General features: G+C 41.0%; 10 protein-coding genes and 2 non-coding genes across 16 annotated transcripts; 5 read left to right on the top strand and 7 right to left on the bottom strand.

Annotated features, from left to right (window-relative positions):
• Window positions 1-6,623: 6,623 nt before the first annotated feature.
• On the bottom strand, window positions 6,624-8,642 carry hes7 (hes family bHLH transcription factor 7). Its single transcript, NM_001104797.1, is given in 5 exon segments — window positions 6,624-6,686; window positions 6,689-7,194; window positions 7,313-7,406; window positions 7,499-7,594; window positions 8,595-8,642. Coding segments are annotated over 5 exon segments (807 nt in total).
• Window positions 8,643-11,631: 2,989 nt separating this feature from the next.
• LOC100049417 (Her5) lies at window positions 11,632-12,377 on the top strand. The gene is made up of 3 exons (NM_001104798.1): window positions 11,632-11,682; window positions 11,760-11,855; window positions 11,946-12,377. Exons 1-3 carry the CDS (start codon window positions 11,632-11,634, stop codon window positions 12,375-12,377), a joined length of 579 nt encoding a protein of 192 aa, NP_001098268.1.
• Window positions 12,378-17,431: 5,054 nt separating this feature from the next.
• On the bottom strand, window positions 17,432-20,703 carry pfdn6 (prefoldin subunit 6). Its single transcript, XM_004073577.3, has 4 exons — window positions 20,505-20,703; window positions 20,278-20,348; window positions 20,065-20,189; window positions 17,432-17,665 (listed from the first exon to the last, which is right to left on the bottom strand). Exons 1-4 carry the CDS (start codon window positions 20,566-20,568, stop codon window positions 17,545-17,547), a joined length of 381 nt encoding a protein of 126 aa, XP_004073625.1. The 5' UTR covers window positions 20,569-20,703; the 3' UTR covers window positions 17,432-17,544.
• A 1,404-nt stretch (window positions 20,704-22,107) lies between these two features.
• mmgt1 (membrane magnesium transporter 1) lies at window positions 22,108-24,993 on the top strand. The gene is made up of 4 exons (XM_004073576.3): window positions 22,108-22,241; window positions 22,516-22,568; window positions 22,653-22,756; window positions 24,261-24,993. Exons 1-4 carry the CDS (start codon window positions 22,163-22,165, stop codon window positions 24,415-24,417), a joined length of 393 nt encoding a protein of 130 aa, XP_004073624.1. The 5' UTR covers window positions 22,108-22,162; the 3' UTR covers window positions 24,418-24,993.
• A 4,457-nt stretch (window positions 24,994-29,450) lies between these two features.
• On the bottom strand, window positions 29,451-42,105 carry LOC101161250 (integrator complex subunit 6). The gene is made up of 18 exons (XM_011480519.3): window positions 41,808-42,105; window positions 41,607-41,684; window positions 38,514-38,663; window positions 37,733-37,822; window positions 36,872-37,055; window positions 36,671-36,796; window positions 35,982-36,145; window positions 34,517-34,669; window positions 34,314-34,446; window positions 34,142-34,236; window positions 33,956-34,066; window positions 32,066-32,281; window positions 31,871-31,997; window positions 31,664-31,806; window positions 31,354-31,582; window positions 30,875-31,261; window positions 30,701-30,794; window positions 29,451-30,038 (listed from the first exon to the last, which is right to left on the bottom strand). Exons 1-18 carry the CDS (start codon window positions 41,916-41,918, stop codon window positions 29,936-29,938), a joined length of 2,694 nt encoding a protein of 897 aa, XP_011478821.1. The 5' UTR covers window positions 41,919-42,105; the 3' UTR covers window positions 29,451-29,935.
• Window positions 42,106-45,362: 3,257 nt separating this feature from the next.
• mospd1 (motile sperm domain containing 1) lies at window positions 45,363-54,327 on the top strand. Of its 3 annotated transcripts, none has more exons than XM_011480518.3 (6): window positions 45,363-45,490; window positions 49,300-49,603; window positions 49,678-49,753; window positions 49,833-50,065; window positions 52,182-52,346; window positions 53,413-54,327. In XM_011480518.3, exons 2-6 carry the CDS (start codon window positions 49,450-49,452, stop codon window positions 53,442-53,444), a joined length of 660 nt encoding a protein of 219 aa, XP_011478820.1. In that variant the 5' UTR covers window positions 45,363-45,490; window positions 49,300-49,449; the 3' UTR covers window positions 53,445-54,327. The 3 variants fall into 3 exon arrangements, with proteins under 3 accessions (XP_011478820.1, XP_004073623.1, XP_011478819.1); XM_004073575.4 differs by having other exon boundaries at window positions 45,365-45,495; window positions 52,185-52,346; XM_011480517.3 differs by having other exon boundaries at window positions 45,365-45,495.
• Window positions 54,328-58,368: 4,041 nt separating this feature from the next.
• Window positions 58,369-69,141, bottom strand: fam122b (family with sequence similarity 122B). Of its 2 annotated transcripts, none has more exons than XM_023959370.1 (10): window positions 68,202-69,141; window positions 68,034-68,112; window positions 67,907-67,960; window positions 67,636-67,679; window positions 67,507-67,561; window positions 67,149-67,250; window positions 66,278-66,363; window positions 62,461-62,522; window positions 61,634-61,730; window positions 58,369-60,164 (listed from the first exon to the last, which is right to left on the bottom strand). In XM_023959370.1, exons 1-10 carry the CDS (start codon window positions 68,324-68,326, stop codon window positions 60,026-60,028), a joined length of 843 nt encoding a protein of 280 aa, XP_023815138.1. In that variant the 5' UTR covers window positions 68,327-69,141; the 3' UTR covers window positions 58,369-60,025. The 2 variants fall into 2 exon arrangements, with proteins under 2 accessions (XP_023815138.1, XP_023815137.1); XM_023959369.1 differs by having other exon boundaries at window positions 62,461-62,525; window positions 68,202-69,139.
• On the bottom strand, window positions 67,310-67,459 carry LOC111948085. The gene has a single exon (XR_002874069.1). It is a non-coding gene; the product is annotated as a small nucleolar RNA U109 (small nucleolar RNA).
• Window positions 69,142-70,536: 1,395 nt separating the features above from the next.
• On the bottom strand, window positions 70,537-78,344 carry hprt1 (hypoxanthine phosphoribosyltransferase 1). The gene is made up of 9 exons (XM_004073573.4): window positions 78,131-78,344; window positions 75,560-75,666; window positions 74,943-75,126; window positions 74,049-74,114; window positions 71,956-71,973; window positions 71,792-71,874; window positions 71,665-71,711; window positions 71,489-71,565; window positions 70,537-71,394 (listed from the first exon to the last, which is right to left on the bottom strand). The coding sequence occupies exons 1-9, from the start codon at window positions 78,155-78,157 to the stop codon at window positions 71,347-71,349; spliced, it is 657 nt and encodes a 218-aa protein (XP_004073621.1). The 5' UTR covers window positions 78,158-78,344; the 3' UTR covers window positions 70,537-71,346.
• Window positions 78,345-80,724: 2,380 nt separating this feature from the next.
• Window positions 80,725-90,822, bottom strand: phf6 (PHD finger protein 6). 2 transcript variants are annotated; one of them, XM_023959367.1, is made up of 11 exons: window positions 90,676-90,819; window positions 89,056-89,218; window positions 87,234-87,335; window positions 86,016-86,149; window positions 85,879-85,925; window positions 84,554-84,717; window positions 84,338-84,481; window positions 84,159-84,263; window positions 83,953-84,086; window positions 81,632-81,761; window positions 80,725-81,556 (listed from the first exon to the last, which is right to left on the bottom strand). In XM_023959367.1, the coding sequence occupies exons 2-10, from the start codon at window positions 89,185-89,187 to the stop codon at window positions 81,632-81,634; spliced, it is 1,092 nt and encodes a 363-aa protein (XP_023815135.1). In that variant the 5' UTR covers window positions 89,188-89,218; window positions 90,676-90,819; the 3' UTR covers window positions 80,725-81,556. The 2 variants fall into 2 exon arrangements, with proteins under 2 accessions (XP_023815135.1, XP_023815136.1); XM_023959368.1 differs by lacking the exon at window positions 80,725-81,556 and having other exon boundaries at window positions 81,658-81,761; window positions 83,936-84,086; window positions 90,676-90,822.
• Window positions 90,823-91,942: 1,120 nt separating this feature from the next.
• Window positions 91,943-101,643, top strand: LOC101163094 (calcium-binding protein 39). The gene is made up of 9 exons (XM_004073572.4): window positions 91,943-92,317; window positions 93,953-94,089; window positions 94,177-94,341; window positions 94,421-94,539; window positions 96,829-96,997; window positions 97,080-97,139; window positions 97,216-97,281; window positions 97,372-97,515; window positions 99,627-101,643. Exons 2-9 carry the CDS (start codon window positions 93,973-93,975, stop codon window positions 99,816-99,818), a joined length of 1,032 nt encoding a protein of 343 aa, XP_004073620.1. The 5' UTR covers window positions 91,943-92,317; window positions 93,953-93,972; the 3' UTR covers window positions 99,819-101,643.
• Window positions 101,644-105,457: 3,814 nt separating this feature from the next.
• Window positions 105,458-105,560, top strand: mir19b-2 (microRNA 19b-2). Its single transcript, NR_107140.1, has one exon. It is a non-coding gene; the product is annotated as a microRNA 19b-2 (primary transcript).
• Window positions 105,561-106,514: the final 954 nt, after the last annotated feature.

The following is a 106,514-nucleotide window of genomic DNA, read 5'->3' as shown; positions in this document are numbered from 1 at the left end:
TCCCTGACAAACCCCTTCACAGCCCAGAACATCTTTAAATCAGGAATGCAGGCTGGCAAACAAAAAACAGTCATTATAGGGGGGTGGGTGGGGGGTAACAGGATCAGCTCTAATCAGCTCGTCCTGAGAAAATGCCAGAGAGTTTTCAACCACTGTCAGGTTATCTCTTTCCCCATTAATTATGTGCCCGGCCACAGAAATTGTCCTCTTTGGCGGCGGCAACCTGCTCTGCTTTCATGCGTGCGTGCAGAATGATCAAAACACGGTGTGTGGAGAATTGGGCTCCTGGTGATGTGCCAGCCCCCTTATTTCACTGACAAAGAACAATGGCCACCTCACAACTAATGAAGCTCGTAAAGAGAACGTTTCTCCTATTAAAAAAATAAAAAAAGAGGACAATGATTACATGTTTGTCGTGGCACATTGTGTTTTGTTGAGCCAAATCCTCTGGTCAAAGCCTCTCTGCAGACTTTCCAATGGAGATGATTTCAGAAGATAAAAAATGAGCTGAGAGACAAAAAGCTGGAGGAATTTTGAGGATCATGCATGTTGGAAAAGCTCTGTGACATTTTTGTTTGGGCCTAAAATGACAGAAAAGCTGCAGCTGTGTTGTGTGTCAGTGCTGCCCTCTACTGACCACACTCCAAACCTTCAACTTGTTCCACTAAAAGTACTGTTGTTGGTTTTTTTTGCTCCAACATTTTCCACTTTAATGTTTTTATGTTTTCTCCATGACTGGGTCTTCAGGTGTCTCATGCACACATGCGTTCACTTATTATCCATGAAAAGGGTTCGTTAGGATAGATCTTCTCATTTCCCTTCAAAGACAATTTTTTTCTAATCTTTTAAATGATTATTGTTTGTCAATATTAGACTGACATATTTAAAGTTTTATTAAAAAATTTGAGTTTTCGCAGGAAGATATTTCGATTTTTGAAGAAGAAAAAAGCATCATCGATACGTTTCAGTCACAGTAACTTCTTACATGTAAAAATTTGTGAGGATAATTTAGAAATTAACAACACAATTATCTGAAAAGCAATTGTTGGCAAGGTGATAGGTGAATATGTGTGTGGGAGCGGGACTAGGACTGGGATTACCTTGCTTTAGAGAAGGAAAGGTGAATGCCACTTACCATTTAGATATAGAGCCACCCTCAGAAATGCAGGACTGAATGTTTGTTTTTTTCGTAAATCAAATGTAATTATAAGTATAATTTCATTTTAATTTTCATTTTAAAATACTCCCAAGTACTCTTTGATGGCGTTTTGGAGCTGAATTCAATGAGCATGCCCCTCCTTGAATGAACATTGATCTTTATACAAAGGTACACAAAATGACTCACAGACCATTCTACTTTGGTAAAAACATTAAATACAAACTTTTATATATACATTTCCATCATTCATTTGGAATTAAGTGTGCTCATTTGTACTGATCCCTTTAGTACGGTGGCTGAGAGGTGCAAGACAAGCTTACATTTAAGATACAGCAACATCCGGACCAGGAGCAGATGCGTGGAGTGAGAAAGAAATAACATGCAATGTAGATGAAAACATTTGGATTGAAAATTATATTCTAAACGGAATATTCTAGAGTTTTTAGTTTAAAACTTTTGTTCCCATTTTAGATCATTTTTTATTGTGAAGCCCTTTGGTACCTTCAATGAGTTGTAAAGTGCTATGAACAAAGTTTCATTCTTTCATGATATTTTTAATAAAATAAATAACATTATTTATGAAATAAAGCAATGACCACATAAGACTATGATTTTCAAAGACCAAAATTTAGGAAAAATATACTGATACCCTAAAAAAAAATAAAAAATACAATAAATAATCAATCCTCTCCCGTTATAATCCTAATAAAGACTTTGAGGGATGCAGCTCCTCACGTCTCACAGTTTGTGCAGCTGCGCTTTGTCCTGCATGTCTGTTTCTCATCCAGTAACAAAGAAAAAGGCACATTTCTACGTCTTCTGCTGCAGCTCAGCATATATCTGCGTTACCTTTTCACCAGTACAGAGTTCCCTCGTTTATTGCAGGAGTTACGTTCTAAAAATAACTGTGATTGGTGAAATCCAAGGAGAATGATTACAGACGTTTATGGCAGTAAAACTCCTCACTGCCTAAATATACTTTTCTCACACAGACATGAACATTTCACACTTTTCTCTCTTGCTTAAATTTCTCAAACCTTCATAGAAATGGTCCAGAATCACAGATTTCTGTAGATGTAAAGTGTTGTGACTTTATATGATGTTGCTCCGAGTTACCTTAGCGTGGGTGTTATCAGCGGGTCTCTTACTTAGGACAGACGACAGGGACACAGCTTTCGGTGCATGAGCATTTACATGTACTTTACTCTGAAAACTCCTCATGGCATATACAGGCCGACAGCACCATCTATTGGTGGCGGTGGTTATTACTGCTGTCTATCACAATATACCACATCCCTCTTTTCCCAAGACATGTTAGTCATAACATCTTCAACAGTTGTTTAAACACAAAAGCACCCTCTAAATAATTTGAACATTAGACGGTCTTATGCTCTTAACATAATGGCTAGGCAAATTCAGATTGTAAACAACCTTACATTTAACAATGTGCATCTTAGTGCAGTAGTCTGAAACTTCGACATACAAACATTTAACTTATTTCTTAAAATGTTTTAAAACGAACATACTCTTTTCTTTTACGTAACCATTAAACAAATCAAAGCAACAGTATGAACACAAAACTGTCACATTAACTAGTCTCTGTATCTGGCAGGACGTATGACTGCTCGACCACTGCGTGTGAAGTACGGTGCTGTGTTTTCCATACTCTCTGAAGATGATTTCTGTGGGGAATCACATGCTGGTGGATCAACTGACTCTGGGTTTTGAGAGAATAGTCCATCCGAGTCCAAATTCAGAGTTGTGTCCTTAAACAAACTTGAGTGTGTTTTCCTCAGATGCCTTCTGTTCCTCCTGAGAGTATTACCTGATGGTGTTCGCACGGTGTAGGAGCGTGGTTCTTCTCTTTGATGAACGATGACTGCTGGCTCCCAACCGCGGCGGGTTTGCATATGCACAGTGTCACCAGGAAATAGAACTGGTAGTAGTCTTGCACGCTTGTCAAAGTGTAACTTTTGTTTTGATTGCATGTCTCGTAGTTTTTCTGGGATGTTTTGTGGGGTTGACTGTCTCAACACATTACTAGAACATGGCAGTGTGCTGCGCAGGACTCTTCCCATCAACATTTGTGCGGGTGACAAGTTTAATCCAGTAACTGGAGTGTTTCTCAGTGACAACATCACTAGATGTGGATCAGTGCCGGTCTGGATTGCTTTCTTTAGTGCATGTTTGACAGTCTTGATGGCTCGCTCCGCCATTCCGTTTGAAGAGGGAAAACCAGGGCTGGAATGTGTGAGCTTAATCTCCCAAGCATCTGCGAATGATTTCATCTCATAGCTGGCAAATGGAACATGGTCGCTCACTATTTCTTTGGGAATCCCGTGTCTTGCAAACACTGACTTCATCTTTTGAATGACAGAGTAAGCTGTTTTGTCTGGTAAGTTGACAACCTCTGGGTATTTGGTCAGGTAATCAATCAACAACAGATACGGCTGACCCTCCAGCTCGAAAATATCTGCTCCAATTTTCATCCACGGCAGCTCCAGAATCATGTGTGGAACAAGTGGCTCCGCTTGGTTCTGTGGTTGCATTTGCTGGCACTGTTCACATTTTTGAATCATAGTCTCTATATCACTGGACATACCAGGCCAGTATAGCACTTTTCTTGCTTTAGCTTTCGTGCGCTGTATACCTTGATGAGCCATGTGCAGTTTTTCCAGGATAATTTGTCGGAAGTTCTGTGGTATCACGATCTTGTCTCCTACCATGACTATGCCTTTGTGAATGCTGATGTTGTGTCGCATGGGCCAATAGCAATATAGTGCTCGGTCTAAACTTTTACGTCTAGCTGGCCACCCATGAATGTGTTTTTCACACACAGCTTGTAGTTCACTGTCTGTTGCAACTGCTGTTCTCAGTCTATTGAGTGTGTCTTCACTCAGTGCCTCTGTAGCCTCTAATGCATACACAACTCTCTCATCACAGCCATTTTCACTTGTGGAGTCATTGTCACTGGTTGTTGTAGCACGAGAGAGGGCATCGGCTATGAACATGTGTTTGCCGGGCGTGTATGTGACAGTGAGTTCATACCTTTGCAGCTGTAACAGCATTCCTTGCAATCTGGCTGGTGCTTTGGACAGCGGTTTGCGCATGATCGCTTCAAGAGGCTTGTGATCAGACTGCACAGTCACTGGTCTTCCATAGACATACTGGTGGAATCTTTTGGTAGCAAACACAATGGCAAGCAGCTCTTTTTCAATTTGGGCGTATCTCTTTTCTGTGTCCGTGAGTGCTCGTGACGCATAACATACAGGTTGTCCATCCTGTAGCAGGCAAGCACCCAGTCCATCTTTTGAAGAGTCTGCTTGTAGAGTCAAGGATTTAGTTTGGTCATAGAATCTCAGAACTGGAGCTTGAGTTAGCGCCGTCTTCAGTGTGCTTAACGCAGCTGTGTGGTGTGGTTGCCACTGCCACACAGTGTCCTTCTTTAGTAACTGCCTCAAAGGTGCAGTAACCGACGCTTCATTTGGGATGTACTGTGCCAAGAATTTTACCATTCCCAGAAGACGCTGGAGACTTTGTTTATCCTCTGGAGTTGGCATGTCAATAATGGCTTTAATCTTTGTGTCGTCTGCTTTCTGGCCTGCTGCAGTTATGATGTGACCCATGTATTTCACTGTGTCTACTTTGAATTGAATTTTGTCCTTGTTAAACTTCACATTTGCTGTTTTCGCTCTCTCCATTACCTTTTGCAGGATTTCATCATGCTCGCGCTCTGAAGTTGCTGCTATGATCATGTCATCTGCGATGATAAATACACCAGGGATGTCACCAAAAGTCTCACAGTTCTTTTGTTGAAAAACCTCACTGGCAGACTTAATGCCAAATGGGAGCCGGAGGAAACGAAACCGGCCCCAAGGTGTGTTAAATGTGCAGAGCTTAGAAGATGGCTCGTCCAGTTTGATCTGCCAGTAACCATCTTTTTCATCCAGAATGGTGAAGATTGCATATTTCTAATGCTTTACGAAGAGTGAGGTCATTCTCCCGAAGCAGTCTCTCTTTCAGTCTTGTGTCATTTATGCTGAACACCAATTTATCCCTGATCATGCCTTCCTCATCAGCTCCAAACTCACAATTTTTGCTTTTTTGACGGAGCTCTGTGACATATCTGTCCACTGATATTCCTGACATCATTGGGTGTGACCAGAACTGATGGCGCTCAAATACAACATTCTTTTGTGGGCTACAGTAGTCTTTGAATGCTTTCAGAATGTCCTCCATCGTAAGTGCGTCTCCGGCTGGGGTAATAGCAAGTGTGTTGTACACTTCTAAAGCTTCCTCGCCGATGGTGTGAAGAAGAATGGCTATTTTAACCTTTTCATCTTTTTCCAACGCACCTGTTGCAGTCATGTACAACTGGAATCTTTGTTCCCATCTGCACCAAGTTTCTGACAGATTGCCGGTGAGCAGCAGCGGCGATGGCGGTTTGAACTGCTCCATGTTTTCAGCAACGGTGAACTATGCTAATTTAAGCTAGCTCACTTGTGGTGCTCGGCTGCAGTCTCCCTCTCACACGACAGCTTGCACTTCTGACACCATGTTGTGACTTTATATGATGTTGCTCCGAGTTACCTTAGCGTGGGTGTTATCAGCGGGTCTCTTACTTAGGACAGACGACAGGGACACAGCTTTCGGTGCATGAGCATTTACATGTACTTTACTTTGAAAACTCCTCATGGCATATACAGGCCGACAGCACCATCTATTGGTGGCGGTGGTTATCACTGCTGTCTATCACAATATACCACATAAAGAGCTCCGCGTTTCTGTGCAGGAGACACGGCACGGACTGAGGAGATTGATTGACAGGGTCTCCAGCCAATCAGGACACAGAACAGGGTGCGCTGTTTAAACAAAGCAGCATAATCGCTCAGAAAGAATGAGCTAAACCGGGAAAGATGAACTGCAACGTAGTTTGTTTCAGTTTGACAGAGATTTTAGTGTTTCAGGTTGGAGCACAGACTGCAGAAGGGGGGAAGAAAATGTCACGTTCTATGCGGGTCTACTTTTTGGAGCATGCCTTTGGTGTAAACTCAAATGTGGATGTCGATTATGGAGAATCACGTCACAGTTTTATGAGATTCTATAAAGTAGAGCTGTCCCTCTTCTGTCTCTGAATGATAAGCCTAATCCCAGAATACCTTAAATATGATCCCCAACAATCCCAACCCCAATATTTTATCTTTAAATGAATTTTAATGGTTAATAAGAAACAAATCAGACACATTCTTATTTCAAACATTCAGTTTAAAATTATGAAATAACTGATAAAGCCGCTTAGGCATTCAAACAAATGCACAAAGTCCTCCTAAGTGTTTGGTAAAAGATTTAATAGATGGGAAGAGAATTTTAAAATAGTCATATCTATGTACACTGTACAGTACGGTCCCTCATCTCCACAGTCGCAGCTTATTTCCACTGGGTGCCTCCGCCGTCCGTCATGGTCTCAGAACCAGGGTCGCCACATGTTTGAACATTCTGGTGTGGACTCCTCCCTGTGTGGGAGGTTGGGGGGTGTCTTAGCGATGTGAGAAGTGGGACGTGGAGACCAAGAGGGCTGGTGTGAGGAAACGTGGGTGAGAAGCTGAAGTAGGAGGTGTTGGAGGACGGAGGTGACGGGTTAGGGGGAGAGGGGAAGCAGCAGGCAAAGGACGGGAAAGGTGGAGACGCTGCGTACGTGGGGAAGGAGTGAGGGAACCAGGGGGAGGACGGGGGGGACAGATAGTCGTGGCACGGCGTGGAGCAGGACGGGGGCTGGAAGGAGGAATGGGGCGGAAAAAGCAGCCAGGGCGACTCTTCTCTGTGGTCACATTTGCAGAGGGTTTCGGCGGGCGCGGCGTCGGGCCCCTCGTGGGGGTCTGGTCGTGGCTGCAGGCTCTCGGCGTGATGCCTCAGCGTCTCCATGAGGCGTGTCCTCTGCGCGGGCGTCACCTTGTGCATGAAGCTGGTCAGCTGGGACACCTGGTGCTGGAAACCTGCAGTTTCAGTGCTGAGGAGAGGAGGAGCACTGGACTCTGCTGGAGTTTTAACAGGAGTTTTAAAGACAAATATATGAGGTACAAAACAACATCAACAAAACACATTCTCCATGTTTAGATTTGACGACATTCTTACAAACTTGTTTGCTTGACTAACCATCTCTTGCGTTCTTTCTATCTGTCCACTTCTTAAGGTACTCCACAGCCAAGTCCAGAATCTCTGCCTTCTCTAGCTTAGGATTGTGCAGTCGCTGTCGATGGCAACAGTCAGGAAGTGTGGACATGTGTTATTCCATTTTTTTGTACATGTAGATTTTGTCGTGTGTGTCTTGACAGAACTCACAGGATCGGACGTGACATTCAACAGCAAACTTCTCAGTTCACCGAGACTTTGATTTATACGATCTCTTCGCTTCTTCTCCACAACGGGCTTCAGAATCTACAAGGAGGTATATTGATGTGACTGCACTTTCAGTTGTGATGGGACGTTGCTCATCTTTTGAGGACCCACTCCGATCATCATATCATTTATTTCAAAAACCTTCACAGTGGTCTTTTCATCATTCTTATGCAGTTTATAGCCAACATTTTAAAAACTTGTGTCGTTTTCTAGGACAGATTTTGCCTCTGAATTGTGGGAAGGACTGTTGGCATGGAGGAACCCCGCCCCCACTTCCCATTAACCATCTGTTTATGCGCTCTCCCACTAGCTTACAACCCCAAACACCACCCCACCCTAACATTACCAGTGAAACAAAAATGGTGAGCTGTATTGGAGTTATCCAGACGGACAGTTTAGATCCAGATTCCAGCTCAAACGAGAAAAAATAAAAAAAGGACGTATACGGATCTATTTGTCAACAGGTGGATGCATCAGAACGGAGCGGAGCAGGAAGCCGATTATAGCTTCTACATCACAACTCCAATCTTTTTGAAACTGCATTTTTTTGCCTGCTCCTGATTCACATTGATTTGAATAAAAAAAATGTCATTGTTAGCTTCCAAATCTGTACGTAAGTCCTTGATGCTAACAAAAATGCCACAAGAACATGTTAAAAACACCATTTTCATCGGAGTGGGTCTTTCACACATGGGTCCTTTCTCAACACCAAAGAAAGGTTTCAGATTAAAACGCTTTTATTTATTTATTTTTTACTTGTACCATTAATTACTTAAATAAAGGGATAGACACATATTAAAGGAAATGTTTTTGTTCCAAATCTGTTAACTCAAAAGAGATCAGACGGTCCTTTGAACAAGTCTGCAAGATGACTCCAACCTGGCAACCCAAGAGCACGCTTACCCTATGAGAGATCTTGGCTGGAAAAGCATCACAATTTTCTATTAAAGTGACAACAGAACTGAGAACAACAAAGTGCAGAATCACATTTAGGAAGTACCTTTGTTTCTTTAAAAGAAAACAAAAACGAATTTCCTACCCGTTTCCCGCTTTTGCTGTCCTCTGTGGTTTGCTGTCTCCTGGTCATTTCTCCTGGTGTGACCCAAAAGTCTCTGCAAAGAAGCGACTTCTGCTCCTGTGAGGCGCCTATAAGGACGCAGCTCCCCCTCTCTGATTGGCTGGCAGCTGGGTGACGTCACAGGGAAACTTTTATCGGAATCCAAAAGTGAGATTTCCTTTTTTCATCAACGATTTGAATATTCTTGAAGTAGTTTAAATAATATATACATATGTGTGTTTTTATTATTTTATAAAACATAAATAATAAATAATCATAAATAAAGAATACTTGAAAAAAATCATGTAAGTTCTTAAGGTTATAAGGTTATTTCAGTGTTTATGGTGTAAAAACTATTAGATTTTCTTATAAGTCTAATTTATGATATTTATAAGAAAAGCTTTTACCATTTCTAAAAACTCATAACTTTTTAACAAGTCAGCTATGAAGATGATACATTTTGTTTTTTCACGTGTACTCACAATTTTTAACAAATAAAATTATATAAAATAACAGATAATAACGCTTTTATACAAGTTAAGCAAACATGTAAGCACCAAAAAGCAAGTTACATTTGTTTTACCTTTAGTGCTTAAAGTAACTTTCGCGTCTTCCGCTATCAGGATTTTGGCCATTTTTTGCAGGAAATTTATCTTTTTGTCTGATGCCTTTCAAATTAAAAAAAATTTCGGGGGGGGAAACAGAAGTCAAATGACAAACAGCACACCATTTATTCATTGTTGAACTTTTGTGCAGATCCCTTTCAGCCCTTTTTGAAGATGCTGTGGTGAAGTGAGACCATGGGAAACGCTTGTTCAGCTCGTGGGAACAGACGTGAAGTGAGAAAGAGAGCGGCTGTGACTTCTTTTTATGGCGTGTGACATTTCAGCATTCCCCAATCTGGGATTAAAACAACATACACGATTAATCCAAGTGAGGACATTTTAAATTTAAGACTTCATCTGTTAAGATCCTAAAGCACAAAATACTGCGATTTTGTATTTATCTATTTATTTTCTTTCTTTGTTTTTTTGACATTGGTCTTGTCAGGAGCAGCAGAAGTGATCACACCCCACCGTCAAGTGTGCGCTGCCTTCAGGTCAGCCTGAAACCCGTGTTCAGGCGTCACAAAAGCTCCTTTTACGCACCAAACCAGATGTTGGGAGCGCGTTCCCACCCGTGCCAGCTTTTGTTGTTGTTGTTGTTTTTGCTTTGTTTTACCGAACTTAATTCGAAGCAGCAGCTACGGTATTAACGTTTTTGGTGGTGTTTTAAAATAATGATTAGGAAAATAAAGCAAACACAAAGAAATGCTAAAGAGGACAGATGTATTTATTTATTTATTTATTTATTGCGCACAATTTGTCCGTGTATAGGAAGTAAAGATAAATCCTTTTAATTAGAGCCTTGTACATGCGCACATTTAGTTAAACTAAATTCTTTTTTAAGTAGAATTTGTTTAAAATTAGTATATGTTAATTGTATTTTTAACATATTATATTAAAAATCCAAATACAAGGAGGTACCTGTGTATTCATTCTTTTTCTAACCCTTTATGTTGACAGTAACTTGTTTTCATTGTTCAATTGATAAAAATAAAAAGATAAAAATAGTAATCTTTTTTTAGCTTCTTTTTGTGCGTAAACCGGGTTATGCTGTAATTATCTGCACAAATAAATTCATGTTATATTGTTAAATGTATCTATGAGTTAAATATTTTAGTTTACTTTAGGTCTGATGACCGAAAAATTGGGGTTTTAATCCCAAAAATGATTAGGAGTCATTTCCGGACCGGGTCCACGTGCCTTTAAGACATATGCACGCACGAGCACACATGCGCACTTTTTTTTCCCCCAACTCAGATTATCTTCATGACATAATTGCGCTTCCACCAAGCGTTTCAAAGCGTCTCTCCTCGCTGCCATGGCAACCAGCGTTGATCTCTGGCCTGTTACTAATCGCCCTCTTCTCCTTAATTTCAAGCGGAAGTATCGTTTGCTCCAAAAGGGCGATTTAATCCTCTGGTGGGTGCCCGTGATCCGATCTTCCCAGTGTTATCCCCACTCCTCAGCCTATTACAGGGAACAAAGCGCTGTGCGCACAGATACCCAAAGGGTCAAATCCTTTTGTTCATCACCGCGTCCACTGAGTCGCACTTATTGAGATGGTTACGACAATCCCGTTAACGATAAGAACATTCATGGCAAAAGCTGGTTGTTTTGTTGGGAGGGAGACGATTTGGCTTTGATGCAAATCGGGAGAAAAGGTCTTTTTGGAGATGGGAGGGCGTGGAGTACCCGCTTCTACCTCCATCCAGTCTTTCTTTTATGTATTTTAAATGTCCGAGGGTGACTTTAAATATGGCAAATGAAAAATAAAATGTCAACTTTCACATCTTAAAATTGAGAGATTTGTTTAATGTGTTTTAATATGTTTTAAAAAGCTGCTAAGCTAAAGGTCCAAATTGAGTATTTTACATTTTTCTACTTGTGTTAAATACGTTCCCTACAAATTTAACAAAATTAACTTTGACCTTAGAGCCCCATCGCCCGGTGATTTTCACCCGAGAAAACTATTTTACATGAATTTCAGTGTGTCGCGTGTCAAGGAGTCTGTGCCTTCACCGGGGAAGTCTGGCGTGTCTCAGCAATGGACCAAAGGCCAAGTTGAATTATTGTATTCTTTTTTAGGAACTTTTTGTTCTAAAATTCCTCCCTTTTCAGTAATATTTGAGCATGTCTTTAGGAACTTCTTATGTTTTTCTTTTTCGTTTTGTTACACAAACCACAGCTGAAAATAAAAGAAAACCACTCTAATTTATCATGTTTTGATCCATTGTTTATGACAAGTACTTTTTGACGATGGGTCTAATAGTCGGGTAAAAATTACCCCGGCTCATCCACAGGTCGCGCGCAGTTAGGTAAAAGGTGCTCACGGGGGGCGTGGCAGCAGCCAGGACACAAGAGGTCACAAATACGCGACACTCGCTTAGTTTGGATCACCAACAATCGGCTGAAGCATGAAATCTTTGTCCTCCGACGAGATGAACAAACTCACTTTGGCGAGACGGGTAAGGTTTATCTTCTTTATTTGTTTTCTTTATTCGTGTCGGGAAATAACTGTTGAGTTTTTGCAATTATTTTCAAGATGTCCAAACCGCTGATGGAGAGGCGCAGACGGGAGCGCATCAACCACAGTTTGGAGACTTTGCGGCTTTTGATGGTGAAACACACCCAGAATGAGGTAAAAATCTGAGTCTGAGGATGTGTTCCCTAACCAGAAATACGTTTATTTTTAATTCTTTGTTTGTTTTTATTTCTTTTTGTGCAATAGAAGCTTAAAAATCCGAAGGTGGAGAAAGCAGAGATTCTCGAGAGTGTGGTAGAATTCCTGAGGGCGGACTTGGAGAAGGGAAAGCAGGCCGGCAGGACCCTGTCCGGAGATCCGGAGCACCACTACCGTGATGGAATGAGGTCCTGCCTGCTGAAGGTCAGCCACTTCATATCCAGTAAGAGTCAGGAATTGGGAGAGAGCGTGGCAGGTCCAGTCCAGGCTGGCTTTACGCGCCCGGAGCAGAATCCTGCCACTTTTGGACGCATCCACACAAGCGTGATGCCCATACTTCCTGGTGACACGGCCTCTGCAGCCCCCCAGCAGGAGCTGACGCAGGGCGCAGGACTCCCACGTGACACCGGGAAGCTTCTTTTCTCCGCTGAGGTTTCCGCACACATAACGGATCCGGTGTGGAGGCCTTGGCCGCAGTGACTCTAACATAAGGATGATTTTAAAGTAAATGTGTGTTTTCCCTTATAGAGTCTTAAATTTTGCACAGACAAAAAGCTTTTTATGAAGCCCAATGAGAAAAAAAGCATCTTGATTTTACGCATGGAGCTAAAGTTGAATTTTTTTGCTACTGCTTTAGATTTTGTTATGAATTCCACGCGAAAAATGTGTTTTTATTCCATATGCTCTGAGATGTCTGCATTATAAGACGTGAAATGTGTTGCGATGAATTTTAAAACACGATTTCCTGGGCGATCCTTGCGCCAGGAGTGGCCCATCAGCAGCGCCAGCAGAGAAAGGGGAGCCATCCACAGCCCAGTTCGCACATACTCCAAAGCAGGTTGGACAGGCTAGGCTCCCCATTGAAGTGTTAAAGAGAAGCCACGACATTCAGAGCAGTTTTTATACAAATGTAGACAAGCGACAGATGGTGGTTGTTCAGGGTCAGACTGTAAGGATCCGCAGAATCTACATGCGCCCTATGAGCGTCCCTCCATCGAGTAAAGAGAAAGGTAATGCGTAAAATGAAGATGTGATCAACCATTTGACATGACTAAAGTGTTTTGCTTTGAGACTGTTAAACTATTTCAAATAAAAATCGATTTACATCAGATTTCCTTCATGCTATGTGGATCTATGGTATTTAACCATTAACTAAAGGTAGATCTATCACAATCAGGTTTGTATAAATAGATTAAAGTAAAAATTTTGGTATCTGGTTACACCTTTTCACCCCTCTGACTCACAGATTCAATTGTTGGAGTTTAAGTAAACTTTTGAAAAATCTGCTCACAGCCCTCTTTTTACAGAAATTTCTTAAATAAAAGGCTTCAGTAAAATTTCTTTACAATCACTATCCTGCATTTGATACAAAGAGCAATAAAAAAATCAATTGCAAATGTTGGACACACACAAAATAAACAATACAATGCATAGCTTTGTATTGTAAGTCCATTAATTCCCATTTCTGACATAACATTAAAATCTTGTCTAAGCAGAGTGCAAATATTATGCTCTTATGTTCATAGCATGTCATAAAATAGATTTAGATTTAAATTAAATGGGCTGATCTCAGGTCAGGATGCGCTTTTGTGCAGTTTAGGGCTCAGAAGAAAAGCCGCCACTGTGTTAATCGAATAAAACTGGAAATAGATTCACTTTGGTCCTTCCAGAGTTTGCTCAAGTGTGAGAAGGAGCCACGACGACATGTTTAAACTTTCCTAACCGCTGTTGATCACATAGATTCGTTCTAAAGCAACTTATTTACCAAACGCGTATTTGATTCTTACATTAGTGACAAACTCCTGCCCCACAAAACCAACCAGTTAACTTGTCCATCCAGACAATTTATTGATCCTTTCATCTCCAAAGGACAACACTGATATAAAAACAAAAAGAATAGATGCATGTGAAGCCATTGGACCTCCTAAATATACCAATACAAAATAATATTAGTGTTGGACTTGTGTGTCTAACATATTTTGGGGTTTGTTCACCGTACAGTACATCAGCTGTCTGCAATGATGTTATGATACCAACCCTCAAATAATATCACCAAAATATATATTTATTTATTTTTTAGGAGTTTTTTTTAATTTATACATTTTATTTAGTCTCTACATGTTTGATCTTTGTTATAAAACATTTTTAAAAAACTGCTTAAAAATCTTTTGCCATAATTTTTTGTAAATTGTAATTTGGACAGTTTCAGGTTTATCTGTAAAAACAAAGAGACTGGAGTTGTACTAAAAAGTGTGACTACAAAAAAACTGTTTTAAAGATAAACTATTAGAGCAAACTGTAAAGCAGTAAAAAAATCACTACTAAAGGATAAACCGCACAAAAGGACCTAAAATCTCATCAGAAAATTAATTGATTAGATTGTAAAGGCAATATAAGGAATCTGGTTTTCTTTCTCTTATAATATTCCTATTATGTTAGTTATTATATTAACATTTACACCTCAGAATGTATAAAAATAAAAAATAAATCAAACAATAGGTGGGATGCAACAGTGGGAGTTGGAAGCAAAACGTTGAAAGTAAATCATGTGGAAAAACTGTCAGACGGCAGAAATGTGTCAATTTGCAAAATAATCCTGGAACTTTGTGTTTCATTTCAACCAAACATCAATGGGTTACAAATCCAACTAAAATAAATTTTATAATAGACTAAACAGAAAGTGTTTGTAAACCATCTGGTTTTTGAAGAAATGCAATTAAGATAAAACCTTTAACCTAAAACGCAGCTGAAAAAATCGTTGTGGTCACTCAGTAAAAAGCCAAAAAACACACAATTTTGGAACAAGATTTTGTTGAATGAAAAGCAAGTACACAAATGTTCTGCGCATGATGGAGGTTTTGCTGTCTCTTCTTTTGTTTCTGAGGTATAAGTGGGTTCTGTTGCATCCAGGTTCCTGTCTTCCAATTGTTGTTTTTCTCTCCACCTTTTGCTGTCATCAGTTGCTCGTTAACACGCTGGCGTTAAACCAGCAGCTGCTTCTGCAGGGTGCCGCTGTCGCACTAGCGCGAACAATAAACACGTTTTGGCCCGTCGGTTCCCACGGTCCACGCGCGCCTCAGCACCGCAGACTGCGCGCATTTTCAGGTTTCAACTGTTCGGATTTTGGGTTTAAGTAGCAATTCCGTCACAAATGCAAGATTGGATTAGAACGAAATAAGGTGGTTTTGACTGTATATAATGTATCTAACAGCCACGTGTCCGCCAGCTTTTACTGCCCCAGTCTGGACTTTAGGAAAACACCTCGGGTGTGAATGGTTCTGCCCTAAGCGTGCGCCGGAAATGATGGGCCGGCCGCGCGCAGCCGCAGAACAAGACAAAAGCTGCCTTTGGGTGCAGCCGCCTTGCTCCACCTGTCCCTGCAGGTTTTTTTTAATTAACAAATATTGCACATACAAAATAACAAACACAAAACTCCACACTGTGTGCAAAAGACAATTGTCACGTTTGCCAGGGAAATGAACAAAAAAAAAAACGTAATAATAATGTAAAACAGTTTAAGCAGAAATAAAACAAAACATATAAAAGCAAAGGAATCTTTGAAAATTTTAAAAGAGACCATGTTTCCACTGTTCTAACAGCTTTTTTGTTAGTGGAGGATCTTATATTGTTTAAATACAGAACCATTTATTTCTGGAAAACATAAAATACTGTTTTTTTGTTAGCATATTTACACTCCTGTATGAAGTAGCCATAATTATAAGTAAATTAACTACATATATTTTCTCTGCATTAAATCTCCCTTGTGTAAAATATCCCAAAACAATAAACTCATAAAATAATTTATAATCTTTACATCGATGAGTTCTTATTAAATTTATCAAATCTTTCCAAAATACTTGAGTGAAGGAGCAAAACCAAAAAAGACGAGGCACCGTTTCTGGTGGGAAATGACAAAATGAACATTTCATGTCCAGATCTTTTTTCCTTTTGATAAAGAAGTTTTTCACTGGATAAAATGTATGAAGAATTTTGAAAGAAATTTCTTTAATTTTGTTTGTGATAAAATACTTTTGGGGCCGGGGAGAAACCTTTTCCCACTGAATTCTACAGCCAAACCTATTCCAGTATGAGATAACATGCGGTTTTGTGGCACTCTCATTGTGAAACCGAGAACGGATACTTGCAGGCTCCCCTGCAGCTTGGAGAGCCTGCAGTGAAGCAGGTCCTCTCTGTGGTGCGTGGAACAATGCTGCACCTTCCTTATCATCAGCAGGGGTTACTGAACTGGAAACTCATATTCAAACATGACTTTAGTCCACACAACACTCCCATATGGAACTGTCGGTATATTTTATGTTGGAACAAATCAATATTTTACAAAAATTGGATTAATAATGGTATTTGGTCATTATGACATATTATGGATGATGATGGAAACTTTATCTCATTTGAAACTTTTTCCAGCAATTTTAAATGAAATGATAGAAAACAAAACAACAATGTCATCAAAGCCTCAGACTTTGATCCAAATGTCCTCCAGTCTGGTTCAAAATGTTCAAGTTCAGCTTCCATCTCTGATGTGCGATGATCAACCGCTTATTTCCAAACTTCCAAACTCATTTATGAGATCTTTGTTTGTTAGAGAACCGTTTCCAACATCTTACAAAAATCCTTCTATGTCACAGCATTACACAAAAGAGGAAATAAGCAAGTTCAGATCTCAGTTCAGTAAATACCCAATTTTTTCAAAATACAAAGAAACCCATTTTAAAAGAATGAATGCAGTCTATCCATGCAAAGACCTACTCCATGTACGTTTTTGGTTTCAAGAAAATAACTGTTCTTTCTGCGATATAAATATAGAATCACTTGATCATCTGTTTTTTGAATGTCTATATTCTAAAGGTTTTTGGGAGGATTTCTTTTGTTGTTGCTCCTCAACGTTTCCTTTTCCTATTTCTAATCAGTTACAAAAACACATTGTATTATTTGGAGTAGTTTCTGGTGATAAATTATTTGATTTGGCATTTATTACTTTATTAATTTCTGGGAAATTCTTCATCCATAAAAGCAGATTTTTAAAAATCAAACCACTATTCAACACATTTGAAGATCACATGTTATGTGACAATGTTGTGTACTACAATTCCAATGTTGATTTTTCTTCTTTGTGTCTTATTCTTTTTCCTTTTTTATGTCTCTCTATTGTAGTTATGTGAATGTGTCATCCTCTAAAGTTCAATAAAAAGTAATTAAAACTATGCTGCACCTTCTGTGAGTGGGAGGGCGGGCCACGCGTGGAGCGTCTGCCCCACAGCAAATGTTACCCCTGGAGTTTTCTGCAGGATCTGCATCTTGTTTTTTGAAGACATTTGTTTTGAATTTGATGTGGTTGTTTTTTGTTTCCTTTTGGGATTTTATTATTATTTTTAAATAAATGAGTTTTATTCCATTTATTGTAGATTTAAATTTTGGTATTTTTATCACATTTCCTGGTTTTAAAACTTTATTCTTGTACAGAACTTTGGTTAAAATCATCCGGATTGTTCTGATTGTGAAATAAAGAATGACAGTTCATGGAAAAAAAAAACATTTATTATTAGCAACAGTGGAAATGAGCAGACTGTGGAGTAAGCCGACAGGGTTTCGTGTTTCTGCGGCGGTTGACTTTAGACGCCGCCGTCAATCAGATCTTTCCACCAGTCCGGCCTTGAGCTTTGTGGAGCTCCTGCTGCAGACTTGTCAGAACCTCCCGATGGTCGTCAGCCCTCTTCTCCATGTCTTTGAGGAGCGTCTCGTATCTTTGACTGAACAGACAAGAACAGTAGTGAATGCATCACCTGAAACGTAAAGCACACATGCTAGTAATACAAATCTAGAATTGCCAAACAAATGTGCAAATCGCATTTATATTTAAGAAAATGGTGGTTAACCCGAAAAAGACTTGGAATATAATATTTGTGATTTTGTTGCAACAGGTACTGTTTCGGAGATTTTACTTTCAATTCTTACACTGCCTCCTACTGGCCCAGACAAGAATAACACCTGAAGTAACCAAAGCACGTGACCAGTATTATAAAGAGAAGTCTAAGAAAAAATACAATTTTAAAGACAGAAAAAACGCTCAATAATAATCTCCAACAGGATGAATGAGCTGCTGTAAAAACAAAAGACTTGTTTTTACAACACAGTACAGAATATCAAAGCTAATTCTTGTTTTAACTGAAGAAAGAATTACCTATAGAAAATAACAGGCAAAATACTTGTACAACATAGATATGTAAATAAATAAACAAGAACCTAAAATAGTGTGACACAATCCTCCTTTTGATTAATGCTAAAGTCATTTTTGACAGATTTAAGATACAAACTGCTTTACGATTTCAGTGTCCGACGTTAAAAGATGAAATACAAATGACACTAGGGCTGCACGATATGAGGAAAACTCGCGATATGCGATATTGGTGATTAATATTGCGATAACGATATAATTTGCGGTATATAAACAAATGTCAAACCAACCAAAAACATAATTTCCATTTCAATGCAACAGTATAAAAATCATACTCCAAATGACCCTTGTCGACGTAGGAGGCAAACATCAAACATAAAAGGGCTCATTTGATTGATCAACAGCGTAAACGGGTCCTTCCGATTGGTTAAATGCATAAAGGGATTTATTTCATTTGTTCAATATTTCAAGCTGCCATGAGTTTGTTTTAGCACACTTAACCCTTGTGCTATCTTAGATGACCCCCCCCTTACATTGACGTGTTCTCCCTACCATGACAAAGGTGGACAAAGGTGGAAAGATTTCATGTAATCCATGGACACCAGTGAAGATCACAAATTATTGAAGAAAAATTGTTCAGTGCACTGTCTAGTGGGTCTAGATGACCCAACTCCCAATGTTAAAGTGCCTAGGATAGCACAAGGGTTAAGGTAACCATTTATTGCGATTTTCGCCGTCTTTTGCGGTATGCATATTGCACAGCTTGATGTCGCGATAACGATAAATTTGCGGTATATTGTGCAGGCCTAAATGACATAATGAGACGATAAAAGCTAATAAATAGGTTAATGTCAGAATATTTATTCACAATTACTATTCATTTGTTTAAAATAAATGATAGTTTGTATTAATTGAACAAACAATTTAACAACTACAAACATAATGATATGAAATATAATATTATGGGGAAAAAACCTGTCCAAAAGTATCTCAGATGCATGGACAGCAAATATAAAACTATTTTAACTTTAAGAACATGTAAATATTATATGACATAATTAATTTAAGGCCCCAAACGGACAGCTGTGGGATCCCATTTATTTCTTTTTTGAAGGTACAACCAGCCAAGGTCAACTTTTATTTCTGCACAACCCTTTTTTCATCAGCCACTTTTCATCTTCCATTAATTTAAAAGAAACTATGAGTACAGTCTTTATTATATATTAATGTAAAAAAAAACACAAGCATATCTGTGACATGCATCTGTTTTCCCCAGCATAAAGTGTGTCACAGTAATGAAAAAAAGAAATATTTCTATTGAATGAAGCAACATAATACCTGATATAATCACTTAGCAACACTGTTAATTTAATTTTAAAGCAAAAGCTGTATTCATTTTTTTAATATATTATTTTATTTCCCCCAAAATTTGACTAATTACTCATCTGGGGCACATTGGACCCCATTTATAATGTAAAGATATAAGATAGTTTTCTGTCTGCTAAAATGTCTATATGTTTAAATACTACAATTATGGGTTTCAGGTCAAAAATTAAGCCTTCACCTTTCAACTGTCAGTCTTAGGATATAAGATTGTATCAGTAGAAATTGAATATTAAAAGGTTCAAGGTATGGCGTAAATTTAAGGCAAATTATGTGATTCTATATTCTATAAAGACAGCTTAAATCAGGTGTTCTCGTCGTGCATTTTGTTTCTCTATTTATTCAAGGTAGAACTCAGAATTTGTGGTCAAAATTTTACCATGGCGACGAAATATGTTCAAGTCTATCCTGAATTTTCAGAACTACCCATAAAAACTAGATTTCCAGCTTCTGTGGCTGATATTTCATTACAAATAAATGACTATAAACGTCTCTGCTTATAGTAAGTGCTATATATTATAAACTAAAGCTTGAAAATATCATTTTAACTAGGGCATCCCATACATTTTCTTTTGTATTTCTTTTCCTTACATTTCTCCATTGATGTACTCCAGTCTTTTTGTGACCGTGGCCTTGGCTTCATCCAAGTCTTGCTTCACTAAAACTGGACCGATAAGCTTGTAAATGGTGTTAGAACTGTCCAGCAGATCGAGCTCCTGGAAATATACAGGTCACATCTTCAGTCAAACTGAACATAAAGATATCTAATGGACAAAAACATGTTGTTAAGGGTTAGGCGTGTACCTCTTTGACTATGTTGTTTTCTGTCAGCTGCGTCTCCAGTTTCTGCCTGACGGACATACTTTTACTCACATCTGAAAAAAAAACAGACATTTGTAAGTTGTATTTCTTTTAATACGTCAAATCTCAAAGTTACTTTAAATATTTGAAACATGGGTGCAGGCATGGCTAACTAACTGCTGCCCGATGGTAACAACATCATGGCACACTAGCAGCTAACAGGTACCTACCTTTCTGCACCTGCGAATATTTTTCTAATTCCGCTTTTAATTTCTTTTGAATTGCATCTGCCATGTTTTATGACTTGTTTGTAATAACCGTGTAAACGTTAAATAAATGTATCTAGAGGTTTCAGAGCTAACAACACAGAATGGGAGAACTGCGCTAGCTAACCGGAAGGAGCGACGGATTTAGCGGAAGTTGTGAAAGATTCACTGCCATCCAGAAAATCGGAGTTTCCGCAGTCGTACAAGAGAAGAGTTTTATCAAATATTTTCTATTTCTGTCCAATGTATATCATATTAGATGAAGAAATTGCATGAAATTTGAAAAATATCTTATTTGATTAGGATTTTTTTGACTTAGTAGTTATACACACAAGTTATTACATTATTCTCATAGTCGAACAATAGAAGATAATAGATATTTTAAACTTTGAATTGCACACATAACATTTAAAAATAAAATTAATTGCTGCCACATCTCATTCAAAAAGGTATGGATAAATCTTGGTCCACCAGCTCTGATCAGTCTAAGGGGATCTCCAACATGGAAAGAGTTGATGTCCTCTCTGTATTAAATCATAATAAATCATGTAAGGGGCTAATACCTGGCATCAAGCCACTGACCTTCAAAAATCACAAGAGAAATGAAAATTGGTTTTAAAAAAAAAGTGAGACGGCAGTTGCCCAATAAAGTGGTGGACACTCAGGGACTGTGACCCTAAAACTGGGAGAAAGATTTAAGATCAACTTTATTAATCCACTTTCAAGATCAACTTTATTAATCCACGAAGGGAAATTTGAGAAAAGCGATTCTTCAACAATAGTTTTGCCTTGGTTTGCTTTACATCAATAAACAATAGAACCTTGGAAGGTTTAGTAAGTCAGATAAGTAAGTTGAGGAATAAATGTTTGTATGGACCCTTTGTGTGCGTGTGTGTGTGTTTGTTTGAACAACTTGTTCACCTCTCGGCAGATCCCGTCATTTGTCACCACAGTGGTATTTTGATTGGAAATAAATTGTAGTATTTGTAGTATCATTGTTTTAATGAAAAATCTAAAATGCAAAAGTGGTAAGTAGTAGTAGTAGTAGTTGCTGTAATGGTAGTACATTTGTATGGGTTTTTTTTTTTATTAAAAATCTAAAATACATAGCAGTTGCAGAACTAGCATCATTATTATTTGAACAAAAACCTAAAATAAACAGTAAGCCTGTGGTAGTAGTAGTAGTAGTAGTAGTAGTAGTAGTAGTAGTAGTAGTAGTAGTAGTGGTCATGGAAGTAGTATCGTTTTGATGATTCAAAATCTAAAATACTTAGTAGTCGTATCATCATGTTTTGAACGAATTTCTAAAATACACAACGAACGCTGTTACTGATGGGAAGATTTTGGTTTTAATTATGCAATGAAAAAAAATTAGACAACCACACATCACAGAAAATCAACAAAAACGTTTTAAAGACTTTCTTTTACTTATTTATTTATTTTACAGAAAATGCAACTAAGAAAACTGCCACGAATGTACAGAAAAACTGTGTAAATTTAGGAATTAATACAAATATTTTCCGTCGTGTTTTATTCCGTCAGCGGGCGTTTTTTTTTTTGACGCAGTCGTATTTACGACGTGTTTACGACACTTTTGCACGCAGTAGCTGCTCTGCTTCGACATGGCTTCGTCGTTTTGGAAAGGTGTTGTCGGCGTTGGACTATTCGCTTTAGCCCACGCAGCTTTCTCAGCGGCACAGCGTGAGTTTCGCGTGGAATGACGGGGACATTTGTGTCTAGTTTGTCTTTTATCCCGGGTTGCCCGTCTTTCAGTGGGGGCATGTAAAAAAAAAAATTCAGCTCGCGGGCCTCTTGTTTAGCATTTAAGCTAACGAGAAGCTAACCGAGCGTAGCTCCGCTTTGAACTCATACATTCGTCCTCGCAGCTGGTTTTATTCCGACTAAAACATTAATGTTGACGTTCATACAGCATCGTTTTACTTTAAAGTGTCTTAATGTCAACTCTTCCCCTCAGATCGATCTTATATGCGGCTCACAGAGAAGGAGAACGAAACGTTACCAATTGACGTGAGTTAATATCCGATTTTATTATTTGGTTTCGTGTCTCCGCGTAATCCGATTATGATTTTTTTCCTCCTTTTTGTGTGACAGATTGCACTGCAGGCCTTATTATCGTTCGTGATCACCTGCTATGGGATAGTACACATCGCTGGGGAGTTCAAAGACATGGACGCATCGTCAGAGCTGAAAAACAAGTAAGTGGATTTCTATAGAATATGTGGTTTAAGATCAACAATGTTTAATCGGTGAGTTTGTGGTTCGAATCCCTGGTTTGATAGTCTTTTCCACGGTCAAGAAGTTTAACACATATCGGCCTTAAGTGGCGTTTATTGGATTGAATAATCTGAGGAATGTCCGAATCTTGCATTTTATTTTGAAGGAGAGAAAAAAAAGGAGCAAAAATTGACAGAAATATTCCCCTTTCATACATTGATTTAATATATATTTTTTTGTATTTGACGGTTTTAATAATTGAAAATTTTAAAAACTAAATTGAGACATTGGAACCCTAACCAAACTGACTGTTTAGCAGAGAAAACGATTAAAAAATGTAAACCTTTTATTCTTTTCTGTATCAAGAGAAAAACATTTCTCCACACCATTTATTATCATTTAAAAAGAAAATCCCAAAACAAAATCAGATTTTTTTCCCCCTTTTTAAATGGAAAGAAGTAGATGTTCTGTTTAGCACATGGGAGGGGCTTAAACCCATTTCCAAAGGGTTTCCAGCATTTCTGGTTCGTCCTTTGCAAGCAGAAATGAATTTCAATAGGTTGTTGCAGCACCATCACACTCAGAATGGACGTTTTGTGCTTTCTTAAAGACTATTTCAATGTATTTTCTAAAACATTCTGGGAGGAATTTTCTCTGCGTTACAAACTCTTCTACCAAGTACTTGTAAATATTTGGTCACAGTTGATATTTGTTTACACACATGTAGGCTGGAATGGGCAGTTGGTCCATAAAAGCACAAACGGAATGTTTCCTTGCATTGTAGCTCAAAACTTTTTTTTTTATCCTTTCAAAGAGAATATTCTTTTCAAAAAGAACATTTCCTGACAGATTTACAGATTTTCAAAACAAGAGCTGAAATTCAACTCGTCTAGTTCTGGAGCTAAAATGTAATTAAAAAAACTAATTACAAGTTAGGTTTATGTTAAGTTTGATATAAAATGTACTGCAAAGCTACACATTTTTTTTTTAATTTTCTAAGAGACTGTATACAATTTTCACATTTTTAAGGTTTTTATTAGAAAGTAAACTGCCAAACTAAATGACAAGCAATATTAAAACAGTGACACAAATTTCTATATTTATTCCAGCACCAAACCAATGTCAAATAGTCCCAAATTTGGCCGCATGTGTTGATTAGGCAGGGAAATGTCTCCCTCTGGTGGACATCTGTGAAAATTACAACTTTAACCCAGAATTCATGTGAATCAAATCAGGCTCAGGGAAGAAAAAAAATTAAGGAAAGTTTTAGGGATTTTAACAGGAAATTTACACCAAATGTTTTAATTATATAAAAATCTAACAGATTACTGCTCCACTTTGTATAAAAAAAATGCATCAGAAAGTGTTGTTTTTTTTTGGCACATTAAGATTTGTAGCCTGTTGAAACTGACATTTTTCTATTATTTTTGCACTTTTATTCTTATAAGTTATTGAAACAAATCTTATTTTTGTCCCCTCCCTTAGAACTTTTGACACACTGAGGAACCACCCGTCATTTTACCTTTTCAACCATCGAGGTCGAGTGCTGTTCCGCACGCCGGAGGAGGAGCCGTCCTCCGTACACAACCAGCAGGCCCTCCCCAATCCCATCAGGCTACGCAAGCTGGAGCATTTGCACTGAGACTGGCCTTTTCCTGCCTGCAAGAAAGTCATCGCTCAGATAGAAACTGGTTTTGTTTTTTAGAACTTACGGGGAAAAACCTCTTGAGAACTCATCGTCTCGTTTTCATTTTTATTTGTACATAAACTAATATTCTGTCTAAACATGCATCTCTGTACAGAACCCACTGACTGTGCCAACCCATCCTCTCTCTGTTTGTTTTTTAAGGCGAGTTCTTTGTACAAACGGCATCGAATTACTCTGGAGTCTTAAGATAAAGAAAAGGCTTCCCTGTTTGTCCCTCCTGACATAAGCTGGATTATCCGTGTCCTTTGTATGTCTTTTGTACGAGGCAAATGAAACAAAACCTGTTTATTTCAACAGAAAAAGTAGTTGTGACTGAATTGAGTTAAACCTGATTAAAAAGGGAAGGCCCCCTGATTTCCTGCTGCAGTTATTCATTGATGCCACACGTCTGCTCAAACGGGAACTCCTCCAAAAACGTGAAGAATTCAACGGTACATTCATCTTTTTGTTTCACCTTCGTCTTATTCGAAGATGAGTTTTTTTCATTTAATAAAAGCCGTACTGATTTTACCAAATGTCTTGTATTTTCTAGTTGGACTTATTTTTTGTTTCTTCAGTTTTGGGTCATTTGTTGGGAGGAAATGGGCTGGATGACCTTGAGACTCCAGCATCCAGGCTTCACTTAGCACAGGTGAACACTAGGGGGCAGTAGAGGTTCAGAAAAACAAAACATTTTTAAAACCTGTCTAGTTAAAAGGTAAGAATTAGTGTTTGATATGAAACATTTAAGGCCAACTATAGTGGAAAAAAATACAACAAGTAAAAAATTGTTTTTAACATCAGATCATGTTTAATGGAAAGTCACACCTGGTGTTTTTTAAAATTATTTAATATAAAAAGATTCATGCAAAACCAAAAATGTCAGGATATAAAAGACTCAACAGATCCAGCTGCTGCAGCTTTGCTTCACGGTTTTAGTATAAAAGTGTAAGTTCATAAAACTTTGCTTTTTCATATTTAACAAGTCTACAAAAAAAAAACTTTTTCCCTTCAAAATATTTCTGATACTCTGACATAAATTCACAAAAATAGTCTAAATTTCCTATGAACATTAGAAAGTAGTGTAGGTGTGGAGTCAAAACGGGAACAAAAGGAGGAGCTGGCTTTGGGTCAAACACGACTGAGGACAGACGGGCAGCTGTGCAAAGAGTCCGGAGGGACGGGAACGCCATAAACCAGCAGCTCGCCATCCGCATACGGCGCTCTCTCCGCATATATTGCTGGAGGAGTCGACCCACCGGACGGCGGCAGAGAGCTTCAAAACACTTGGCTGCCATTTCCAAATCTGACTCTCACTATAGTCAAATTAATACTGACGTCATCAAGAGCTCTTTGCATCAAGAGACCACATGTGCAATGAGATATTTTTGTTTTGGCCATTTTCACCATGTAATCTAACACAGTTACCATGGCAACACAGTTTTGAATGCTCAAAACGTCCTTTGTCAGATAGCTTGATGGTTATGGTTATTTTGTACCTCAGTAGTAGTTTTTTTTTTTTTAAAGACCCACTCTGGTGGAATTTTAATCTTGTTTTTGCTTTTTTGTTTGTGGCCAAAATGAGAAAAGCGTGTCATTTTCTAGGACATAGTTTCTGCAGAGCGACAGCAGTTTGTTAGGAATTTGTAGCGGGTGGGACTGTTGATGAGAAGCAACCCCGCCCCCCTTTCCCCTCCTCGTTGCTGAGAGCTCAGAGCAGGGAGCTTGTGGCCCGTCCAGCGTATTTTCTACGCTACAAATAATCTCTCATCTGCTCCTGATTCACAACAATTTGAATTAAGAAATATTCAGAAATGCATCAAGAGAAAAACATTTCTCCACACCATTTATTATCATTTAAAAAGAAAATCCCAAAACAAAATCAGATTTTTTTCCCCCTTTTTAAATGGAAAGAAGTAGATGTTCTGTTTAGCACATGGGAGGGGCTTAAACCCATTTCCAAAGGGTTTCCAGCATTTCTGGTTCGTCCTTTGCAAGCAGAAATGAATTTCAATAGGTTGTTGCAGCACCATCACACTCAGAATGGACGTTTTGTGCTTTCTTAAAGACTATTTCAATGTATTTTCTAAAACATTCTGGGAGGAATTTTCTCTGCGTTACAAACTCTTCTACCAAGTACTTGTAAATATTTGGTCACAGTTGATATTTGTTTACACACATGTAGGCTGGAATGGGCAGTTGGTCCATAAAAGCACAAACGGAATGTTTCCTTGCATTGTAGCTCAAAACTTTTTTTTTTATCCTTTCAAAGAGAATATTCTTTTCAAAAAGAACATTTCCTGACAGATTTACAGATTTTCAAAACAAGAGCTGAAATTCAACTCGTCTAGTTCTGGAGCTAAAATGTAATTAAAAAAACTAATTACAAGTTAGGTTTATGTTAAGTTTGATATAAAATGTACTGCAAAGCTACACATTTTTTTTTTAATTTTCTAAGAGACTGTATACAATTTTCACATTTTTAAGGTTTTTATTAGAAAGTAAACTGCCAAACTAAATGACAAGCAATATTAAAACAGTGACACAAATTTCTATATTTATTCCAGCACCAAACCAATGTCAAATAGTCCCAAATTTGGCCGCATGTGTTGATTAGGCAGGGAAATGTCTCCCTCTGGTGGACATCTGTGAAAATTACAACTTTAACCCAGAATTCATGTGAATCAAATCAGGCTCAGGGAAGAAAAAAAATTAAGGAAAGTTTTAGGGATTTTAACAGGAAATTTACACCAAATGTTTTAATTATATAAAAATCTAACAGATTACTGCTCCACTTTGTATAAAAAAAATGCATCAGAAAGTGTTGCTTTGTTTTGGCACATTAAGATTTGTAGCCTGTTGAAACTGACATTTTTCTATTATTTTTGCACTTTTATTCTTATAAGTTATTGAAACAAATCTTATTTTTGTCCCCTCCCTTAGAACTTTTGACACACTGAGGAACCACCCGTCATTTTACCTTTTCAACCATCGAGGTCGAGTGCTGTTCCGCACGCCGGAGGAGGAGCCGTCCTCCGTACACAACCAGCAGGCCCTCCCCAATCCCATCAGGCTACGCAAGCTGGAGCATTTGCACTGAGACTGGCCTTTTCCTGCCTGCAAGAAAGTCATCGCTCAGATAGAAACTGGTTTTGTTTTTTAGAACTTACGGGGAAAAACCTCTTGAGAACTCATCGTCTCGTTTTCATTTTTATTTGTACATAAACTAATATTCTGTCTAAACATGCATCTCTGTACAGAACCCACTGACTGTGCCAACCCATCCTCTCTCTGTTTGTTTTTTAAGGCGAGTTCTTTGTACAAACGGCATCGAATTACTCTGGAGTCTTAAGATAAAGAAAAGGCTTCCCTGTTTGTCCCTCCTGACATAAGCTGGATTATCCGTGTCCTTTGTATGTCTTTTGTACGAGGCAAATGAAACAAAACCTGTTTATTTCAACAGAAAAAGTAGTTGTGACTGAATTGAGTTAAACCTGATTAAAAAGGGAAGGCCCCCTGATTTCCTGCTGCAGTTATTCATTGATGCCACACGTCTGCTCAAACGGGAACTCCTCCAAAAACGTGAAGAATTCAACGGTACATTCATCTTTTTGTTTCACCTTCGTCTTATTCGAAGATGAGTTTTTTTCATTTAATAAAAGCCGTACTGATTTTACCAAATGTCTTGTATTTTCTAGTTGGACTTATTTTTTGTTTCTTCAGTTTTGGGTCATTTGTTGGGAGGAAATGGGCTGGATGACCTTGAGACTCCAGCATCCAGGCTTCACTTAGCACAGGTGAACACTAGGGGGCAGTAGAGGTTCAGAAAAACAAAACATTTTTAAAACCTGTCTAGTTAAAAGGTAAGAATTAGTGTTTGATATGAAACATTTAAGGCCAACTATAGTGGAAAAAAATACAACAAGTAAAAAATTGTTTTTAACATCAGATCATGTTTAATGGAAAGTCACACCTGGTGTTTTTTAAAATTATTTAATATAAAAAGATTCATGCAAAACCAAAAATGTCAGGATATAAAAGACTCAACAGATCCAGCTGCTGCAGCTTTGCTTCACGGTTTTAGTATAAAAGTGTAAGTTCATAAAACTTTGCTTTTTCATATTTAACAAGTCTACAAAAAAAAAACTTTTTCCCTTCAAAATATTTCTGATACTCTGACATAAATTCACAAAAATAGTCTAAATTTCCTATGAACATTAGAAAGTAGTGTAGGTGTGGAGTCAAAACGGGAACAAAAGGAGGAGCTGGCTTTGGGTCAAACACGACTGAGGACAGACGGGCAGCTGTGCAAAGAGTCCGGAGAGACGGGAACGCCATAAACCAGCAGCTCGCCATCCGCATACGGCGCTCTCTCCGCATATATTGCTGGAGGAGTCGACCCACCGGACGGCGGCAGAGAGCTTCAAAACACTTGGCTGCCATTTCCAAATCTGACTCTCACTATAGTCAAATTAATACTGACGTCATCAAGAGCTCTTTGCATCAAGAGACCACATGTGCAATGAGATATTTTTGTTTTGGCCATTTTCACCATGTAATCTAACACAGTTACCATGGCAACACAGTTTTGAATGCTCAAAACGTCCTTTGTCAGATAGCTTGATGGTTATGGTTATTTTGTACCTCAGTAGTAGTTTTTTTTTTTTTAAAGACCCACTCTGGTGGAATTTTAATCTTGTTTTTGCTTTTTTGTTTGTGGCCAAAATGAGAAAAGCGTGTCATTTTCTAGGACATAGTTTCTGCAGAGCGACAGCAGTTTGTTAGGAATTTGTAGCGGGTGGGACTGTTGATGAGAAGCAACCCCGCCCCCCTTTCCCCTCCTCGTTGCTGAGAGCTCAGAGCAGGGAGCTTGTGGCCCGTCCAGCGTATTTTCTACGCTACAAATAATCTCTCATCTGCTCCTGATTCACAACAATTTGAATTAAGAAATATTCAGAAATGCTATTTTAAGCTTAATTTTCTTTATACATGTCATCCATCATCAGAAAATGCCACAAGGACATGTTAAAAACACAGAAAACAGGATTTTTTTTTAAATCAGAGTGGGTCTTTAAAATTAAATGTGTGTAACGTGTTGCAGCAGAAAACCTCAACAAATGCAGGCATTAATGCCTAACAGCAGCTTGAGATTTGACAATGTGGACAAATAAAAAGCAGAAAATGTCATCTGGACTTTTTAAATTAAACATTTCAGTATCAAAACTCCAGCGTTGCTTTGAAAAACAAACAAACCTGTCAGACCAGCTGAAGAAAGACGGGGTCTCAGAGAGCTGCTTCCTCCTTTGCACATGCTCACTTAAGGATGTGTTGGAGTGTTTGTGTGCGTCAACATGCTCGCCACAGAGACCAAACGCCGAACGCCTCAGTCAACACGAAGAGGCCTGGCCTCCTCCAGCCGGAGCAGAGAGCTGGGACAGACGTGTGCTGCTGAAAGCCGGCATCCGTGTGGGGATCAACTGCCGTGATCGTTGTGAAGCTGCAAACACGGCGGCTGCTGCTCCTCCAACTCCTGAAGGGTCGCCTCCAGCTGCTGGATCAGAACCCGCTTTTTAAACCTGTCAGAAGATGGAGCGGTAACCCGTCAGAACTCCTATTTTCACGATTGTACCCGATCATAACGATACTATTGGAAACCCTTAGATTAAACGTTAAGGAAACAAAACAGTTTTCTCATGGTGGGGGACGTATACAAAGAAATTATTTCTTAAAGTTGCATTTCAGTATTCAAATCAGTGTGAATCAGGAGCAGACAAAAAAAAAAAAGGCTGCTGGAAAAAGACATGGAAAAGCTCCCTGCTCTGCTCCATTCTGATGCATCCACTTGTAGACGACTAGATCCACAAACGTCTTCATTTTCCTCGTCTGAGCTGGAGTCTGGATCTAAACTGTACGGCTGGATCGCTCTGATATCGTTCGCCATTGTTGTTGCACCACTAGAGTTAGAGTGTAAACAGATGATGGGAAGTTCTGCACCAAAGAACTCCTGCTGCTCTAAGGAGACTTGTGCCCTTTTTTAAAATTTAGACTAAAAACGACATCATCGTGATTAAAAGAGGACTGGAAAGGCTTTTACAACAGCCGATTGGATCTTTAATTTGGGAAAAAAATTGGGGTGCAAAAACTATAACTATGACTATTTTTACAGTAAGGTCATCATCTCTCATTTACATGAACAGTTGGCTGCAGAAACTCTCCAAGTAGCCTCAGTGTTTCCTACCTGGCGGCTTCTTTGATGGCGTGATGGATGAAGAACCTCTTCACGGTCTCAGGTCCTTTCACCTGCTGCAGCAGGCCGAGGATGGCCTTGTGGTCTGCACGACAGACAAAGTCCAGCTCTCACGTCAGGATGAAGGTGAACAGAGTCGGACTCGGCGGTTTACCAGGTACTCACTCCGTCCCGGTTTGCGGACCTCCTTGATGACTTGGCTGCGCAGCTCTGCTTGGCTGCCGTCCAGCGGAGCTATGAATATGGTTTCCAAGGCGACGTCAGCATCCGCATCGACGTCGGCATCGGCGTCGTCCGGCTCACTCTGTGGACTCAGACGCTCGAGGCTGTGTTTGGTCTCTGGAGGCGGATCCTCCAGAGGATCCAGCGGAGGTCGGTCCTCCACCGCCCTGACGTCATCTTCCTGATCAGCTGCCACCGCTTTTTCCTCTAAACCCAGCAAAGATGGAGGCTCTGGGTCGGCGTCCGTCTCGTTCTGCCAGCTCTCTGCGGAGTCCGGCCCGGAAACGCCGTCTCCGTTGCTCTCAGTCGCCGGCGTGCAGATGCCACCACCTACAGATGGAATAACATGGACCGGTGCGACATCACAAGTCTACTGTCGGTACGAATCCTCTCCACTGACCAGAGCAGAACATTTATGCTACCTTTGTGCTGAGGAGCGGGTTTGAGGAGACTTTGAGGGGTCTGGACCCCTGACAAAGCCTTTCCCGCCGCCGCGTGGTTATTCCCCGGTGGAGTCTGCGGTCGTCGCAGCAATGGCGACATGCTCCGCCTCCGCTTCAGGGTTGCATTGGAGTTGGGGTCGCCAGACATCCCCCTTTTCTTGTTCTGAGGACCTGCGACAAACTCATCTGCCTCGTCGATCATCATCCCCTAGAGAGCGGCAAAGGCGGGAGGGGTGAGAGGCGCGACCTCCACACGTTGGCGAGCGCCCCGGCGTAGGAACCGGCTTACCTTCTTGTCCTGCTTGAAGGGATTCCCAAACGTGTGCAGGCGCTTTGGCTGGTCGGGGTCGATCTCTCTCAAAGGAGACGGCATCATTTTGAGGTATTCCTGATAGTTTCCCATCTGAGCCACCGGAATGCTGTGCAGGTAATCTAACGGGAAAAACATTCGCCGTTTAAAAACAGAAATCCTCGTTGTCATCATCGAGGAACGTACCTTCGTCCTGCCCTCGGATCAGCCTCAAAGACGTCCGCAGCAGATTGGAGCGCATCCGGGTCACCTGATCCAGAAGATTCCTTCTGGGAATGTCGTAGGCATTCCGGTACGCTTGAGGCTTCACATCCTACGAGAATCCAGAATCCCAGTAAGAGGAAGAACCTTCCAGACTGCGTCACAGCCGAGCGGACCCACCTTATTGAGGAGAGCGATCTGGAAACCGGCAAACTCCTTAAAGTTGATGTCTGCCAGGCGCAGAGGCCCCTCCCCCGTGATTCCCTGCAGGAGCTGCTTGAAGTCCCCCCGGTGGGCCAGCAACAGCGAGCTGGAGTGGTTCTTCACCTTGATGCCGCTTTCCTGGGGAGCCTTTTTACCCACCGACACAATCAGGCGGTCCGACTCCACCTTTGCCTTCAACCAAAACAAAACAGTGTTTGACTGGTCTTACCCTTGTGCTGTCATATGGGGTCAAGATGACCCCACCCTTACATTGACGTGTTCTCCTTACCATGACAAAGGTGGATAAAGGTGGAAAGATTTCATGTAATCCATGGACACCAGTGAAGATCACAAATCATTGAAGAAAAAAGGTTCAGAGCACTGTCTAGTGGGTCTATATGACCCAACTTCCAATGTTAATCATCTGGACCCCACAAGACAGCACAAGGGCTAAAAGTGCAGCTTATTTTCAGGCTTTACATCCAAGCTCATTTTTTTAAATTTTGGGGATAAATAAATATTTTTTTCAGATTTCTTTTACACAAAAAAAACATTTATACGCCCCCCCCCATACCCATCGCTCTGTAATCTAATTTAAGTCGGAATGTAGAAATCAGTGGATTATTGTTGAAGTTACAACAAAACACATCTATCAGCTGTCAGAGAATTTCAAAAAAAAAAAATATATATATATATATATATATATATAAAACACGATCCCGAACGTGGGTCGACCCGTGATCATGAAAATGGAACGCAGCATCGTCTTGTGAGATAAATGTGCAGTGAAGTATTTGTAAGGCTGGTGGACGTTCCACGCACTTATGACGTGTGGGTGGTGCTGTGGTGGTACGCCACACTCAAGTCGTTGGTATGGTGAAAGTACTGGTCCAATTTCCTAAATTCCCCATACTTATCAGGTGAACAGCACGAACAGTCCCGAGGGTTTGGAGAGGGATTGATAAAAAATGAGAAATCCGTACGACACGCCTGCGCCTCACCTACTTCACCCTACACTCCTACCTACTGCCCACAGCAAGCCTGCAGAAAAAAATGATAATCAATTTGGCTCTACGGGTTCCATGACCTTCAAACTTTTCAAAAGTTTGGTAATCAGGCTCGTTTTCTCACTGAGAATTTTTATGTTTGTTTTTTTATTTATTTTATTTTACGTTTTGAATGTTTACATTTTTATTGTAAATGTAATTTATGGTTTTTCTCCCTGACCAAGACTCCCTTGAAAAAGAGATTCTTCATCTCAACGGGACATTTCCTGGGTAAATAAAAGTTGAATTAAAAAAAAGGAAAATTAAAAAAAACGAAGGTTTTGTGTCATAAATGATGTTTTTTTTATTTCCAAAATTGAACTTTTGTCGTCCATAGCAACAATATCTGCAGTGTTACCGTGCGTTATCGCGTCACCTCAAATATAAAACAAAATGTTATAAATTTTCATTTTGAAAGTACAATGGAAGTTTTTGTTTAGAAACTAGCGCTCGTTTCCTGTTTCTCTGGTGTTTTGTAGCGAAGTTGAGGCGACAAAAAGACTGGAAATAGAACTCCTGCTGATAAAGACGGCGTTGTGGAGAGACAGATAACGCGACGTTAACATTCTGACTGATCCATTCATGTTCTAACAGAGACGCACCTCAGACCCATCAGCGAAAATTCTCATCCGTAAGGAGAATTGAGTGATTTCTTCTTCATTCTAGGAGGACAACAGTGTGAATGTTTAAACTGAAACTGCTCAAAATAGCAGAATTTGTTGGCCTGACATCTACCAGAAGCGTTTTTCCACCCTTTAGTGCGTAAACAGCACCAGAACGCGACCTGTCACATTGCTGGGTCAGGGGAGGATTCAGTCACCTGCTGGTTCAGCTTTTTCAGGTAGGAAATAACGCTGTAACTGAGCCCACAGTCCAGAGTGTCGGCGATAAGGTTCGGGGCTCCCATCATCCTTAGCGCCTTCTTCAAGGGCTGTTGTGAGACACCAGGGAAAATGTGAGCACTTTGATATTTCAGGGAGGAACAAACCGACGGCCGTTTGGTTACCAGGAGGTAGTACGGAGGCGTCGTCTTCAGATACAGCTCGAAGGCCTGTCGCCACTTGAGGTTCGGTTTCAGTTTGTGGACTTTGAAGAGGTCGTCTGAAACGAGGGAAAGGCGGAGTTAGCCGGCCGGCCGCTCTGAGCCTGACGGGGTCGGACGGGGCGGTGGAGCTCACCGAGGAGCGGAAGCAGGACCGGGTAGTTGTAAGGCATGACAAACAGGTTAACGCAGGTGAGGGTGGTGCTGGCTTTCAGGTATCCGAATGGCTGTCCCAAGTCGGTCTGCTTCCCGCTGTTACTGACAAACACCTGCAAAGAAACCAGTTCATGAAGCCCACGTCTGCTCGTCTCACCATGTGGACTCTGCCACAGGACTTACCTGCCAGCACATGTGAGGAGACTTCCTTTCCAGAATGTACTGAGTGAGGGGCGAGGGCTCCAGCTCGTACTTGTCAAAGGGGAGCTTCTCGATCACCATGGGCTCACAGTCCACGCAGGAGAAGCGCACCAGCGGGTGGGCGGAGCGAGGCGGCTGGGGATGAACGGAGAGACGGGTCAGGGGACATTCACCAGGAGTGACGGCGAAGAACAGCGCCTCATGAAGACTTTAACGCCTCATCACACAGAGTCAGTGTCGAGGTCACCGAGTGAACAGAACAAAAGGAGAGCCGGGCAGACGGAAAGGATACAGACAAAAAAGCGTTCGGGAAAAGGGTTTTGGAGCCAGAATCTTGCTAAACATTTAAAAGGTAGGAGGTCTAAATGCCAAAATACACGTTTTTGCAATTCTGAGCATGACTAAGCAAATATCAGAACTCCCCCTTTGCACGTCCGTTCTGAAGGACATTAAGAATCTGTGCCGTTCAGAAATAAAAGTCAAGCGGGCCGTCTGTCTCCGCATTCACCTGGTGAACTTCATAAGTATATCTGCTGTGCTGCTGCGAGTGAGGAACACCGTGACTTCAGAGACATGCCAAAATGCCCAACAGTGTGTTTTTGTATGCACGTGTGGCCTCTGTGTTCACATCCATCCATTATCTAAACCCACGCCATCCCTTTTATGGTCACGAGGTTGCTGGAGCCTATCCCAGCTTTACTCTTGACCAAGTGAGTGTGACGTCACCCATGAAAAAATGGTCACTTAAATAAAGTCAATCCAGTTGACCTTTTTTAATACATGGGTTGGAGCCAAAGTCGTCAGTGGTGATTGGTCCCAGTCACCGTTTCTATGGCAACCACTCAGTCCAGTTCTCATACAGTCCATGCTTCACAACTAGGAGCAATCTGGAGTCACCAGTTAACCTATAAAGCATGTTTTTGGGGACTGTGGGAGGAAATCTGAGCCCCCCGGAGAAAACCCATGGATGCACAAGAAGAACACGCAAACTCCACACGGAAGACCCCGGCATTTAAACCGGGGTCTTCCGTGTGGAGCCCTGTTTTTAGCATACGATCTGAAAATAGCTCTGTATAAAACAGGTATGGGGGGGGCTGATATACTTTCCCTTTAAGACCAAAACTTACACATGAAGCATAACATAAAGGTGCAAAAAATTTTTAAAAAAACAGCTCAGTGGCCTAGTGGAAGAGTGTCCAACCTGTGACTGGAAGGTCGTGAGTTCAAATCAAGGCCGAGTTATACCAAAGACTTTAAAATGGGACCCAATGCCTCCCTGCTTGACATTCAGCATTAAGGGGTTGGGGTGGGACCAAAAAGCAAAACAAAAAAGAACCACTTCCTCTGAAAGTGCAGAACAACGGAAAACTTCAGTTTTGTGTTTACAAACCGTCACAGAATTAGGGGACTTAACGACATGAGGACGACATGAGACACCTTTGCTTACCAGAGTTGGAGAGTTCTGGTCCGGCCAGAAGGACTCTGGGATGGGCCAGTGACCCACCGGAACCCCCGTCTTTGGGTTGGGTCTCACATAGATCAGCTTGTGGCAGCTGTGCCACGCGTTCGGGCTAAAGGACTGCGCCGGTTGGCTGGACTCTGCTGAGTTTTCTGCAAAAACCAGACATGAGGGAGACGCCGGCAGACGAGGAGAGGCTGATCTTACTCTGAGACTTGACCAAACCAAACCCATTTCGATCATCTTTTGATCAACTTCAAAAAGTGTTCCACGTGGGCTTTTCATTCTGATGATGCCGTTTTTAGCCAAAAATGCTGTCGTTTTCTAGGACATAGTTTCAGCAGAGCGGCAGGAGTTCATTTTAGAAATTCACCTCTGAGTTGTGGGCGGGACCGTTGGCGTGGAGCAACCCCGCTCCCCCTTCCCCTCCTTGTTGCAAAGCGGAGTGGAGCAGGGAGCTTGTGGCCCGCCCACCGTATTTTCTACGTCACAAATAAGCTCTTTTTCAAACTCAAACACTCAGAAATGCAATTTAAAGCTCACTTTTCTACATATATGCACATTGTCATCAGAAAAAGGCTACAAGAACACTTGAAAAACAGTGGAGTGGGTCTTTAAGAAGACTTTTTAAGGACACGGGGTCGGTTCCTCTGTGTGTATGAAGAACCAAACCTCACCTTCAACGACAATCGGATCCGGCCCGGTCTTTTCAAAATGCAGGACAACACCACTCTGAACCTTTTGGACCAGAGACTCCAGACACTGGTTTAACATCCGCTGCGTTCGAACACAGTACGACCGTCCTGGAAAATCAAAGGCAGCACTGACGCCTGTCCGTTTGGAGCAGGAAGTGAGCGGAGCGGAGCAGCGGGACGAACCTCCAGTGACTTCACACATCTGAGTGATGGCAGACTCGTCTGTGGGAACGCTGCCGAGCTGCTCGCTGTCCGGCGCGGACGCTCCAGGCAGCCTCAGAACTAGTGCAAACAGACGCTGGTCCCAGCGAAAGGGTTCTTTGGTCAGCTCACTGCCAGCCAGGGGGGAGTTCAGAGGCAGATGCAGCTGCAGAACGGAGGGAAAAAAAACGTCACCTGACCTCCACTGTTCCTACCAATAAAGTTTATTATTGAAATATAACCTTGTTGTGTAAACGCGCTTAAGGGCGCACTGCCAATTTGATTCAGATCGCTCTTTCTTTGTGAAGAGGACAATCGGTGGCGCAGTGGAAGAGTGTCTGCCTCGAGACTGGAGGCCGTGGGTTCAAATACACAGTCAAGTTGCACAAAAAATTGAAAATGCCCTTCTGCTCGACACTCAGCATCAAGAATTTGAGCCAGCAACCTCTCAGGCGGTTTTAAACCCCCAAAAGGCATGGGAATAATTAATATAGTGTAATCATTTTCTACCTATCTGCTATCAGTGACAAAGTTTACCAAAAAAAATTGTAATTTCTTTTTAATCCTACACTTAGATCCTAACTCCTTTATAGCTTTATTGCTGCACTTGTAGATCAACTAAAACTGATATTTTTTTAATTCAAACTCAGAATATTTTGCAAAATCATTGAAAACTTATAACAGCCTCTATGACTTTAAAATGTGCTCTTTTTTTGTAAAAAAATAGTCCCCCCAACATGACGTTTGCAGTGACAGAACATGGAATGAGTGCAAACTAAACACTAATGCTGCGCTGTGTGTTCTACAACACACTCATTTGGGGGATTTTGGTGGTGGTCTCACCTCATCCGGCACCCCGGAGCTGTGCGTCAGCTTGTTGCCGTCGGTGATAGTGATGATCACAGACGGCTCGAGGAAGAAGGGGTTACGGCCCTGAGGGGGAACATAATGCGCAGAAATTAAACTTCAGCTCAGGGAAACAGTAGAGGCCGGTTTGTCGAGTCTGTTTGCATGTTAAACACTGATCTGGGATCTGTCAAACGCAAACCTGCTCTCGTAATCTGCAGCAACAGATAAGCTTTTATTTTAAATGTTAAACAGAGAGGAGAACCCACATGCAGCTCTGCAGCTGCAGCTAAGAGTCTTTGTTTTGGGTCAGAAGTGGAGGTGTGCGCTGCAGAACGTCCTCGCGCTGCTGCTCTTACACCGTTGAGGTCGGGCCTTTCTAATTAGAAACATACAGGGAATGCCTAAGCAGATTTACACTCTCCTCATGCACACCGCTCGGCAGGCTGTGGTAATCCACCTCTGCACTGGAGCAGGGCTTTATGGGAAAGATGCGAGGAGAAAATAACTGTTGAGGCAAGGTTGAGTGGATTAAGCTGCAGTCGAAAGTCAATATTACTCTTGTTATCTTCAGGTGGAAGAGTGAGGAGAATCCCAGAGAGGGTGCTCTCATGATTATAGGAACCCTATATATGTGACTAAACCATAGCCCACTATTATTTATAGTTGAATAATCCAGTGTGATATGTTTCCTTTACCACATTAGACATGTTTTCTGAATGTTTCAATTGCTGTCAAACCGTATATTTATCATTTTCTCCCACAGACTACAGGTTACCTGTCCATAGTTGTCGATTCCCGAGACAAGACGGTTCAGGTTAAGCAGGTCGAAGGCCGTGCGGAGAGCGTGGCCTAATGTCGTCAGCCCAGATGCCTGCAGGTTCTTAAGCTCGCACATGAACGTGGCGTGATTCTCCTTCCAGCCTGCCTGAAACACACGCAGGCGGCGGATGGCGTGAGGACACTACCGCACAGCAAAAAACGAACCAATACCGGGAAAAACAGATGCATGCCCAGTCACAAATACATGCCATGCTTTTACAGAACACATGAGCACCGCTCATCCAACTGTTTGCAACTATAAGATTGTGGGAAATGTGGTCCAAACGAGATAAATCTGTTTAATCGGAATGTACAGCAGAGGATGTTTTTTTTAGACATTTAATTTTTCTCAGCAGTTTCCTTTTAATAATCAAAACATTTTTACAATTTTAAGCTTAAACTGCATTCCTAAAATGGCTGGTTTAAAAAAAATAGGGATTTCAAAATTGCATTATTCAAAAAACAGAATGACACAGAGGACAGGTCAATTTACACTCACACACATGTGCATGTCAACACATATACAGCACAGATGTGGATTCAGATTTATGGAAGTTGGTCAAAAAAAGAAGTTCCTACAATAGCAAATAGGAGTCAGATTTAGATTGGTGCTTAGGATCATAAAACTTTGACAAGACAAAGATAAAACTGTGTTTTTTCCCCCAAAAAAACGCTTAAAGATAGAGTCTTTTTTTTTTGGTTTTCATAATTTGAGCTGAATATTTAGAAGCTAAGGAGGTGGACCTTAACGCTCTTGGACTTGGAAGCCACAGCGAGACTTCCATTCACAACATGCATCCGTCCAGAAACCGCTTCCCATCGCTGAACATTACCAAGAGATGGACTCCCACTCAAGGGTTTAAGTGCTCACTCGCATCTCTCTGTGGTCAAACGCTAATGTCCTGCAAGCTGGCCTCTTTAGAGGAAGACGAAGGAAAAATAGACACAAAACACATCAACGGGCAAAAGGAACAGGATTCAAAATGTGGGTTCGTGTTTTGTCTAAACTCCTGCAATGAGAGAGGGAAATGACAGAAATCCCACTTGTTGTTATTTTTTTCCCCCGTCTCCCTCTCCATCAACAATCTGTGACGGCACAGAGTAGCCTCGATTAGTAGAATCTCCTCATAACCCTTCACCGCATCAAGCAGTCAGAGACAACAAAGGGGCCCAGTTATAAGACAAAAGGAGACGTTGAGGACAGAACCTCACAGAAAAGGAGATTCTAGCAAACACCACCACCAAGACGACTTTATCAGAGGCACGACTGCCCACTTCTGACCAGACGCCGCTCCGACAAACACGTCCACGCTCAGGTTTTCTGCTCGCTCTGTTGATAAACTTATTGCTGAACCAGCTTGTTTTGGTTTTTTTTTTTTTGCTTTTAGCTAAACTACAACGATAAATGCAGTCATTTTCTGACTCAAAAACCCAATTTTTTCCTGGTTGGGATGCCTGATCTCCTGACTACCAGAGGAAAATAAAAAAATCTGTCCCGTCAAATTTGTTTTTTTAATCCACCAAAAACTAAAAAGACCCACCCCTTCACATTTCACATTAAAAAGCCCCAAACGTCCTCTGTAGATCCCTGAATGCAGTAGTTGGGAAATATTCAGGTAAAAAAAACAATAAGACGACAAATTTACATAGCTGGAAGTCAGGAAGTTAAACAAAAAAAGGTTTAAGTGACCAAAATGAAACCAAAACTGTCAATATTGTCATTCTTTTTGAGACACAAACACAAAATAGATAAGAAAACTGATGAGTTCAGGAAGAGCACAAACTATAACGTTTAAAAAGGTTTAAAGACCCACTCAAATCATCTCTTGGTCTATTTTTAAAGTGGTCTTTTTATTAAGATTACGGCTTATTCAGCCAAAAAACGGTCTAGTTACCTAGGACAATATATTCTGCAGAGTGGCAGGAGTTCATTAGAAATTCGCCTGAGTTGTTGGCGAACATTAGCGCACAGCAAGCCTGCCCCCACTTCCCATCAACCCTTTGTTAACACTCTCTCCTGCTAGATTACAGCTCCCCACAGCCCCACAAGAAACAAAGACGTAGCTTTTTCCAACTGCGTTTTTTATCTGCTACTTGATTTAAATAAAGGACAACTCAAAAATGCAGTCTTAATCTTAGCTGTCTCCATTTTCAGAACAACGCCACAAGAACATGTTAAAAACAAATTATTTTTTTTGAGCGGGTCTTTAATTGCTGGCAGACTTTTTTTTAAATATTTATTTGACACTATAAAATATTTTATGTTATGCTTTGTTATTCCAAAATATACATTTGGGATGATCAAAGTAGTGTTTGCAGTTGTTTTTTGGTGCTGTTGCTACAGGTTAGTGTTGTTTTATCCTAAAATAGGTCGTTAAGAAAAGTATGGTTGCGGACCAGCTACTGGGGCAAATAAGGGACTGAGGGGAACATTTGGGGGCATATATGGGGTATCTATGCCCCCAAAAATTTGAGGCATGGAGAGATCTAAGCTAGACCTAAACCAATAAACAGAGCGGATGACAAGATCTTTACTAAAGTAAAGTTAATGTAGAAATCAAAGGTCATTTTTAAAAGGGTAATTTAATAAGAATATATTGCTTCGTCAATTTTTTTTTATTGATCTGTACCAGTAAACATGAACAAAAACAAAAATACATATTTATAAGTTAAAAATGTCGCGATAAAAAGAGGGCTCATCAAGTTTTCCCTACAGCTGGCCAATGGGAATGCGTGGTTGGCAGAAGGGGCGGGGCGGTGAATGATTGGCAGTCTGGTTAACCAATCAAAACATTGTAGTGACTAAACATCCGTGCTACGTCACAGCTGATCAAACATCACCCCGCCTCCTTCTCAACGCCCGAGACGGTTCTCGACACAAAAGCAAAATGTCCGCTGGATGTTCGGAGGCAGTGCGGCTCCGGGGCTGCGGATATTCGAGCAGTAATTGGCCGCTTTCGCCGCTCAGCCCAACCGAACGGATAATAAAGTATCACAGAGATTTACGTGCGACGTGTTCAATATAAAAACTGCATCACTTGCAAATTACCTTCACTCCGTATGGTGGCTCATCGAATGTAACTAGCATGTACCTGTCGCCTCTACTAGCCGGGTCTCGGGCACGCAGCTGTCAAAAAAAATAAATAATAACAAAACATCATAAATTAAACTCGACCGATCCTTCCAGGAACCGCAGACTCACCAAAGGTGCATCTTACTTAATACAAATCGGGGTAAAATCCTTCTTTACCTTCATAAAGACCTCAACCGCGCCTTTAGCAACATCCAGATATGTCGTACCCAAATAAGTGCGCTGATTCATAGAGGCGGACGTATCTAACAGGAAAAGTAAAATAGGCATTTTAAACGTAAAGCCGCGGTGGTATGTTTTTCTAAAATAATTGTTGCCCACATATGACCTATCATGCGGCCAAACAGTTCACACACATGTGTATTTATATATGTAATGATAAGCCCCCCCCCCCTCAAAAGAGGGCCGTTGCCTCTACCCTCTCTGAATCTGCCTTTCTAGAGCTATGTCTCAGCTCGCGCTGTTCAACTTCTGCTCCTAACCGAAGGGCACGCCCATCGCCCCCTGCTGCCACCCCATTGGTCAAGCCTTGAATGCTGACCACGCCCATCGCTATTAAAAATTTATAAAGACCTTGTAACAGTTAGTCGGGCTCTCTTCATCGACTGGTTTATATGGGGTTTTTATTTTTGGATTAAATCCACAACGCAAAAGGCTGCACGTTTACGTCATCTTTCCAGGACAACCTGGTTTTAAAAGTGAAAGTTGTTTCCGCGGGGAAACATTTGCTATCAAGTGTCCTCTCATCCCGCCTTCTCCTGCTCCCACAAACACAAGGAGACACTACTAACTCTCTCGCTCGCCCATCCAACTGCTGCGTTTAGGGGTCCGCATGATGTCCGTTTTTTTCCAAGTCATCAAGAACACGTGCAGTGCGCTGCAGTTACGTGACTTTAATAAGTTAAGACCCACGACAAAAAGACACGAATCTTTAATCACCGCAGTTTCACTACATGTTTATAACGTGTGCACAATTAGAAACGTGTTTAAAATATTTTAATATGTTTAAGCTTTACAAAGCATCGAAAGCGCAAAAGAACAGAGCAAAAAAATCCCCGGGGAACGTCTCATATGCTTAGAGGTAAACAAACGTGGTTTTGATTTCTGAGACAGGTTGGAATTGAGGTTTACATGACATATGTTCAATTTTAGTGGGATTGCAGAGTAAATATGTTTTTTTCCTCAGCAAAACAGAACAGATATCAAACACTTAACAGTTTGTAATTGTGGATTACATATATTAACTAAAATATCTGGTAAGAATCATTTCTCTATAATAAACCTGTTTAGTAATCAAATTACTCTGATAAAAATCGTGTTTTTTGGTGTTTATAACATGTTATTGTGGCATTTTTCTCCAAATGGAGGACATAAAACTAAGAAAATTAACCTTTTGTATGTCTTTATTTAAACGGTTGTGAATCCAGATCAGATGATGTTTGAAAAAGCTTAAAGTATTGACGTAGGTGCAGGTACAGTCAGTGGGGCACAAGCTCCCTGCTCCGTTCCATTCTGATGCATCTACTTGCAGACAAATAAATCCATGTACGTCTTTGTTTTCTCTGTCTGAGCTAGCATCAGGCTCAAAACAGATAGCTTCAGTTTTGCTCTCCAATTTTGTTGCACCTGTAATGTTAGGCTGGAGTTGTGAGGGTCTGTAAGCAAGCGGGAGAGCATGTAAACAGATGGATAATGGTTTGATTTGATTTGATTTGATTTGATTCAAGCATTGTAGTCAAAGCAAGAAAGAAATTACACATATTCATCAAACTCATTACAGAAATGTTGATATGCATAGTTTTAAAAGACAAAAGATAAAACAAAACAAAGAGTCACTTTAATCACATTTGCTTAATTAAATATAGGGATCATTAACTAAAGTCAAGTAGAGCTTGATTTATTGCTTGAAAAGGAGTTTATATAATCCCACCCCTACTGAGTTTTTTCATTTATAGTTTGACAGTTTTTGTAAACCGGTTCTGATCCGATAGATTATTTTCAATTAACACAATCCAGTGCCTAGAAATGATTGATTATCTTCAGAAAACATTCATTCATGATTTCAGTGAACAGTAACAGTAACCATTATGTATTAATCATTGATTATTAGAACACATGATCACAATAAACCAGTAATTATTGCTACACATTGCAGATCAAGTAAAGAAAATTAATAACTTATTGATTGTAATTTAAACATTTTCAGTAATCATTATTGCACATTACAATGGGAAGCAGGAGCGGGCTTACGACTGTCCCGATCGCAACTCAGAGGCACGTTTCTACTGAACTCCTGATGCTCTGCAGAAACTATGTCACAGAAAAAACAAAAGTGTTTTTTGATTTGGGCGAAAAATGGCTTAATCATAATTAATGATCAGAGTGGGCCTTGAAGAACTGATTATGTATTATTTTTAACAAATTCTAAGTGCATAAATCACTGATTTAGCCAATTATGATGATTTTAAATGAATATAAAGCCACTAAACAAGATAATTAATCAATAAATGAATAATTTGTCCATTATGTTTGATGACAATACTTCCAGTAGACCTGCAAAATATCATAGTAATAGAACATTTTTAGAAGAGCAGACACAAAGTCAGTCTGTGAGGTTTCAGAGTTTGCGTCCAGTTTCTTGTATAAAAAGCAGCTTAGGTTTGTGTTTCTGAGCTCAGTTCTAATCACCTGCATCTTTATTCGTCTTTACCCTCCTCTTAAACTAATCCAGAATGACTGCAAGCTTTAAAAGTGTTAAATAATCACTGAGGAGATGAAGAAGCAACACAGTGTTTGTAGTATTAAGCAAATACTACCCTCCCTCATTGAGATAAAGAATTTGCGTTGAAATGTGCATCTGTGCCACATCTAAATATTGTGAAAGTCACAATATGACCTGTATTAGTCCCAATTGTAAAAGCTACTCAAAAGAAGGTTGTTGGTTACATCCTCCCTGTGTGCTTGTAGTGATCTTCTTCACCTCCTCTCTGATTTTGCTTTGCAGGTAAAATGTTTTCATCAGAAACTGCCGAATTTACTCCCAAACCTCATTTTGGGGGTGTTGAGAAGTATTTTCATCTGCAGGGGGCAGACTTGTGCATCTGTATCCAGAGATGTTTGTTTTTTTACAGCAAAATATGCTGCATTCATGACAGTTTTTCTCACACTTGAAAAAAAAGTGTTTTGAACGCAAGTTGTTGGACTGTTTGCTTTGTGAGCGTGAAACAAAAACACGCGTATGACTTTTGTGTTACGTGCATGTGACAGATGTCCCACTGACACACTGTAGTTATGACTCAAAAATGTCATATGGATATTTGACTTTCACATGATGTGTGTGTTACATATTTTCCTTCCCGTCCATCAGTGGCATTGTCCAACAAGTGGGCACAGAGGGGCACCCAAGTGGGTCACTATGAACCCGCAAGAGACTGAGCAGACCCAGGATTTATGTATGCTTTTTTTTTCTGCACTGGCACTTTTAAGGTACTTTTGGGACCTAAGGCCAGACCATTAGACCTCTATGGCCCACATTTGGTTTTCATGTTGTGAAAACGCCACTGCTAAAAATTACAATACATTTTTTTTAAAAAGCAACTTTATTGTGCGTCTCTACAGATATCGTATGGTGTTATTTTGACCACGTTCTCCCTGTGTTTTTGTCACATTCAGACCAAGAACACGTGAAAGCCTGGGCATCTTCTGCCTGCACGTAGTCAGCTGTCCCAGCATGCACCGCGGCGCCTGCAGACTAATTATTCACAAAGAAAAGAGACAACAACCGGGTGGGATCAGGGATCCTCTGCGAGAGTTCAGATCTGTCTGGAGTTCGTATGCTGACAGTAAGGTAGATCTTTGTTTTTCGGCCTTTCTGGTAAAATCGTAAATTGTTGGATTGTTCGTGGTGACCGCGCGCGAGGGAAACGTTGGCTATCCGGGGTTTTCCTAGCCGGCTAGCGCTAGCTACAGAAGTGGATTTACATTGGAAACGGGTTATTTCTGCAACACACATTCAAAATATTTAATATGCAGTATTCATTTTTTTAATATAAAGTATTTATTTAACCTATTGGCATTACAATTTTCTTTTATTTCCAAGAGTTGCAATGATGGTAGTTTTTAACATAAAACGTATTTACGGTGAATTAAATCAATTTTTTTAAAAAATAGAGCTAATCTATGTCTTTATTTTTGATAAAATTCCATTTGTGATTATCTTTTTACCTGTATTTGAAGACATCAGTGTGTTGCGACACTTGTCACAGTCAAACGGCGTAACCATGTAAACAAAGTGACACGTGACCGGCCGCCCCGACCTGTTGTTGTGTACTAATGAGCGCATTTGCATTGACGCAAAATCCTCATTTTACTGCCGAAGAGGAGCGTGAAATCATAGGAAGCAAATCACAAACACATTATAAATGTTGGATAAAAGCTACAATCATCTTTTTTTTTGTTTTGCTTTCTGTTTTTGGTGTAAATTTATGTTTATCTTTATTCTAAACCAAATCCATCTTTCAGAATGTGATATTTTAAAAATCTAAATGTCATCATTAGGGTAAATAACATATTTACTAAAATTGTTGACAATTTAGCATCTAATGTAAAAAAAACGCCTTTGATGTCATTTTTTATGAGGTTCCATTTGTGCCAAAAATCTGTTTTTGTGTCCACTGTCTATGTCTTTGGTCGTCTCACTTTGTCGTCAGGACTTAGCAACCGTTGCTACTGTCGATAGCTACTGTCGATAGCTACTGTCGATAGCTACTGTCGTTAGCTACTGTCGTTAGCTAGGGTGTTTGCTACTGTCGTTAGCTACGACGTTTCCCCGTGTTTTGTCGTTAGATGTTCTCGTTTTTCAAATTTTGCCAAAGTCGTCAGAAAAGTCCTTTGTAAGGCCGGTAAATTTTTTCCTGTACTACCACGGAACGAAAAAGAAATGTTTATCAAAGCAGACGTCAGGGTTAACCATGACAACACGTTTTTAAGATGAACTTTATTTTGATATTCCCTCAAACGCGTATTGCCAGAAAGGGGGGGGGGGGGCATGCATACAACGCTTGAAACGAAAACAAAGTGGCGCATTACCGCCACCACCTGATCTGGAGGCGAACTACTTCTATTTAACGCGGAGAATGACACATAATAAATATGAACATTTTACGAAGACTATTTATGAATGTGCTGTGTTCTGATCATGAAAAACGTGGTTGATTTATTAATAATAAAATTACAAACACATTGGTGTTGATTTAATGTATTTGTTCAGAAATAAACCCTCAAGTCATTAGTCCATGGCAATATTTATTTTTTTTGCCGCTGAACGATTTACGGGGGCCTTGCAAGGAGGCCTTTAAAATATCTTTGATGAGTTACCTTCTCAAATTTTAGTGGGTCGAGTCACTAATTATGAATATAACAGTCGAAAACTGACTGGTTTTTGAGCTTTTCTTTTTAATCTATTTATGTGACCATGAGATGGCGCACTCGGGACCACATAAGGCTCTTATTAGTCCGTCTGATCCTCGTTTATCCATCAGATTTGTAACAACATATTTTATAAAGATCAGTCATTTTTCAAAATAATTTGAAATAATAGTTTCATCACAAGATTAAATTAAAGCCATACTCTAAATAACTTTAAACGGGAACGTGAAACCGTTGTACGCTGTACCCCCCCCCCCCCTTTCTGGCAGTGCGCGTTTGCAGGATTGTCAATAAAGGTTTTTTTTTTTTTAAAGTGTTTTGTTCCGTGATAATACGGGAAACAATTTATCGACCGTACAAAAGACTTCTCTGACGACCTTTGCAAAATTTGAAATACAGCAAGATCTAAGGACACGACATGGTGAAAGAACGTAGCAAACGACACTAGCAACGGTTGCTAAGGATCTTCCTGACGACACGTGAAACGACGTAGCAGACGACACTAGCAACGGTTGCTAAGGATCTTCCTGACGACATGGCGAGACGACGTAGCAAACGACACTAGCAACGGTTGCTAAGGATCTTCCTGACGCCGTAGTTAGACGACATGGGATAAGGACAATGACAAAGATAAAGTTTAAGGATAAAGCAAGCATATACATCACAAAGTTAATACAAAGTAATAATCAAAGAATCATGGGCATGCAGAAGATATTGCTTAGTAATACATAGACATGAACCAATGTAAAATGAACTCGTTCAATAGACATAGACAATGAGCCCAAAGCATAGACAGTGGACGCAAAAACACGATCAGTGGACATAGACAATGGACCAAAGACATAACAGTAGACGCAAAAACACATTTTGATATTTTTGGCACAAATGGAACCTCATAATTTTTTGAATGATAGGATCTTTTAGTTCACCATTATTGTGTTTATAAAATCTTGAAGATCTTATGATTATTTTTAAGTCTTTTGTTATCTGGGGGATGGAGGGTGGATTTTTTTTAAAGCAAAGTGTCTTCCGTTTCTTCTGGTCTTCCAGTTTCACATCAAAGTAAATACCTATTCGTTACTAGGGATGCATGGAATATATTTGGTGGAATATTGGAGAAAAAAAGGCACATTCTGTTGGTTAAAGTAAGACAGAATGATGGCAGGCGATCAAATGACACAATCAAAGTTCGGTTAATAAAGGTGCATCGATGATCTTCTTTAAAATGACGGCGTTTGCAGCAAAGGTGGAGCCAAGTTGTCAAGAGCGGATTCAAGTGTAAAACAATTACCGGTATAAGATGTCTCAAAAGTCCTTATTTTCCCTTTTATTTGGAAGCTAAAGTACTATTATTGACAAATCTGCCTTATTAGGACTCATTTTCTTCAGTCCCACTCCAAAATATCCATTGATCTATTGTAAAATTAGTTTTTTTCTTTTAATTTTGATGATGCCGTTTTGAACCAAAATCTAAAAACCTGTGTGGTTTTCTAGGACATAGTTTCTGCAGAGCGGAAGTAGTTCATTAGAAATTCCCCTCTGAGTTGTGGTCAGGACTGTTGCTGAAGGGTAAGCCTGCCCCTACTTCCCGTCATCAACTTGCTTACACACGCTAGTTTAAAGCCCCCTCACACCCCCAGCACGACCTAAATTGGCGAGCAATATTGGAGCGGTGCAGGAGCTCGTCGACTTCTACGTCACAACCACAAGATTTCTCTAAGGGCGTTTTTTTCGTCTACTTCTGATTCACAACGGCAAATAAACAAATGAAAATAAAGAAATACCCAGAAGTGCAATTCGAAGCTTAATTCTGGTAATATGTCATGAAATTAATGCCCCAAGAAAAGGTTAAAGACACCAAAAATGGTTATAGACGGATTCTGGAACGATGAAGTGTTTTTTATTTGAAAAGTATGTCACAAATATATTCCAGGCTATTTATGCAATAGTCCAAAAAGAATGAAAAATTCAACTTCCACATTTGATCTTCGGTTACTTTTCTGTATTTGGCCTGGCGTCTTCATTTCTACTCAGCGTCGGCCTCAAATTTTCATTTCGGTGAATCCCTGTGTGTCACACGAACAGACCTGTGCAACTTTAAAGGAAACAAAGACAAAAAAAAGTGTGTTTTATTTTAGCTTTACTGAAGTGTTTTGTGGTGTTTAAACATATATACAGACTAAATCCACAAGTTTACTCCTGCTTTATATCTGCTTCTCCTCAGCCTCCTGCCATGGCCCTGAGGACCTGAGAGCAGCGCCTCCCCCCCCCACCCATTTGAAGGGACGTTAAACGGCCGGACAGAAGCTGGTGAGCAGCGGGGGCCCCTGAGGCAGCCAGAAGACGGGGAGGGGCCAGAGCTCAGCTGGAGCCAATGCAGCAGCATCATCGTCAGCCTGAGCTTGTGGAAGGAAGCCTTCCCGTGTTCGTGTTTCCCAACGAGCTCGTCTTCTACGCAGACGAGCAGGCGTCCCACAAGCAGGTCCTCACCCTCTACAACCCCTATGAGTTTGCCCTCAAGTTTAAAGGTCAGTGAGCTGATGGGAAATCAAATGTAGAATGTTTGAACTCCTAATAATCCAGCTTCTTCCTTGTTTTTTAGTGCTGTGCACGGCGCCAAACAAATACAGTGTGGTAGATTCCACAGGAGCCGTCAAACCACAGTGCTGCGTTGACATGTGAGTGTTTTCTGCAAAGCGGTGGCGCTATCATAATCTGGTGGATTTAAACGTTGTCCCTGTGTCGCACTCTCCGCAGCGTGATCCGGCACAGGGATGTGCGAGCGTGCCACTACGGCGTCTACGACAAGTTCAGACTCCAGGTGTCGGAGCAGAGCCAGCGCAAAGCGCTGGGTCGCAAAGAGGTGACGGCCACGCTGCGTCCCTCGGCGTCGCAGGAGCCCGCCAGCCTCCGGGGCCACGACGAGGAGCGCAGAACAAAAGAGACGACAGCGGACGGCGAATTCTACGAGCAGGCTGCTCCTCCCACAGGTAGGAACTCACCGCTTCCGTTTATAAAACAACCACATCGTGAATGCTGCCCAACAGGTAGATGAATGCACCGCTCACGCACTGGAAGCTATCCAACATTTCACTCCAAACAGTCCTAAACGTTTCTTCTGCTCAGAAAACCGCCTCATCTTTTCTTATTCAGCTCCGGCTGTCTGTAGTCCTCCACCCTCTCCGATCCTCCTCTCTGGATCAAAATAGCGTTCGGTTTCTTCCTCATTCCTCGCCATCCGTTTGAAAAGGGGTTGCTTCAAAACTCTCGACATCTGACTTATCCAGAGAGAGAGGCGGGAAACGGAAAAGGTGCGGGTCCCTGTGATGCTCTGTGCTGCTCCTCAGACGACTCTCGCTCAGCCTGAACCCTGTTAAATCCCAGGAGAAACCCAATCAGGAAGTGATTCAGTCTTAACCGCCGGAGTCGATGACAACAGGACTTCAAAGATGATTCAAGAAACATCTAAAATAAAAAAATAAAATGTCTTTAAAAATGGGTAGAAATAATAAAAAAAAAAAAAAAAACAACAGCAAACTTGTCAAACTGATAAAACGATATAAAATATTTTTCAAAAAGAAAGCATTTGAAATGTCTAAGTTGATTTATTAAATAACAGTTATTTAGTTAGTTACTGTGCTGTCTTGTGGGGTCCAGATGACCCCACTCCCGTTAAGCATGAGTGTTTCATTTTAATTTATTTTTTCCTAGGTTTAGGATGCTCTAGATTTTTTTTACCATTCTGTTGTGGCCAGAACTCTGTTCTTTTCTGTGGTCTGATCAGAAGAGCTGGCTCCATAATCGGATGTATGGACACGTTTGAAGCTGTGATGGAGAGGAGGACTTTAAATAAGCTCAAATCCATCATGGATAATCCGGAGCATCCTCTCCATCCTGTTCTTGACGGTCAGCGGAGCTCCTTCTCCAATAGGCTAAGGCAGTTTCACTGTCACACCAATCGCTACAGGAGATCATTCCTACCTCACTCCATTGGACTCTATAACTTGTCATCCATTTGCAATAGATAAACTCATTTAATATCTGTCTGTTTTTCTCCAGAGCTGTCATGCAACACAACTGTTTTTCACTGATGTTTCTTTCTGAGTGATTGTTCTGTTTCTGTGTTGCCACCCATTGTTGTGTGTTTGTATCTTGAGCCTAACGCCGACGCTGTAACAACCAAATTTCCCAAGATGGGATCGATAAAGTATCTTTATCTCATCTGACTTAACCCGGCATGCTACATAAATGTGACCACTAGATGGAGCCAAACGCCCACAATTGATTTAAAGGTCAATGTTTTCATCTCATTTTCTCAGAAACTGATTTTTGACATCAAATATATGGATATATGTTGGCAGAACTAAAAATGCCTCAACCACAGAACGCTTTTTACCGTTGGTTCATTTTCATAAAACCGTTTGGTGCAGCGTTGCAGTTGTTTATTGCCCCCCCCCCCCCCCCCAGCAGATTTTTTATCAGATTTTGCAGGAAGGCTTTGTGTATGAACATTTACTGTTACAATGAGCTGTTTTATCATTTTTATCTGTGTAACACCTGAAAATATAGAACATTTGACGTCATATTTCTTTTCCTGTGAGCTCTCAGTGTTTGTGAATGGAAAGAAACGGAAGCCAAACACCTTCGTTGGGATCTGCAGCTACAGTTTTTGCATCTTTTTAGATTTGTTGTAACACATGAAGACCATTGAATTTTGATTTTAATCATTTAATTTTTCCTGCTGTGCATGCTAGTAATTCAAGTCATAAGCTGGCCAATCAGACGCCTCAATAAAAGTGGGCGGTGCCCGCTTCACAGGTTTTATGGAGGTGTGGGATTCCAACAAGCTCACTCCTGATTGGCGAGAGTGGTTGCCGTGGAAACGTAGACTCAGGCTGACTCGTACCAATCACTGCATGCCGGCGACGCCTGGCTCCACCGTTGTGGAGTTCATATTGTGAGGGGGAAAATATGGCGACTGAATACCGTAACATTGATTTGGTCGGAGCTGGAAGGAAACCCTTTCCATGGGTGACGTCACACACACTCGGTCCAGGTCCCATGTACAGTCGAATGCGGTGAAGTCACTCCCACCTCTGTGTTCAGCAGAGAGCCAGGCCGTCGCCGGAGGACCCAGTCTGCTGTCGGTGCTGCTGGGACTGGTGTGCGTCGCTGCTCTGATGCTCCCGACGCTGGGGGAGCAAGAATCCACAGTGCCTGTCTACCTCCACTTAAGTGTTAACAAGAAACTCGTTGCTGCTTATGTTCTGGGTGAGTTTTAACCCTTTAACCACAGCTGAAAGAAAAACACCACCCGCTCTTTAAACTGCTGTAACTCTTCCACCGTTTACACAATTAACGTGAAACGGCTTTACGTTAAGATACAACACTTTGCAGATGGAAAGTTAGTAACAAAATGCTGCAGAACGGCAAAAAAACAAGTTTCTCCATGTTGCAGTCAACTGTTACACAGTAAACTTGTTCAGTAGACGTTAAAAAGACGTTTTCCTCCGTGACCGATGGCGGCGCGGCCACTGCGTCGTGAGCGATTACGAATGTCTTGGAAGTATGAGCCAGCCGTCATGGCCATTCTAAGAACTGTCAACACAAGAGCTGAAGGGTAAAACCCGAGTCGCTCTTAGATGTACCACAACTATTCAACGCCATCAACATCAATCAGGTCATTTGGAAGTGGAGAAGAGCGTTGGTTGCGTGCCGCATAACGGCGCCAAGCCGCTTTTCACCACTTCTGAATCAGCGTTAATCACTTCACTTTTGGGCATATCGGCGCAAAACTTCCTTTGTGCATTTGCGGAAATCTGCTGAAAGAGTTGAAGAGTTACGGTAATTGAAAGAACACGCAAGCTGAAGCTAACGGCTGTGTCCGAATTCGAGGGCCGCGTCCTTCGTGGAGCGGGTTGGCCTGGAGGTTGATGGCTGTGAATTTGGACGAGTCTAGCCTCTAGATGGTTCCAGCCGTTACTTCGGCGAATGTCCTGTCGCCTAGCGACCGTGAGTCCGGAACACAGAGGAGCATGGAGCTCAAAATTTTCCTGGCTAATTTGATTTAACTTTTAAACTCGGAGGTGTAATTATCTCCAACTCCAGGTCGCACTTCACAGTCCGCCATTGTTGTCATGACAGCATAGAAGGATACAGCAGACCGATCCTTGAAATCTGGAAAAAGAAGGCCGTGTTCGTTGGCGTGACGTAAGCAGCCCTCCAGTTTGAACACAGCCAAAGAGCCTAAGACAGTTTTCTTAAACCAGAGAAATTGACGCGTCCTCAGTCAGGACATTTTTATGAGAAGTTTGATTTTTTTAAACTTTTTTTTCAGGTCTTCTTACGATGGTTATCTTACGAACATGAAGTGCAGCGAGGAGGAGGATGATCCATGTATTTTTTTTACTCTTTACTCCGGAGCCGCTACAGAGCGGAGCGTGGAGGATCGCCATCGTTTTCACAACGAGTCACTACAAATGTCCGTACGATTTTGTGTGTTTGTTTGTTTGTTCGTTTTTTTTTTTTTAGCAGATTTCCAGAGCAGAAGGATCCAAGTTGACCGGAAAAAAAAAAAAAAAAAATGTACATAAAGCCATGAAGATGTCATAGTATTGACCTGTAACCCTCATGATGTGGATGTTTGACTCTTCCACGCTGCAGACTGACAGCTGAGTGCAGTCATTTGCACGTGTGGAAACGTTTTAAGAGAGAAAAAAACAAAGCTTTACGAGTGGATCGCCATTCTTACTATATCAATGCTACATCATATGTTTAATAAACTTTCAGTACAGCAGTGTTGTATACTTTTTAAGTGTTTTTTTCCCCCCTGATGGTTAAAAAGTTAAAATTTGGGGGGAAAAAATGAAATGCAGGTTATGGTTTGGAAGAGGTCCTCTTCCTCCGTCGCCGTGGTTACCATACTTGAGCATCATTGCCCTCGTTTTCCAAACATTTTGTTGTAGCTACTGACAGAACTCACCTGATCCAGAGCAGGAACGGATGTAAAATAAGGAGTACGGTGGCCCTGAAGGTTGGATCTTTCACTCTCCTCCAGCCATTTGGACACCACTATCTTGAGGGGGGGACGCCAGAGGACCTCCATCCTTCAGGTCCTGAAGTTTGGCTTCCTTCACGAACTCCTCTGACCTCCTGCAGTGACTCCTCGCCTCCATCCCGATCATCTGAACTTGACTATGGAGTGATGTTTACGCCACCATGTTGCACAAAAATATTAAATATTTGCTTTCAATTTTTTTTTTTTTTTTTTTTGCTTTCAAAAAATACTTTTGCGTCGGCAAAACAAATGTTTTCGCATGCATTGAGTCATCTTGCTAAAATCAAGGAATTAAAACTTTTTTTTGCTTCAAATGTGTTAATTACATCGAGGAATCCAAGATGGCAGCATGATTTTTGTCTGTTAAGTGTCTGTCTGTGTTTTTGCAGTTTTTTAAAATGTTTATTGCATCTTTTTTATCATTTTATCTTTTTAAACTTGGCAGTCAATATTTTATGGACTGTTTACACGTGGATCTATGAATGCTGTTGAGATTTGATGACTGCATCTGCCTACAACATCCACCTGGAGCTGACAGACCTGAGCCTACAACATCCACCTGGAGCTGACAGACCTGAGCCTACAACATCCACCTGGAGCTGACAGACCTGAGCCTACAACATCCACCTGGACCTGACAGACCTGAGCCTACAACATCCACCTGGACCTGACAGACCTGAGCCTACAACATCCACCTGGACCTGACAGACCTGAGCCTACAACATCCACCTGGACCTGACAGACCCGAGCCTACAACATCCACCTGGACCTGACAGACCCGAGCCTACAACATCCACCTGGAGCTGACAGACTTGAGCCTACAACATCCACTTGGACCTGACAGACCTGAGCCTACAACATCCACCTGGAGCTGACAGACCTGAGCTTACAACATCCACCTGGAGCTGACAGACCTGAGCCTACAACATCCACCTGGACCTGACAGACCTGAGCCTACAACATCCACCTGGACCTGACAGACCCGAGCCTACAACATCCACCTGGACCTGACAGACCCGAGCCTACAACATCCACCTGGACCTGACAGACCTGAGCCTACAACATCCACCTGGACCTGACAGACCTGAGCCTACAACATCCACCTGGACCTGACAGACCTGAGCCTACAACATCCACCTGGAGCTAACAGGCCTGAGCCTACAACATCCACCTGGAGCTGACAGGCCTGAGCCTACAACATCCACCTGGAGCTGACAGACCCGAGCCTACAACATCCACCTGGAGCTGACAGACTTGAGCCTACAACATCCACTTGGACCTGACAGACCCGAGCCTACAACATCCACCTGGAGCTGACAGACTTGAGCCTACAACATCCACTTGGACCTGACAGACCTGAGCCTACAACATCCACCTGGAGCTGACAGACCTGAGCTTACAACATCCACCTGGAGCTGACAGACCTGAGCCTACAACATCCACCTGGACCTGACAGACCTGAGCCTACAACATCCACCTGGACCTGACAGACCCGAGCCTACAACATCCACCTGGACCTGACAGACCCGAGCCTACAACATCCACCTGGACCTGACAGACCTGAGCCTACAACATCCACCTGGACCTGACAGACCTGAGCCTACAACATCCACCTGGACCTGACAGACCTGAGCCTACAACATCCACCTGGAGCTAACAGGCCTGAGCCTACAACATCCACCTGGAGCTGACAGGCCTGAGCCTACAACATCCACCTGGAGCTGACAGACCTGAGCCTACAACATCCACCTGGACCTGACAGACCTGAGCCTACAACATCCACCTGGACCTGACAGACCCGAGCCTACAACATCCACCTGGACCTGACAGACCCGAGCCTACAACATCCACCTGGAGCTGACAGACTTGAGCCTACAACATCCACTTGGACCTGACAGACCTGAGCCTACAACATCCACCTGGAGCTGACAGACCTGAGCTTACAACATCCACCTGGAGCTGACAGACCTGAGCCTACAACATCCACCTGGACCTGACAGACCTGAGCCTACAACATCCACCTGGACCTGACAGACCCGAGCCTACAACATCCACCTGGACCTGACAGACCTGAGCCTACAACATCCACCTGGAGCTGACAGACCTGAGCCTACAACATCCACCTGGAGCTGACAGACCTGAGCCTACAACATCCACCTGGACCTGACAGACCTGAGCCTACAACATCCACCTGGAGCTGACAGACCTGAGCCTACAACATCCACCTGGAGCTGACAGACCTGAGCCTACAACATCCACCTGGAGCTGACAGACCTGAGCCTACAACATCCACTTGGACCTGACAGACCTGAGCCTACAACATCCACCTGGAGCTGACAGACCTGAGCCTACAACATCCACCTGGAGCTGACAGACCTGAGCCTACAACATCCACCTGGAGTTGACAGACCTGAGCCTACAACATCCACCTGGACCTGACAGACCTGAGCCTACAACATCCACCTGGAGCTGACAGACCTGAGCCTACAACATCCACCTGGAGCTGACAGACCTGAGCCTACAACATCCACCTGGACCTGACAGACCTGAGCCTACAACATCCACCTGGACCTGACAGACCTGAGCGTACTCTTTGAAAGATTCAATGCTTCTGTTATTTTGTCACAATCGATCTGCAAACAATTATAGTTTTTGGCTTTGAATGTAGAAACAGTAAAATCTCTATTACTGTAGTTGGATGTTCCAGGCCTCCATCTGATTCAAAAGAGGCATTATTTTCACTAATTGTTTTTCTTTTGAAGTAAAAAAGCGTCTTGTCGCTGTAACATTTTTATCTGTGCTGGATTATGGTGATATTCTGTACATGAATGCCTCATCTTCATGTCTCAAAAAGGTTGACACCATGTATCATGCTTCCCTGAGGTTCATTAGCAACTGTAGATCCATGACACATCATTGTGACTTGTATGCAAGAGTACAATGACCTTCTCTGGTCACCAGGAGGCAGGGACATTGGTCCACCTTTATTTATAAGGCCTTGCTTGGATTACTGCCTCCCTACATTTGTTCTTTATTCACAAGGAGAAGTGTGGAATCTTCCTCCTTTAGATCTAAAGACCCACAGAGCTGGGAAAAGTATTTGTCCACTCTGCTCCTTTTGCCTGGAATATGCTGCAGAAAGACTGGAAACTAACTGAACTGGCATCTTTAAATGTTTTTAAGAACAAGCTCAAAGCATCAGAGACTGAAACAATGATGTGCAACAAACAACTTTTTATGATGCATGTGGTTTTAATGATGTTTGTTTTTATGTACTGTGAAATGTGCTGCCTCTTGGCCAGGACTCCATTGGAAAAGAGGTTTTTAATCTCAATGGGACTTTACTGCTTAAAGGTTAAATAAAAATGTGAGCAAAATCAAAGATAGGAAAAAAAGTGAGATGACACACAACGCAACATTTGTTTGAAAAGCAAAAACAAAACTGAAAGCAAATATTTTTATTCGCAACTTAGTTTTGTGTGCATAAAAATCCCTCCATACTCGACAAGAGAGCTTTGTCAGGCTGAGGTGAGACCTAACAGTTTAAAACCCATCCTTCAATTTAGGCAAGATGGAAAACCTGAACCTTCTGAGAGCAGATGTTTAGATCCCAACTACGATTAGATTAATCTGAACTATAGATATTTGACACAGCCAAATGTGTTTCTCTAAATTAAAAAAAAAAAAAATGGCCGATAAAAATTAAAGATCATTTGTTGCTAGGCAAACTTTCCAAACACGTTTGGCCTTTTCTGCAGGATTAGAGCTCTGCAGCCTTCAACACTTCAGCCAATCAGGTTGATTTCTGGCTGAGCAGAACCCAGTGGGAGCTGAAAATTACACTACGTTGCATTTGTGTCATGGTTACTAATATTTTCAATATATATGTACTTTTGACATAAATATTATCCCTGTTAAGTTTAACTTTTGACAAAGGTTCACATGACTTCCTTTCAAAATAAGACGCCTTGTACCAAATAGTATGTCGATGCAGGAAACCTAGTAGGTAGTGTAAGTTATTTTTCTTTTTATTGTTAATTTGACCATTTTTAGTGCATTCAGCCATAACTGGAAACTAAATTTAAGTCAGAGCTGATAAAGCAACCCATACGGTGTTCTTTGGACCTTAAGGCACACTTAGAATTATAACATGTACACTGTGACACAGTTCTGCATTATAGTATAAAATCTAGATTGGAGCTTCAACTGTTTGTAAATGAGTTGTACACAGTCTGACTTGTCGGTTATGTTTCACTTTATTCACCTTTCAGTCAAAAAATAAAACTGTCTCTCATTTGAAAAAGTAACGTTTTTCATGTCTTCGAGCAGAGAGCCGTGATGAAGGGGTATCGGAGCCACACGTGGCCTCTGGGTCAGAACAAAGAAATAATTTATTAACTCCTGATGTTCGCCATGGAGACGGCGCAGAAACCAAGCGGAGGCAAAGCGTAAGTCGGACATGCGGCACAGAACCACACGGACCGCTAAAATGCTGCCCTGAACACGGGGAAGACTGGGACAAAAAAAAACAGACCATGTGCCACTTCCTGTGTCAAAATAAAGCAGACAGCAAGTTAAAAAAAGAACAAAACAAACAAGCAAACATACTTTTTTTTTTTTTAAATAAAAGCTCCCACTTTCATACAACGATTTACATTCACTTCCTCTTTTCATATCAACAGACAAACATTGACGGCTACGGAGCCGTTAAAAAAGGGTTGGTAAAGTTAACACAGGTCAGGGGTACGAGACCAGGTTGCCATGACGACTGAAGACGGTGCAAATGTCACAGTGCGAGCTCGAAAGCTCGAACCCCCCCACCATCAAACAGTTTGGATGATTTGGCTTTAAGACGCCAACTGAAACACTCGCAGCGTCCTGTGCAGCAAGTTGGGGTTTTTGTTGTTTTTGTTTTTTTAAATCAAAACCACACCAGCAGTATTTTACCCACAATGCAATGGCACCCCCACCCCCAAACCCATTCTCTCTCTCTCTCTCTCTATATATATATATATATTTATATTTTATTTTTTCGTCACAGCAGTTTGATCATCATGGATAAACTGTTCACAGGAGATAGAAATCCATCACCACCCAAGTTTACTTTCTTTATAAATAAGAACACTTTGCCAGAAGGAACTAATTCATCGTCCACACCAGAGGAATTCTGGGAAAAAAACAAAACAGGAAAGCTATAGTGTCGAAGCTGGAATGTCCACATTTCATCTGGAGGGTGGGGGGTTACCTAGAGGTGGAATCATTCTGTACATCTGCAGCAGATCGTTACGGGAGTCGGGCATCATGGGAAATTTAAAAAAAAACAACAACAATAAACAAAAAAGCACAACACACATTCACAGCTGATAAAAAACATTCTGGAAACTTTCTCCACACTTTTTAAAGTACGACAGGAACGCTCAATAGATGTAGCCCACAAATAGTTTCGATGCAAAACTAAATATATGTACATCATTACAAAGAAAGCAAAAAAAAAAAAAGAACAACCAAAATAAGTTAAATTTTTTTTTCTGACAGAAAGAAGCTTTTCCAGCACATAACAGGAAAATGTACACATCCAAAATGTCTTCTCCAGTGCTCTGTGTGCTCACTGGTGTGCAGGAAAGCCAGAAGCATGAAGCAAAGCACCATCCAACACCCCCAACTAGCAGCCGGTGCTCACAGTGTCTTCAGTCATTCCACAGACCCCCCCACCCCACCCCACACCGGGTGGCGTCTCCGAACCTCAGACGAGCTCCGCCTTCATGAAAAGCAGCCGTGAGGGGAAAACGGGGTGAACTCACAGAAATGAACGGATGCGGTTAACGGCGGGGGCTAGATCCCTCTCGGCGTGGAGGGAGGGGCCCCGTTTGTCCTTCACGTCTTCTTGGTGCCCTCACTTCGGGGACAGATCCTGCAGCGAGGCGAAGGGGGAGTTGCTGGAGGAGGACGGGGACACGCCCTCCATCTTCCCCGGGGAGTCGGTGGAGGAGCCGATGCTGCTCAGACTGCCGTCCAGCAGGTCTGGAGAATGACTGGAGAAGACAAAGAAGAAGAGAATCTCACATCTTACACCGAAACAACAAATACACAAAGATGTCTTCTTTGGAGACAACTTTGTCTTTGAAGCCCATCGACCCACAGGGTGACTGTTGCATCAGCCTCAACATGAACATGGCTGTTTTATTTCTAAAAACAACAACACAGATTCTATCTGGTTCTGTTTACTTATGATGTAATTTGGAGAAGTACACGGCGCTCTGTCAAAACGTTTAACCAAAGTAGAACCACTGAAAAATGGCGCCTGTCATGAGACTCGCTTACACAGATTTCAACCTCAAGGCCATCGATCACACAGCGGAACATGGGAATCAAGCAGAGAATTTAAAGGGCCCATATCATTATCATATATCAATTTATATGCACACTATCCACCATCTATGCTAAAGTATGGATGTTGTTTGCTTTTCGAGCGGCGACACGCCGCCGAGGCCGACTCTAGGTTGACGTCACCCACACGGAGCGAAAGGCGGAGCCTCAGAGATCAAGCCGGGTTGGAAAACGGGCTGCGAAAATGACTAATTTAACAAAGATTGTGTTCTTTAATGTGCCAAAGATATAATATAGGCCCTGTAACATGAATAAATCAGTGGTACGGAAATGTAATCTGCACCAATCATAGAAGAGTTTCCGAGGGAACAAAACCATCCAGCTTACGATCCGGAATGCCTTGTAGTGTGGAAAACATAGTGCAGGACGTTCCAGCCGCCTGGATTTTGATTACATTTAGACCCACGGTTCCTGCTTGCTTTCTTATCGCCTTTTCGCCGAAGTAAAAACCTAATAAATATGAACATTTGACCAAAACTCTGAAGATGAAAAAGTGGATGATAAATACCACATCAATGGACGTACATTTCGTCAAATGACACATTGTTCATACACAATGCACTGTGGTCTATATTGAGCATCGATGCACACTAGGGTTGTGTCCGAATTCCTTCCCTACTCAATATAATAGAGCGTTTGCCATTTTCTAGTGCTGTCCATTCCAAAATCGAGTTCCCTAGAAATTTCCCAGAAGTCTTTGCGACAAACCAGTGTGCATCAATGCTCACTAGATCGGCGAATATAAACCACAATGCATTGCATCGTAGCAATTTTTGCCAAACAATTTATTTAAATGTATTATTTTTAATAAACCATCAGTTTTTTATCTTCAGAAGACAGTGGACGATAAATAATCGTCGCAAAATGCTCATATTTATTATATTTTAACTTCTTGAATCCATGATGTCATATCCACCGTTTAAAAACAAAAGTAGTGAGCGTGGTGTCTGAATTGCTTTTAAAATTCAGGGCACACTATATTGTTTTTTAGTAGTAAGGGGTTAGGGCAGGAATTCGGAAACAGCCTAGTTTTTTTGCAGAGACTTCTGGGAATTTTCCAGGGCATTGGGTTTGGCCGCAGCCCAGATGAACCGGGCGGGTTGGTGTCGATTACCAGGAGCTGAGGTCAGACAGATTGGAGGCGTCTGAGGACAGCATGGTGGTGGTGCCCTGGAAGAGTCTCTTCGGTTGACTCTCCGTCTCCATCTCACCTGTCAAACAAAGAGAGCTGATGTTTGGAAACAAGAAAACTTCTGCACCGAGTTTATTCCCTCTAACTGAAAACTCCGAAATCTGCGATCCGTTCCGGAGAAATACAGCACACACATTTGTTATCCGAGATCGCCGATACACAATGCTTATGAATATGGAAAAGTATAGTAAAAATACATTCAGGTGATGTCATTATGGCTTTAAAGTTACGAAATAATGTCGCATTTTCAGTACAAACATACCAAATGTGCTACACTTATTTAAAGTGGATAAATATATCTATACATATATATATATATATATATATATATATATATATATATATATATATATATATATATATATATATATATATATATATCTATATATATATCTATCTATATATATATCTATATATATATATATATATATATATATATATATATAGATATATATATTTTAAGATCTGTGTTCTTATCGGTTGTTTAGTTGATTCTCCTGTTTCAAATAAAAGGTATAAATGATGATAATTAAATCAAATTTTTACACGTCCAATAAAAAAAAAAAACCTCCAGCAACCATTCAAACACAATACATTGAATTGTGGATCTAATAGGATAGCCACTTAAGTAAAGTAATTCTTTAAATAGCGATTCTATCCTTAGATTATTACGACCAGAATGCAATGCTTGATATTTCGCACGGTATCAGGCCGTGGCACGACTTTTTGTGAACGGAAAACCGTCTCACCTTTACGCTTCATTGGGCCCAGAATGCTGGCTCGGATGCAGTTGATTGGACTCTGACTTCGCCTGCTGAAGAAACCGGATCCAACAAGATCAAGCCATTTTATTTAACCTTTTTTTTTTTTTTTTAAAGCACCAGAGCTGTCGTTGGTGACACCAAATCACACGAGCTCCTTCAATTAACATCATCACAGTGGATTCTGAAGAGGAGAATCCACTGTGATGACGTTAATTGCATAAACAGTGGAAGAAGAGTTACGGTAATTCAACAGCTAAAGACCACAGCATGAACCTAAACCTTTTAAAGAATAGGTTTTACTGCAGATCGTGTATTTGTTTGAGGGATGGGCGATATATCGGTGCCAGCATCGGCCAATGTTTGCATAACTTGAGTTTATCTGCATCGGTCCGACATAAAAAAAAGAAGCTAAATTTAGATCTGCAAGTTAAAAAAAATCAAGTTAAATCTTCTCAACTTGTCCTGTCCAACAGCTGGGCAGACAGATGAGAGCTGAAGGCCTCTTGTGTTGGACATATTTTACTTTTACAAGGTTGTGATTCTTCTGACACAAGAGATGTATATTTGAATAAACCCCCTTTGTAATTTAGGCTAACTCCCATTAATTATATTTGTAACAGTTTTTTGTTGGACCGGACAGAAGAGAAAAGGAGGGAAGAAGAGAGAGGGATGTGTGTGTGTGTGTGGGGGGGGGGTCCATAAAGCATCTTAAAGCAACAAGTTGCTGGGTGTTTATTATCATTGCGGTCAGGTTTGGAAGTACGACAAATCTAAAAGGGGCGGGGCCTGTCTACACAAACGCAAATGTTACAAACAAACCTTTTGGCTCCAATAATGTTCACATACATAAAGGTAAACATGGACCTATACCATGGTCCAGGTGAATACTTGATTCCGATTGGTTGCTGGGTGTGCATTAAAAAGTGATAGTGCACAGTGATAACCGCACGCCGGTCACAAACCTAAATGTTCTATTTCACTCCGCGGGCTTCTTTAAAACAACCTTTTGCTTCATCCTCTGGAAAAAAAAAAAGCGTTAAAAGGTGAACTTTCTCTCTGAACTGACGCTTTATTTAAGCCATCGTGACCACTAGCATAGATATGGCTTTCCCTTGCCAGGGTCGGAGCGCGTTGTCTTGGTAGCGCGACAACGCGCTCCTCAGCACCACCTAACAAATAGTCCGCTTTTGTGGGGGAAAAAAGTGGTCCAATCCGAAAAAATAAGAATAAAGTACTGAAAACTGGTTGAATATTTATTTCTATTGTAGGTGACCATGGTATGAGCGGGTTAATGGCCTTATCAGAAATTAACGCTCTTTGTGCGTTATTTTCTTACATAATACAACTAACGTTCACACACCCAACCTTATGCCTTCAGACTAACACACGTGAAACGTTTCATTCTGTCACGCAAGCTATTCATGTGAAGATGAGATAGCACCTGTGGAAAATGTATACCAATTTTTCTAATGGAATGGATTTACAGTTATAGTCATTAATTGACTGTTTATTAGGTAAATGTTATTTTTTTATACATAATAGATCCAGGCAATGGGGAGCTTATGGTTTACAGTTCTGTCTAATATTCCATAAATGGTCTGAATGCTTACATATATATCTATATGAAAGTTTTAAAGTGATACTTGTTCCTATAAGACCCTATGCTGTGTGTTAAAAAGGTGAAGTACAATGTGATTGTCCAGTAAAAGAAAAGTTGTGCATTTCTAATAAAGAAACAAAAAGGAAATCTGAACTTTTGTGTCACTGTAGACCAGGGGCCTCAAACTCAATTTTCCCAGGGGCCACAGAAGGCAGGGTCTAGCTCAGGGAGGGCCACAACTTCAACGCGCACACACACACACACACGCAACTTGTGAGTGTCTGAAAGCCAATAAGGTTTGTATGGAACATGTACTATACTATTAACTATACTCTATCATTAACTGTTTTCTGTACAAAATGTACTTATAAAACTCTCCTTTAAATAAAATATGTAAATAAAAAAATCTATAAGTAAATGAATCAGTAATAGATTTCTGTTTATTTAGTCTTCTATATATGCAGTTTTCTAATTTAAACGTCCCTATTAACACAGTTCAGTTAACACTATTGAATTATAACTACAGTTCTGTAAATCCATCAATGGTTCTTCTGAACACGGCTTCTCTTGTCTTCTTACTGCTGGACACCTGGCTGCTGAGACCCTCAGTGTGGTTAAAGATGATTGTCAGTAAATCTGGACTGTACTTGGACTTTTTGAAATTTAAGGTGGAGAAGTCAGAGTTTGTGTTCCCAATTTTGAGTCTGTGTTGAATGTTTTTTTAAAAAGTTTACGCTTTAAACCACAAATCAGTAAAGGAGAAACAAAATTCAGTAACCATTTTTAGATGTTCTTTCTTATGACATTTTGGACGTTTAAACTCTGGTCACAAGTTATTTTAGAGCAGCCGGTCAGCCACTCCTATGTTTTCATAGCTGAATTCAAACTGTGGTTCCTAAAAGAACGATGATGTTCACTGGAGATCAGAGCAATCGTTACCAATACCTGAGATCAGAGAAAGGCTCAAAATCGTATGGAAATTCATGTTGGTGACACCAAATATGTGCAGCCAAGATGCACATTAGGCGTGTTTGAGATCACCCAGGTGGACGTAACGCTGCACAGATCACCTGGTGTGTGACGTATGTTTTTGCTCCAACATCACCTGTCAATCATCAAAAAAATATCACCAGCTGCCAATGCAGCTGGAAATTTAGTACTGCACTGACTGCAAGCTGCCCATGACTACAAAACATTGCATTATGGGAAATGTGTCCTGACGGTTTTTGTAGTTGAGTGATCAATTAAAATAATTTAAAATACCTATGGATTAAAAAAAGGCTACAAACATTACAAAACATTGAAATAATTATAAAAGATGTAATAACAAAGATCATACTAAAGGGGGAGAGGCATATTAAAACTAAATTGAACTCCAACTTCCTGCTCTCCTTAAGTCCCGCTGCAGCTTTGCCTTCACCCCCCCCCCGGTCTCGCTAACAATCCAGGCACGGCGCTGGTTCATCTCAAACACGTCTATCGTTGCATTTTCCACACGTGTGTCTAAGACTTCATGTTGTTGCTCGCACATGTTTAATGTTCAAGCCCCATTAGCTGTCACGCATGTAGGTGTGGGACATTTATTCTCCTCAGCTGACCATCTCCTGGGGGGGGGGGCGTTGTGCTGCCGTAACAGCCGTGCATGAGAATCGTTTGATCGGGGTTGATACGCCGCCGCGCGCCTAACCGTAACCATAACCTTAACCCTCCTCCTGGGTCTGTGCGGCCCAGAGGAAAATTCAGCACGGACTGCATGTATGTAGAAAATTGCGAGCGAATAAATATGTTCTAAGAAGGAAAGTAAGGAACTCCTTAATGTGGTCCAGGGAGGGGGCTGTCAGGTTTCCTGCATTAAATGTTCACGCCCCCAGAGTCATATACCCCACTGTGATTGGTTGATTTGTCAGCTCCGCGCACAACACTGAAAAAGTGTCATTCATACTAACTGGCGGGACGAATTAACATTAAACTTTCATATTAAGGCGGGGGCAGCAAAATATCATCTTGGGGCCCGCAGGACGCAAGTTTGAGACCCCTGCTGTAGACGCTTAAGGATCGGTAACGTCAAATATCTGCCACATTTGCAGAGGACATATCGGTTATCGGCCGGAAAAAATATATATCGGCCCATCCCTAATTTGTTCTCAAGAAAAAGTCAAATCTAGGGGGAAAACAACACTTTCAGGTCCAGCGAACACTAACCTGAACCTGCGCGTGGGGCTGGGTATCGGGCTGGGCGTCAAACCATTGCAGCTCACCAGGATTTGGAGCGAAGGAGAGAAACACTGCTGCTTGAAAGACAAGAACAAGAGGTCAAAGAACAAATATTAGGAGAGCCATTAAGAATCTGTCTGTAAATCAGTAGGATTTGTTCTGTTCACAAATAAACAACAAGCACATTAAAACTTAGTAGTATGGGGCCTTTTGTTCTGCTTTACTATTTGTTTGATTAATTAATCTTAGTCTTTCGTGGCAATCCTTTATATCTATTTTTTTTGTATTTTTTACAGATATTTATATATATATATATCTTTCATTATATAGCAAAATAATTCCACAATGAACTTGTCCAAAAAGACACAATTCCGAGTGGTAAATCTGTCCCTTTTTTGCTGAAAAAAAGTTACAAATATTGAGATCAAACATTTTATGTTTTAGAACAAAAGATCGAACAAGTGGAGGCAAAATAAAAATATATACCGGTAAATCCACAATCAAAGCAAAGACGAGGTCAAAACAATGTAGAAAAATATCTAAAAACCAGGCAAAGCTCCTCCGGAGAAACAAGAATTTATTCCAGGAGGTCTTACAGGTATGTAGCATAACTTTTTTTTTTTAAACCAAACATTTCAAAGCTACAAACTTTTTAAAACCTTCACATTGAATTTTGAAGGAAAGCTACGCTAATGAGGGGTATGGATTCCTTCCTGCGTCAACAGCAAATGTGAGTCCAGGGACTACTGAGGGTTAAAAAGACAGGTTCATGTCCTCTTTAAGTTCAGATTTAGGCCAAAAGGAGCCTCGAGTTGAGATGGGTGACTTTGCCAAGATGATTTCTAAAAGAGCACGGTACCTTCTTTCCTATCCCTCTGGTTGGGGACGGGGCCGGCGACACAGGCACAAAGTCAACTCGCTTTGGCGATGAAGAAGCCACTTTCTCCAAATCATTGTCACTCTGAGAAAACAGCAACACATGACATGAATGAAGGCAGCTTGAAACATACATGCTTTGGCAACTGTGGGAGTTTTATACTACCGACTCAGTCTGGCCTTGAAAGACTGGTGGCCCTGTTAGCTCCCGAATATTTCAGCGTTAATCTAGCATGTTTTTGCTTGACCCCCCTATTGTCACGGACAGACGGCAAAGAGGGCCAAAACATGCACCGAAGTCCATCATTACACTGAAAGTGTGGTTAGAAACTATCTCTTACCAGACTAAGACTTTCCTCCCAGGAGTGGCTCATTTGCATGGCAGCTTGAACTTCCCTGTGAGAGAAAAATATTAAAAGATGAGCTTAGAAACATTGGATTTTGACTCAAAAACAAGCTGTAGAGCTCACCGTTCATGAGCAGTCTCCCTGTTCATAACGTCCACTCCCTCTTCCTGCAATACAGAAAAATAGATAAGAAAACTCATTCATATCAATACAATCGTCAAACTTTTCTTTTTTTGTAGGAGTTTGGTACTACCAGTTGATCATCAGATCAATGGTCCTTTTAACTCTAGTGTTGCTCTTGCATGTTTTTAAACACCGTTAACCCTCATAATCAAAGGGAACCGGTGGTCTGACATGCTCACTCATGCACTGGGCAGTGCCCTCAGGCGCTTACTTGTTTTATTTGGTGGAGTCTGGTGCTGGGGACACGGATGGGTGACGATGGGACCTGTGTGTGGACGCGAAAGTTATTACTGTCGCTTCAAAAACGCTGCAGACAAATGCCAAGTGCAGAACTGTACCATGTTGGGCCTGTTGACAACTGTGGTGCTGTTTCTGCGACTGCGCAGAACCTCTCTGTGGAATACCTGGGAGTTATCGCTGCAAATGACAGATGGAGACCTGTTTGTATTCTCCCATGATCCAAAAGCAAGCACGTGGGCACACTTAGAAAGAAATCAACGAGGAACCTCAAGCCATTGATCATGGGAGCGCTGTTGGATCTTCTCAGATGTCCGTCGACCTGCACTAAGGAGGATGGGATCTCCAGATCCAGCTCCATCTTTTCTTGGGGCATGACTCCGGAGTTGTTCATGTTCCTGGAAGGGGCCAGTCCGTCACCGATCCGTGAACGTCAAATGGCCGACTGGTTCAGTAATGCCACATTACTGACGTCCTACCCCAGCTGCTATTACATGATTAAAATGTGCTATCAAACCGGGATACAAAACCAACGACAGCAACTCACAGAGGCCCCCCTTCGTCCGTATGGGCGCACGAACTAAAGAGTTTGACCATACAGTGGGATACTAATTTTAGCGCAATTTACGGCGACGTCTAAAACAGCCTGTGTTATCATTACACGGAGTGCTACAAGTAGTCACAACTTTGCAGCGTGATGGCTAGCACGCCAAGGCTACATACCACACAATGCCCGTTACTTAGTCTGCGAGGCAGAAGCGGTTGGCGAGCTACAACTTCATGTTAGCGCCTTAAAATGAGCTAGCGCTAGCCAAACTAGTCAGGCAGCAGCATTCAGTTAAACCAAATTTAAGCAACTCTAAAGCGCAAACATTGCTTTCAAATGACGAGCATAGCTTCTATAGCTAACTGCTTACTGTGAGACTGAGAGCCGAAAGAATGGTTCAGCCATAACCAACAGCAGTGAAACCTAGCCCAACGAGCTAGCATGCTAAGCTAGCATTGACCCCAATAGCTTCAATACATATTCTATGGATGGATCGAAGCTGCGACACAGATTCACTAAACATTTTTATCCGTAAAAAAAATTCTTATAGAATTAACTGAGCTAATAAGTGTAGTGAAAAATTCCCCAAATTTTATGTTTCGTTTCTGCGAGCCGCCAACCACGAATGAACTAGAATCCCAGATCACACAGGAGCTGGCAAAAAAAAAAAAAAAAAAAAAAAATCCACGCCCCTTTTTTTAATGTTAATGTCCAATGAAAACGCTCCATTTGCCGGCGCGAGGACATTCTGGGACCAAACCATGGAATGTACCAAGCACTGTACCTGGAGGACAAATATTTCCCAGAAAATCATCGATTACGCCACATTAGTTAAGCTTTACTCATTAACTGTCGTGTCCATAAAACAGATATATCTTTTTTTAAAATAAAGTGAGGATGTCCCCGTCAAAAAAAATATATAAAAATAATGTAATAATTTGTTTTATTTGATAAACACCCAGCTTTTATTGATATAGTTGTTCAGCTGTTTCAACATGTTACATTTCTAAAGCTAATTTTGCATTTAGCTTTTTACGCTTCTTTTGCTTAACTTTAGTTGCTAACTTTTCACAACAATTTATAAAGCTAATTTAGCATCTAATTTATGCATCTGCAACTTCCCAATGAACTGTTCGTTATTATAACGTTTTTTTTTATATTTCTCTTGCCAAACATAAGTATAAAGCATTTAAGTCGATTTGTTTAACTCATTCAGCATCAAATTTTTACATTAGCATTGCTAAACTTTTAAAACAATTATTTTAGCAAATTAAAAAAAAAACAATTCTTGTGCAATGCTGAACATTTATAATTTTTCCAGTGATTTGTTCTGCTTTATGTTTGTGTCTGTTATCAGACAGGTTTAAATTTTCCTATATGTTCAAATCATATGGTTTGCTGTCAGGTTATTTCACATCAATTTGCTCAGCTAATTTAGCTTTTGCTACACAAACATTGTTTTTATATTTTCTAAACCTTTATTTTCAAAATCGTTTACCTTTTTCTTTTGCCAAAATCACGGAGCCCCTAAAGGGTAATTGAAGGAAATTTTTTTTTAACTTCAATTGTTTGTTTGACCAGTTACTAACAGCCATTAATACAAATAAATGGCTTTAGTCTGTCGAAAGAATCCATATGCCAAATATAATTTAGACCCTTTTTTGAAACAACCACATTACTTTAAAACTCGTTTAAGATGACGTTCAGAGATGATGTAATTGTGACGGTACGCAGGCAAAGCTGCAATCTCTTTGTAGACAAGTCAAAAAGCAAAGTAAAACTCAATTAGCTCACAGAATGCCATTTCCAGGTAACTTGGGAACATTTCTCTGTGCGCAAATTACCTAGTAACAGTTGTGCAGCCGTTACTGACGGGTGCGCAGCCGATACTGACTGGTGCGCAGCCGATAGTTTTTTATTTTTTTCCTTCAATGACCCTTTAGGGGCTCTGTACAAATGGCCTTTACATTTACACAGATAAACATTATTTGGCTTACTTTAGTATTACGTCTAGTCCTGAAGAACAGAATTTTTAAATAATACACTCACAAAACTGATCAGGGTTCAGCTATTTTTAATAACAGATTTAGAAGAAGTTCGGGAGTTTAAAATAATTGAAAACCTTTTAGCTTGAAGGGGAACAGTGGGTTGAAAAAGCATTTTTCTGATTTAGAAAACAGAGGACAGAAGGTATTAGAAGTTTGATGAACAAATTTAAACCAATCGTACAAATCTTCAGCTTTGATTGAATGCTCATGAAATCTTTGAGCAAACATTATGGCATTTCATCTTTGGCAAAACCCCACACTCGATCGGGGACCACATTCAGGTTTTTCTGCACCACAGTGACTCTGCAGGGAGCTCTTCTCACAACAGGCTGTAAAAGTGTCCCAAAATATACACACAGACAACAAATTGCAACATCCTCTTTTTAAGAGCGTTCAGAGATCCACAGCCAGTAAGTCCAGGAATTACACTAAAAGCAAAATTTTTTTTTTTTTAAATAAAGGGCGGGAAATTTACAATAGTTTTCATTTTGTACTTTACGCTAGCAGCATTTTCTTTGAATAAATTAATTCTTAGAAAAATATTTAAAAAAAAAAAACAATTACAGAACAAAAGCTCAGCATGGGGGGGCATAAAAGCTTCACTTCAGCTGAGCCTGAATCTGGGCTTCATGCACTTTAACCCGGATGGTTTCCAGGGCAACCACTTTAGCATCTTCTGTGTCTGTTATGAGGCAGGATCGTCGGCGCGTCTTCGTAAACCCTGATCAGGCCGAGTATTTCATCCACACAAAGCAGCCCTCAAACGGGAAATGAACAGCAAAAGAAAGCGCTGCAGCCAAACCAACACAAAGTGCTCCCTCATGCTTTGTACTTCTCCTTTCCCGTTTCGCTAATAACGCAGATGTGCTGAGGAAAAAGAAAAAGAAAGGCTCTTTGAGTCAGGCAGTGAACGATGGAGCAGGAATAATCACACTAAGAGATGTAAAGAAAAACCACCTACATTAAGATCTCTAAAATACTCGTTGTAGTCCAGAGCGTATCCCACCACAAACTTATCTGGGACTTCAAATCCTACATCTTCAACAAGAAAAGGGGAATAAATGACTTCAACACTGTATCAAATAATTATGGTGTTCGTTAGAGAAAAATTAATTTCAAAACAAGCAAAAGTCTCACAGTCCGGCCGGTAGCCGACACTCCGTGGCGTCCTCTTCACCAACAAACTACAGAGGCAGAGGTCAAAACGTGGATCGCTGCTCACAACAAACAGCACGGCATTTCAAAGAGAAAGGCGCTGCTATACCTGGCTACTTTCACCATTTTGGGGTTGTACTGCTTGAGGAGCTCCAATAACGTCTGCATCGTCTTTCCTGTGTCGATGATGTCCTGAAACATTTGATCAGAGGCGTTTGAGTATAACGAGCTGCCGACTTTAACTGCGAAGGAAACACAGAAATGAGCTCCTACCTCCACAATCAAGACGTTCTGTGGAAAGAGAACCATAATAAATTAGTCACAAGAAAGAAAAATAAACAAGGCTTAGTCAGAAGTGCCTCAAAGACAGGAGATAAAGTCAGAAATGTGAGGAAGATCCATGATGGGCACATTCAACCGCGCCAGCGCCAGTAAAGGTTTGTACTGTAGATAGCCTCAAATACAAGCTATTACACATTCCTGATGACCACATTTAATCCCCTTTTATTGGCAGTAAAGGACAATAACGTTATGAGAATTGAATGAAGCATGGCTGCCCTGCTTGGGTTCCAGACATTGATGGTAACTAAGAACTAGACGAGTGAGTGTGAGGTCATTAGGGCTGCACCATATGAGGAAAACGCGCGATGTGTGATATAAGTGATCAATATTGCGATGACGATATAACTTGCGATACACGAACAAATGGCAAAACAACCAAAAACATCATTTCCATTTCACTGCAACAGTTTAATAAAAAAAAAGTTAAATTACACTCCAAATGACCCTAGTCTACATAGGAGGCAAAAATACAACATAAAAGGGCTCCATCCGATTGGTCAAATGCATAAAGGGATTTATTTGATTCGTTAAATACTTCAAGCTGCCACAAAATTGTTTTAGCACATTTAAGGTAACCATTTATTGCACATTTCGCAGACTTTTGCGATACGGGCCTTGAACAGCTCGATAAATAAAACGATAAATTTGTGATTTTTTTGTGCAGGCCTCGGCGTCATCCATAGAAAATCGTTTACTTCCGGCTCCAACCGAAGGAAGTCAATTCAGAAGCCATTTTTTCACGATACAGTGGCCGCGTTGGAGCCAGACATCACCAGTAAACAGCTAGTGGTCCAAGTTGGTCTGTGCCAACATTTCTATGCCGCCCACTCTGGCCAATCAGGAGTGGCATTGTTTGAAGACCACGCCCTCTACCATTTGACAGAAGACTACATCCAATCTGTCAAACGTAAACATTGGACGTAGGCTCCACCTATTTTTATTAGTTGGCTAATTTATAACTTGTACTACAAAAAAAAGATTATTTTCATAAAGAACATGTTAAAAGAAGGTACATTGTTATTTTGAGAAATAGAATTACTTGAGTAACAGCTGTTGGTATCACTTCCTGTTTGGAATGCCAGAGGGGAGGAGTCATTCATCCCAGTTCTTATTTACAGTCAATGGTTCATGACGTGCCTGCAGCTTTTAAAGTTCAGTCGGGTAAGTTGACATTGTTTACATGACACCATAAAAACGTATTATCAGGATTAGGAGGCCTTACTAGATGTTACAGCTGCTAACTGCTACTGCTATTAACATGTTACAGCAGCAGGAATATCCCCGTCCAAGCTGCTGGAAGCTGCAGATCTTTAACTGCATGTTTTTTTGAGACAAAGAAATAAATAACACAATACCATTTATGAAAGCGATGTCAGACTTTAGGAAATCATATCCCCCTTTTGTTTTTTTACATCATTTAGATTTTTTTTAAATACTTTTCTCCATCTATTCTTAATTTCCACAACAATCCAACATTTAAACACAAGCAGAGACAGGAATAAAGTTGCGTTGAGTGACTTGTGTTCAAACGTTGCAATAAAACTCTTCTAGTGTGTTCCTGAAGAAACACGTATGACGTGAAACAATAGAGGTGCAGATGGGAAACGTCGGAGCTTTAGTCACCAGTGCAAAGCAGCTTAATGCTCCTTCTCTACTCTCTGCTGGGGGGGGGGGTCCCAATTCATTAAGTGATTGTATTCTAAACTTTATTTAGAAAAACAACACAAATTTAAAAATAATAGCCGTAATCAAAAATAAACTAATAGCAAAAGTTACTTTGATTTTAGTACTTTTTATGGATAAAAACATGCAAGTGGAAGTTATAAATGGAAGAATATTCGCTCATCCTAAAAGGGCAGCCTTGACGTTTATTCACTTACTATTCAAGGTCAACAATAGAAATTGGACTCTGATAAAAGAGTCATGTTCTATTCAGCAAACTAAATTGTTGGAACATCGTGAAACTCTCAGAAAATATTAAAATTCTTCCAGTAAGTAAACATTTTTGGTTTTCTGAACCTCACCTTGCCGGTTAGGGTAGACAGGTCGTCTCCACCGATCACTTTGATTTCCCCTGTCGACTGGTCGTTCTGGGAAAATAAAAGCACAAGTAGGTCTGCTGGGTTTTCTCAAAACAACTGCAAAAACAGAGCACGCCTCACCAAGTCTTAGACGTTAATAGATTTAATAGGCTGAAAAATGCTGAAGGGCTTTGTAAACATAATTGCAAAAAGAAAAAAAGAGCAGAATGTGCCGTAAAGTAAAAGTAAAAGTATAAAATCAGTCATATATGAGTTTTCCTGGGGTTGAATTGAAGCACATTGGAGGTCATGACAGTTTAGAGCTCATGTCTGCAAATGCAGAAGCATTCATCTTTGGTTTGAGGGAATTCAGACCAAACATGTCAACATTTTTCTAAACTGGTTTATCCACCACATCAATTTTGTTTTGCATTTTTATGATCCATATAAATCCTGTTCACAGCGACTCCTCTGAGCAGGTGGACTAAAATGAGCAGAAGTACATACTACAAATTAAATTTAAAAAAGCTAGATTTTGGGTTTTGCTTACTTTCTTGATCTGGTTTGTGTTTACAGAAACTATTGCATGAGCTCTGATGCCTTAAAAAAAAACCTACAACCTTTAAACAGCGTCACGGATGCTCAGCAGTGGCTGCGTGAAAAATTCTCACCCAGGATTTAGACCAAGCCCAGCGAGTTTGTAATTGAAACATGAAAAAGAAGCCCATGATTGACACAAATGACCTTTAAAGGACGTTAAATGAGGGTAAAGATCATTACATTCCAGTACATTTCCAGGTATTTTCATACGTAATGCAAAAAAACATTCAAAGTTGCTGCTACTTTGCAAAACAAATGTGCATTAAAATAAAACACATATATTGAAAAGGGGATTACATAGTAGCTTTTAAGGCGAATGAAGTCCACGGTCATGGGAATGGAGCGGTCGCTGTTCCTGTTCAGAGCCTTGATGTAGTCCAACAGGTCGGCGAAAAATTTGTATCCGCCTTTCAGCACGCAAAGGGCCACGATGTGGTGTCCCCCCATTTCTTTCATGATCTCTCTGGCCAGCCTCTCCGTCCTGAAGTGAAACACAAAGAGGACCGTCAGCCGCCCGCTTTTCTGCCGCGCTCAGCAGAAGCTCACCGTTCCGTTTGGGTCGGCAAACAAAGCAGAACCGACTGAGGCTTCTTAGAACTCGAACGTCTGACAGTCAGTCACTCGGGAGGTTTTAAACATTTTCTGGGATTTGCATCCATCGACAGCTCACTTGCCCTAAATATTCTCTACTTTAAAGACTTTAAATAAACTCTATGGGTTTTTGCTGCATTTCATTTTCTTTTAACAAATTGTCTTTATTTTTGTAATTTAGTTGCGAAAAATAATAAAATCTAAAATCTAGGAATGCGTAATCTGGACACAGACATAAACTCTGTTGTGGACCGTGAGCCCAGCGTGAAAGCATCCTCCATCCAGTACAACACCAATACTTTGACAAACATCTGACGGCCCACCTATCCAAGATGAGACCGTGGGGGATGTACACCCTCTCCAGATCGGAGGCGTAGTGCCTGGGGATGCAGAAGAGATCCAGGTCGTAGCCCTGCTCCTCATCGCTGATCTGGAAGAGAAGATTTAGACGCAGGAGGCGACTTGTTTTTCCTCTAGAACAGTCGTTTATCTGGGAGACTTCAGACGACAATGCCTGTTCTGTACAGATTAACAAGCCGACGGGATCTCCGCCCTGAGACGAGCTGAAAGCAGCTGCTATTAGTGTAAACATGTCGGATTCTCAGAAGGAAATCTATGTTAGGAGCTTGGAAAGAACAACAAAACATTTGCAATTCATGGGTTTTATTCAACTCCAAATTGCAGGCAATTTTAATCCTCCTTGGGTGCATCTTTTTGGGGTTTCGTACACGCTGACAGCTAAGGAACAGAATTCATTTGCAGGATGCATTTCAATCACCAATAATCCATCTCTGAACACAGTCCTCTCATCTCTTTGACGTGGAAAACTGGATTTTTTTTGCACCATTTTCCGACACCAAAGCACTTCAGAGTCCTGTCACACATTTGTGTCTTTATCCCACAAGGTACACCTCCACTGTGTGAGGAACCTCAAAGATCAAAGTCTGTGAGCAAAGATTTGAGATTTTCCTCAAACAGATGAATATGATCATATTTAAGACAATCACCAAATTTAATAATAGTAAAATTAGTGTAAAATCAAATAGTGAAATACTCATAGACATCCAGCTGCAAACCCAGCCATCTGAAGCATAAATGCATGTTGTGCCACAAATCATTAGTGAGGGAACCGATGTTTTCACGTTATTTGACTGGTTTGTAAATCTTGTAAACCAGAATCAGAATCAGCTTTATTGGCAAAGTACAGTGCATGTACAGGAATTTAGCTTTGGTGTCTTGTGCTATCGTGCAAACAAGAAAGATATAAAAACAAAAAGTGTAAAGGAGTAAGACAGGGGAGGATAAATGATAAAAAGAAAGTACTATGAGATAGAAATAGGAATATTTAAACATAACTAGATAAAAAAATGCAACAGTAAAAATGTAACAGTAGTTCTGGTGTGACAGTTTCTGTGGTTTTGTTCCATGTTCTTGAGAGGTCAGGAGTTCATTAGTGGCAGCTCGGGGGAAGAAGCTGTCCATAGTCCTAAAGCGCCGCCCTGACCGGAGAAGGCTGTAAAGGCAATGTCCGGGATGAAAGGTGTCCTTTGCAATTCTGCCAGCCCGGGTTACAATGTTGTACTAAATCAAATTTCCTGCTGCAGGTCAAACAGGGAGCCGCAAAAACACAGCCAGCATGACTCTCAGCATGTGACGGCGGGGAGGCTGTGAGCGCAGTGGAAAAAACCAGCAGTGACACGTGAAGAACTTTCAGTGATCCCAGGTGGAAAGCAAAATAAAGACCTGGTTCTGTTCATAAACACACCAAGTACTCTTTAACAGAGAAATGACACTTGAAGCTAAAAGTTTGCTGCAGACCTGTGCAAAGCAGCTTTCATTAACGCATCAGACTTCGCCTGTACTTCTGGGAACACACAGTACTAGTTATTTATTTACTTATCCCGGGCAAGAGGCCGTGTCAGCCCAGCTTTTGTTTTTTTTTTTTACTGTATATCAAATATTACAAAATGCTCACATGTTCCAAAGGGCAAGATCATGCGCTCTGATCCTGCAGGGAATTTGATATTTTAGTCATTATTTAAATGTCAAAAGATCACACTTTATATCATAAGGTGATTCTAGATACAGTAATAAATAAATATAAAGGATACTTTAGAAAAAAAAATGTTACTACGGGTATTTGTTTTTATCTCTTAAACTTAAAATGTATTTTTTAAATATGCTTGAAAGTGACGTCCCTTACACGCATCTCTACAAAGTAATGATTAAAAAAATAATTAGTTTTTCAGGTGGCAGAGTTTGACATCAAGTTAAAAAAAATAAAATAAAAAAAGCAATATCAGATAAACTTTTAGGAGAAAATAACGATTTTAACTTTGAAATTCCATGAAATGTCAGTATTTCTCAATTGTGTGAAGCAGGACTTTATTTTATTTGTTAATTTGATTGTTAGGAAAATGTACGATTTTGTTCATAAGTTTAGTTTCTTTTCAAAATAAAATACGGTGCGCGTACAGGACAAAATTGAGAAATTCGTGCTTCGATTTTACAGAAACTTGCTTTTATTTTGCACTTCTGATGAGCTCTTTGAACGGTGGCCGCGCGAAACCGCGCCTCCCGTCCGCAGCGTTCGGAGTGGCGCGAAAAACTACAGTTGGCCCCGTCCTCTCTGACGTCACCCCCCCCCCCCCCCCGTCTTCCGCCGGCCACGCTTAGAGCACGCTAACAAACGTTTCACCGAGATGAGGAACAGACCCCGCAACTGTGGAATGTAACAGTTGAAAACGCAACGCGCGCGCGCGCGCCCTTGAACACCCTGTCCCTCCGCGGCCGGCCGCAGAGACGACCCAAGTCCGTTTAAAGGGTCTGATAGGGCATGTTGATGCCAAAACAGTCTCGCTACCGATGAGCTTTCCACTCCGCTCTGAACTCACCACAACACAGGAGCTGGACGTCGCCATGTTGGTTTCCCACTTCAAACGAGGGGGGTTCTCGGGTAGTCCTGTGCTTGTGGACGGCGGGTGCACCGTCAGTGTTCTGCGGTATAAAAGTGGGCTCGTGACAGAACACACAGAAGGGATGTACGGCTCCGCCTTTGCTAGCGGTCACACTGCTGACGGAAATGTAGTCGGTGTTGCTGTGGGTACTGCCGCCTCTTCTGCGCGTGCGCAGTGTTTGTGTGTCGGGTTCTTTGGCCCCTCCCCCTTCTTGTGGATGAGATGTCGTCTCATAGAGCCCGACACAGCAATCTTCATTGTCACCTTTATTAATATCCCCTCTGATTTGTATTCCGTTAAATCCAATAAACCGTATTATTGGAGCCATATGGTGTGTTTTCACATTTATTGGATGGGTTGCCATGGTAATACACACAAAAAAAGCAGATTGGTAGCAGCAAAACCGCAGGGATTATTATGATACTTCTTCAGCAGGCAAATTATGAGGAAGCAATAACTGGAACTTTGAAAAGCTTCTCGTTTTTTAAAAAGATGCTCCAGATTTAGAACTGTCCAACTCATTGTCATTAAAACTTAAAACATAATCATTTTAAAACCTTTTTATTTTCAAGAGGAAGTTTAGAATATTTTCACAGGGACAATGCAAAGGGAACAGCTGTGTAAGTTTAAGAAACCCAGAGGCTCATCATAACAAGAGGTTTTTACTATCTAAATAATACAATTTGCATATGAGTTGGTCCGTCCATATGTGGATTTCGGCGTCAGGGGGATTTTCTGCTTGTTTATGTCCTGAAAACACCCTTTATTTTTGATAATTACTGTGGCGTTTCTCTAATAATCCGTTATTACAGATAAAAAAAACGTTTGTCTGTAAAGTTCATCTTAAATGGACTTAATCTGTGAGAGAGAAAGTAAAAAACAATCCAGAATATTACAATTATTAAATAATTTATTTGTAACAGAAAACAAGTGGTCAAAAACAAAACTTCACTTCCCAGGTCAAAGGTTTCCCGCAGTCTTCACTAGGTTTTCACATACTCTAGGACCCATTTAGGTCCATTCTTCCTTGCAGATCTTCTCAAGAGCTGGGATGTTGCTAAACAACACGGACTTTCAGGAGATCCACAGCGACGGCCCTGTAACTGAGTGACTGCTGTGGAGGTGAACACCAGAGACAAAATTAAAAATAAATAAATAAAAGAAGTAGCAGATCTGCAAGGTCTTCTTTTGGTTAAATTCTTATTTTCTGCCTGGTTATTTGGGACGTTTTGGAGGAAACCAGAGTGTATGGAGACAACCTACGCACACACGAGGACAACACGCAAACTCCAGGTTCCCCCAAACTCTTGAAAGTCGGTCATTCAAGGATCTTCTTGTGTGTTTTCTGCATCTTTTCCACATTTGAACAAATCTTTTCCACATTCACATAATCCCTAAAAGCAGTTACCCTTCTTCTTCTTCATCTGTTCCTCCCCTCGTCTCCACATCTGCGCGTTCTGCAGACGTTTTCCTGATTGGTGCTCGCCCAACCGGAATTGACAGCGTCCAGCGCTAAGCTTTCTCAAATGCTAGTTGAAAGCTACTCTGTAAATATTCAAACGAATAAAACTGTAAACACACACTAATGGTTAAGACTGTTTACTTTTTAGACAAAACCACTTTAAAAACATTATTTGTTGACACAAGAGGATTTATTGTAACTTTGTCTGCAGTGGTTAATAGCATTTTAAGTCCCTTTAAAATAATAATGTTCTTGCATCATTTCTTATTGTCGTGCCAACAACTTTCACTTTATTATTTTAGTTTTGTATTTTGGTATCAACTCCGTAGAAACAACATACATTTTAATTGTTAAATGCTCATGAAACGGATTTAGGGCTTTAATAATACCCAACAATAAAGAATATATTCAGTGTATGTCAATAAAATGGGCTTTATTTATTCAATATCTATAATTATGTCGATCTCTATTATTCCACTGTAAAACTTTATACGTCTTACAAAAAATTATTAATCAATAAATATTTAAGACCACTTAAAATAATTCAAATTTTGGGCGCCATAAGCTCAGATAAGAAACATAAAGAAGGCTCAAACCTGACATCTTTCTACATACTTGAGATGAATTCATCTCATCCTCATCTATAGCAGCTATCATTTGTCATTTTTGGTGCATATTGAAGAGCCAAATGACTGCCTGTTAAATTATGATTAAAGTATCCATAATTTTTAAGGGGCAGGCTTTAAAGAGCTAAGCTTCTGCCTGCTTCCTTTCAAACTGCTTTATTATTATTATCCACCATATTCTGACATTTTATTAACATGTTTGAAACAAATGTCACCTAATTTCTCATTTATACTGATTACTTTTATCAAAAACCTGGATATTATCTTCCATGAAAAAGAAAATAAGTTACTTCTCATCCCTTTCGAATGTCAAGTCAATGTTTTTCTTCTTCGTCTGTCAGCTTCTCCCTTTAGCGAATCCTCTTCATCTTCTTCCTCCTCCAGTCACTTATGTTTGTATCATTGATAAACACAAACAATAGGTAGAGCAAATTTTCAATAAATGTGGTTTTTGATGCGGAAGTTTAATTTTTGTCACCAGAAATGTAAAAAAAAAAAAAAGATATAAAAAAAGTCACTGCCTCAAATCTCTTCTGAATGCACTTAGAAAAACAGAGAATTCACTCATCGATGTGTAAAATAAAAATATTTTCTATTCAAATCATTCATGAATACATTTGCAGGGAACAGAGTGGAGCCGGCCGTCCCCCTAAAGGCTTCGGCGTTTCCCCCGTCGGGCGCCAAATGAAAAACTCCGCCTCCTCCGCGGGCCGGGGGAACAAATCCAGACGCACGCCGGCCAAAACTCGTGACCTGCTCAGGATCTTCAGAAGTTCTCATGAAGATAACGTCGCAGCAAAAAGATGTCAAATAAAAAAAGAGTGGCTAACATGAAAGCGCGTTAAGACACGATTACAGAAACAAGGTAATCAAACTGCACGACTTCATAGAGACTAGGAACAAATGGCCGTCCTCCAGAGAGCTTCAGCCTTCAGCAGCTGCGGTTCCTGTAATCTGAGGGGCAGTGAGGAGTTACAGAGATGGGTCCATCGCTTATCCGCGCCCCTAACCCGATCTGGAGGGGTTAGAGGTGGGTTTCCATGAGGCTGAGGCCCTCCGGGGGCCCGACAGAAGCACTGGTCTGTGAAAAGCTTTAAAGTGGGGTTTCATAGAAAGACAACATCTGGTGGACATTGGAACATGACGTCCAACCACTGGAAGAAAAGTCTTTTCGAGGGAGCTCCTAAACCACGTGAGAAGGCTAAGATTTGGTATAAAAAAATATCTCTCCTGTCGTCTTCCGTTTTCCTCCCCATCAGCCGTCTTGGACCGCACCTGCAGAGACGGATCACGGCGTTACCAGGGTGGTGCAGAGGGAAACCTTCAGCCGTCTGGTTTCCGCCGACGCACCTAGTTGCCGTTCGCGAGTGTGGACGGCGTTCCTCCGTGATCGATCGCTGCCCTCTCTCGACTGCGGTTCTCCCGTTCCTCGTCCTCTTCGTCCCGCTCCTCGTTGCCGCTGTGGTTCTTACAGTAAAGTCTTAAAGGGGAGGGAATAAAAGATATATGTAAGATATCCAGATTGTCAACAAATCCGCTCTTGAGCCGGCCTGCAGGCGTTTCCTGCCCCCCTTTTGACTTGTCCGCACTCTCCCCTTCTGCCTCTGCCTGGTCAGAGCTGTGCAACAAATGCAACAAAAACACCTGTCCGTTGGTTTTATCTCCATAGCAACCATTTCATTTTTTGGTCGCCTTAGAGTGACGAACGAGCCAATGTAACTTTTATAAGAATTGACTACAGTAAATTTTTGGATTTTCTTGGCAACGGAGGGTTCAGCACGAGCAAGGGTTTCATGCAGTAAATCGTTATCAAAATGTACGGTGGACTGCTTACTGACGTCGTCTGGCTCCAACATGGTGGCGTCTGTAACGCCACAAAATGGCGACTGAATGGACCTCATTTGGTTGGATCCATAAGTACGCCGTTTTCTACGGATGGCGTCACGGTCGCTCGGTCCAGTTCTTATATACAATCCAACGCCCCTCCTGAATTCCTTTGGTTTTCTATCAAACATGTTCACCACGCAGATGTTCCAGCGGTTGGAGGGAAAACCTTCAGCTCACGCGCCTATCGAGCCCTACAGCCCCGCCATCTTTTCATGTGCAGCAGAAAGGCGAAGCCGAGGGTCTGTCCAAAGTGTGTTTTGCAACTTCGTTTCAGAGACGCGTCGTTCCCACACACCGCGACGAAGCTCAATCAAAACACGCCAGACACCATAGTTCCACCAGAGCATCATTCTGAAACTCTGAAACGAAAAGTTTCTATTAAAACAAACACTTTTCTTTTAGTAAAAATAAAGATCAACTGAGCACATAAGGTTTTTTTTTAAATACATTTTTAAACCAGCATCTCCCCATCAGGAAAGCTATAACTGAGTTTCTCTGTCTGACCTTTTGGGAGAGAAAAAAATGTATGCTCATGGGTTATGTTAGGTCATGTTACCATGGCAACAACACCGCCAACTTCTGCAAATTCCCTCACTGCTCACCAGGTTAATGCACTATATAGGCCCATTTTTTTGGAGGGGGGGATGCCCTGAAAATTTCCCCAGAAGTCTTTGCAAAAATACAGTGTAGACTAGATGGGTGAATATAGACCACAATGCATTGCGTTTGAACCATTCTTTCCGCTTGAAATAAAAATGCATGCAAGTTCATTTCTTTTAAATTTCCTTAGTTTTCACGTTGAGAGCAGAGTGGATTCATAAATAGTCTTTGTGAAATGTTCACATTTATTAGGTTTTTACTTCATATTGCTGTTTAAAAAAGAAAATTATATTAAATTATATTTAATTGCGTTAAAATCCAGGACACTGGGTAGTCCTGCACTATATAGTCTATTAGGGGGTAGGGAATAGTCTTAAAAAGAATGTTTTTAACTAAAAGAAAATCCAGCATAGACAAAAAAATACAATATAGTGTTGCCTCATTTACTATGGGAGTTGCGTACTAAAAATACCTCGTAATAAAATCCTCAAATAAGATCATAGATAGAACTAAAATTGTCCAAACTTGCTTCACTTTGATTTTTTTTGCTCCTGTGTAACAGAGAAAGAGAGTCCATCCGTCAGTGTTTTTGTTACTGTCCACTAGTGCAGCTTGCATCTCCTGCACTTTAACACCGTCATACTGTACGACTATTTCATAGCATCTTATTTATTCCAATTGTTTTGTTCTATTTTATCCTGTTTTGTGGCGTGTGCTGATGACGTCTTGGCCAGGTCACCCTTACCAAATGAGAGCTTACCTGGTTAAATAAAGGTTAATAATGATAATAATAGATGTTTTAAGGCGGTAAAACTCCTCACTACACACTTTATACACCTTTCTCAGAAAGACGGGAACCTTTTTCACATTTTTCTCTCTTGTTTAAACTCTCAAAGTACAAAACTTCGTTGAAAAATAAGTCAAGTTTTATTAAACTGAATCAAAGATCCGACTCCGATGGAAGATTTATGCGACTTCGGCAAACTGAGCACATTCTGCACAGCAGACATGACTGATTGACAAAGTCAACAGCCAATCAGGATGCAGAACACAATTTACTTATTAAAAAATGTTTAAAAAAATGCAAATTTGCACGGGATAAAGCGAAGCGGGATTCAGCAAAGGAACGCTACACCTCTTCCTTCAAGTAAAAAATGGGGTTTTTACTCTGGACAGGTGCTCACTTGTAGATGCCGCGGGCCATGTTCTCGATGTACTTGGCTTTGTCCTGTAGGCCGCAGTGATAGTGGTAGGTCTTCACACACGCCTTGATTTCACAGCCAATGGTGGCGCCCAACTGACCGCACAACGTGCACTTCTGGAAACAGAGAGCGGGAAGGTCAACGCAGGCCGAACGCCCGCTCGTCTGACGCGGCGGCGTCCTCCTCACCATTCTTTTGCCCCTTTTGATTTCCTGGATGACCGTTTTCACGTCGAAGTTACCGAATTCGGCTCGTGATGTTGTGGTCAGCTGCACCGTCCCAGAAGAAAAGAGCTGGAAGAAACGGCAGGTTACCGGAAAATAACAGCCGGCGGCATTGGGAGAAACGTTCGGGCTAAACGTCCCACCATGCACTTGTAGTGCGCGGCCACTTTCTTGGAGTTGTCGGTGTGCAGCAGGCCTCTGGTTTCGTTCTCCTCCTCGCCGGCGTGGCAGAACCCGCAGCGCTGGCCGCTGTCCGCCGGGCTGCTTCGGAGAGGGGACCTGTCCCGCTGAAACGCCATTCAGACGTCAACAGACGAGACTCTGGCACGGCGAAAGGAACTCAAACGGCGTTCTCTTACATGCGAGGAGCCGTCCTCATCTGCAGCCTGCGAGGAGGCGGAGCGACTTTCTTCCGACTGGCCACGAGATCCGACCTTGGCCCGGGCCTTCTCCAACCTCCCTCTGCCTCGGCTTTGTGGAGGCGAGGAGTCCGAGTCGTTGGCCACGTCTCCTTCTTCTTCGTCTGAAGAGGAAACCAACAGTTTGAGAGTCGGACCCGTTGCTGCAGGATCTTCCCAATATTTAAAGACCCACTCGATGGAAATCTTTGACGTTTTTAACAAGTCCTTGTTTCTAAGGTGGCCGAGTGGTGCAAGACACGTCTCCATTTAAGTTACAACAACAACAAAACCTAGTACCAATAAACAAATGCCGAAACACAACAGGCTGGTAAAACACGACAGCAGAAGACGGAGAAACAAATGAAGCAAAGCGAGCAGCTGCTAAAGGAAAGGGAAGAATACCCTTCATACCGGACACAATGCAAAAACTTTACCTCGCTAAACCCACTGTGGTCATTTTTTACTGTATTAATACACTTAAAAAAATGCTCTTGGACTGTTTCATATATTTATAATGTCCACATAAAAAAAAAAAACAGTAATAAGTAACTTAAAAAAAAATCATATACGATTGGTTTTATATTGCGTCCCTTTCTGTTAGAAGCCGCTTTCTTTGTTGCGTTTCTGGATTTGTAGCGGGATTGTTTCTGTTTTTCGGTATTTGGTAATTTGCAACCGTGTTTCAGGACTCTGTAAAGTGCTCCGTGATTTGCTGTTGTGTTTCAGTGTTTGTACTGGGATTTGTTGTTGCATCTTAAACGTGTCTTGCACCTCTCAGCCACCGTATTTTTCTGATAGAGAGGGACATTTATAAAGATGCTTAAACGTGCATTTCAGAGCATTTCTGTGTTCAAATAATTGGAAATCAGGAGCAGACGGAAAAAAAAATATGATGTTGGGAAAAAAAAGCACATTTGTGATGCAGAACATTTGAATTTGGATCAGCTGGAATCTGCCTCAAAACTGTAAAGCTGGATGGCTCCAATACTGCTCGCCATTTTTGTTGTTAGGTTGGGAATGTGAGCAGCTGTAAGCTAGCAGAAATAGATGGATGATGGGAAGTGGAGGAAGGACTACTCTGCCCCCACAACCCAAGAGGCACATTTCTGATGAACTCCTGCTGCTCTGCAGCAACTATGTCCCAGAAAAACGCAATAATTAAACGATCAAAGAGGGACTTTAAATTCTAAATTTAGTCCAATATTTAAAAATCAAACTAGTTAACTCGGTTATTTTAGTTAGTAAAAGGTGGAAGGCAGCTGCACAGAAACAAGGCGTCTCACCTTCAACGTCGTCCAGAGCAGCATCGCGATGTTTGCGACAGTAAACACTAAACAGACGAAAGAACCCAGAAGCTTCATTTATGAACAGGTTCAGGAAAAACCTGCAGGTTTTTCAGCAGATCACATGTTTTCCTTACAGGTAAATCCCCTGGGAGGGATTCTCCTTGACCTGGGCTTTGTCCTTCACGGCGCAATAGTAGTGATACGTCCTTCTGCACGTTTTGACGTCGCAGCCGATGGTCGCGCCCGGTCGGTGACACGAAGAACACATCTGACGGAGGGAGAGGACACGGGGGAAATAAAAGCAGAAGCACTTTTATAGAAAAGCTTCCACTCGTGATTTCATTTAATGATGGATTTAAAGAGAAAAAAACGTCATTATCATCGAGCGCAGCCTTAAAAAGTGTTCATTTTATGAAAAAAAAAAGCCCTAAAAATGCCATTTCTACATTTTACTTACTCTAGAGAGAAAAACTGAATTAATGTGTTGTGTGCATAAATGCATGTGGGTCATTATAATGCAGAGAAGATAGAAACGTTTTATTTTATTTGTTTTTGAATCAAGTTATGAGTGAAGATCTTAAATAGATTTGATATTTCTGTATTTTCTTTTATTGCTTTTTTCCTTGTTTTTGTATTTTTATTGCTAAAATCCAATCAATCAATCAAGAAGATAGAAATAAAACATAACCATTGTAGGTGAAGCAAATATCTCTGATCACACCAACAGTAATTATATTAATGCTACAATACACAAGTATTTTATTGTAACTTGAACTTTTAAGTTCACTCTTGTCTAAATGTAACTAAATGAAGTTATAACTTAAATACATAGTAAGGATATAAAGCATAACATGAAAGATTTGGATTAATGTTTATCTAGAAAAAGTAAATAAAAAGTTTTTTTTTAATTGAGGCTTCACTGGTAGAAGAAATTTAAAAAGTAACTTTAAACATGAAAGATTGGGAAAAGTAACACACAAATTTGTTTTTTTCCCAGGTACTAAAAGTGAAAAATGAAGAAATGCTCACTAATCTTTTGGTCTATAACATTTATGTTCATCATTTGACTTTTTTTTGGTCTATTTCTAATTAAAATCTAGGGATTTTTTTTTTTGGTTAACTTCTTACAGATGCATCCAGATAAGCAAAACAAAATGAATCAACACTGAAAGCATAAAACAAGACACCAGTTTCGACCTCAGTGAATGTTTCACTGCATTTCATGGACGTTTCAATACAAACTCTTCACAGGAAAAACACTAGAGATGCTATCCGATCAACAGGTATCACTTACTGAAAGAAAATGACATCAAACACGGGTGTGGATAAGAAACAGGTAACGGCAAACTCACCAATTTATTTCCCCTTTTGATCTCTTTTTTTACGTCCTCGATGGAAAAGCCTCCGATGGTGTCGCCGTCTGCGTGCGACGTGACCAGAGCTGATGAAAAAAGCTGCACAAAAACCAAACAAACGCACAAAGATTAGGGATGAAAGTATTTATCTTCCCCGCGATTCCGTTCAAACCTGAATTTTGTGCCGTTTTGGTTCGATTTACGATTTGTGTCTAACAAAACAACAACAACAAATCAGAAAAATCCTGTATTTAATATGCTATTAAGCAAGTAACAATGATGGAAAGTCTGCTGTAATAAAAGAATATTGAACATATTCAATTTAACTCACCAGGGGTTGACATAGCCCAGAAATTTGCACTGGCCCGTAGGGCCCACACCGGCCCGACACCGCGCACAGGGCGACCCGCCGCCCGCAGGCGGCACCCAGGCGACGGACGCCGCAAGCACCCCTAACTTTAGGGGGGTCCGGGGGCATGTCCCCCCGGCAAATTTTAATATGGTGCAATACACTTATCAATGATTGAAAATGGAGCATATCAAACTTAAATCTGCTCTAGTCTGTTTCAGGTTTTTTGAAGAGAGCACTGCAGTGTAGTAGTTAACACTAGTTAAGAAGTTTTCATGCTGCTTCTAATCACTGCTATTTCACATTTGTTCCTAATCAATAGTTAAGAAGTTTTATTGACTTTTTTGCTCCGGCTGCCTTGAAGTTCTGCTTTTTGTTACTGTTGCAAAGTTACAGTTACTTTTTAGATCCTTAATAACTGTTATGTTGTTCATATTGGCAGAGTTACTTGTTTAAAGTTGCAAAGTTACATTTACTTTTTAGTTACTTAATTATAATTAAATAATTGAAAGATTAAATAAAATTAAATGACTGAGATCATTCGGCTTTTGACTAGAAATACTTACTGCTTACAGTGTACTTTGACATTATACTGCATTTGAGTCTGAGATTCAGGTATTTGGAGTTGCCTTTGATTCTGTGACGTTCAGCTTAAAGCTTAGTGCACAGTTTCATCTTCAATGCATTCATTAAACATCTTGCTGTCCATACTACTAATTCCACCCATTACTCCATCTAACATATTCCTATCTATTCCTGCCATGTCTTCCACATCTCTGACATGCTTCAGTCTCTCTTCAGCATCTTCAGTAGCCTCCCCATCCACTCCTTCCATTTCTATTTTCGCGCCATTAAGTTGCTCCGACGGATGCGGAGAGTGAACACTGTTCGCTGTTGCGCACGGTGCGCACCACGTGACCAAAACAATCATGGCGGACATCAAACTTTCAAAGCCATGAAGACGAGGTAAATCTACACGTTTTCGCACAATATACTTTATTGAAAAAGGTGAAAAATATATCAACCGTTAGATAGTTTAGTGGCCCGAGCGGACAAGTGAAAAATAAAGTCTTGTGGTCCGTACTGCTCGAGCGAGCTGGACTGGGCCAGCGGACAAATGGCTACGTCGAGCCCTGCCACACTTTCAACCTAAACATATGCAGTAGGGATGCAAAGATTGCCCCCGATTCAGTTCAATGGTGTAAAACTAAGAATTGCGGCATTCCAAACAAAATTTGACATTTTCAACTTCATTAAAAGCGTTTTTTTTCAATGTTGTGATGACCTTGACCTTTAGTTGAGTCCTGCCGGGCTGTGATGGATCGCTATAAATCATGTTTCCTCCACATGGAATACAGAATTCAGTCATAAATAAAACCTAAAAAGAGGTTTTTGGTGCTTGTGGAGCAAAGGCTGCATGCAATCGTGCACGAGGGAAGCGTGCAGAGAGAAAGGGCCGGTATTCCTCACCATGCACTTGTGGTGGGCTGCCACCTTCTGGCTGTCGGACACCAGGAGCTGGCCGCACTCCTTGTCCCGGTTGGCTCTGCAGAAGGCACACTTCTGTTGCCGCGTCACAACGCCTTTCTTCTGCCCGGACATGACCAAAGGCTCTCCTGCCTGCGCTCTCAGTCTGCGTAAAAACAGAAAAATACACATTTAGTTAAGAATCACCGAGTCCCACTGGTGTGAATTTTAATCCAGGTTACACACAAATCGAAAAGTTTCATCGACTCGACAGTTTATCTACAGAAAAATAGCTAATTGAAGTCAGTCTTTTCCTGGGAGAACAGCAAAGAAGTAATTTTTAAGCTATTATAAATCCAAAGAACGACAGCCAACTCTGAATATTTTCAAACTCCAGTTGGGAAAGTTCTCAGAAAGCAGCTCTGTCTACAACTCTTTACAAGAGTCCCACACGTCCAGCTTTTACTCCAAATGTTCACAGCTGAATCTCTTCTTGTTGGGTTTATGGATTCATTTCAAATGCTCCCGTCCCATGTCAACATTTACTTGTTTTTGTTCTAATCTTTAGCTGCTAATGAATACACTTGAGGGGGGGGAAACAAGCCTCTCTGCTCATTTGGAATGATGTGCCTCATTTTCCTGGTGCAGGGACAGCTTCACCAGGACAAAAGTGAGCCCCCCTCCCAAAAAAAAACAACTGCTTTTGCTCCTTAAATATGCGCACAAATGGAAATCAGATCAAATCTGTGCTCTAAAATCAGCGAAACATAAGCATTTATAGAAGATGATGAGCAGCAGAAACCTGCAAAAATGCGCAGACAATCCCTCCCCCATAACCCTCCCAGCCAGGTTTATTTTGGATCATGAGGATCTATTGCAGATTAGCTCGATCCTTGCTTGTCCAGACAGTGAAAGTGGATGCTTTTGTTCAAAAATAACATAAAATAGAAGCACAATCGCTGTGTGCTGCGACGTATTTTCGCTGAGAGCCGTTTAGCACGGATAGCAGGGCCAGGATTTCACTGCAGCGCCTCGGCGTGCGTAAAATACGCGATGCTGCCCCATACAACTACAATAATAATAATGATAAAAAAAACTACACATTCAAACCTACTAAAGGGGGGGGGGGGGCTCTCTTTTACAGCCCATCGCCACAAATATCTGCCTCAAGTTTGGTTTGTGAAAAGGACGAACTGACGCCTTTCCCCGTCAAAGTTTTGAATTAAAGGGGGTGTGCGCGTCACTTTCTCCACCAAACTACTCTTTGGCTGAAAACTGCTCTCAAAACGAGCATCTCTAAGCCCCGAATCTTCTCCTAAGGCCTCATCGTGGTGTTGGAAAATGAAGAATAAAAAAAGCCCCACGGAGGATGTTGCTTCTGGCTGCCAAATTTAAGCCCCCGAGCTGCGATTATTTCCCTTTAAGTGCGGGGAATTATCGTGACAGGCGCGGGTCTTGCAAACCGTTTCGAAGCAAAGAGCGCCATACGCGAGTTAGCTCTGTGGGGAAACAGAGCCGCTTGGCTTCTTCTACGACAGAAGAAAAAAGACGGCCTGGATCGGACTACAGGCCACTAACCCGCTCCGCTAGTGTCCCTACACGAGCGCGTGCCTCGCTTCTTACCTGCTAGCTCAACCTTGTGGCGCTAAAAAAGACACAAAAGGAAGAAAACTGTTCCGGACAACGACTACGTTTCTCTTTCCGTCCTTCAGAAGTGATTGTGTTCTGTAGCTACGATCGGTAAGCTAGCCGCTCGGAGACATGGCATCACTTCCGGCAAAGGCCTTCACAATAAAAGCCGCCCTGACAAAGGCGTTATGCAATGTTTTTTTTTTTCCTTCTTCAGAAAATCTTAAATGACATCACATTTCACTGCAATGATAAGCCAAATATCATTGGTGTCTTGAGCATTTGAAATTTGAAATTGAAAGGAAATTCTTGGCATCTTTGCTTAGACTGCTGCCTCTGCAAACCCACTTCTGAATGAGCAAAGAAGAATGGATGGGAAGCAATTATAAAACTTTAGTCTGCCAACATAAATTCTGGGCAAAAAATAAAAGTTAAAATAAAAAAAATGATTCAGTATTTTTTTTTAAAAAAAACCCAACAAAACAACGTAGTAGTCTATTTCTTTTAGATTTTATTGACGAATCTTAAACACAAAAATAGAGGCAAAGAGAATTAAAATATTGAGGTCTATTTTGTGATTTAAGTCCATTAGTTGAAAACAAATGGGTCATTTTAGCCCTAAACAACCATATCTATTTGTATAACAAAAAAACAACAACAAAATAGAAAATAGTTGTAGCCAATGCTAGAGCACATGGGTTCTTTTAAGGTTCCGGTTAAACTTTATTTTATCCACTTCCTCTCTGGCTGTCTTGAAAGTGATGGAAAAATGTTTTCTGCAAACCAACACAAGTTTCTTTGCTAAATGCATCCGTAGTTTTGTTCCATTTGATGCTTTGCACATTAGTCAATTATGTTTAGTTGATTTGCATGAAGGAAACATTATATTTTCTTAGTTTCATGTCATTTAAAAAAAATAAATGTCCCTATTTGGGGCAGAATTAGGTCTTTATTTCACTTTTATAATAATTCTTAGAATTCTGACATAACAAAAGTAGCAACAATAATCATAATCAACATGTAATATTCTTCTTCTTTTAATGTTTAATTTCTAATTCATGATCCAGTCGCTCGTGTATTTCTTCACTTTTCAATATTTGTTTGATTTGTGCTGCGGGGCAGTCCGTTTTAGGTCCATGACGGCGGCTTTGTGAGTTTCCACCCACACGAAAAAAGGTAAAGTCTAAAAACATGCGCACCAAATCCACAGAGGGCGTTCCCGGTTTTTTATGTTCTGTTTGACGCAATTGGCTGAATCCGCTGTCAATCAATCAGTCCGGCATAACATGCCCGCCCAGCGTCCCCTGGATGAGAGGACGGGTGTATCGATAGAAAAAGAGAAGAACAGGGAAATGAAGTTGTCCGACGAGCTAGCATAGTAACTCTTTCTGCTAAACCAGGCAGCTTACTGAAGCGTCAAGTGTAAAAAAAAAAAAAGCCCAACTACAAATAAAACGGGATATAATCGCTATGGTTACCATTAGTTAGTTAATGTCGGACCGGTCTCCGATAACGTTACATACTTTTTACAGTAACGTTACGCTGAATCAAGAAAGTGGAGAAAAACTTGCTACTCTGCTAACTAACCTCGAACAACTACCAAGGCTTCGTTCACTTCCGAGCTGGTCTCTATTCGGTGAGTGTCACGAGCGTGAGCTAGCTTTTTTAGTTGGCTGTACTTTCTGTGGCCCTCAACGTCAAACTGGGATCTGTCATTTAGTTTGCCCGTTTCTCGCCGCTGCTAACTAGGTCATAAGCTAGCTTAACTTTCCAGATAGCTTTGAAATGATATTTAAAGAGCAGTAATTGACGTTTGAACTACACTTTAAGTGTTTTATATTTTATTTTTTTTTAGATAAAAAAACGATTAAGAATAAAAAAAAAAACATCGTGAACTTATTAAAGTATCGCTACATTCGCGCTAACGCTTCTGGTTAAATGCTAACCATATGTCGCTAATGACTGTAGACGACTTTTATTCGTGACATTTGGGATGTTAGTCCTTCAAATTTTTTTTATTTTATTTTCATTTTTTATAAAGCTTCAGAAGCGATGTTGCCACGGACGGATCCAATGTGAGTGCATCCACGAACACGGGTGTTTAGGGGCCCCCTTTCCACTCATCCCAGTGGTTTTTATAGCTAAAGTGAAAGTGACACAAACAACTTCTGGTCGTTTCATTTCCCTCTGTGTAGTTGGCGTGCTTTTTTGTCGTTTTTTTAAGCACTATTTCAAGGTTATGTTGTTCTTTTCTTTTCACCCCCCCCCCCCTTTAAAAAAATGGTTGTTACCATTTTTTTTCTAAAACAGTTTTTTTTGCACAATTGGTCAGATTTAGCATCAAATAGGTTTAGAAAATGGATCAATCTTCACTTAATGCCAAATTGATCTATCAAATGCATATTTAACTTTTTTTTAAGTAAAAAAAATTCTGATAAGATGCAAATTCTTTTTGTACAACTATTCATGTATTATTGGTGTTCATTTATTAAATTTGTAGTGTAAACTGGTTTTTAGAGCACACAGAAACTAATATGTGAAATAGAAGTAATAACAATCAACATTTGATATAAATGTGTGAAATGATGAAATTGTCAATCAAAACTGAATATTTGAAGTATTTTGGCAGCGACAACCAGCCCTTTATATCCAATAGTAAATGTCTTTTTTTTACTTCATTAATCATTTTTATTCACCAAATCAGAATTTTAACCATATTCTATCATTAGAAGTTTATCACCAACTGTCTTTTATCAGTGAAATTAGTGTTTTTTTTTAATCAACTTTTGTTTTTTGGATGCATGTTTATTCTTAGTTCCAGCATAATCTTGACTTTTATAGCATTTAAGTTCATTAAAGCTTAGTTTTCGTTTGTTTCCTTCCTTTAAATGTGGCAATGAGAAGCACTGCTGAGCCTGTTGTCTCGCCTGTAGTCTCGGTGTTAAGAATCGGGGTCGGTTTGGAGAATCAGAGAGGAATTTCGGTGAGGCAGCTGGACTAACAGCTTTTGGGCTGCCAGGGGAGCAACAGTTCCACCCTTTGAGATGCATTTTACACATTTTTCAAGGCCTCCTGTGGTCATTAAGCTGGATTACTGCTTAGCGTTGAACAATTTAGCCGCGCTGCTGTTGTTTTGTGACTTGTGAAATTGTTGGTTGATTGAGTTTTTCAATAAAACTTTATTTAACTGGTAGATGTGTGCTGCTCTTCATGTGAGAGCATTTGCTGTGTTTTCCTGACGCGGTTGAACAGGTGATCTTTTGTGTTGCAGTGCTTTGATCGATCCCAGTCATGCCTTTTCCCTTCGGAAAGTCTCAGAAGAGCCCCGCTGAAATAGTGAGGACGTTGAAGGAGAATGTCGCCGCCCTGGAAAAACTGGATGCTGGGGACGGCAAAAAGAGCGAAAAGGTCAGGAATCCCTCTCTCCTTCCATCATGTGAAAAAATATGTCAGCGCCACCTTTTCTGAATAAATCCGTTCTTGTGGGCTTTCAAGATTGCAGAGGAAGCTTCCAAGAACCTGGCTTCCCTGAAGGAGGTGTTATGTGGAACCGGCGACAAGGAACCCCAAACCGAAGCCGTGGCTCAGCTGGCACAGGAGCTGTACAACACCAACCTGCTGATCGCTCTCATAGCAAACCTCCAGAAGATCGACTTTGAGGTGAGCTTTCTCCACTGGCTCCAGGAAGGCTTTACTGCCGTTTTTTTGCTCTGATCGTCATCTCTTTTTTCTTCTCTAGGGAAAGAAGGATGTGGTTCAGTTGTTCAGCAACATCGTGAGGCGCCAGATCGGCACTCGCACACCCACAGTTGAATACATCTCCACGCACCCAGAGATCCTCTTCATGCTTCTGAAAGGGTAAGTAGTGCAGGAATTTGATACGCTGTCGTCATAAACCGACCTGACTGAGCCGCCGGTTCACACAGGTCTCTATTTAAATGACTCGAGCAGTCGGCTAAGATTTAAAGTCTTTGTTCAAATAAAGTAGAGAGTTTGAAACCGTAACTTGTCTCATGGTTGGCGTGGGTCACACTTTTGTTTTTTTTAAGAATTGGATGAAAACGTCTTTAAACAGTGGCTGCTCGTTAAGGATGGGTGCTGCATGCTGAGCACGATTTGGAAAATCCAGACGTAATCAGCTTAAATTTATTTTAATGATCGGCGTTTTAAGGCTGTAAAACTACCGGCTGCACTTTATTCACTTTTCTCAGACATGAACATTTCCACTTCTCTCTTTTCAAAGTTCAAAACTTTTGTAGAGAAATATCATAGAATGACACAAAAATCTGAGATTTATGTACATTTTACAGTACAGGAGACACGGTGGAGGTTGAATAACAATAGTTTACAGCCCACCAGGAGGCAGAACGCTAAATAATAAAAAACCAAAAACAATCAGCGAACCTGCAAAAGGTGAACTGCTTTATGGTGAGGGAACACTGTAGTGGAGAAGTGATGAAGACCCAAATACTGCTTTTAGCACCTTTTTCTGATGACGACATCTAATTTAAGCTTAGAGAAGATGGATAAAAATGTATTTAAACTTTTAAAACGACCTTTTTTAACTGTTCTGCTTTCGTTACAAGTGTTTTATCTCTTTGAGTGCAGAGAAAGGCGCCCAGAAAAGACAATTTCTTAGTCCTATTCTTAGATATCAACAAATTAGGCCTAAAATAGAATATCTGAGTATTTCTTTATTCAAACCGTTGTACATCAGGAGCAGAGGAAAAAAAGCGGTTTGAAAAGGATCGTATTTGTAACGTAGAGAACACGCTGGGGGGCCCACAGCTCGTCCCTGCTCCGCTCCATTCCCATGCATCCACGTCTTTGTTTTCCTCGTCTGCGTTGGCATCTGAATCAAAACTGTGCGGCTGGAGAGCTCAAATCTTTGTTGCACCTTTAATGTTCAGTTGGGGGGGTGTTGGGGCTGTAAGCTAGCGGGAGAGAGTGTAAACAGAGAGCTCTCTGTCCAAAAAAACAAAAACAAAAAAAACTTTGAATGAGGTGAATGTAAACACGACAAGTAGAAACAATAAAAAAAACAGCTGGTAAGGGTCCAAAGGAAGTTTAAATCAAAGAAAAATGAGAAAACATCTCATAGTTTCAGTGCACCGTAATGAAAAGGGGAAATTGCTGTGTTTTTGTTTTCAGTGCTTATTTTAATAATGGTGGCAGCTAATAAACAGCTTTTTGCAGTTTTAAACATTTTCTTTCGCTCCAAATGTTGGAGTGAGCAAAACCAAATGACTGCAACAGTCGACTAGCTCCACACAAAGCTTCTCATTAGTTCAGCTCCACTCAGGATTTTACTTCCACTGAGTTTGAATGGTGCCCTTCTCCATTTATTTCATATCCCGGGACACTGCGTGCGTGGCGTCTGTGACCTCTGTGGAGCGGCTTGAATGGTTAAAAACTGAAAAACAAAAACATTTTAGGGGGTTTTAATATGAGCCAACACTAACAACAAAGCGCTTGTAAAGATTTTGTCTGCTTCCTCCTTTCCTGGATTTGCAGAAAATCCTGAAACTGTTTTATTAAGACCTAATGGGGTTTGTAAAACTGTCTGTTCCTCCACCTGTGTACGCCTCAAACCCTCTGAGAGGAACACGCAGGAACTTGTTGCTCTTGCCTCTGTCGATGAGCTCAGAGATAGTAGGGAGCAGGTTTCACCGCTTTAAAAAAAAAAAAAAAATCCACAGCCTTCATTGCCCACGTGCAGCCGCTCTGTGTCTTGGCGACACGGCGTTCGTGTTGACCGTTCTGCCGGTGGATGAAACGCAGCCTCAGCCTGTCGCCGCGGCGGGCTGACGGGGTTCTGCTGCTTCTGTTTTTGAACCGAAATCCGAAAATGTCACATCTACAAAGACGACCTTTCGGCTCGATTGTCTGAGGCGAACTTCAAAACCCTGACATTTAACGCTCGTGTGGCGGATTACTCCGTCACTAATGTACTTCCTTGCTGCGTGAGGAGAATCGCCTTTCCCTCAGAAACCACAAAATACCTCCTCCTCCAGATAATCCTGAGATTAAGTGCTTGTAATGACTTTTTAGTGGCTGTTTATTGCTAACTCTTTCATAGTGGGTGTGCGCTGATGCCTAATGATGCGTGTTTCTCCACCTGGACCTGACGTGTCTGAACCCGTGCAGATACGAGAACGCGGAGGTGGCTCTGAACTGCGGCATGATGCTGAGAGAGTGCCTGCGCCACGAGCCTCTGGCCAGGACGGTGCTCTACTCCGAGGACTTCTTCTGCTTCTTCCGTTACGTGGAGCTCTCGACCTTTGACATCGCCTCGGATGCCTTCGCCTCGTTTAAGGTACAGTTTTTACTGCAAACCCCCCACCCCCCATCCCATAAAACGAAGACATCACAGCTCACCGGACTCCATTTCTAATCAGGATCTTCTCACAAGACACAAGATTATGTGTGCAGATTTCCTGGAGAAGAATTACGACCGAGTGAGTTTTTTTTCCTACTGTTGGTTTCCAAACAGATGATTCTGCTGGCGCTCACTGTTCCTCTCAAATCTCTCAGGTGTTTACAGATTACGAAAAGCTTCTGCACTCTGACAACTACGTCACCAAGCGGCAGTCTCTGAAGGTACTCCCTCCTGCTCCGCTCCATCAAAGCCACAGTTTTTACATTTTGTCCGTTCATTTTTTTTTATTCAACATTTGCTTTTTCTGGAAGCTTCTCGGAGAACTTCTCCTGGACAGACACAACTTCACTGTTATGACCAAGTACATCAGCCGGTCGGAGAACCTGAAGCTGATGATGAACATGCTGAGAGACAACAGCCGAAACATCCAGTTTGAAGCCTTTCACGTCTTCAAGGTGAGCGTGGAACCCGACACCTCTAGAAAAATCCAGTCTTCAAAGTGTTCCCAGTGGTCTCTTAACTACGGTTATTCTGTTTTCAGCCCAAAAAAACCCAAACATTTTCAAGGACATAGTCTCTGCAGAGCGGCAGTGGTTCATTAAAAAGGCACCTTGGTGCCATTGATTGTATATGAGAACTTGACTGAGTGGCCCCTCCCCTCCCATTCCAAACAGGGAGTACACGTTAGTGATGGGTAGATGAGGCCTCGTGAAGCGTTTCGGCACATTGCCCAAACTGTACTGATCCTGTGTCGTTACTGCGTGACTCAATACTGACTCCTGCTGGACCAAACACGTCATTGCAGGCGACCAAGTTAAGAAACTCCACTGATATACTGATTACATTTAATCTAAACACAATATTTGTCGTCATACTTCCTCACTCCCTTGTCTCGCTCTATAATTCCCCAGCATTGGGGAAGTGCTTTTAAGTTTGACAGTTCTGCTGAACAAATGCCACATTTAACCTCCAAAACATGTAATGGTTCATTTCAAATAAGAGTCCGTTTGAAATGGAATTATATTCTGCTAGTGGAAGCGGAGAGGAACAGGAGCAACAAAAAGGCCAAAAACACTATTAAAACTATGAAATAATTCCACCAATCTCATTAAAACGCCACATTCAACATCTTAAGTAAAGACTCAGTAAAATAAAACATTGAACACAGGTGGGCGGGGAAAACGGGGGGGGGGGGGGGAGCGCGAGAATCGTTCAACAGCTGGAAGCTGTGCGCATCCGAGGCATCAAAAAAAGTATTTTTTTCACCCTGCTCTGTTAAACTCACCGCTGGACTGATTTAGCACCCAAGTGACGGTAATGTAACCGAGAAGAGCCGGTAATTTTTTTTCAAAATAAAATATCTTTCAAAATAAAAGCTAGCTTAGACTCATAATAAAACAAACTAAAACCCGCCAAATTGCCGCGAAAACCGCCCAAATCTAAACTTCTCCTCAAAATCAAACCCACCCAACTGGATGGGAAACCGCAGACTCTGGCAGCACTGCTGGTAGACGCGCTTCCTTGTTTGGCTCCTCTGTGACGCACCGACACAGTGGCTGTATTGATCATGTGACTTCTCCGGGAGTGATCCACGCACCGAAACGGGGTTTCACTGTAAGAGCTGGACACGTGAGCCAAAGCGCCATCTCTAGTACACGCTGGCTCCAAGAAGCCAAACTCCCATAGACTTCTATTGAAAAATGAGCGGCTCAGTCATTCTTTTTGTCACAACAACCCATCTTGCTCTGCTACCTTTTTTTTATTTATTCATTTATTTTTTTAAACAAGTTCTGAACCATTCCAAAAAAATGTGTTCTGTAGTGCAACTACTCAACCGGCCAATCAGATGCCTCAACACGAGAATGTCGTCTCGTATTGAACGTTTGGTTGACAGATTTCCAGAGCCCGCTTTCAAGTGAAGGGGGGTACGGCCTTCCGAAAAACCTCACCTCACTCCTGACAGATTTGAGAGGTTGCCATAGAAACGGTGACTCAGACCAATCGCTGCTTATTGACAGCATCCATCATGGCGGCGTCTGTATTGCGGGGAAAAAAAAAATAGACTTCCTTTGAGCTGAAAGTCAGACATTCTCTATGGGTGAAGTCGCGCCCACTCTGTCCAAGTTCTCATGTCAATCCAGGCCCCCCTTCCCATCACCCATAAACAAACTCTCTGTTTACGGGGCAAAAATGGTGGGCAATATTTGAGCCATCAAGGCGTCAGCTCAGACGAGGAAAAACGAAGTCGTACGTGGATCTAGTCGTCTATGAGTGGATGCATCAGAATGGAGCAGAACTGATAGCTTGTGACTCGCCACACTCTATTTTAAAGCGCTCATCTTTTCGTCTGCTCCCGATTCACTTGAATCAATTTGAATAAAGAAATACTCAGAAATACAATTTTTAAGCTTGATTGTCTGTAAAAATGTCCTCCATCATGAGAAAAACGCCACAAGAACATGTTAAAAACGCCATGTTCATCAGTGGATCTTTCAACTTTTACACATATTATTCCCTCCCATCTGAAATCCCCCCCCCCCCCCCCCCCCCCTTCTGTCACATGCAGGTTTTTGTCGCCAACCCCAACAAGACTCAGCCCGTGCTGGACATCCTGCTCAAGAACCAGACCAAGCTGGTGGACTTCCTGAGCCACTTCCAGACGGACAGATCCGAGGACGAGCAGTTCTGCGACGAGAAAAACTACCTGATCAAGCAGATCCGGGATCTAAAGCGACCCACCGCCCCCGAGGAGCCTTAAAATAACATTCCCCCATGGGTCAAAGTGAGTCCAAGAACACGCATTAAGTTTTGAAATAAAGTATAAGATATAGGGAAACATGTTAAGGTTAGTCTCTTGACTCTCTGGTTTGATGCAGAGGTGATTCAACCATCAACCCAATGGGCCAAGATCTTGTTATTTAATCCTCCGAGCTTCTTATTTCATACAAGTGAGATTCCTTTCCTCCGTTCTCGGACCTTAAACTGTTACTTTTCCACCCGTTTTGATGCTGGTGGAAACCCACTTCCATTAAAAACAGCCTCTGACATGAAAGCCGTCTCCATATTGTAGAGATTGAAATGCTGTTGAGAGTTAAATATATTATTTTTCTATTATATTTTCCTGGTAAACTGCTTTACCTTACCTGAATGCTTAGTTTGCTCTATTATTTGCCTTTTGTTGTTTGTTTTTTGTGGGCGGGGACTTGAGCGGCCTTCCTTCGTGCCGCTTAAATGACTGAAACGGCGAGGGAGAGAATCGATTCGTGAGCAGCCGGTCGATTGATCTGACTGGACGAGCATCACTGAGCATCAGGGTTACATAACGAACAGTAGAGCGGCGACGCTCTCAAAAACATTTGTTACACGCCCACTAACCTTTTGACTCGGAAAGCAGACCTTAAAGCGGAAGTGAGCTCGATCGTTGTGCTGGTTGTGATGCGTTCGGGTGCCTCGGCTGAAGCGCTTCCCCTCTGCTTTCGTCACCCAAACAAACGCCTAAAAAAGTGGGCGTTTAAATGTACAGTCTTTAAGGGTATACCTCATGGAGTTTGCAAAAGCCGTGTCCTCTTTTTCATACCTGCTCTCTCGTGCGGAACATTTTATTAGTTGTTTTTAAAACTGCAGGACACGGGCGGCTTCTGTGCAGACTCAAATGTGACACGTTTGGACTTGAACAGGAAGTGCAGCCTCTTTTTTTTTTTTTTTTTTTTTTAACAAAATAAAGCCAATGCTTTTTTTTTAGGTTAAATGTGCTATGAATTCAAGTGTAGCAGGTTGTAATAATGGTAATTTATTTAAAGCGATTTAACGGATAATCATAATTTGTTATTAAACCAAAGTCGAAATGAAAATAAGTGGTTTATCGGTTTTATTTTTTTAATTGACTGACTTTTAGACTGTGACATGTTTTCAATACATGGGTCAGAATCAGTCTTTCATCATGCCATCAGTTAGTTAAATGTATTTGATAAAATAATAGCAAATTTGTGACCTGATTTCACAATTTTATGTTTCGTTAAATGTTATAATAAACATTCCTAACAAACTGCGAATGGTAAGTGGGTTTAGTCAAAAGCCTTTGACAGATGTGAGATTAAAAAAAAACTTTGGTTTTAAATCTTATTTTTATTTTTTTTAAATTGCATTTGGGATGTAAATATCTGTACTAATGTGGAATTTGAGGTCAGTCCTGACATGCACTTTGGTGACGACACGTTGTTCACAGTCGACCCACCAGGGGGCGCTGTTGTCAGCAAATGGCACCTTGAATTAGTTGCACAAGAAACTGCTTTCTTGAAGCCTTAACTCTTAAGGAGAACATGAATCCCACACGTTATTATACAGACACAAGGATTGGTTGACGTCATTATACTTCACAGTTATTCAAGTTTTCAGTATTTTAGTTTTACTTCTTTATTTTTCTACTTTGCTGCCCCCCCCCCGCCCCCTCCCCCGCCTTTATTCTTTTCACACTGGATGTTTTATTGACCATAGGAGCGATTTAAAGTGTACATAGCTTTAAATAAAAAAAAGGATAATTAAAGTGTGAAAGAATTCTTGGAAATAAAATGTTATTGCAACTATTTTGTGTGAAGTTATTTTTGTTTTTGTTTTGTTTGATGCATTTCCAGGAAAAAAAAAATATTTCTTTTTATTTGATTTAAAATTGAAGGCTGATATTGATTGAACCAGATTTCAATGACTTGAGTGACTTGAGTCTTCTCCATTATCTGCGTGGCGGTCTCCACGCGCTGCGTGCGTTAAGCTGGTCAGGACCCCAGCAGACTGCTCAGTGGGGGCAGGGTCGCAGAGTTCCGCTGCTGGTGGTGGGGGGGTTTCAGGTCCCAAACCCTCGTGCTCTTCCTTCCCTGATCCGCTCGAGGCTGCAGCTTTACGTCGGGTCCAGATGAATTAACCAAAACCCGTTTTTAATGCAAAGATGTTTCTCCAAAAGTTCCGCGCGCGCGCGCGCAGTCAGAGGACTTTTTGTGGACGGAACCAGAGGATTTGCGTCTGTCCCCCACCCCCAAAATGAGACAAGAAGAAGAAGAAGATGCGCCTACAATGTTCATGCATGACAGAACGTTTTGTTAGTTAAAAAAAGGCAGCAGCAGGGTCTTTCCATCTGCAGAGGAGTCCTGATGGGGAGCAGAGCGCACAGTGAGGTGAGCTCACCGCCGCTTTCATTAACTTTTCTTTACTCCGAACACACATTTGTGTGAATGAATGCTTCACGGTGCAGCTTGCTTACAGTTTCACTCGGGTTTTCACTCATTTGGAGGAGCAGCTCCAGGATCTCCAGTGGATCCAAAGCGCACGGAGTCTGCGCCAGGCGTCAGCACCAGATTGTTGGGAGGAAAAAATGGGCCTCAATCAACAAAAAATCCATTCATTTGAATTATTAAGGACCTCGGATCACTTCAGCTACGTTACAAACCCAATTCAAGCCCAAAATATGATCTGTTTCAAACATTTATTTAAAGATAATGTTCTTTTTTTTTAAATGGCGCTCATAAGTTTAAACTCCGCCCTCTCAAGCTCGTGGAAATTTTCCCCAAAAGTCGCAAATGTCACGAGAAACGCCCAGACTTCGAGTAAAGAGTTACACTGAACCACCTCTTAAAAAGTTACTTTTTATATAAAAAATATGTACTCCTAATAAATGGGGGGAGGGGGGCAGGTCTAAACAGCCAAACTGAATCTGGGATTTATTTTAGTTTTATTCCATTTAATCTAAGGAATTAGTTTTACTACCAAAAGACTAAAAACATTTCAATTAATAATCTTAATTTTAATTTAGTTTACAAGATTTTATGAAATATTTCTTTTTTTAATTCAAAATCCTTTTCTTAAGTTTCTAAAAAGCATTTTTCCTTTAAATAGGGAAATAACTGTAGCATGTTTATTACATTCTCACATTAAACACTAACAAAAATGTATTTTTTCATTTAACAAAGCATGAAATGATTTTGTTTTATTGGCATTTTCAAAGAGAATACCAAATTGATTTGATGATTTGACTTTTCAAATCATTTTTTAAAATTCTGTCAGTAGATATTAAAAAAAGGATATTATTAAAAAATTTGTTTAGATTTGTCGTCTGATGTTTTTCCACTTTGACTGTGAAACAAAATCAACACAAATTGCTGCAGCCTCTTTCAAAAATTAGTCAGACAGTAAACTTGTTATAATAATAATAATAATTGTTCTTTGTTAAGCAAATATATTTAAAGCTAATATTAGCTGGAAATAATAGAGATTTTTTGACATCTTCTATAAAGAAAAGCAGAAGTTTATTTTGCAAATTGGAAACCAGCAAAAGTCTAATATCTGCTGTTCTTTATACATTTTGTTACATATCAGTAAATACTTTTAAAGACGTCAACCAAAACTGCCTTTTATGTATTTCAAAAAAACAAGTTTCTCATATTTTCCCTACACTTGACTACTTTTTTCCTTCTACTTGAGTAATATATATTTTGGTGTAATATTTCTTGAATATTTACTTTTGTAGAAATGTTATTTTATCCATCAGTAAACCTTTCAAACCTTCAGCCGATACTTTTAATTCTTTTTGTTTTCTTGATTTAACACTTAGGACTGAAAAAACATTTCTAATTGTTTTCTGTAGTCCACTTGTCTTTTTCTTTTTTTCCCCTTTATTTAAACTTCTACTCGAGTAATAAAAGTTAGTCTCACTTTATTACAACTATTGGATAGTTCACTCACGTTTGTAAAACTCATCATCTTTTTGCGTTCAGTCCTGGCATCACGAGTTGTGGAATTAACAATGAAGCAATGAATCCAGGTTTTTGTGGTGAATTATGGGTAAAAAAATCTTAAACCTTATTTCATTTCTGTGAGCTCATCTGTGTTCAATTGTTTTAAAAACCTTTATATTGTCTGTGGGAGAAGATTCGAGCTAATAAACTTGTCATAACTCTGCATTCAACATCAGTAATGTGAGTTCACATCCTGATGTTTTTTTCTGGACCTTTTAGAGCATTAAAGTGTTCAAAAAATGAGGAATTCGTGAACTTAACAGAGTATTTTTTAGACTGAATTCGTCTAAAGAGAATTACAGAAAGTTACAGTGCAGTTAAAGGAATTGAAAGTATTTTAAAGACCAGAAATGTTGCATTAAAAGGTTTTTTTTAAAAGGAAAATATTGAAAGTGTTTGGGAGGATTTATGTGTGTTGCTAACATTTACAATGGAGGATAAAACAAATACATTTACAAAAATAAAGTCATACAATTATGAGGGAAAAAGTCATAATTTTACAAGAATAAAGTCAAAAATCGAAGAGAAATAAGTAAAAAACCTTTTGAGAAAAAAGTTTTTCCAAGAATACATTTTTAGAATTATAAGCAAAGTCTTTTTTTTTTTTTTACAATAATGAAAACTATAAATTAAAAATTTACAAGATGAAAGTCTCACATTTATGAGGCAACAGTCTGTTTACTAAGGAAACTAGAAACAACAACAAAAACAACCAATGCTTGCAGAGGTCCAAATGCATTATAGTACATATCTGACTTTTCTTAGAATTTTACCACTTTATTCTCGCATTTTTTTATTTTTGTTTTCATGGTGGCCCGAACACTCTGTCGTAAATCTGAGGTTGTTTTGTGTAATTGTGATACTTTTCTGTTAACCCTTGTGCTATCCTAGGCACTTTAACATTGGGAGTTGGGTCATCTAGACCCACTAGACAGTGCTCTGAACCTTTTTTCTTCAATGATTTGTGATCTTCACTGGTGTCCATGGATTACATGAAATCTTTCCACCTTTATCCACCTTTGTCATGGTAGGGAGAACATGTCAATGTAAGGGGGGGGGGGTCATCTAAGATAGCACAAGGGTTAAAATAAGTTCTTTTCTCATTTTTTCATTGACTTTATTTTCACGTTTTATGCAGCGGAGCTCAGCAGTTGCATCTTTTTGTTTCAGATGCTGTTGGGGTTTCTGGAGAACAAAGCAGTCCTGCAGCCTGTCCCGCCTGTTGCGCTGCCTTCCAGCTAAGGTGCACCTAGTGTAGCTAGTGAAGAAGTTCAGGATCTACTGCCCTAGTTGCTCCTTTTAGCTGGAGGGTTTGTCCTTTTGTTTCGGGAATCCTCAGCAAATTCAAAAGCCGAGGATTTGAATGTTTCTCTGATTTCTTGTTTGCTTTGTTGGATTATGAAGGCTTTGACACTTACTCGTATGATCGATGCCATCATGCAGCTCAGCTATAGAGCGACCCGTTCCATCCCGGCCTCCTGGAGCTGAACATGTTCTGGACCTGGCAGTTCAAAAGTGCTCACAGTGCAGATAGTAAACACAGAGCTACTGCAGTTTGCGCACTTCATGCTTTGCAGGTCACCTCCCTGGAGTCCTCGTCCCGCCTCGGAGTCGACCCTGAGCCGGGTTTATGGTGAGTTTTGTTGGTTTGCCTTCAGCTGCGTTCGGTGTTTGCTGTGCAAATCCATGCAAAGCCCGCTGTACCCGAGGCTCACCGGGTTGGTTTTTGTCCCGCCCTGCTGTGAACTTTGAGGAAGAAACGTCTGACGCAGCAGGGACAGAAAGCGAGCCCTTCCTTTGTTTTTTGAACTTACCAAAAGGTACTTCTGGTGTCGTGCACATTTTCAAGGCATAAAAACAAACAAAAAATCCTGTACCTGCACAAAGGAAAGGTAAATTCTTCAAAAGTTGAGTACAACAGATGGAAAGAAGCATCTGTGGTCTACAATAAAGGAAATATTTGATCTCTTGTTGATTTTGTTGGTTTGCCCACGTAAGAAGAAACTGACAGCCTCCACTTTAAAGAATTGATACACCTTTATTTGCATGTCATTGAGGAAAACACGTATTTGTAGTAGTACTTTGTGGCAAAGCCCATTTTAACAGCACAGAGGAAGCACAGCACAGATGCTTCTTGTAGTAGATGAGCAGCTTTCTGCACATATCAGGAGGAATTTTGATCCACTCTTCTTTTTAAATTACATCCAAATCCTTACGATTTGATGGCTGTTGCTTGGTAACTCTGAGCTTCAGCTCTCTCCGTAGGTTTTCTATAGGATTGAGGTCCAGAGACGGGCTGGGCCGCTCCATGACCTTAATATGCTGCTTCTCCAGCCGTTCCTTGGTTGGCTGTTTTGATCCTGTTGGAAGATCCATTCGTGACCTGTTTTAAGCCTCCTGATGGAGGGAAGGAGGTTCTTACTCAGGATTTGATGCTACATGGCTCCGCCCATCCTCCCATCCACACGGTGAAGTAGCCCCGTGCAGAAAAACACCCCAAAGCATAATGTTTCCACCTCTGTGGTTGACCGGTGGTGTTCTTGGGGTCCACAGGCAGCTTTTCTCTTCCTCCAAACACGACGGGTTGAGTTGATACCATGACCCCATCTGACCACCGCCCCTTTCTCCCAAACACTCTCTAAATCATGAAGGTGTTTATTGGTAGACTTCAG

This window comes from Oryzias latipes, chromosome 10 (assembly GCF_002234675.1).
Source record: "Oryzias latipes chromosome 10, ASM223467v1".
Lineage (NCBI taxonomy): Eukaryota > Metazoa > Chordata > Actinopteri > Beloniformes > Adrianichthyidae > Oryzias > Oryzias latipes.
Note: the sequence above shows the minus strand (reverse complement) of the source record. Positions and strands in the feature narration are given on the sequence as shown.

Excerpts from the sequence above, each read along its gene's own strand:
- LOC100049417 (NM_001104798.1), top strand. The coding sequence starts at position 11,632 with ATGAAATCTTTGTCCTCCGACGAGATGAACAAACTCACTTTGGCGAGA. Across the intron at positions 11,683-11,759 it reads AACTCACTTTGGCGAGACGG|ATGTCCAAACCGCTGATGGA; the intron begins GTAAGGTTTATC and ends ATTATTTTCAAG. Across the intron at positions 11,856-11,945 it reads TGAAACACACCCAGAATGAG|AAGCTTAAAAATCCGAAGGT; the intron begins GTAAAAATCTGA and ends TTTGTGCAATAG.
- pfdn6 (XM_004073577.3), bottom strand. The coding sequence starts at position 20,568 with ATGGCAGATGCAATTCAAAAGAAATTAAAAGCGGAATTAGAAAAATAT. Across the intron at positions 20,349-20,504 it reads ATATTCGCAGGTGCAGAAAG|ATGTGAGTAAAAGTATGTCC; the intron begins GTAGGTACCTGT and ends TTTTTTTTTCAG. Across the intron at positions 20,190-20,277 it reads AAAACAACATAGTCAAAGAG|GAGCTCGATCTGCTGGACAG; the intron begins GTACACGCCTAA and ends GTATATTTCCAG.
- mmgt1 (XM_004073576.3), top strand. The coding sequence starts at position 22,163 with ATGGCTTCGTCGTTTTGGAAAGGTGTTGTCGGCGTTGGACTATTCGCT. Across the intron at positions 22,242-22,515 it reads AGCTTTCTCAGCGGCACAGC|ATCGATCTTATATGCGGCTC; the intron begins GTGAGTTTCGCG and ends TCTTCCCCTCAG. Across the intron at positions 22,569-22,652 it reads ACGAAACGTTACCAATTGAC|ATTGCACTGCAGGCCTTATT; the intron begins GTGAGTTAATAT and ends TTTGTGTGACAG.
- LOC101161250 (XM_011480519.3), bottom strand. The coding sequence starts at position 41,918 with ATGCCTATTTTACTTTTCCTGTTAGATACGTCCGCCTCTATGAATCAG. Across the intron at positions 41,685-41,807 it reads CGGTTGAGGTCTTTATGAAG|CTGCGTGCCCGAGACCCGGC; the intron begins GTAAAGAAGGAT and ends TTTTTTTGACAG. Across the intron at positions 34,670-35,981 it reads ACCAGAACTCTCCAACTCTG|CCGCCTCGCTCCGCCCACCC; the intron begins GTAAGCAAAGGT and ends GTTCATCCCCAG.
- mospd1 (XM_011480518.3), top strand. The coding sequence starts at position 49,450 with ATGCAGCAGCATCATCGTCAGCCTGAGCTTGTGGAAGGAAGCCTTCCC. Across the intron at positions 49,604-49,677 it reads GTTTGCCCTCAAGTTTAAAG|TGCTGTGCACGGCGCCAAAC; the intron begins GTCAGTGAGCTG and ends CTTGTTTTTTAG. Across the intron at positions 50,066-52,181 it reads GCAGGCTGCTCCTCCCACAG|CAGAGAGCCAGGCCGTCGCC; the intron begins GTAGGAACTCAC and ends CTCTGTGTTCAG.
- fam122b (XM_023959369.1), bottom strand. The coding sequence starts at position 68,326 with ATGAACAACTCCGGAGTCATGCCCCAAGAAAAGATGGAGCTGGATCTG. Across the intron at positions 67,251-67,506 it reads GGGAGGAAAGTCTTAGTCTG|AGTGACAATGATTTGGAGAA; the intron begins GTAAGAGATAGT and ends CTGTTTTCTCAG. Across the intron at positions 62,526-66,277 it reads AGCCCCACGCGCAGGTTCAG|CAGGCGAAGTCAGAGTCCAA; the intron begins GTTAGTGTTCGC and ends CGGTTTCTTCAG.
- hprt1 (XM_004073573.4), bottom strand. The coding sequence starts at position 78,157 with ATGGCGACGTCCAGCTCCTGTGTTGTG. Across the intron at positions 75,127-75,559 it reads CACGGTCTCATCTTGGATAG|GACGGAGAGGCTGGCCAGAG; the intron begins GTGGGCCGTCAG and ends GTTTCACTTCAG. Across the intron at positions 71,712-71,791 it reads AAAATGGTGAAAGTAGCCAG|TTTGTTGGTGAAGAGGACGC; the intron begins GTATAGCAGCGC and ends CTGCCTCTGTAG.
- phf6 (XM_023959367.1), bottom strand. The coding sequence starts at position 89,187 with ATGTCCGGGCAGAAGAAAGGCGTTGTGACGCGGCAACAGAAGTGTGCC. Across the intron at positions 86,150-87,233 it reads TCAAAAGGGGAAATAAATTG|ATGTGTTCTTCGTGTCACCG; the intron begins GTGAGTTTGCCG and ends TCCCTCCGTCAG. Across the intron at positions 85,926-86,015 it reads CCCTCCCAGGGGATTTACCT|TGTTTACTGTCGCAAACATC; the intron begins GTAAGGAAAACA and ends TCGTCTGTTTAG.
- LOC101163094 (XM_004073572.4), top strand. The coding sequence starts at position 93,973 with ATGCCTTTTCCCTTCGGAAAGTCTCAGAAGAGCCCCGCTGAAATAGTG. Across the intron at positions 96,998-97,079 it reads ATGCCTTCGCCTCGTTTAAG|GATCTTCTCACAAGACACAA; the intron begins GTACAGTTTTTA and ends ATTTCTAATCAG. Across the intron at positions 97,516-99,626 it reads AAGCCTTTCACGTCTTCAAG|GTTTTTGTCGCCAACCCCAA; the intron begins GTGAGCGTGGAA and ends TGTCACATGCAG.